Source organism: Lactuca saligna, chromosome 9 (assembly GCF_052625555.1).
Source record: "Lactuca saligna cultivar CGN05327 chromosome 9, ASM5262555v1, whole genome shotgun sequence".
NCBI lineage: Eukaryota > Viridiplantae > Streptophyta > Magnoliopsida > Asterales > Asteraceae > Lactuca > Lactuca saligna.
This window is the reverse complement of record NC_136425.1, coordinates 175,561,177-175,705,355: the sequence shown is the minus strand read 5'-3', so window position 1 is coordinate 175,705,355 and position 144,179 is coordinate 175,561,177. Positions and strand designations below refer to the sequence as shown.

The window sequence follows — 144,179 nt, the reverse complement described above, 5'->3', positions numbered from 1 at the left end:
GACGGTGGGTAGATCTACTCAGTGATTACGAGTGCAAAATTCGTTATCATCCGGGTAAAGCCAATGTAGTAGCCGACGCCCTGAGTCGGAAAGAATTTACGGTCGTAGAGTCAAATCTTTGACTCTAACTATCCATTCACACTTGTCAATGAAAATTAAGGAGGCTCAGCTCGACGCTTTGAAACCTGAAAACATGGCAGGTGAATCCCTTAGAGGGATGGATAAGAACTTGGAAGTCAAGGGTGGCAGAGCCTTATACCTCATGGATCGGATCTAGACACCGAAACACGGTGGCTTCAGAGACTTGGTCATGACCGAAGCTCACAACACTCATTATTCCATTCACCCAGGTTCAGATAAGATGTATCTGGATCTTAAAAAGTTATACTGGTGGCCTAACATGAAAGCAGATATTTCTACCTTCGTGAGTAAATGCCTTACTTGCGCAAAGGTCAAGGTCGAATACCAGAAACCCTCCGGCCTTCTACAGCAACCGGAGATACCAGAATGGAAGTGGGACGGATCACTATGGACTTCATAACCAAGTTGCCTAAGACAACGGGTGGACTTGATTCCATATGGGTCATCGTCGATAGACTGAGCAAGTCTGCACACTTCCTTCCGATCAAAGAAACAGACAAGATGGAGAACTTACAAGAACTTACATTAGGGAAATTGTAAGGCTGCACGATGTTCCTTTATCTATTATCTTGGACAGAGATAGTAGATTCACATCGAGGTTATGGCAGTCATTACAAAACTCCCTAGGAACTAGGCTGGACATGAGTACGGCCTACCAACCACAGACCGACGGGCAAAGTGAGAGGACTATCCATACCTTAGAAGATATGTTGCGTGCCTGTGTGATTGACTTTGGAAAAGTGTGGGATACCCATTTACCCCTCGTCGAATTTTCCTACAACAACAGCTATCACACGAGCTTAAAGGTAGCTCCATTCAAGGCCCTCTATGGCCGAAAGTGCAGATTCCCTCTATGCTGGGTTGTGGTGGGTGATACCCAGTTAGCTAAGGGACGAGTTCCCGAAAACACTCTCACAGGTCCGGAGATCATTCGGGAAATGACAGAGAAGATCGTTCAAATTCGTGAACGATTGAAAGCCTCTAGAGACCGACAGAAAAGCTACGATGACAAGCGAAGGAAACCGTTGGAATTCCAGGTGGGCGACCGAGTCCTACTAAAGGTCTCACCATGGAAGGGATTGATACGCTTTGGAAAGCGTGGGAAGCTCAATCCAAGATACATAGGGCCTTTCGAGATCCTCGTAAGAATCGGCCCTGTAGCTTACAAACTTAACCTACCGCATGAACTCAGTAACGTACATCCTACCTTCCACGTCTCGAACTTGAAAAAGTGTCTGTCCGAAGACTCTTATTATTCCACTCGACGAGATCGAAATCAACGAGAGCCTCAACTTCGAGGAGGAACCAGTAGAGATCATGGACCGAGAGGTCAAGCAAACAAAGTAGATTCGTATCCCGATAGTGAAGGTTCGCTGGAACGCAAAGTGTGGACCTGAATTCACTTGGGAACGAGAGGAGCAGATGAAACTGAAATACCCTCATCTTTTCGCTTAGTTAATTGTAACTTCTTATTTTCTTAAATTCTAATTTCGGGACGAAATTCCTTCTAACGGGGGGATGATGTGACAACCCGTAATTTCCATTATGTACAAACAATATCACTTCAATAGAAGTTATATCAGTCACACTAAACTTTCAGACTTTTCCGTATAAGTTTGAGTAATTTAGGGTTTACACTTTAGGAAATATCAAGAGAGTGGATGCACTAGGGTTTTGTGCAACACTGTTATTCCAACACTCTATTATATTAGAGATCATTTCGGGAATAAAATATTTTCTGCCAAAAATCTCAGGACTATAAATAGAATTCTGAACCAAATTCATTCATTATTCACATTTCCAACTAGAGAAAAGCCATTTTCTCTCTCACGGATCTTCAGGTATTCATCCCAAATCGTGAGTACCTCTCTCTAGTAGTGTTATATAACTTATAATGTGTTCATAACATAGATTACATAGCTAAACAACTAGATTTAGGAGTTTACTCCCCAAGGTGTTCTTGGGCGGCAAACTCTCGAAATGATGCCTAGCCTTTCCCCCGTGATATGTAACGAACTTAGGCTTGTGTATAGGTTTAATTAAGACAAGAAAACATCAAAGAAACACCAAAGTTTAGGTGTTCATGACCCAAGAATATCTTGGACCATGAACTCCAAAAACATGGACCAAAGAGTGTTTTTAACACTCCTAAAGCTTTGGACAATTACCTAGGTTTACTCCTACATAAATTAGGGACTTTAACGCATCCAAAAACCCTATTTTGAGAGTTTACGGCCCTAAGATTGTGCTTGGGCCGTGAACATCAAACTAGGGCACCAAAGTGTGCCTAAGGCCTTCATTTGCTTTAGGTAAAAGTCTAGAACCTATCCTACATGTGTATGAGACTTGAAAGCATCAAAAACACCCTTCCATAAGAGTTTACGGCAGTAAACTCAAAAAGATTTGGCCTTTGGGCCGTAAACTCCTCAAAGGAGGTTGTTAGTGCCCTAAACCCTTCCAAGAATTAAACCACCAAGTTGGAATACTTCTAGGGATCAATTAGAACCTCAAAACATCAAAAGACATTAAGCCTAGGAGTTCACGGCCGTAAATTCAAGAGTTTACAACCGTAAACTCCATGTGTGAGGTTACATGGAGAGTAAACTCATGTATAGGCTCCTTTGGAACCCTAAACCCAAGTGCCTTGTCCCACAATATCTTAGATGCAATCCTTATGGCTTATAACACTTATATGAAGTGTTTATTATGTTCTAGGATGTCTTAACATTATCAATTAGTAATTTAAGACTAATTTAGTGCATATATGTATGATTATATGTTCATTAGCATCGTAGTATGTGTACAAGCCCTAACTTAACACCTAACAATCGTACTCCGTTCAGTTCATCCAAACCACCCTCTACAGGTTATTAAATCACTCATACATATTTTATAACTGTGTTTTCATCCAGCAGATTTCACATACTACAAAATGTGATGCATGAAATAGTTTTCCATCTTAAAATACCTTGATAACAAAAGTATTACTTTTGAAATGTTTATTAACATGACATCAAGTCACCCTTAATTATTATTCAAAACTCTTAGATACCTTGGAAAACCATTACACTTACCGTCTTGAACAAACAATTGCCTTTCAGTTAATAATCATAGGGCTAGTTAGAAGATACAAAACAATATTCCTATTACAAGGAATCACACAAGAATCAGTTCATTCATGAGTCTATACCAGTACATTACATGATATATGAGTACATTTATCTAAGATTACATGATACATGAGTACATTTATCTAGGATTACATGATACATCAGTACGTTTTCATAGATACATTTATCTAAATACGCTTACATGAATACCATACATGAGTACTGTTACATAGATACATTATCCTGTATTCACTTACCTGGATACTTGTACCTAGAGTTATGAGGAAGATTTATTCGTACCTTCTGTGTAAACTTTCCTGTCTATCCCTATTCGACGGGATGTCTAGACAGGACTAACCATTCCGGAACCCAGCTGTTAGCATTACTGGGTAGTGAACATCCACGGATGTCTAAGGTTATAACTTATAATAGATAGATTGGTATCGAAACTAACCATTCCTCGATCCTGGTGTTGCAACAGAGGATGAGATGAAAATCTTTGGATGATCACTAGGTTACCACTTACATTAGGAGTCGGCTATGGGACTAACCCTTCCTCCAACCTGTTGCTGCTACATAGGACAATTGGACAATCTTCGGATGTTCATTAGGTTATACATATCGCTTACTGTGATGGCGTGTTAGTCCTGGTATCCAGGGATTACACTTACATGGTTATATTTTTCCTGTTTACTTTATTTTGTGATATATTCACATAAATGATGAGTTAGACTAATTACTGTTTGTAGTAGTCAAAAAGAAGGAAAAACTATCATTTTACTAACAAAACATTCGGGTCTTGGTAGAAGACTACATTATCATAACAAAACATTCGGGTCTTGGTAGAAGACTACATTGTCATAACAAAACATTCGGGTCTTAGTAGAAGACTACATTGTCATAACAAAACATTCGGGTCTTGGTAGAAGACTACATTGTCATAACAAAACATTCGGGTCTTGGTAGAAGACTACTTTGTCATAACAAAATATTCGGGTCTTGGTAGAAGACTACATTGTCATAACAAAACATTCGAGTCTTGGTAGAAGACTACATTGTCATTGTAGCACCTGGTTTCTGGTATGTAAATCTTATTCGAACATTTCCTATTTTAGCCTTGGACTCGGCGAGTCATAGGTCCGACTCGCCGAGTAGAGACGCGACCCAGGTCACGTTTTAAGTTGGCGACTCAGCGAGTCCATATCCTGGACTCGGCGAGTCGCCGCTGTTGGATGAAACCCTAAGTTTCAGGGGTTTGCACCCTATTTAAACGACTTAACTACCCCAAGCCAGCCCCCATTCACCCTTAGAGCCCTGTATACCTCGTCCTAAGCCGTTCCTTGAGAGTTATGAGACTTTTGTGGGTGTTTTTGAAGGTTTTGAAGGAGGAAAGAAGTAGATCCAGAAGAAGGAAAGCCAACCAAGCAACTATTGTGTTCTTCCAGCAGTTCCTTTGAGGTATAACCCGTTTTCCCCATGATTCTATGCTTAAAACTTCATTTGGGTCTTTCTTGGTCAAATCCCCAAGCTTGTATGTGCATTATATGTCGTAATAAAATGTTTGGCCTCTGGATCTAGGCAAGATTGAGCTCCAGGAGCTCAGATCTGTTAGCTTTATGGCCCCATGTTGCTTGTTAGCCCTAGATCTACCCGTTTAAGGCATTTTGAGCCCTAAAATCCATATTGATGAATATCCACACGTAAAGTTGGAAACTTTACGTGTGATTTGTGTCCTAGAAGTCCAGATCTATGAATGGCATGGACTGAAATCGAGCAAATCGGTGTATTTGGCGGATGCATGGCGGCGACTCGGCGAGTCGTATAGGTGACTCGGCGAGTCTGGTCGCGAGTCACCGAATTGGTCCCTTTATGATGTATCGAGTTGAGTCGTGAGTCACAGGGGGTGACTCGGTGAGTTGGGAGCTGAACTCACCGATGTTGGGACTCGGCGAGTCAATGCCCTGACTCGGCGAGTCCAAGGCAATCTTCATAGATCAAGAACAGACTCGGCGAGTTGTTCATACAACTCGGCGAGTCTTAGCATATGTGTTCTTCAGATGAAGACGAACTCGACAAGTTGTTCATACAACTCGGCGAGTAGGATGAAGGAGTTGAATGTCAGTTTAGAAGATGAACTCGTCGAGTCATAGCCTAACTCGACGAGTAGAATCAGGGACCCAGGACAATTGTCTGGACAGGGACTCAGTGAGTGGAGATCCACTCGGTGAGTCGGGTCAACTAAAAGTTGACTCCGAGTTGACTTAGGGCTAGACCAGGGGTAAAATGGTCTTTTTACCCAAAGGACAGTTAGCAGTGTATGATTAAGTATATTGTGGGAATTACAGTCGGGGAGTTTCCGGAGCAGCAGCAGCAGTAGTAGGTGATCAATTCCCACACAGACCAGCAGCTATTTCGAGGTGAGTTTCCTTCCAGTAGTAACGGGTCTAAGGCACCAAGGCCGGCCCGTATAGACGAGACGTTAGTATTAGAGTGTGGTCCGTGCCCGTATCTCTTAGTTGAGTTGATTATGATATATGCCAGTATGATAGAATTATTTACACTTGTTGTCTGTGCGATACTTGTATGATATGAGTTGGCGGTTGAGTGTGGGCGAGGCCCGTATCTCTCCGAGAGTGGAGTGTGGGCTAGGCCCGTATCTCCCAGATAGCGAAGTGTGGGCGGGGCCCGTATCTTCACGAGTGTGGGCGTGGCCTGTATCTCCCAGAAAGCGATGTGTGGGCGGGGCCCGTATCTTCACGAGTGTGGGCGTGGCCCGTATCTCCTAATTGAATGTTGTTTATTATATGCTTGCATGGTATGGGGTATTATGGGGGAACTCACTAAGCTTTGTGCTTACGGTTTCAGTTTGGTTTCAGGTACCTCCTCAGCTAGGGGAAAGGAGTCGGCGCGGTAGCAGCATGTCACACACACACTCTCCGCTTTCCGCATTTACGAGCTTTTCTGGGATTGATACTCTGATATTCTGATTTGTTGTATGTTTTGGTTTTCAGACATGGTACAGTTTATATTATGGATGATCGAATGATGTTTTAGTTATTAATATTTTCTAAAGTAACGTTTTTAAACAAAAAAAATTTTGATGTGAAAATTAGGTTGTAACAAGTTGGTATCAGAGCCCTGGTTTGAGGGATTCGGACACGTCTTCGGGAGTGTCTGAACTCAAATCGAGGGATTGAAAGATTTTCTAAAAGAAAATGTTCTCTAAAATTTAGAAAAGAGTCTTAAGAAAGAGCGAAGTGTGTGACGTGCGCGACCGGCCGAGCTCAAGTAAGTATTCCCCATAGTACCCATTCAAGTTTATGTTATGTTTATCAGCTTTCGTAGAACCGCATGCTAGAATAGGACTAAGGATCTAGGAGTGATGCCTTATGTGCCTACTATTCATGTTTCAGTTGTATGAGAAATTGCATGCTAGTTACGGAGTAGACAGTAAGTAGGATAGCCTGAATATGTTATGCCTGGTAGTATGAGCTTAGCACTATATGCTAGCTCAGTTCCTGAAAGTGGGTAGAGTTATTTGAGATTGTTACCCTTGTCTGAATGCTGCTTGCTTCGTGCTCTGTGGGACTCTGAATAATGGGAGTTAGCCATTAGTCGAATGCGTCACATCACATGTAATCAGGATTGGATAATCTTAGAGTGCCGAATTTGATCCTACTGCGCAGCTCTTGTTTGAGTCCAACCATTGTAAGGACGAGTCTGGTACTCAAAGGATTATCTGAGCCTCGTCACATGTGATGGCATTCGGGTAATGGCCAATTGGCATTATAATGAGGCCTGCAGCAGCTGAGGACTGGTTAGAGTAGAATTAGAGATATCCCTAGGGCAAGCCTAGGATGAGTATAGCTGTGATCAGCAGTAGTGAAGGAGATCTGGTGGAGTCGAGGAATTCCTTGGAGAAGGTACGGATAGATGTGGAAGGTAGTATGGGCCCGTACTACTGAAAGCAGAGGATCCGTACCCGAACCAAGGAAGGCCAAGATAAGACCAGGGAACCTGTAAGTAGTTGAGATCCCTCAGAAAGTAGCAGTATCACTAATGATTATTGTGATGTATTGCAGAATGGTGGTACTTCGATCGAGACTGGCAGATGGCGGTTCAGGAGAGGGGTCAGATTCGGGATCAGGCTCCGAGCCGATTGATGAGAGGCTACGTGAGTTCATCACGTCGGAGATCACCAGGGGCATCCTTGAGTCGACCCCCATTCTCTTTGGGTCAATCAAGGAAGGGATCATGGATTTGATGGAGGATCGCCTACGGGCATTCAGGAGCGATTTAGCCTCTAGCCAGTCAGGATCTCGCACACTGTCCTTCAAGGACTTCAGGGGCAGTGGTGCGCCGGATTTCCATGGGGTGAAGGACCCCATTGTCGCCAGGCGATGGATTGCAGATATCGAGTCTACCCAGTTGACTAGCTTCTGCCCCGAGGGGTCGAAGGTGAGATACGCAGCAGGGTGTTTACGACACCGAGCCCGAGATTGGTGGGAGTCAGTGGGTGACTCGTTGGGAGCCTCAGCTATCGAGGCAATGACCTGGTCGGACTTTGTGACCAGGTTCAGGGCAGAGTTTGCACCGGCGGTCGAGCTTCAGCAGCTGTCCAGGGAGTTTCTAGACATGAGGCAGACGACGGAGACTGTGGCGGAGATCACCGCCAAGTTCCGGGAGAGGGCTTTATTGGTGCCCCAGTATGCCGGTGACGAGGACATGAGGAGGACTCGTTACCATGATATGCTACGAGCTGACATCCGGGAGCATGTTAGCTTTTCGGCTTGCCTTACCTGGACTCTATGATTGCCAGGGCTAGGGAGAGGGAGATAGATTTGGAGCACATTCGGAAACGGAAACTAGAGGATGGTCAGGCAGGAGGGGCTTCGGGGAAGAAGCCCAAGGGATCAGATGGTAGGCCGAAAGGCCAGTCAGGATCGATCCGCTGCGGGAAATGCGGCAGGACGCACGTGGGGGCATGTAGGATGGGATCAGGAGGCTGCTACAAGTGCGGCAAGACGGGGTACTTTAGCAGGGATTGTACTGCTCCAGTTTCAGCTATTCAGACATCCGAGTTGCTATGTTTTCACTGCAACCAGAGGGGCCACAAGAAGGCCAATTGCCCCCAGTTGACAGTTGCAGCGCCAGTAAAGGCGCCAGCTCCAGCGACCCTGCGGATCACGGATGGTCGGCAGGGCAAGGCAGAGGCTCCAGTGGTGAGGAGTCGGGCATTTAAGTTGACTGCCGAGGAGGCACGCGCCGCACCCGATGTGGTGACGGGTATGATTCTTTCCCTCTACCTTTTTTTTTATGTTATGATATTGATATGTGCTATATATGTATATGTATGCATTAGGATCGTTCCATGTGAACGGCCTCCCAGTTCAAGTGTTATTTGATTCAGGAGCATCCCGATCATTCGTTTCCCTTGCACTTAGCAAGAAGTTTCATGAGCCATCGGGCGAGTTAGATTTCCCTTTGGAAGTGGAGATCGCTGACGATCGATCGGTGCGAGCATCGATGATATTCCGGGATTGTGTGCTGCATTTGTTCGAGGAGCGCTATTTGGTAGATTTGGTTCCCATTCTGTTGCGTGGGAACAAGGTGATTATAGGCATGGATTGGCTGAGTCCCAATGGGGCGGTGATAGATTGCGCGCAGCACCTAGTACGGGTTAGGACCCCAAGCGGGGGAGAGCTAGTGATTCATGGAGAGATGCCTCAGTGTGGACCCACTTTATGTTCAACTGCGAGGGCTAGGCGCTACCTCCAGCAGGGATGCACAGGATATGTCGCATATGTGATGGATGCCCGGGAGGCGGGTAAGGCGACAGTGAGCGAGGTTCCGGTGGTTCGAGACTTTGCAGACGTTTTTCCAGAGGAGCTTCCTAGGATACCTCTGGAGCGACAGGTAGAGTTCAGGATTGACCTTGTCCCTGGCACAGCTCCGATAGCCAAGGCGTTGTATCGGTTGCCCCCCCTCCCCGAGATGCAGGAGTTGTCTACGCAGCTGCAGGAGCTGCTAGACAAGGGATTTATTCGTCCGAGCAGTTCACCCTGGGGAGCCCCGATTCTGTTTGTAAAGAAGAAGGACGGGTTGCATCGGATGTGTATAGATTATCGGGAGCTAAACAAGGTAACGGTGAAGAACCGTTACCCGCTTCCGAGGATTGATGACCTATTTGACCAGCTTCAGGGGGTATCTTGGTTCTCCAAGATTGATTTGCGTTTGGGTTATCATCAGATGAGGGTCAGGGAGGAGGATATGCAGAAGACCGCGTTTCGAACGCGCTATGGTCATTATGAGTTCGTGGTGATGCCGTTTGGGCTCACCAATGCTCCTGCCGCGTTCATGGACCTCATGAACTGTATATGCAGACCGATGCTTGATCGGTCTGTGATAGTCTTTATCGATGATATCTTGGTTTATTCCAAGACTCGGGAGGAACACGAGGAGCATCTGAGGGAGGTATTGGAGACCCTGAGGAGGGAGAGCTTGTATGCCAAGTTCTCCAAGTGTGAGTTTTGGTTGCGCGAGGTGCAATTTCTTGGACACCTCGTCAACCAGAACGGGATTCTGGTTGATCCGGCCAAGGTCGAGGCCGTGATGAGATGGGAGGTCCCGAAGTCTCCATCTGAGATTCGGAGCTTCCTGGGATTGGCGGGCTACTATCGGAGATTTATCCAGGATTTTTCCAAGATAGTCGTACCCCTGAAACGGCTGACGAAGAAAGTTGTGGTCTTTCGGTGGGGACCCGAGCAGCAGGCTGCATTTGAGACGCTGAGACGGAGATTGTGTGAGGCGCCGATCTTAGCCCTGCCAGAGGGCGTAGAGGATTTTGTGGTCTATTGTGATGCGTCCGATTCTGGGTTGGGCGCAGTACTGATGCAGAGGGGGCATGTCATTGCCTACGCTTCAAGGCAGCTCAAGCCTCACGAGGCGAACTACCCGACGCACGATTTGGAGTTGGGGGCGGTGGTCTTTGCCCTCAAGATTTGGCGACATTACCTCTACGGGGTTCGGTGTACCATCTACACGGACCAAAAGAGTTTGAGGTACCTCATGGACCAGCCGAATCTGAACATGAGGCAGCGTCGGTGGTTGGACGTGGTGAAGGATTATGATTGCGAGATCCTTTACCACCCGGGGAAGGCCAATGTGGTGGCCGATGCGCATAGCCGCAAGGCAGCACCGATCAGGGACGTCTGCTTGAGGATGACCGTGGTGACTCCCCTATTGGAGCAGATTCGGGAGGCTCAATAGGAGGCTATCAAGGAGGAGCATCGGAAGAGCGAGCGTGTGGTGGGTCAGGTTTCCTCCTTTGATTATGATGGCCGAGGACTTTTGACACTACACCGTAGGGTGTGGGTGCCGTATCACGGAGGCGTGCGCCAGATTTTGATGGAGGAGGTGCACAAGTCCCGATTCTCTATTCATCCCGGGGCGACGAAGATGTACACGGATCTTCGTCCGGATTACTGGTGACCCTGCATGAAGCGGGATGTGGCATGGTACGTCGAGCGGTGTTTGACCTGCAGGAAGGTCAAGGCCGAACATCAGAGACCGCATGGCAAGATGCAGCCGTTGGATATTCCACTGTGGAAATGGGAAGATATCACGATGGATTTTATCACGAAGCTTCCCAGTACCGCACGTGGAGTGGATTCGATTTGGGTCATCGTGGATAGATTGACCAAGAGTGATCACTTTATTCCGATTCAGGAGACCATATCGGCCGAAAAATTGGCCGACATCTATATCAGGGAGATTGTGGCACGGCATGGGGTGCCAGTATCGGTGATCTCGGACAGGGATGTGCGTTTTACTTCCAGATTTTGGAAGAAATTCCATGACGAGTTGGGCACTCATCTGCATTTTAGCACCGCCTTTCACCTGCAGATGGATGGCCAGAGCGAGCGGACCATCCAGACTCTGGAGGATATGTTGCGGGCGTGCGTACTAGACTTCGGTGGTAGCTGGGATACCTATCTTCCCCTGGCCGAGTTCTCCTACAACAACAGCTACCACGCGAGTATCGACTGCCCTCCCTTCGAGATGCTGTACAGACGGAGGTGTAGGACCCCGATATGCTGAAGTGAAGTTGGCTAGTATCGGTGGTGCTCAAGACGACCGAGAGGATCCAGCAGGTCCGGAGCAGGCTTCAGACTGCTCAGAGTCGGCAGAAAAGTTATGCCGACAGGCGTCGATCCGATTTGGAGTTCCAAGTCGGGGATATAGTTCTCCTGAAGGTGTCGCCTTGGAAAGGCGTCATTCGATTCAGGAAGCAGGGCAAGTTGGGCCCGCGATTCATCGGACCGTTCAGGGTCGTAGCCCGGGTGGGCAGGGTGGCGTACAGGTTGGATCTGCCAGCCGAGCTCAGCCAGATCCACAACACTTTCCATGTTTCTCAGTTGCGGAAGTGCTAAGTGGACGATTCAGCAGTAGTGCCTTTGGAGGATATTCAGGTTGATGACAGCCTGAATTACATTGAGCGCCCAGTCGCAATCCTCGACAGGAAGTCGAGGGATTTGAGGAACAAGAGAGTGGAATTAGTGAAGGTGCAGTGGCAGCACCGCAAGGGTTCAGAATGGACTTGGGAGCCTATGGACGAGATGATGGAGCATTACCCCGAGCTGTTTCAGGATCGCGCAGCAGACTTCGAGGACGAAGTCTAAAATAAGTGGGGGAGATTTGTAGCACCTGGTTTCTGGTATGTAAATCTTATTCGAACATTTCCTATTTTAGCCTTAGACTCGGCGAGTCATAGGTCCGACTCGCTGAGTAGAGACGCGACCCAGGTCACGTTTTAAGTTGGCGACTCGGCGAGTCCATATCCTGGACTCGGCGAGTCGCCGCTGTTGGATGAAACCCTAAGTTTCAGGGGTTTGCACCCTATTTAAACGACTTAACTGCCCCAAGCCAGCCCCCATTCACCCTTAGAGCCCTGTATACCTCGTCCTAAGCCGTTCCTTGAGAGTTTGAGACTTTTGTGGGTGTTTTTGAAGGTTTTGAAGGAGGAAAGAAGTAGATCCAGAAGAAGGAAAGCCAACCAAGCAACTATTGTGTTCTTCCAGCAGTTCCTTTGAGGTATAACCCGTTTTCCCCATGATTGTATGCTTAAAACTTCATTTGGGTCTTTCTTGGTCAAATCCCCAAGCTTGTATGTGCATTATATGTCGTAATAAGATGTTTGGCCTCTGGATCTAAGCAAGATAGAGCTCCAGGAGCTCAGATCTGTTAGCTTTATGGCCCCATGTTGCTTGTTAGCCCTAGATCTACCCTTTTAAGGCATTTTGAGCCCTAAAATCCATATTGGTGAATATCCACATGTAAAGTTGGAAACTTTACGTGTGATTTGTGTCCTAGAAGTCCAGATCTATGAATGGCATGGACTGAAATCGAGCAAATCGGTGTATTTGGCGGATGCATGGCGGCGACTCGGTGAGTCGTATAGGTGACTCGGCGAGTCTGGTCGTGAGTCACCGAATTGGTCCCTTTATGATGTATCGAGTTGAGCCGTGAGTCACAGGGGGTGACTCGGTGAGTTGCGAGCTGAACTCACCCATGTTGGGACTCAGCGAGTCAATGCCCTGACTCGGCGAGTCCAAGGCAATCTTCATAGATCAAGAACAGACTCGGCGAGTTGTTCATACAACTCGGCGAGTCTTAGCATATGTGTTCTTCGGATGAAGATGAACTCGACGAGTTGTTCATACAACTCGGCGAGTAGGATGAAGGAGTTGAATGTCAGTTTAGAAGATGAACTCATCGAGTCATAGCCTAACTCGACGAGTAGAATCAGGGACCCAGGACAATTGTCTGGACAGGGACTCGGCGAGTGGAGATCCACTCGGCGAGTCGGGTCAACTAAAAGTTGACTCCAAGTTCACTTAGGGCTAGACCAGGGGTAAAATGGTCTTTTTACCCAAAGGACAGTTAGCAGTGTATGATTAAGTATATTGTGGGAATTACAGCCGGGGAGTTTCCGGAGCAGCAGCAGCAGTAGTAGGTGATCAATTCCCACACAGACCAGCAGCTATTTCGAGGTGAGTTTCCTTCCATTAGTAACGGGTCTAAGGCACCAAGGCCGGCCCGTATAGACGAGACGTTAGTATTAGAGTGTGGGCCGAGCCCGTATCTCTTATTTGAGTTGATTATGATATATGCCAGTATGATAGAACTATTTACACTTGTTGTTTGTGCGATACTTGTATGATATGAGTTGGTGGTTGAGTGTGGGCAAGGCCCGTATCTCTCCAAGAGTGGAGTGTGGGCTAGGCCCGTATCTCCCAGATAGCGAAGTGTGGGCGGGGCCTGTATCTTCACGAGTGTGGGCGTGGCCCGTATCTCCCAGAAAGCGAAGTGTGGGCGGGGCCCGTATCTTCACGAGTGTGGGCGTGGCCCGTATCTCCTAATTGAATGTTGTTTGTTATATGCTTGCATGGTATGGGGTATTATGGGGGAACTCACTAAGCTTTGTGCTTACGGTTTCAGTTTGGTTTCAGGTACCTCCTCAACTAGGGGAAAGGAGTCGGCGCGGTAGCAGCATGTCACACACACACTCTCCGGTTTCCGCATTTACGAGCTTTTCTGGGATTGATACTCTGATATTCTGATTAGTTGTATGTTTTGGTTTTCAGACATGGTACAGTTTATATTATGGATGATCGAATGATGTTTTAGTTATTAATATTTTCTAAAGTAACGTTTTTAAACAAAAAAAAAATTTGATGTGAAAATTGGGTTGTTACAGTCATAACAAAACATTCGTGTCTTGGTAGAAGACTACATTTCATACTAGTAGGAAATAAGGGATTTCTTAGGATTTTTCATACTTATATAAACTATCTTATTTAAAGGTTTTACATGACATTCATAACAGTTTTTCAAAGCAAGACAATGACACTTAAATACTTATGAATTCACCAGCTTTAAAGCTGATACTCTCTTTCAAAATAACTTGTATTCTCAGGTCACCAGTAGACAGGTACGATGGCCAGGTTTTGAGAAGACGGAGCACATACAAGTCTCGTCTTTTATTTTGATTGTATATTTTTGGTGTCTTATTAGAATGAAATAACACACATGTATTAAAACTTTACTTATAATGCAATGGACGATGTTGTTGCTTATTTACTACTTTACACTGTACGTGACGTCCTCCACCCCGGAACGTTTCCGCCGTTCTTGGTTTTGGGGTGTGACACCCCATCCATACAAAACCCTGTCTGTAAAACAGAAAGGATGTCTCCATAACAGGTGGAGTTTTCCAGGTCGTTTCTTACTAGATACTCATCCACACACTCTTCTTCTAAGACTAACTTGACCGTCAGAGCGCCTCCTAGGACATGACTATCGTATTATTTGATTGTAGCTACAAATTCCCGAGAAAGATCTCTTTACTAGCGTTGTATCTCGCCCGTGGAACGATGTTGTAACAATTATTATTGCAACAAAATATTCAAAAAGATTTAAATTCCTTATTTTTACCATTTACCATTTTATTTCATCCCTTTTTAATTTCTTAATTTGCATAAATGAACATTGTAACATTTAATTACTCTTTGAATTAATTAATTATGTTGCTTATCTTTCTAATTGTATAATTATTGTTTTCATTTGATAAACCCTTCAAAAAAATAATAAAACAAAAAACAGGGCGTTAAACCTTAGTTACTTATCTTATATTTTATTTAATATAATTCTTTATATATTTTATTCTTTTATTTAATTAACATAAAATAAAACAACATTAGTGAAAAGGGAAAATGACACAATTACCGTACAAACTTTCCAGGGTTAGTCATTTTAATCCCTAAACTATTTTCGTGACTTTGTGAGGGAACTAACCCATGGACAACCTGTATTTTTAGTCCCTTTTACTTGTTGTAGTCGCTTTAAGTGAGACATAGACAAAACTAGGGTCCTATCTCTCTCTCTCTCTCTCTCACTCTCTCTCTCTCTCTCTCTCTCTCTCTCTCTCTCTTCATCCTCTGTTTTCTTAAACACTCACCCCATACTTGTCGTTTTTTAACCTAGTAATAACCTTCATATGGCCACCCTTTTATGTTCTAAACAAATAAGTGGATAGTTTTTCAAAAGTTTGAATAACAAGAAGAATTGAAGCAACCAATCTAATCTCACATAACATACCCCTTCCATTCATAATTAGAGTTATATTTCCATATTTTACAAACATTAAGGATTGTCGAAATTTGATCTCACACAATTGATACTAAAAAAAGAAACCACTTTTAGCAAAATGGGCATCTTATCATGTAATAAATGGATTCTCACATGGAAATATATATTATGTTTTCAAATGAAAATTTCTAACAAATCATTAATATACCACAATAGTTGAGAAAACCTAGGATAATCAATATGAAAACTATCGATCAATACTAAAAGCGAAATTAAATAACCTCCTACTTTTTCTTCCTACCATTGTAAAATGGTGAAAAGTGTTATATTTTGATAAAATTAATTATATATTAGGACACTTGTCATCATTTCAAAATTTTGATTAGTTAATGTTTTTTTGGTTTTATTTTACTTTGGTGAGCAGTAATTTACACCATCAAAATAGATCCAGAACATGGGAAGGTGACAATTTCGGGAGATGTTGATCCTGACACACTCATCAAGAGGCTTGCTAAAAATGACAGCTTGTGCAGGTTTGGGGTGTTCCAACCACATCAACGGATCAACAATAAATCAAAGAACATGTAGAGTGATGGCGGTACGGGCGGTGGTGCAGGAAATAACAAAAACCAGGGGAATATGCAAGATGTTCAAGGACTTCCAGCTGGTGCCGGAATGAAGGGAGGTGGCAGTACCACTGGTGCTAGTGGATATTTCAAAGGTGGCAGGCCGAAGTCCATGGATAATAACCCTTTTTACTAGAAGCAAATGGAAACAAATGGTGGCACTATGTTTGTTTTGAATCCAAAAGAACCTGCTGTTGAAGATGACCAACAATTTTGTTTTGTTTGTGTGTATGTGGTTTTGCTAGTGAAATACTAAACATGAGATTATATGGGTGTGTGTGTGTGTTTGTATGTGTGAGAGAAAAAGAGAGGTGCATGGGATTTTAGAATGAAAGGATGAGCTTAGTACTAAATTATAATGCAAGAGCTTAACACATAGGAAGATGGTGAACAATAGATAGATGGGCCCCAAGTTTTGTCTATGTGTCATTTAAACCAACTAAAACAAGTAAAAGGGACTAAAAAGAAAGGTTGTCCATAAGTTGGTTCCATCATAAAGCCATGAAAATAGTTTAGGGACTAACATGACCAACCCTAGAAAATTCGTAAGACATGTGTGCTATTTCCGTTAGTGAAAATATTAACTCTATTCAACACCTAATTATTCTACTTGGTTTTAAAATTACATGTACTCAACACAGTCTTCTTAATCAAAGCTCTAATATAAGAGGAAAAAGAAGTTATTGATTACCTTTAAAGACCATCATCACCTATATTTATATCTACCATCCCTAATACATCTATCTTAGGTCTAGTTATAGGTTAATGCATCGATTCGGTCACAAGATAAACAGTCTTTGTCTAATTTAACAAATAGACCCTCAAAACATGCCATACTGTCATACAACAAAATATACGCCTTCGAATGGACTCTTTAGAAAAGAAGACAAGATTCTTCGAACAGTTTTCTAAAAAAGAGAATAAAATCAATTTTTGTTTCCTATTTTCTAACCTATATGCAATCAAAATTAACCTAGAATTTATTTAAATTGATGATAAACTTAGTAATACCTTCCTATAACCCCCTTCCCTCCTAGTGAGTTGTGTGATCCAAACCCTCCATGAGTTTTTGTTTAAATTAATGATAAACTTAGTAATACCATCCTATAACCCCCTTCCCTCCTGGTGAGTTGTGTGATCCAAACCCTCCATGAACTTTTGTTTAAATTGATGAGAAACTTAGTAATACAATAAATTTTTGTTTCCTACACTTTCATTTAGTAAAGAGGGAATGATTTCAAGCATGAAAACTCCTAATACCAAGCTATCCCTCCATTATATAACATAATATGAATTTCGTTTTAACCCAAATAATCATTTATTTTTCTTTTAATGATTATACTAGAAAACATCCTCCTTAAAATTTCCAAACACATAATGATGATACAAGTGTTTTAAACATTGAAAATAAAAATAATAAATACCAAAAACCATGAGTAATGCCTATGAAAGGGTATATCTACCCCTGTAAATTAATAACACCATAGCCTTCCAACTTGATACTCTATCTCGAGCGTTCTCATATGAGAAAAAATTGTAATGATGCCATATAATATAAGAAGTTTATGAAATATCTTTATGCCCAAGAGTCATTATAGAATTATATTGGTAATGACAGATGATCCTTTAGGGTCACACTTTATAGAAAGTTTGTACTAATTGATTATTTATTAGTATAATTTGATTATTAATAGATATTATCCACACTTGTATATAACTGAAAAAGCATTATTTTATGAAAATAATATTTTACCAACATATTGGAAATTATTGTTTCTTGGAAATAATAACTAAAGAGAACAAAGACTAGTTATATCATAAGGTATGAATATATATATATATATATATATATATATATATATATATATATATATATATGTTGTGTACAACTTTTTGGGCACTTAGTGCAAGTCTTTTAGTTACAATACAACTACTAGTTATATGATTTCGTTAAGGACATAGATACATTATGAGTGATGGGTTTGTGGATTGTTTAACTAATGATCATCCATGCTTTACTTAAAAGTCCTTACTCCCTCATTTAATGATGGTATGGTCTTTATTGAAAGTGTGATGGTATATAAAGAAGAGAGAAGAACAAAAATTAGCTATTTTTTCTATGTATTCTCTTCTTATTTCTCCTCCTAAAACCAAGAGCACATAGGTTCTCTCCCTTTTCCTCATTTGCCTTGTGTAGTATGGAGCTTAATGTCCTAGTTGTTTCTCCTTTGAAGGTATATTTGGTATATACTTTTAAGGCTTAAGAACAACTAATATATAAGTGAAGACTAGCATGTTTTATTGGTTGATCCTTGATCAGTGGATACTTGTAGAGAGCTTCTCTTTTCGAGCTTCTTGCCATACTTCATCAACTTCCAATTTCCCATGAGAACCAAGGTCTTCAAATGTTGTAAGCTTTTTTCCTTTTATGGTCCTAGTGATCTCAGTAGCTGGCTTTGTCGTCTGTCTAAGCAACAGGTACTCTCGGGCCAGCTGCTCCTTCTCCACCAAAGGAACATACTCATCACGAAACATCTTATTAAATTGCTCCCATGTCACTACGGACCGCTCCACAAGTGAGTATCCATTAGTCAAAAACTTCCACTATTACTTCACTCCCAAGCTAAGAAGGATCAGTGCAAATCGGACCTTAAGATCCTCCGGACATGAACATGTATAGAAGCATCCCTCACCATCAAAAATCCATCTTATCGCTGAAATCGGGTCCTTGACCCCGTCAAAATTTGGGGGATTCTTGTTTTCTAACTCCTATTACTGCATAAAATCACCCACATGAGGTCTCGCAGTGGCAACGACTATGGTGGATGTGATAGCAGTAGCCGCAGTTACGACAGCCTAGCACTCATCAAACAGCTCGATCATCGTGGTCTTAATAGACCTAAACACCTCAAATAGTTCCTCAATACCCTCAATATTCTTTCTAAATCGCATACAGATCTTGTGATTTTAGTATTATGGGCCCATATTGTCTTCCACACCTATCTATAATTGACTCAAACATTCTCTCGAAGTCTTAAGTCACAAAATCACTATGTTCTCGGTGTAGCATCACATGTACACCTATGTGCTCAAAGCAGCTACGTCTAAACTCCTAGGTACTCATCCTATGTTCCTCCTTAGCTACAGCTCCACTCCGTAAGAAGTCTCTGCTAATCTTGACAATGGCTTTGCATATACTAATTATACATAACTGAGACTCAATAGACGGTCGAATAAATGATTCCACCCTAAATCCACAACCAAACAAGGAACCTGAAGTTATGTTAAACTAAGCATTCTAAGGACATAAAATTCTAACTATGTAGTATACACAAAGCAATTAGCAATCTTAGTTTCAACCTTAGCAATGCTTTTATAGGTAATATCATATGCTATAAAGCATCACAAAAATAGGCAACTCTATCCTGTAATTCCTGAGGGATCCTTAGCCTATCAACTGGCATGCATTTCTATCAGCTCAATTAACAGCAACTCTAATACAACATATAAAACAAGTATGGATATTTTAGGAGATCACTTCCTCGAGCTCTGGCTGACTATACACATCGCTTCCTCCTTTCTTCTGCTTTGAAGTTCATTATTTTATAAAAGGGTTTTACAAAACTTTCAGATCCTTAGTTTGAGTTTGGAATCCCATGAATGCTCATCCAAATCCCTCAAACCAGGGCTTAGATACCAACTTGTAACGTCCCATTTTTACCACAATTTTTTTTTGATTTTTAATATAAATAAAACATCAGTTGTTATAAAAACCAAGTCGATAAAAACCAGGTGTGTCAAATACAATCATCTCAAATCCGAGTATCAAACATGCAAAATCATATAGTCTATAGGTTGGAGTGTACAATCAATCCTTCGCCTTCCCATGATCATCTGAAGTACCTGAAATTAATCCACAACTGTAAGCACACAACTTTGTGAGTTTCCAAAAATAGCACATAGAACACAACATAATAAACCACTATGGGTTCTTTGCAACCCTGGGGATTATCAACAATCCTGTCAGGCTAACAGCATGCTCTATGGATTTACAGCACACCTCACGAGTTATTAGTAACACTGGGAACTATCAGTAGTTCCATGGACTCACAGCAGTCCAAGAGTTATCAACAACTCAACTTCACATATAACATCAGTCAATAAATAAGACTCACTTGGTCAGCATGTATACACTACAACATAGATAAATATAATGAGAAGACTCACATTGTAGATAGCAGGTAAACACAGCAGCTCTCACACAATGAATATCGATCCTATGAGACACCTAACATAAATAAAGAGTATCCCCTCATTCTACAACTTAAAACCCTTAAATTGACCAAAAGTCAACCATGGTCAAAAGTCAACGGTCAAAAGCCAACCTTAGTAGGTATACATACTGTGGCCATTCATATGCCACGTTGTGTGAACTGGGCTTCCATAGCACAACAGATTCAGCTAGTATCCCTTAATCCCAAGAGTTCAAAAACTTAGATATGGTCATCTTAAGGTCTTGATGGATAAAGTGCCCAACTTTATCCATTTACACATTCCAATAAGTCAATATCTCTAAACCTATGTTCTTAATGATAACACTAAGGAATAAACTCACTCAATAAGCCATACAATCCATATTTCCCAACCAACCCCCTGGTGCAGATGCTAACAATGCACTCAAAGGTTCTAGAGTCCACTCAAACTCCAAAAACAAAAGATTTTAACGAAAAGCTCATAAAATGACCTAAAACTATATCTTGAGAAATAATGAGCAAGGTAGATACTTTATACCTCCAAAAGGTTAGAATTAAAGTGAAGATGCAAGATCTATGCTAGAACCAAGCACTCAAATTCCAAGATGAGCTCCATCTTTCTTTAACCTTCACAAAGATGGCTTCATACACTCAAAACACATATATGGAGGCTAGGGTTTAGACGGGATAAGATCTCAGAAGGTGGAGGCTGCCAAATGAGCCAACCATAAGGGTTAGTGACCTTAAATAGAGCACCAATCCTGAAAATTAGGTTTTTGGCCAAAAATGACTGTCACGCCATGGGAACATACCGCCACGTTGTAACGTCGCATAAATGCATGTTTCGGCTCAGCTAATGCCACACCGTGGCTCACCCAATGCCACACCATGTCCATACAAAAATGCCAAGGTTTTAAATGATTAAGTTATAAAAATAATACCTACAAACTGGATCCTCTAAACTTTGTTGCTAATTGGGGTAATTGCCTGAAAAAATTCTGTTGATTTGCTATGATACACTATGGTTGATTTAGAAAGCAAGGAATTGTTGAATTTTTTAGAACTATCACATAACTCAGGAGACTATGGTGAATAACATAAACACAAATGTTTTCTTATGGGTCAAATGTAGCGGAAGTAGTGGGGTGATTAAATATTAAATGTAGTAACTCTCCATTTATTGTTTGTAATTAGCTATTTTTTTGTTTCTCTTCTTTATATTTTGTTCCGAGTTTTCGCCCTTTCTAGTAATGATCGTTGAAAATTTAATGTCTTTGTCTTATAGTTTGGTTAAATGGGAAATTATCCATAGGGTGATTGCATGTGGTAAACTTTAACCATGTAACCTGTTAATTGTATTTATCATGTTTAGTCCTCGTTCTAGTTACTTGCTAGAGGTGGGTTATATTTTTAATATATTTTTTGCCATTTTCAAAATCATTTATATATTTCATTCACCACTACACACACACAAAAAACAAAAAAACAAAAAACAAAAAAAAAAAACAAAAAAAAAAAAAAAAAAAAAATTTAGCCGATATTGATTAACATTGTCATTGAACCCCTCCCATCATTTACTATTATATAGAAAATAACGATGACAATTATAAATCAAAATTGAGGCCTTTTTTTTTAACCGACGGAATTTTATTTAAAGCACGATGACATTATACGTTGTTTTTACTCTGAAATTTTGTTAAAGAGCTTGTCGTTCCTTGCCTTCCAAACGCATCATAGAAACCCGTAAAAATAGTTAGGAATTTTTTTCTTTTTTTGGGAGCAATGTCCCCAGTCCGCAGCAAACTTCATGAAATCGACAACCGACGAAAATTAATAAAAGGAATATCGCACAATTTTAAAACCCAATCTAATGCCTCCTTAGAAAAATGGCACCTAGCAAGGAAGTGATATTCCTCTTCCAAACCATTAGAATATAAGTGACACACTGGAGAAATCTGAGAAATGTCACGACGCAATAGAGTCATAGCAGTTGGAATCCGGTCCATAGAAGCACACCAAACGAACCCAATCACTTTCAGAGGAGCCAAATGATAGTACATGGTAGGATTTGAAACAGGAACTGTAAAAATCAAATCAATGAGATCTTTGAGGTTGCTAACATAGAAAAACCCGTTGGAAGACAGTTTAAAATGCCACTTATAGAAACCAGTAAAAAGATAAAGCTAAGAAATTTACCCACGAAGACAAAACAACTCTGACTTCTCCTAAAAGTTGTTGGGGATTTCTTCCAAACCAAAGACAGATTATTATGCCCCACCCTTTCATTAACTAAGCAAGACTTCCTTTTATCGAACTCGGAGATATTAGGGAAACGGGAGGCAAAAGCGCATTCACCACTCTAGCACTCCAATTAAATCTCTAATTCATAAGTGCCTCCATCCCCATTTATATTCATTATATTTATTGATTATACATCAGTTATCTTAATATTTTTTCATAAATAACTCTCTTAATTACATATTTACCAAGATGGTTGGTAGTTATTTTATTTTTATTCGTCGGCAAGGTTTCAATTAACAAGTTGTTGGCTACGCGATTTTCATTCTCTAATCTCTAAATTTTATTAAAAGAGAACTCTTAAATCACCAATGAAGAAATCAGGGCCCTTGATTGTATTTCAATCATATGTTTCTCACCGTTAGATCAAATTGTTGACATCATCTTCCCCAGATATAATTCAAACACAATTACATTTAATTATAGAATCTTTAAATTCAGCAATGATGTTATCAATTGAAACATATCATTCTATTTATATAAAATATATCAGTTTCTCTAATTAATATTGTTCCTAATTTAACTCCCTTATTTATAGCTTTTTACTTCAAAATACAAACCCGTTTAGCTTTTTTTTCTGTATTTTTTTTAACCTATAAAATCTAATCCAATCCCATAAAATGAGCAAAATATTTGAGAGTCAAAATTAAAGTAAATATTATTCATAATTTATCTCTTAATATATCCCACGTAAAATGAATCAATTTGAGATAATAGTTTGAATTTCAAAACTAATTAAATAAGCAACTCAATTAATTTGAAATTTTAAATCAATATAACTAATTTTTTTCAGATGAATAATCGAAAATCCCCAAACGATATCTTAGGATCCCAATTTTTTTAGAAGATAATGATTTATTTATTCAAAAACACCCTATATATACGATTACATTGCAGTAGTTATTATTACGATTATAGATTGAGTCCTACAATTTACAATGTTCTTCTTCAATGGTCTTCCCTCCAATTCTTTTTTCTAGGTTCTTTCTTTACTCTGTTCTCCTTCTTCTTCTCCAATCTCTTGCATTTACTTTGTTCTTATTACTTGTTATTACAATATTCCTGTTTGAGAGGTCATGAAAAAAGTTAATCAAACTGCTTTAAGAATATTAGTTTCATTCATCTCTATCTCTAAATTTTATTAAACGAAAATCCTTAATTCACCAATAAAGCAATTTGGGCCCTTAATTGTACTTTAATCATATGTTTTCCACCCTTAAATCAAAGTGCGAATATCATCTTAACCAAATAGAATTCAAACACAATTACATTTAATTTTAGAATCTTTAAATTCAATTGAGAATTATGTTATCAGTAGAAGCATATCATTCTATTTATAAACGAGATATCAGTTTTTCTAATTAATACTATTCCTAATTTAACTCCATTATTTATAACTTTTCGCTTCAAAATTCTAACCCGTTTAGCGCTTTTTTTTTCAGAAAAAACCCATTAAATAAGCATATTAATAATTCGGTTATTTAACTATAAAATCTAACATAATCCCATTAAATCAACAAATATTTTAGAGTCAAAATTAAAGTCAATATTATTCATAATTTATCTCTCAGTATATCCCACGTAATTGAATCAGTTTGAGATAATGGTTTTCATTTTAAAACTCGTTAAATAAGCAAGTCAATTAATTTGAAGTTTTGAATCAATATAACTAATATCTTTTTTCAACAGATGAATAGCCAAAAATCTCCATGATGATATCTTAGGTTCCTAATTTTTTTGAAAGATAATGATTTTCTTATTCAAAAACACCTTATATATACGATTACTTTGAAAGTACATTGTTGTTTTAAACTGTTTTTGTAAAGATATAAAAAAGTTAAAACTACATAGTCAGTTGTTTTAGGTATATAAGTCAAAACTATCGAATGTATGAATTTTTTAATACCTTATATGTAAATACCAACTTTTTATTAGTAGAAAATTGCTTTAAAAAATAATTTATATTGCTATATATTGTTGTCCATTTATAAAATATATATATTTTAATAAAAATGCTCAACTTTGAAGGATGTCTAAACAATTAATGGTATATACTTATTGATATGGTTTCTGATGAGCATCAGCAAAAACTAATTATCCTTACTTTATTGCCAAGTTTGCTTTATGAAGTTTTTAAAAGTATATAACATCATTCAATATTTGGATGATAAAAAATTTTATTTTATTCTTATAATTTTGATTTTGATTACATACAAAATACTTTCTACATTATATGCTTTAGACTAAATTACATTCAGCGTCCTTGATTTATGTCAAAGTTACAAATTTCGTCCCTAAAACTATATTTTCACTCTAACCCTATGATTTTAACTTGTTCATGTTTTGTCTATTTTACATGGTCTATATTACTTGGTTGAATCACATGTATTTAACAATCATTAGTTTTTTCACAAACAAAAACATGGCTCAAAGTAACAATACATTCATAGACCAACTTAATGCCTCAAAAGGTCAATTTACCATGAGAGTAAGAATAATTCGTCTCAATTTACCATTACAATGATGCTAGAGAGAGGCGAAGACTATGATGTTTACATTTGCAAAATAGAATATTGAATTCTATCACTACTAGAAAAACAGCCTTTTACGACGCTCATTCAACCCTGATGTGAAATTGATGATGCCTACTTCATGTATAAGGTTGCAAGATTTTGGCAAGGAGATTCAGCAAGAACAACAAGAAGATATACATAAGGTAATTCTAAGACCAAGTTACAGTCCAATGGATAAAAAAATATGAAAAACCTTTTTGCTTATATTATATTTAAACGTCACCGGATTTCTACTATTCTAATAAGGTAATATTTTTAAAAGCTAATGGGTTGGCTTATTATTTGTTTTTTTTGTTTCAGTTACTGAATGTGAGCATTCACCTGTTGTAAGGTATCCTGCTGCCATCTTTGCAATAGTTCAATCTTATTATCAACATCAGGTGTTTTCTGTTTTACTTTTCCCCATTTCCAGTTACAATTTTACTGATACCATTAGAAGTGTAGTTTTTTTCTTTTAGAGAACATATAATGAAATATCATGTAAAAAGACTTAGAACTAAATGATCATTACATCTTAAATAATGCATGGTTTTTTGTCTGCCTTTTCCTAAATTGGTGGACGTAATGGTTTGCCACACGACCCATATGGATCAATATTTGATAAAATATTATGCATATCAACTGTTTGACAAAATGCCATGCCTATACCATTTATGATCTTTAGTCCTTTTGATCAATACTAAATTTGTAATTAGACATAAACAGTAGCACCAACGCCCTGCCAAAACAATAAAAATGATGACCACTATTTTCATGAAATTTTTCTTCATATGAATTCCTTCTACATAGGGCAATTAAGCAAACTAACTTGACTAAGTTGACATGGTTTCTAATTGGAACTAGTTTCTAGATGATGAATGGAATATAAATTCAACAAGTAGGGTTTTGAACAACAGATATGTTGTTACCTTAACAACGCCAGGTGGACCAATGATAACAAGATCTTCTAGAGCTTCTACTTTGTCTAGTGATAAGGTGTTGTATAACATATCAACATCCTCAAATTCATCAAAATCCTCCTGCATATGAAATGGTTTGTGGTGGTTTTAGATGCTTTGTGAAAAGTGAAAACCCAAGATTCTTTTATCATCAATGAAGTCCTTATTTCGTTCCACATAGTAGAGAGAACCTTAAAGAAACTATTGAGAAAATGTGAAAGGGAAAAAAGTATATGATGACCTGATGTCATTCCACATAGTCATCAATGAAGTCCTCAACTCTAGCTTCATTATATGAGCCTTATGTCGAACAATTGATGAATCTAAATGTGTCTATCAAACAAAAGAGTGAAGACATCCATTAAATTCTCAACTGTAAGGTAGATATTGAATAATGACGGTTGATTGAGTGAATGCAGTAAATAAAACATACCTATATAGAGTTGTAGAAATTAGAAAACGAATGCTTTTTTGATTGGAGGGAGATGAAGAGAAGAAGTTACCAAAATAAAAATAAATTGCAGTGTCACTTGTAATATTGGTAAAGATGAATACATACCCTGTGCTCTGTACAACCTGACCAACAGTTGAAACAAAAACCTCACGTTTAGTAGCAGCAGCTCCATCCAACAAAGCTTCAACAGTTCTTGGCATAAGTTCAGGGATATATTATCTCATAACAAAAGCGCCCTACACATATACAAGTAAGACTCAACAAATCAAACATTTTACACTTAAGAGAACAAAAAATGTAACAATCTCCTACCACTCTAGCAAGATATCCCACAGTTACAAAAACACCACTAATGGTGCCATTGTTTGCATTCACTTCTGTTGTTCCTTCACATAGTTTAGCCAAAAGCGCCTGAAATATGCCACGTCAGCTTATAGAATAACTAAATATGCATATATATATATATATATATGTGTGTGTGTGTGTGTGTGTGTGTGTGTGTTTGAAAGTTTAAATAGAACTTAGGGTAGGATAGCTTCCAGTTGTGAAAAAGCTTATGGATTTTAGTGTTTCAAATCTGAGTATACAAACCTCACCTCACTATATAAACCAAATCATCAACATCCATACACCAAGGCTATAATCGTCATTTAGCTCTTACATGCTTAAGCCAAAGCCTAAGACTGAATGTATCAAGTCATTAACTCTTTACCTTATGTAACTTATATCATGTTCAAATTGATGATATTATGAAATTTGTTAACTGGAATGTAAAGGGTATAATGGTCATTTTCTCTCCACACCAGAATTGAAGAGATGAAAATTATTTACCTTAATAGAGACCTTGGTCTTAACCTGATTGTCCAGAGCTTCAGCCATTGACTACAACCAATGAATCATGAAGTGATAATAATATATCACAGATTAAATAATCATCAAAACACATACTACCTTCACACTGAATTAACACATAGTTAAAAAAGAAGAAGAAGAAGCTCTGAAGAGTTAAGAGACCTTATCAAACTGAGCAAGAACTTGAATAGCAAGCTCAGGACCAATAATCCCACTGAACAAGAACTTGAATAGCTAGTCTGGTACGTATAGACTCTGTATAAACTTTGTAAAAATCAACTACACAAACAATCATTCTAAAAGATGATTTCAAATTGAGTATTATATACAAAATTATAGTACTCAGAATAAGAAATTGAACATTAGTGTGTAAGATGGTTCAGTGAATTAGAAGAATTAAGAGTCTAAGAATCGATGTGGAAACAGTCGGCAGTTTCCCGCCATTCCATAAAATCGGCGTACCAATATCAAAAATTGAAATACCAATTTCAGAAATTGAACCTGAAATCGTGTTTTAGAACTATTAGATTACCGAATCAAACTTGTTCCAGATTCCAATTGGGAACTATCTCGACAACCGGTTTACGATCCAGGTCACGTTCGGAACACTTTCGTACCCGATTGGGTACGAAACGATTTGGTACGCAGTTCGTGGCCTTATGAGCGAATTAGGTAACTATGATACCATCTCATCCAAAGTTTCAATCAAACACCTTATTCATGATTCTAAGATAGTAGCATGTGACTCAGTTACATAGATATTAAAGAGAAGAATTTGGAGAAGGGTGAATCGAACACCTTATTCTTTTTGTCTAATTTACACCTTACCTAATCATTTGAAACTCAGATCCATTGGTGTATGCATGACTATCTCGCATCATTGATTTATCACTAAGACTCATAATTAGGCGTTACAACGTGATTCTAGGTTGCCGCCTCTAGCTCCTCTGCATATATAATCTAGAAACTGAAAGTATTAGGCTTAAAATTGATATGTAAAAGATGAGAAGATAGATGAGAAGATTAGAAGATATATGTACCATGGCATTAAAATTGATACAAACCTTTGTTGGTCAAGTATGGATGTTTGATATGGGTGTTCTGGTCATCAATCTCGTTTTCTTGATTTGTCAGACCATCTGCTGATAGACTCATGCTTGCTGCTAGGTCAGATGGTTCAGATGGATCAGAGTTAACCCTGCCTCCGGCGGCAGGAATGCGAGGATTAGTTAGCCTAGCCACGATTTGAGGTTCGGGAGTGGTGCTTCTAGACAAAGAACCACCGAGTGCAGATGTGTAAGTAAGAGAAGCTGATGACATCGCATGAGGATGGTTTGGGCTCGAAACATAAAGGTTACATGGAAACGAGATCTTCGTGAAGACCAAAATACGCAAATAAATAGTGTGTTTGTCGCCCCTTACATGTTTTGAACCAGGCGAGAGGGATGAGATGGAAATACGAGAGTGAGATAGAAAAAATTAGGGTCGGATTTAGGAACCTTAAATCATCGGCTCAAATTGATAACTGGGAGGTAAGAACCCTAAATCCTCAGCTCATTAGGGTTGAATTAAGAGTGTAAGAACTTGTTGGAACCGAGAATTAGGTTTTTCGTGGTGATGGATCTAGGAATTGAGGAAGCTGTGGATGAAGACGAAGGCGCTAATTCGAAGAGGCGGGGAATTTTTGGGATGAATAGGCAGTGAATTTTTTGGATGAATAGGCGGGGGTTAATTTTTTGGATTTCATTTTCCCACTAAAAACGCGTGTTTCCAAAAAAAATATAAAGCGACACAGTTACACGTCACACATCTTTTGATAGGTGCCCTCCGTATTTCTTTTTTTTTTCTTTTCTGACACTAATTTTAGGGTACGAAAAAATGTGTGTCTTCTATCCTTCAAATTTTGGAAAACTAACATTAATTTTTAGGGCACGCTCAAATCCACGTCCTCTATCAGTGTGTGTCATTAAATGTGCGTCGTAAAAGGATATTTTTCTAGTAGTGTATGTTTATAATAGAAATTTTATTTCATCGTCTAAAGCAATAAAAACATTTGATTGTGTTTCACTTATATATTTTTCACCCTTATATTAAATTGCTTATGCCATCTTGACCAACTATTGGTCAAACACGATGTCCATCAATGTTTCTGCTCAAACGCTCACCAATTTCCTCTATCCCTAAAATAAAATTCAAAATTTCTTTCTCCATATACATCGATGGTACCAAAACTTATCAAGGGAAAAACAATCACCTTGCATTTAAATCTTATTAATATAGTAAATACTTCCAGTTTTGAAAGTAATAATTGGTCTTATAAATGTTAAATTACAATCGCTTGATTTCCAACTAACTAACTCAATAATTGTACATATTTATTCTTAACGTTACCCTTTTTATAATGTTATTGATTAGATTTACTATAATTAAGTTTAAATTGCAGAAAATTTTACTTGAAAGTGATGAGCATTAGTTGATGTCTATATTGAAGTTTGATGATGATGCAAAACTCTAAATCCATTAGTGGTAATATCCTACATACTTAATAATTGATTATTTCGACAAAAATTATTTTCCATTAACTTTGATAACAAATTTGTTGAATTAAGCATTTTTTATGATTATGAATTTGTTTTCTCTACATATTTGTTCTTATCATCTTAAAGACAAAAAAAGATTAATCATGATTATATTGAAAAGTTTCAAAAAGATGTTATTGCTCACACCTTTCTCACATGATCTTCAAATGTTTTTTGCTCCATTCTTTGTTTTTTATTTGTATCATTTTTGTGTATTTGATTTCTTTCTTCAAAAAAACTCATATTTCCATTAATTTTGATAACAAATTTATTGAATTAAGCATACTTTTATGATTATAAATTTGACCATTTTCTATTGTTAAATCAAGTGTAAATGAATTTAAATAATTGTTGAATTTCATATTCTGCAATGTAATTTATGCACTAATTAATCAAATAATAGTACATATCCAAGTGGTACCTTCAGGACAATAAACAAACATGTAAATTATAAGCAATTTCACAATATTGTATTTTTTACTGGCTTTAAATGAACAATTACTTATATCACTTTGTTAGATTCTTGATTACTCATATATGGTTGTAATAAAATAAAATTTTGATAAATTGAAAAAATTGTTCAGAGAAAGCTTAAAATTTTGAAATTTGTTGGAAATTTAGTTATATGTCAATATGGGCTTCTTTTTGTGTTGTCATGTTTGTTGATTTGGCTATGTAGGGTTCATTTGAAGTTCCACTTCTCTACAAGAATGTTAATGCTCACATCCAAGTGGAAACGATCATAACCGGTAAACATTATAAATGATTTTTCACTTACATTAATAAAAACTGTTACTTTAAATTGTGCATTCTCATAGATGCCACACATTTGTCACTATAGAGACCTTCTAATGGTCTATAAAAGATTCCTAGCGGCTCTATGAAAATTTTTGTTGTGTTTTCAATGAAAGATCACTCTGTCAACATTCGTTCTTTATAGTTTTTTCTCTTATTTTCGATATAGATGATTGTCACAAAAATAAGGCAGAAAGAGGTGTTAGTAACCATTAAATATGAAAGGTAAGATATAATTAAAGAATATCATATAAAGTATAAATTGTAGATTTGTGATATTTATTTCTGTGAAAAATATGGTGTTTAATTGCTAGGTTACATATCAGGGTTTTTTTTTTTTTGTAATTTCATTTTGATAAGTTTTATCTAAATTTAAAAATTGAAGCAAGGTGGAAAGATATGTGCTAATGATTTTGAATTTGTATTGCCCTCCAGAAACCAATCGTAGCCTCACACACTGTTCCCTTTTATCTCAATAGGTCTTAGCATTTCCCTGAAATCAACTACAAAAAGTCATGGATGCACTTCTTGAATCAATCATCTAAATTGAATTTCATTTGTTAGTTGGATTCAGTGACCAAAATGCAAGATTTGTAAATGTTCATTATTATTTATTAATGTTAACCTTTGACAAATTATGAAACTAATATTATATTTTTGTTCATAACATGTTTTTTTTGTAATAATTTCTTCGATTGGAAGATATGTATATGTGATTGGGTGTAACCTAAAAAAATCATATTTTAATTCTTCTAAAGCAAAAATACTTTAGAAATTGACCAAATTACAATGTCTGAATTTGATGTTTATAGTTATGACAATACACGTTAATTGTAATGTTTATCGAATTTCTTTGTGGAATTTAATGTTGCTGGTACATATAACAACTTATTGTTGCTTTTGGTTTACAGAGCCAATATGAAAAGAGTCATATGAGCCTCCATGAGAGTGGGTACACCGAAAAAAATCAACTGATAAAGCTACTACGCAACATGTTTTAATCAAAGAGTTGCATCATGTTGTGATAAAACAAAGATCACGTGGATCATTTGTGTTAAAAAATATTGTATTAAAAAAAACAAATTGATTTAATATAAATATTAAATATTTTATTTAATAAGTTTGGTTCAAAAACTCTAAAAATGAATCTAACTAACATTTTTTTATTAAAATTTCACCTAAGACAATGCTACCTATTAATGTGGTATGTATTGAATTTATGTTCCCCACGTTTAACGCGGATCATAATCTAGTTAATTCTCTAATTGATAAGAAGATCAATTTTAATTCTTAATACATACAAATATAACTCTTTATGATTGATAATTTGGTTTATGATAATTATAGGATAAATCATGTAAACAAAACATCGATTTTTATTTTCAAATAAATAGAAGATATGTGCAGGTTCAGTCCTGATAAATTAAATATTCTCAAAGAGCTAAATAAAAATGCCCTTATCGTTATTATAAGTTTTTATTTTTAAATAAATATATATAATAAAAAAAAAATAGGTTATATGCAGTTGCCCACTTTGCACCCTTTAATTCCCCATGAGTATGTGTCACCCACAATCATATACACTTAGAGCATTTTCAATCCACCTCAAATCCTATTTTCCTTATTTTTCTCTATTCTCCTCCAACATTACCCTATTTTCGTCCATATTTGTTGAGATATAAATAATATTCTTCCAAATTGGTGGAACACAATTTATTTCTCCAAAAATAGAGTTCCAGCTTCAATTGTCGATTTTATTATATTTTTTTTATTTTATATATTTCTAGTTTAGCAAAGGGCTTGTAGCCCAACGGTATCCGGTGTTGCCCTCCCTCCTTGAGGTCGATGGTTCAAGTCCTACTTTGAACATAAGTGAAATAATTTATGAATAGCTTAATATATATTTGTATGTGTTGTTCAAAAAAATATATTTCTAGTTTACTTTTTATCTGTTATTTATAATTTAAACGTAATATTTTTGTAATATCTTGTTAAATATTAAATTATATTAATTATCATAAATGTAAAATATAATATTTATGTGTCAAATTCAGATAAAAAATTACATACATATTAAAGATTTGAAACTTGGTAGCATATTTTATAAAAAATTATAATTGAATAAGTATTTTTTATTTATAATTCAAGTCAACCAAAAAAAATAAGTTATTTTCATATTTACCTGTTCGGTCCGATTTTATTAACGTGGGTTCAGTTCAGTTCCTATCCAAAAACTAGAAACTGAAAAGCATTGGAATCAGAAACCAACCTAGTTTACTTTCGATTCGGTTCAGGACCGGTTCCGATTCGATCTACGAAATGCGTTAGTTGGTTATTTATGAGAAATTTATTCCAATACAAACATATGTGCTAGTTTATTCAAATGTATTTGTAATATTTCTAACAGATATATGTATAATATTTATTTATAAATGTGTTATATATAATCTTATTTATTTGATAGTTGTTAATAAATTAATAATTGATTCAAATTCATGATATATATGAACATTTTATTCTGTTATAATTTTATGATAACATATTTGATAAAATTATTGTAATGAAAAAAATATAGTATATATTTGTTAAAATCTAATTAATAGAAAATGTGTGGTTGACAATACACGTAAGTTATAGAAAAAGAATATACTCCGAATATATTTTTTGAGGTAAAAAATAGGTTTAAGAATAAAATATGAATGAAGATGAAGTATTATTTACCCTATTTTTTACTTCATTTTTGGAGAAAAAATGTGGATGGGTTAGATATGTTAGTGATGATATTAAAAAAAAAAATCTCTCTATACTAATAAAAGAATGATTTTAATCTTCTTTTATCATGTGTCACTCTAATACATATCTTAATAATATTATGTCATTTGTAATTTATTCTTTCTCAGTTTTAAATTTTCCCCCAATAAATCAGCAATAAATGTGGTTTAAGAAATCAAGATATAATCCCGTAAAATTAGCATTTTATTTTCAAAATGGTATAAATAAACAACTATAAAAAATCTAATCAAGTTAGATACTTTAAACGATTAGATCTACAAATTATATGAAAAAAAAATATTTGTTTGCATGATTAATAAATGTTATTCTTATTGTCTATATGTTGTTTTATATATGTTAACCAACCGTGTAATATACGGATTATCACCTAGTATTCATAAAATATACCTAAAACCTGAAAATATAGTAATATTGAAAAGTGAATTAATGTTGAACTTAAATAAAAAAAAAAAAAAAAAAAAAAAAAAAAAAAAAAAAAAAAAAAAAAAGATAAACGAAATCTAAGAGAGGTGTGACATTAGATTTTTGGTCCGTGATCCGGAATAAAGACCTCTAATTTTAAGTTATATAAGTCATCAAAGTGTTTGAGATTGGACGGTTATATATTAAACATAGACGGTACCAACTTTAAAAATTAAAATACCCTTCTAGGCTTAGTGGTTCTAGTTTATATATATAATGTTGGTTAATGGACTATAGATTCTTTATTATCTCTTAAAAACTTTTGAATCTACTATAATAAATGAAAGTTTTTTTACCACATGTCGTCTTCTCATTCATTTTGACACAAGGTATTTTCTAGATTTTTAAAATTTTCTATTTTCCACTTGTCATTTTATTGTATTTTTCATTTTATTAAATTAAAATTTCATATTTAATGTGTAAGGTAATATATATGTAAAGTATTTATTAGAAAGACTTTATATATGTAATGTATTCAATACATTAAAGTCTTCTTAATTTTAATAATTCAAATTTTTCTCATTTTTCTTATAAATTCAAACTTTTCAAATTGTTAAAATTTTGTATTTGTTTTTTTTTAAATTAAACCCATATACATGGGTCTCGCACCTAGTATTGATTATTGCAAGGGTCAATGTACTTTTTCTTTAGATAATTTTTTCTTTATAAAATTCTCTTCCAATTTTAAGGATTCTATTATAATATTCGGGTATAAAAATATATTTTAATATCTTAAATGATTTAAGCCCTTATCATAAAAACTTGACTCTGTCGTTTCTTATTTAAAATTTCCTACTGTTCGAGAACAATTGAGTTTCTTTCGAGTTATGATTACACACCACGTGAGTTTCTTAGAAGACGGTATGTATTTATGGATTAAAATGACAAGTCTGCGTACTAAATCTTTGTTCCCAATTAGGTACCTGTCTACTAGTTTTCTAATTATGGGTTGGCCAACCTTCGTTTGTTGTTTTGCTCTTGAATTGATTCGTACACGACAATTTTTTTACCATACACAACAATTTATGTATTATGGAGTTGTACAATATTTTAAATATCAATTGATGTGTATAGAAAAAGAATTGTTGTGTACACTCCATTTAGCTCCCTTTACTTAAATGTTCTCAAATGGAGGCTTAGGGTTACGAAATATAATTTGTGTATTTGTTATTTGAGTGGGGCCCAATTATTCTAGAAGGTATTGAAATTGTTGCACTTGTCACATATATATACTAGGGATGTATAAGAGCACGACCCACAGAGATTTTTTGTAAACGTCAATAATTTTTGTATGAAATTCTACAACTTTCTCAAGAGGGTTGTTATTGGCGTTGGGCATTTATGTTTCATATGTTTTTAGGCTAATTCTTCAATAAATATGAATGGAGATGCACACATATGCACTTACACTTGCTATGGTTTAGCAAAGCAAGCAAACGAACCAAAAGAAAACTTGATGTAAATAAGTCACACTGACAAACGATAATTACCCTTTAGATCAATGCAAAAATGGTTGATGATCGCAATCCTAATAAGCCCCATCGAACCCAGCCTCCAAGGGTACTCGATGAGGAGGCATATTTTGACTCACTCGGCTGCTTGGAGGTGTCATGGATAGAACTCACAACCTATTTCTTATCAATGCAAGTCTCACACATGTCTTACCAACTGAGCTACATAGAAAGACTATACGACTTTCTTAACTTATTCGACCAAATTTATTACCAAAATAAACACAACTTTATAAATTTACATTGTACCAGAAACTATCTCATCCACTTTGCTTTTTATGTACCAAAACATCCTGTTTCTTGCATTTGCAATGAACAGCTTTGAATAACATCAAACCCTACAAATGTATAATAATTAACATTAGTTACTGTACGGGAAAAAAATGTATATCATAGTTTGAAAAAAGCATACGAAGATCATCATTCACATGTTTTGGCTTAAGTGATTGTCCCATATGATCGGTAGTAGAAATCTTCAATCTATCAAAAACGACTACTGCAACATGCTCTATGTCTCAAACCATTATGCACAAGCCTATTTTTTTCTCCTCTAACCCCAAACCATCATCACATTTGAAAACTTTGGCCAAGTCATTTCCAGTTCCAACATGTACAATGGCTACCTGAAGTGCAAATACAATATTATAATTTTCAAGGGAATTCAATATTCATCCCGAAAATGGGATACTATTACCAACTTCCTTCCCCTTTGTTGAGCTCTAACACAAAATATATGTAATGTATTTTAAAAATGTCTAGTTATACTTAGCTTTTGGACAAAAGACAAATGAAAGATATAAACCTTGTAAACCAAAATAACATCACCAAAACAATGTGTAAACCAATGCCAATTAGCCATTATGTCCTTATTTATAGTATGAGAGGCAAAAGGACTTGAAATGACCTGATGTTGCAAAATATATTGGCCCAACACATAAACATCGCCCACAACTATTTCCTGCACTTAAACAACTAAGTGAAAGTAAATGACTTTTAACACTGTCATTGTTGGATGATATTTGCAATAATTTCTGTTGTTAGCTGACAAAAGGAAGTACATGTGAGAACACATCAATAAAAATATAACAACCATCTAATATCCAAATCATGACTCCGCCGTTTCAACATAAAAACTTCTTTAAGTAAGAAAATGAAGCGAAATACATAAGAAATTTCAAAATGAGACAGAAAGTTGGGTTGATGGGAAAGAGACATCAAAAGTTTTTGGATCTTTCATGTCCAAAAGAAGCAAACATAGTAAAAGGAAACGTCCAGTGTTGCATTTCATGAATTTAAATTTAAACTGAAACTTTCAAAAAAAAAAAAAAAAAAAAAAAAAAAAAAAAACGAAATCAGACTTCTCATGGCCTCGTCTATGATTCATTTCCATTATAGCTTTCTAGGAGTTCACAAAAAATAGGTAGTCAAGAGAACAACTCTCAACTTCTCCCATGGAGAAGTACATATATTCCGATGTTTAAAATTATTATAAAAGACATGAACATAACGAAAGGAAATGAAAAGGTACAACTTGAGTTTATTGATAACTAAAATAACAAGAAAAAACAAAAACAAAGAGGAATTATAATAAAAGATAAATCCACTCTTACATCAGATCATTGTTTTAATATCATAAGTTTTGCAAATATATATGAAGCCTTGATTATTATTAAAATTCAAGAAAATAGTTTTTTAAGTTGGATTGAAAATCGATATGCAAAATAAATGTGAAAATTTATAAAATAGCAATTTTATAGATGGGAATGGAGAAGGAACATACTTGTCCCTCATTACAAGTGCATAAGCTTTAACGAGCATGCAATATAAAAATAAGATTGCATGAAACATATGAATGTGCAAAGAGAAACTATACGAAGCTGATTGAGCTCAAGAGAAAAGGTATATTACTGTGTCCTAAATATCAGGTAGACTTTACACACCCTCAATCACTAAAAAGTATAAATCACAGTTCTTAAGCCTCATTTCTCAATAAAAATCTCAATGTTGAAAAATAAAAATAACATATAAAAAGTACAGGTTACCCTTTTGAATTTTCGACCTCCAAAGAGTTTATTGTTGCTCATGAAAAAGTATGACTCTCTCATATTCAAATCAAATTCAATTAAAATTTAGTACTAATACTAAAACTTAGCACATGAAACTCATATAGTTTGATTTAAATTATTCAATATCCAATCATAACCATAGATATATGAACCCGAGAACATGAAACACCCAAACATCATTTCTCATTTCCTCCAAAATCCAAGAAAGAACCAAATCAATAAAAATAAAATCAAAGCTAGTAATTGTTAAGAGCAAATAACTCTCTCTCGTTGAAAAGTAATATAATAACAGTGGTAAAAAGGAAAATAAAGGGGAAATAGAACAGTGGAAAAAAGGAAAACAAAGGAAAAGCAAACGACAGGAATATAGAAACCTTGAAGAGCTTTTTCTTGAAGGGCGACTTCCACATACCTCCAAGTTGGAGTCATTATCTTCGTTTGTTAAAAAAAGATCTATCACAATGATATTGGTCATCGGGTAATAAAGAGAAACAACAAGACTTTTGTCAATAACATAATTCCAGCTTACAAGCCACTCCAGCAAAAACAATCATGATAAAAGTTAAAAGAAACATATTGTATGTTATGTACTCAGATATAACAAGACTAATTTGTTATCTCATGAAAAGAACAAAGTCAAATAGTCTTGACATGATTAAATGGAATAAATATTAGGTACCCAGCATAAATAATATGAACCAAAAACAACAGAAGAATCGACTTTATATATGCATACGGAAAAAAAAATTCAAATTAAGTGAAACACTAAAAGATAGTGAATGGGACATCAAGGGTTTTGCAAAAGGCTTGAGGTCAAAGCTTGTACTCACCATGAGCTGTGATACAACACGCTTCATAATTTTATCAACGAGAATGGATAAAAATAGCTAAGCATAAACTGTGTTCAATCTATCTAAGTTAATCCTTTACCAAGCTTTTGGTTTTGGGTTCTCCATATTCTATTTTGTAGAATTGCGTGATTCAGCTAGAGATCAAAACCCCCATAAAACGAAATTAATTGGTAAAGTTTTAATAATCACATAAAATGATTAAATATGATTACTTACCACAACATTAATGATATATCCAATTCCTGTGATATTTTATCAAGGTGGAAAGAGGAGCAATCTTGTTGGTAGTGTAAAGACAAGTGTTTCCCCTTCTTCTTCAAAGGATGTGGATGTGGGAGTGGTGGTCAACGATAAATGGACCAACACTTTGACATCTCCATCTCTGCCACTGCCAACCCACTACAACAATATTTAGGGTTTCAATTTGGAGAGAATGTGAGGAGCAGTTCAAAAGAGACGAAACTTACCTGAAACTGCATTAAGAAACAACACTTCCACTTGTTTGAGAGGTATTCTTTGGAGAATTTAGAGAGAGAAAGTGGATGTGTGTTTTAGAGAGAAAGAGGAACATGGGAGGAAATGATGAAATGGGAGAGCGTATACAAGGGAGACGAAAAAGAGAGTAATGAAGCGGTGGTATGGAAACCGGAGTAGGTGGGTTACTTAGTGGAGCACAGGTGTCCATTTTGTCAACAAGAAGACGAAACGTGTCTTCCCTAAGATGAAGAGCGGATGTTCTTCTACTGAAAATCTTCAAACCCACGCGCACAAGAAGAATAAAAAGAAATTTAGACGTGCCAAAAAAAGTCTATGCGTGAGGCACACGAACTAACCTCAAGCTTAAAAGGTTATATATATATATATATATATATATATATATATATATATATATATATATATATATATATATATATATATATATATATATATAGGTGTAGGAATGAGTTCTATGGAAAACAAATAACTATGGCAACATCTACCAGAACCAATAATCAAATGACACGTGTCCATTTTTTTCTTCACAAGTAATGTATTGTGGAAGTTATTGTCGAAGTGATGTGTTGTTATGTTTTCATTGGTTCAAATATGTGTCGCCCTAATCATTCATTTTCTATATAACTCTTCCATATATATATATATATATATATATATATATATATATATATATATATATATATATATATATATATATTAGTTGTGTGCCCACACAATGCAGCGGGATACAAAATTTAAAGGTCAACTAAATCCTTCCTAAAATTTTTATTTGTGCACTTTAATGTTTAATAAGATGATAATTAATAGGTTTTTTTTTTTTGCAAATAGTTCCCTTTTAACTCTTAGAATCTTTTTTGCTACATGATTCTTTTATTTAGCAAAGTAGTTTTTTTTTTTCACATCCCAAATTCTTTTCAAAATTATAAATTAATAACCAAATAGTAGTAAACCTAAGTATTTATCGTAATTGGAGGGGTGATATTCTTGATTTGAATTGGATATTATTAGGATGTATATATTCAGAAAATTTGTTATAGAAATAGTTACAAAATTTATTTTACAATAGCTTAATTAAAAAATAGTATAATAAGTATGATATTTACTTTTTAAGGAATGAATATTCATTTTACATGTACATGTATATGTATTTTATAGGTTTTATATTAGTTTAAAAGTATAATATAATATCATGTATATCAATGCACGTTATTCAAACATTTATTATAAATAACGAATGAAAATTGCCAGCCAACAATATTGATCTCAAAATGATATAATTTATTTTTCAAATTAGTTTTTTCAATTTACAAAGATGTTACAACTTAATTACGAAAGAAATCTAATGAATCATTTAATTTAGTAATAAAAAGGTTATTTTGTTTTGATGAAATGAACCAAATCATTTGTTATTAGCTATTAACATATTTACAACTTACATAGAATTTAATATAATAAACACTATATGTAAAAATAAGCAAACCATAAAAACAAATTTGGAACTAAAAACTTATTAAACTTTATAAAAACATCTGATATATTTGTACAAATTTGTGTATAATGTTTATGCAACAAATTAAGCACAATTTGTGACCAAAATTTATGCTAGTACCTTTAATACCAAATATTTAAGTAGAAATATGTAGATGTTAGACATTTTTGGACAGTTGAAGAAGATTAATAATGAAGGAGTGTCATTTCAAATTTTGAATTCCATAGAAAACTCCTAAATGATGGTGTGTAGTTAATCAAGTAAGAGACTCTATATCACATTAGATGTTCTCTTCATTTTATGCTAGTACCTTTAGTACCTTGTGTTTTCATTTAAAATAATGATTCCAACCTTGAGATACTTGTTTTATATCCACAAATGGATCTTAGTTCTTGCACATTTTATTTAGGATAACTTGGATTAAGAAATCCTTCATGCTAAGTTATATAGATATCTTCAAATATCTAGGCTAAGTTATATAGGTATCCTAAAATATCTATTAAGAAAAACATTTTTTCTTAAGACCTATAAGTTATATCTCACCATCATAATATATACTTATGGTAAACAATATCATTGTTGATTGAATCATAGATACTTAAGAAAATGTTTTATCATATTCAATAACATTAGAATCAAAGAACCTTTTACAATAAGTGTTGATTAATGTTTATAGATATTTATGTTTGTATCCATGGTGGTTGTCGAGACCAACACAAATAATAACCCTAAATATTACACACTAAAATAGTGTATAGTGGTAAAGGAATCGAATCCACGGTGATTGGTTCAATTTATAACTCTATGAAAAAAAATCTCTTTATAAAAATACTTGTAAAATGACAATAAATATAAAATGGGGGGGTTTTGGTGTTTTGAAACACTTGAAACAAACTAGAATTAACTATGATTTAAATAGACAAATGCAACAAAAATAAGAGTTTGATGTAAAATCAATAAGGAAGAGAAGGTTGACTTAAAGTTTCCTCACTTTGACTTTTGATGAACATATCATTAGAATCCAATGGTGCAATACTTTGATTTAAATCCTTAATTTGGCTATAGTAATCCAAGGAGCTTGAGATTACCTAGACTTTTCTTAATTGTTGAAATGGCTAGAGAAGCTCATAACAATTTCCTTAGTCAAAGTCACTAATTCCAAATAGCATGTAATTAGTGAAAGTCAACTAGCATTAAGAACCAAAAAGTCACCAAATCCAAGAGGGGTCAAATGCTTTCACCACCATGTTGGAGGAAATGTTTTTATGATTGTGTGAAGCAAAAACAACACAAAAATCCTTTGTTGCTTGCTAATTTGAAGATCCTTTACTTAATCAAGAAATTAGCCAACTAATCACCACAAACACATTTAAACTCATGAACTAAAACATACAAGTAATGATAAGATGTTAAAACACAAAACATTCCCATAAAGATTCAAGAACATGTTCATGGATTCTTCAACATTCAACAAAAGTTCAAAGGATTAACCAAAAGTCAACCAAGATTAGCTTAGCCAAGCATGGCTAAACCCAAAGAAACAAAGTTAGAGAAAATTGTACCAAACATTAAGCAAGAATCAAGAGGTAAAAATATGATGTTCTTCAAGGGTTCTTGGCCTTCAAAAGTCTTCAAAACTCCAGAGAGAATCTCCAAAAATCGGATGTCTAAGAGTCCCCAAAAGATGGGCACCAACCTTCCTCAAATAGCCTTCCAAATGGATTTCCGAAATTACCCCTGCAGAGCCTTGCGCGACCCGCGTGCTGCTGCGCGGGTGGGTTGCGCGGGTGGTGCCTGACATGGGCTTCTTTGAGATTTTGGGCCTCCGAAGCATATCTCACTAGCCCATATCGAATCCAATCACCTCCTAGCCCATTTTCTTCAAGTTTTTCTTCATTTTAAGCCCAATTTGACCTCTCCAAATCCTCCAAAGCTCGTGAACTCGCCCGATTAATAATCTACGTACGCTTGAATATTCCCCCGCATCTTGAAAATTTAAAGTTTATTTCTCTCCAAGTCTTCAAATAATCATCAAGATCACTCCATGCATCATCTCCACTACCCATCAAGCCCAACATCATTTTTGTCTACCAAATCTCATCGCCTCCCATACGTCCCGAACACTCCCGCTCCGCTAGACCCGAAAACCTGCAATTATGCTCACAAGATTCGAAAGTACCCGAAATAGTCATAAAATAACAAAAAGGAAAATATGCATGGAAATTATCTAAATTATGAATGAAATATGCTAAAATAAACTATAAAAAGAAGTAAACAAAACTAACTATCAATCCATTCTAAAAGGATTATTTACTCCTAGTCTTGCTATAAAGAGGAATATTAATTACGCTCATACTTTGATTATTAAAAATTGATTACATCTCAATGTTCACGATTCAAAATTATTTATCATATTCAAGATCTCATATAAAACTTTAGTAGTTGATAAATTTGCCAGAAACATCAAAAATTACTCATCAATAAATGATTTTATATTTCTCATGTTGTAAATGATTTCTACCATATATGCGAATAATTTTTGTTTATAAATAACTATTATTCATGTTTAACAATTTCTTGTTAAAACTAATGTCAATTGTTGCTACTTCGGACCATGATTCTTGATCTACTTCAAGTTTCATATGTTTCCTAATTGTTTTGTCATCAGACTATGATTCTTGATCTACTTCAATTTTCACATGTTTTTTAAATTTTTTGTTATTAGAAGTTTACTTTCTAACAACTTATATTTCAAAGGAATATGAAATCTTATTCTTTATGGGTTTTTATAAAACAATATAAGCAATCTTTTAGACTTGTTAAACCGAAAACAGATGACCATACCGTTTCAACTAAAAAATTATTTTTTTTTAAAATTAGTCTGGAGTTAATTCGCTTAAGAAAAAATCAAGTTAGACAAATTGGTCACATTAACAGTTTCGATGGTTATTATGTTGTCGCGTCATCTAAAAGTCACCGATGATGGGCGTTTGGGCAAATCAATTATTTTTGCAAGATAATACTGATGTCAAGTTTACATTAGCATATACAAATGTTTTTTGGTTAAAAAATCTAGGTAACGTTTTTTCAGGAAAATGTTTACTTCTGTATTGTTAGTTTTTTATTTTAAAAAAAAAAAAAAAAAGTCTTCATACTTTTTATTTCTGTGTCGCGCAGCATACGTGTAGCACTTTTAATCTTGCAGTTTTTTGTTTTTTAGAAGTCTTCAAAGTAATAAAAAAAATAAAAAAAAAAAATCTACGTGTGTTCTGTTTTGCGCAGCACTTGATTATATGTTGCTGAAATCTTATTTTACATTTTTTTTTGTTTATTCTTGTTAAATTCTTTTTTTTTAATATTGAATAATGATAATTTATTAATAAAATATGATTATTTTTTTTGCTAAAATATCTATTTTTTTTTTTGTTGAAATATTATTATTTTTTATTGAAATATCATAAATTCTTACTGAAATATCATACATTATTAATTTTTCGGTATTAACTATTTCGGTTTATAAAATCAGTTTATTTTAAATTTTTAATATATGCAACAGCATGCAGATGTTAAAAAAACAAACATGCTTCTTGTTACAGTCTGTAATCGTTTGGTCTACCTCTTCTATTTCAGAAGCTTGCAGAGATTGTTCACATACTTCATAAATTTTTGTTTCAATAAAACAAGCAGCACCGTCTGTCCTAAATACGAGAAACCTAAAACAAATCTATATTTTAGCTCTAATAATAAAAAAAATCTTGCCTAATATTTTTTAAATTAACCATTAAAATCGATAAAAATTTGCAAAACAACCCTTGTATTCAGGTAGTATCAAACTTAAGTATTAAATTGCATTAAAAAAATAAAAATAACAAAATTAAAAACATAAATTATTTTTTTGGTAATAAAGTTAAAAGTTTTGAAGACTTTTCTGCAAATTTTCTTTTTTGTATATAATAAATTTATTGGAATAAAACTTACATATGCTTATTAAAAAAATCCTTTTATTAAAAAACTCATATTTTTTTAATTAAAAGCATAAAATCAGTTTATTATTAATTTTTCCTAATTTTAATTGAAATGTCATACATTATTATTTTTTTGGTATTAAAAAACTATTTCGGTTTATAAAATCAGTTTATTTTAATTTTTTAATATCTGGAACAGTATGCAGATTTTGAAAAAAAAAATACACTTCTTGTTAGCCGTTAGGTACAACTCTTCTACTTCAGAGAGTTGCAGAGATGGTCTGCATACTTTATAATTTTTTGTTTTAAAAAAACAAACAACACATTATATCCTAAATATAGGAAAACTAGAACAAATCTACATTTTAACTCTAGTAATAATAAAAAAAATTCCTAATTGTTTTTTGAATTAAACCATTAAAATCGATATACATTTGCAAAACAACCCTTGTATTCAGGTAGTATCAGCCTTAAGTATTAAATTGCGTTAAAAATATAAAAATAACAAAAATAAAAACATAAATTTTTTTTTTGTTAATAAAGTTATAAAGTTTTGAAGACTGTTCTGCAAATTTTCATTTTTATATATTATAAATTTATTGGAATAAAACGTACGTATACTTCTTAAAAAATCCTTTTATTATAAAACTCATATTTTTTTAATTAAATAACATAATAATAACAATTTATATATCAATTTTAGAATTTTTTTTATTCTCTTCAATTGTGAAAGAATCATCACTACATAGATAGTTTTATAATAAATATTTTATAAACAAGACCTAAAAATTCAATAATAAAATAACATTTAACCTAAAAATACACTTATTGCAACAAATCAACAAAATCCTTTAGAGTTATATACAATAAAAAATATAGACAATATTTTTTTATTTTAGTAATGACATTAATAATTTAGTGTTTTTAAAATAAAAAATTATCTTCAAGTTTTTTAATAGATAAATATAAAATTTTAAAAATATATTTATTTAGTATATATAAAAAAATTCTCCAAAAAATAAACTTATCAACAAAAATATTATCAATAATTTTTTCTTTCGGAACCGGAATTAATTTGCAAATGATGATAAGTTACTATGGTTAAATAACTAAAAACAAAATCAAGGATGTTTTTTTATCAATAGCACAATAAAATAAGTTTTTTATGATTTCCTTTATTTGTCTAAAACAAACTTAATACCCACAACACAAAATCAACATTATCGTATAAAAACTTTATATCGACGAATCAATATTCATCAAACACAATTACAACTTTAATGGCAGCAACCATCTTTGACATCTTTGAGAATCCTCTTAACAAGAAGACTCCAAATCATACACTCCCTAGCACTCTATTCGTTATACTAATCTCTAAGTGAAGTAATATATACTTATATGTTACATAAATCCCTACCATTGTTAGTAGTCCACCAGGGGTGAGCATTTGGACCGGTGGAGTGTACCGGACCGTTTTTTTGACCCCCGGATTGTTTCTTGGTTCTAGGAATTCATTAAAACCGGTCCGGTTTTTTACCGGTCTGGTCCGGTTTGTTTCCCGGTCCGGTCCGGTGGCTAAAAACCTGTTATATCCGATTTTAAAAAAAAAATTGTACTCTGTGAAATTTTTTAAACAACCATAACTCATTCGTTTTAAATCAGATTGACATGCGGTTTTTTCCAACATTTAATTTACAGTTTGTAGATAAATTTAGACTATAATTTTATTGATTTTGGTATTATATTCAATGTGTTACATTCTTTCAAAGTTGAACTATCAAAGTTGAAAATTTTCAACTTTTCAGCAACATTTTTATAATTTTGTAATTTGTATCTGTGAAAATTTCTAAACAACCATAACTCATTTATTTTATGCCGGATTGACACACGGTTTTTCTAACATTTAATGTACACGAATTATCTCTCGTCGAGGGTGTCAAAATCCACGTTCAGTCTCTATTTTTAAAAATTAACTCGGATCATCCCTCGTTTAGTTAAGAATTAAATGTTTCATCACTCGTTAATTTATATTTACGCGCTTAATCCCTTCGTGAGAAATGAAATGACTACAATGCCCTTTTCAATTTATTTTTTATTATTGAAAAATATTTTAATTAAAATTATGGGTCCATCAAACTATTAATTGTGTGCATGTATGATTGATTCTGGACAAATCGTTTTAGTTATTTTAAGAAAATAATTAATGTATATATTATATGTTGAAGATATAATGGATATTAATTACATCTTCAGCATTTAATATGCATTATTTATTTTCTTAAAATAACTAAAATGATTGGTTCAGAATCAACACAATAGATAGTGAACATTTGAACATCTCTCTCTCTCTCTCTCTCTCTCTCTCTCTATATATATATATATATATATATATATATATATATATATATATATATATATATATATATATATATATATATATATATATATATATATATATTCAGGTTCATTTGAAACCATTCTAATTTTGTGAAACCATGAGACCAAATCTAAAAATAATTTTAAAATGCAAAATAAATGAAAAATCCAAAAATTCTTTTTTTAAATATTATTTTCGGAACTTGAATTATCTAAAAAAATAAAAAAGTAATAAAAAAATCCCGTTTTTTTTTTTTGAAAAGTACGTAAAATATTCTAAATAAAATATTACACTGACATATTCTAAAAAATAATTTTAAAATGGAAAATAAATGGAAAAATCTAAAAATTCTTTTTTTAAATATTATTTTCGGAACTTGAATTAACTAAAAAAAAATTCTTTTTTTTTAAAATACGTGAAATATTCTAAATAGAATATTACACTGTACATATTCTAAAAATAAATGGAAAAATAAAAAAATTATTTTCTTAAATATTATTTTCGAAATTTGAATTAACTAAAAAAAATATAAAAAAATACGTCTCACGATCTTACAAAATTAGACCATCTTAAATGAACCTATATATATATATATATATATATATATATATATATATATATTCTCTTTTGTTTAACGCTTAACCACCGACACCACCACCGGAAAAATGGAGCAACATCGAAAATGTGTGCATCCACCCCTAATCTTCCCCTCCTGATATGATATTCTCCAGAAATCGAAAATCAAAAATCTGAAACCTACAAGCCAAAGGATTCTAGAAACTAAAAATGGTTGACAACTCGTTCTAGAAATCAAAAATGGTGGTGGATCCTTTTGAAAACCTAAAATCTGCACACTGGCTTCTCTCTCTCTCTCATCTCAACTAGTTTTTTTTTCCTAAAACCCTTCTGCTGTCATCGCCATTTGATTCCTCACTCTTTTTCTAGATCAGAGAACACAAAACAACAAACACAAAGACAAACTTAAGTAAAATGAGGGAAGGCCATCGATAGAGACGGTTTGTGTTCGATCCGAACCTACTTCTCCAATCTGAATCCCTCTCTTCTCTGATGGACTTATGACCTGTTTCGATGAGGAATTGTACAAAGACAAATTTAAGTAAAATGAGGGGAGGGAGAGGATCTATAGATTTAATGTCTATTTCTTTTATTATAGGAAATAAATATATTTTTATAATAACAAAATCAATAAACAATTAATAAATATCAATTAAATAGAAAATATATCAAAATAAATAAATAAAAACAAAAATTGTTTTTATGTTCGGAAGGATGAGTTAATTTTTTGAAAATAAAAACCGAACTTACATTTATGTAATTTACTATTTAATTAAGACTACTCTTTAATTTTAAGTTTATAGATGAATTTAGAGTATATTTTTGTTAATTTTAGTGATTTTAGAGTATAATTTTGATGATTTGACCAAAAAAATTCAGTTTTTCAACAAAAATTTTAAAATTTTGTAATTCTTTTAAACAACCATACATTTCAACAAAATTTTTAAAATTTTTGTAATTTTTTTAATCAACTATTACTCATTCATTTTATCATTCGTTTTAAATTAAATTGTAAACTTTTTTAAACAGCTATAACTAATTCATTTAAACCAAATTAATAAGCAGTATTTTTCAACATTTAATTTAGAGCATATAAATAAATTTAAACTATAATTTTATTGATTTTAGTATTACATTTAGTGAGTTTCCTTTAAAGTTGAGCAAATAAAACTACAATATTTTCAGCTTTTTAACTGCTATTTTTTAGTATAATTTCAAATTTTATACATCTTTGATAGATAAATCAAATAGGGATGAAACAGATGTTGATGAAAAGATCCGGCCAAAATTGCTCACACATATATGTTAGTTGCTTTATATGTTAGTTGATGAAAAAGGATGTTCATTTATATTCATCTATATGTTAGTTGCTTTGATACAAAAAAGATCCGGCCAAAATACTCCCATATGTGCTGTTATGATTTTGTATTTTTTTCGTTTAACACAAAATTTATTAATAGCCTATCGCCTTAAATTCTAGTTTTATATGTTAACAGCATATATGTGAGCATAACATCACAAAGTCACTTATAAAAGTACTTATATTTACCAATTTTTAAGATTTTATAAATTTAGATTAAAACAACAAATCAAAAACATCAATGTTGGAAAAAAAATTTAATGTTGAGTTATCCTGTAGACAAATGTTGACGATAAAATATTTTAAGTTATAGCTTTGCAAATCAATATATTTCAGTACAACTCCCTAAACTAGATTATAAGGTCAAAATGATCGAAAAAATATTGTAAAACTTTTATAATTTAGCAAAATAACAAATATAGCCACAAAATAACGCTGCATATACCATGAGATCAATTTATGACTCACGATTAGCAATCTAGAAACCTCATTCCATATAAATAAGTAATAACAAAACAAATGACGCTTAATATAAAAAAGACCTTAATGGAAACAGTCGCGATTTTGAAATTAAAGGAGGTGCTCAGACGCTCTATAAAGAATGGATTAGAGAGTTTTTCCTCACAAAATCGTATCAGATTAACGAGATTATTGATAATCATCATTGCACCTCATCCATTTTTTTCGAGATCAACATTAAAGCAAACAAAAAACTGGAATGGAATTAAAAACAGATGTTTTTATAAAATTAACTAATTCCAATATCGAATCAAAAACAAATTAATAACTATAATTGAATTAAAACAGATGATCTTATATAATTAACCAAACGATAAACATAAATGACCTCAATGAGATTTGCAGGATGCATATGCGTTATATGGTGAGAAATTAGGTTGCGGAAAGAGGCAGCTGAGACTGCTGTATTTGCTAGGGTTTAACAATTGTTTGGTTTATATAGACTGTTGGAGGCCTGGGAAACGGGTTTGGGCTTTCGATGGTGGGCCTATACGAGTAACAATTGTTCGGTTTATATAGACTGCTAGAGGCCTTGGAAACGGGTTTGGGCTTTCGATGTTGGCCTATACGAGTATTTCTTTGATCTTTGACTGTAGAGTAAACAAATACGACGTAGTTATTCGTTATTATTGGGTAAATAACATAAATTAGGGTTTTTGTTAACGAACAAAATTTTATAAGTGTACAATAGGTATATATATATATATATAGTAGGTTAACATTGATCATATCTAAACATGCAATTCTAGTTTGTAAGTATAAATATGTAAAAACATATTTTCTTTTTATTCTCCACATATTTTGATTGTATTGGCAGTATCCCTGGGAAACGTGTAACAAGAAAGCAAAATACATTTGCAGAAAAAGATATGTGACTCGAAATATTATTGTAGTTTCTGATGATTTTAATGTGTTTTATATTTATTTAGGAGGGATGAACTCTAGGGGAATAAAGTCTAAGTATACATATTCAAAAAGTCATTTCAATTTTCAACCCTTATAATAGGTAATGATGCCATGTAGGACGGTGTTTGGTGATTAAGATGTCTAATTAGTGCTTCGGTGGCAGCTAACTAAGCGCCACTATAGCACCCTTGGTCCCCGAGGCTTGCCACATAGGCACATGGCTCCATTATAAAAAGACAATGAATCCTAAATAAGATATATTGGCATACATTATTACCTGAATCGATTTTCTCCCACAAACTCTCTTGTTACTCTCATTTTCCCTTGTTTAAAATCTCAATTCTAATCGAAAATGTCTGGCTCTGAAACTAAATAATCATATGGGGACTTCCATGAGTCTGGTTTAGAGATTTCAATTGACTTGAGTTGTTAGCCTTGGGAACTCAAGTTGGACTGTAGCTAGCAACAATGAAGGTGCAACTTAGTTCTATGAAGAAGAAATCGAAGGTGGTGATAATGATTGGCATGGTTGAATTGTTTATGGTTTTGGGTTTGGTTAGATGTAGAGATGTGAGTCAATGTTGGCGAAATTAGTGTTTTTTGGTGTCATGGTTATTTAGTGATTTCTCCATCACCTTTAAATCAAATAGTATGTAGGTTTTGTTAAGGCTTGTTTTACTCAGATGGTATTTCTTGGGTAATTGTTGTATTTTTTAGGGGTATCTATCTATAACTTAGGTGATTAGCCATGAGATGAACGGCTTACCCCTTCATTTTGTCTATTATGGCTACTTTAACATACTATTTTAACACACAAAGATCTACTTTAATCTCTGAAAATACTAAAGTTAAGCGACCTTTAAAAAAATGATAAGTTTGTATGGCTAAAGTGCCATTTTCCCTTGTTTTAAATAAACAATTTCAAGTAAAGCATCAGCTTTAACCATACCTATAATCCTATAAAAACATTAACCTTAACAATATATCTAATCCAAGTAAAATAAATACAAAACAACTACTCGGGAATGTCTATTGGCTCATCTCTATTTCTATATTCATTGTTTATCGTGTCTTCTAACTCTAATATAAATAAAAAAAATAAAACAAAATAGGAGGTTAGTACATAATTAAGCATTTGGTGTAACATCCCGGGTTTCAGGTATTTTCAAATCCTTCCCTTGGTTTTAATTTTTGTCATTTTTGTCCTTTGATTGTAAAGATAAAGCCCTAAGAAGCGCTAGAGGCAAAATGGTAATTTTGGGAGCATGAGGTGTACGTTGAGCGTACATGTGAGTACCCTAAGCGTACTAGGGCGCGCCCTAGTACGCTGGGTGTACTTATCTCTGAGGGAACCCCTAATTTTTAAGGTTTATGGGTATTTAAGCACCTTTATGGATCATTTAGCCTCATCCTTTCAGCCTCCAAGCCCTTGAGTCGTGTAACAGCGCGGAATTTCAGGTATTGTTATAATATGGTTTTTGGGGTGTTTTTAGGAGGGGACTCGGCGAGTTGGAGCCAGACTCGCCGAGTAGGACCACAGACTGGGTCGCGGGTTCGCGACTGGACTCGACGAGTCCATTATGGACTCGGCGAGTCTGCGCTGTTCAGCGGAAACCCTAGCCGTTCGATTTTGGAACGTATATAACGGACTTATAGGCCGTCATTGTCCGTCTTTAGCGACTGAGAAGAACCCTAAATCGGTTGTGGGCATCTAGAGCAAGGATTGAAGGCCATTGGTGATCTTGAAGAAGTTATTGTGCAAGGAAGAGAAGGGTTTGGCTAAAGGAACAGCAAGGGAATCAAGTTCTGAGGATTGGGGACACAGAGAGTGCATTATTCAGGTAATATTTCGGATCATATTCTGCTATGTTGATGTGTGCATGGATTTAGGGTTTATGGAACCCTTTTGTGACTAGATTGATTATTACCCTTGTTCCCCAAACGATTATAACCCTGTATTAGGACCTTTAGAGGTCCAGAATGTCCCATGCCTGTGTATTTCGGGAATTAAGAGAGGGTTTGGATTGGAATCCTTATGCCTTAAGTCAAAAGGTAAATTACAAGTCTTGGGGTGTAGCATGAGCACCTAAATGAAGGTCTTACGTGTTGTACCAGCTTAGGAGGACCAGACCTATGAATGGTCGGGACAATACTGATCTCAGGAAGCAGTTTGATCGACTGCATGGCATGGACTCGCCGAGTCCGATGAACAGACTCGGCGAGTAGCTTGGAGATTAACTGGGACTCGTCGAGCTGTTCTTCAGACTCGGCGAGTGGAGTCGGGGTGGCCCCGCGATTCTTCCACGAGGAACTCATCGAGTCAAGAGGGATACTCGACGAGTAGAAAGGGAACATCAGGATTTGGTGAGGACGTCTAGACTCGCCGAGTCGCCTTAGCACTCGCCGAGTCCGGTCAAGTTGACCGTTGATCGTTGACCGTTGACCAGAGTTGACCTACATGTGATTTCTTAGGGTCAGTGTCTTGAAAGATAAAAGTATTAATAAGGGATATATGATATTATAGGGAGTCTGTAGCTCGGCGGATCGAGTGCGAGTGATTTCAGGAGTCGCTAGCTTTCATTACCCACGAGGTGAGTCTTTTCACTATACTGTACCCGGAAGGGTTTGACTGTGTGACCGGAAGGTCGGATATGATATGTGTTATAAGTGCTATAAATGGAAAGGTAATTGCTATGCGTGTTATGTATGTTTATATGGGCCGGAAGGCAATATATTATGTGACTGAAAGGTCGGATATGATATATGATATATGTGCTATATGTGTTAGGATAAATGTATTATTTGTTGTGTATGTTTATGGGCCGGAAGGCAATATGTTATGGGCCGGAAGGCGATTATCTCAAGGGCCGGAAGGCGATTGTGTTGTGGACCGGAAGGTCAGGGCCTGGAAAGGCGTATATGCGTAAGTAGTATACTGGGGAACTCACTAAGCATTTATGCTTACAGTTGTTATGTATGTGTTTCAGGTACTAGCGAGGACCGTGGGAAGGCGCCGGCATGACGCGTACACACTGTTGATGTTTTGAGATCTTGGGGATTTTATGATTGTATTTTGATATGAAATTTGGAATAAATATATTTGGTTGAAATAAATCACTTATTTTAAACGAAAATTTTGTTTGAAAATTTGCGTTGTTACAATTGGTATCAGAGCCTTGGTTTGAGGGATTCGGGTGTACCTTCGGGTGTAACTGAACTCAAACCGAGGATTTAAGGAAAATCTTTTAAAAATAATAAAGGCATAAACTGTTATAAATGGTAAAGTGGTAAATAAGAAAGAAGCAGTGTGTACGATCAGCCAGCGCCCGAACGGTAAAGATCCTCAGAATACCTTACAATGTTATGTTATGCAATGAATTATGAATTGTTATGCATGCTAGAAGACTAGGTATTCATGATAGGACTAGAGTGGCCTGATTTGTGATGCCTTAGTCTAGGGAGTTTGCCGATATGAGATATTTGGTAGCGTGCAGGTAGATAGTGCATATCAAAGTAGAGTACTCACTATTCGGGGTTTGGGGAGGAAGATTTGGGACGAATACTAATACGGTGTGGTCGGTAGTATTGGGCCCGTACTACCGAAGACACCGGGTCGGTGGAAGACCCAAGTAAGACTCCCTGGATATCGGAGACTGAGTAGGGTTGCGTTATCGAGTACAATTGTACTTGATGGAGTCTTTGATAATTTTATGTTGTATTTCAGAGACATCATGGTTACCACACGCCACGGGGCGAGTTCGAGCGGTGTGAGCGATGAGGATATTCGTCAGATGATTCAGGAGGAGGTAGCTGCAGCAATCCGGGCTGAGATCCCGGAGATGTTTGGGTCTATTAAGACCACTCTGATGGAGACGTTCGAAGAGCGGTACGCCGCACTGACTGAGACTGCAGCCGCTGCCGCTACCGCAGCCGTGGCCGCTGCCAGGCCGCAAGGGGGCGATTCGTTGCTATTCCGGGAATTCAGCAACACGAAACCCCCTGAGTTCGATGGGACGCAGGATCCGATTGCTGCAATGCGGTGGATCGCCGACATTGAAGGGTTCTTCTACACTTGCTCATGCCCGGAGCACCTGAGGGTGCGGTTCGCTTTGAATCAGCTCCGTCTGGGAGCGAAGGATTGGTGGAAGTTCGTGACGGCGAACTTCACTTTGGCGGAGATTACAGAAGTGACATGGGAGAGGTTTACTGACATGTTCAGGGACGAGTACGTTCCCCCAGTGGAGAGGGAACGATTGATTCAGGAGTTCTTGACCCTTAAGCAGGGTACTGATTCGGTTGCGGTGGTTACGCGGAAGTTTCATGATAGGGCGATGTTCTGCCCTGAGCTGGTGTCTACAGAGCAGTCGCGGATGAGCCGGTACTTAGGCATTTTGAGGAGGGATATCCGGGAGTTTGTGTCAAACTCAACCTATCGTACTTTTACTGAGCTTCAGGCGAATGCCAGGAAGCGCGAGATCGAGTTGGAGACCCATGCCAGGGAGGAGGCCGAGTCTCGATAGGTGGACCGGCGGCCGGCTCAGTCTCAGCCGGCAGCCAAGCGGATCAAGTCCGCTGATTTGAGGATGGGAGGTCAGAAGGGCCGCACTTGCGGGAAGTGCGGCAAGGGTCATGAGGGGGCGTGCCGAGCTGGTGGTTGCTACAAGTGTGGTAAGGAAGGACACATTACCAGGGATTGTCCTAAGGGGTTTATGGTTTGTTTTCATTGCAACCAGACAGGCCATCGGAAGGCCGAGTGCCCGCAGCTTCGTCAGGGATCTACACCTACTACCAGGACTACTGAGACTCGACCGGCGAAGGTCGAGGCCCCGAGGGCTCGCGGGAGAGCCTTTCAGCTGACTGCGGAGGAGGTCCGCGCTGCGCCCGATGTTGTGGCAGGTATGCTGTAATTCACGTATTTATTTAAAGTCGAGATGTTATGCTTATGTTAATATATGTGTAGGTACTTTTATTGTGAACTCTATGCCTGCTCTAGTGTTATTTGATTCGGGTGCGAGTAGGTCCTTTGTATCTGTAGCTTTTAGTCAGCATATCAGCATTAGTCGTGAGCCGTTAAGTCGGCCCCTGAGCGTTTCTATAGCGGCCGAGAGGGTGGTTTGTGCCACGGAGGTTCTTCGGGGATGCGTACTAGAGATTTTCGGGGTTGAGTTTCCGATTGACCTAATTCCTATTGTGATGGGTGATGTCTGTGTCATCGTGGGCATGGACTGGCTGAGTCGATTCAGCGCTGTCATCGACTGCGAGCGCCAGCTGGTGACTATACGAGACCCTAGTGGAGGAGTTCTTACGGTGTACGGCAAGGGTACCCGTTCGGGATCAGCTTTTTGTTCGGCCGCTAGGGCGAGGCAATGTCTACAGCAGGGATGTAAGGGTTTTGTGGCGTATGTGATGGATACGCGGGAGGCTTCCGGGAGACCAAGGTCAGTGGAGGAGGTCCCAGTGGTGCGTGAGTTTCCAGATGTTTTTCCCGAGGAACTGCCGGGAGTACCTCCTGCGAGGCAAGTAGAGTTTGGTATCGATCTGATTCCGGGGGTTGCGCCTATTGTGAAGGTGCCTTATCGTCTCGCACCTCCAGAGATGCAAGAGTTGTCCTCGCAACTCCAGGAGTTGCTGGGGAAGGGATTTATTCGGCCGAGCAGCTCGCCGTGGGGAGCACCGATCCTGTTCGTCAAGAAGAAGGATGGTTCACACCAGATGTGCATTGATTACCGGGAGTTGAACAAAGTGACGGTCAAGAACCGCTATCCGTTACCGAGGACCGATGATTTATTCGATCAGTTGCAAGGGGCATCTTGGTTTTCCAAGATCGATCTGAGATCAGGGTACCATCAGGTAAGAGTGCGGGATGAGGACGTCCAGAAGACAGCATTTAGGACGCGATATGGGCATTATGAGTTCGTGGTGATGCCTTTCGGGCTCACCAATGCCCCGGCAGTGTTCATGGACCTCATGAACAGGGTATGCAGGCCGATGCTGGATCGGTCTGTGATTGTATTTATCGACGATATCCTGGTGTATTCGCGATCTAGAGAGCAGCATGAGGGACATTTGAGGGAGGTCCTTGGGGTACTGAGGTCGGAGAAGCTATATGCAAAATTCTCCAAATGTGACTTCTGGTTGCGGGAGGTCCAATTTCTTGGACATGTTGTTAATCAGGCGGGGATATTGGTCGATCCGGCCAAGGTTGAGGCAGTGATGAGTTGGGAGGTACCGAAGTCACCTTCTGAGATCAGGAGTTTCCTTGGGTTGGCGGGGTACTATCGGAGGTTTATTAGAGACTTCTCCAAGATCGCAGTACCGCTCACCAGACTGACCCGGAAGGGTGTTGCCTTCTCATGGGGACCCGAGCAACAGATTTCTTTCGAGACACTTCGCCAGAGACTGTGCGAAGCCCCGGTATTAGCTCTCCCGGAAGGGATGGAAGATTTTGTCGTATATTGCGACGCATCGATTTCGGGACTGGGTGCAGTGTTGATGCAGAGAGGTCATGTGATAGCTTATGCATCGAGGCAGCTAAAGCCTCACGAGGCGAGATATCCCACGCATGACTTAGAGTTGGGGGCAGTAGTGTTCGCTCTCAAGATTTGGCGTCACTACCTGTATGGGGTTCGATGTACGATATATACGGACCATAAGAGTTTAAAGTATTTGATGGATCAACCCAACCTAAATATGTGTCAGAGGAGATGGTTGGATGTGGTCAAGGATTATGACTGTGAAATCCTATACCACCCGGGCAAGGCTAATGTGGTAGCCGATGCATTGAGCCGCAGGGCGGAGAGCACTCCATTGCGAGATGGATGTCTGAGACTGACGGTGATGACTCCGGTATTGGATGCTATTCGTGGGGCACAGGCCGAGGCTGTGAGATCCGAGATGCAGAAGAAAGAACGGGTCGTTGGGTTAATTTTAGAGTTTTTTAAGGATGAACGAGGACTTCTGACGTTTCAGGGTCGGATTTAGGTACCGTTCGTGGGCGGTACGCGTGCTACTTTGATGGAGGAGGCTCACAGATCGAAATTCTCGATCCATCCCGGTGCTACGAAGATGTATTTGGACTTGAGGAAGGAATACTGGTGGCCCTGTATGAAGAGAGACGTCGCCTGGTTCGTTGAGAGGTGCTTGACCTGCCGTAGAGTTAAGGCCGAGCACCAGAGACCGCATGGCAAGTTGCAGCCTTTGGAGATTCCTGAGTGGAAGTGGGAACAGATTACCATGGACTTCATCACTAAATTGCCGAAAACTGCCAGAGGAGTCGATGCAATTTGGGTGATTGTGGATAGATTGACGAAGAGTGCACACTTCCTTGCCATCAGCAAGAGTTCATCAGCGGAGAAGTTGGCGGAGTTATATGTGAGAGAGGTGGTATCTCGGCATGGAGTGCCGATCTCGATTGTTTCGGACCGTGATGTACGCTTCATTTCCAGGTTCTGGAAGAAATTCCACGAGGAGCTGGGTACTAAACTGCATTTTAGTACCGCATACCATCCCCAGACAGACGGCCAGAGCGAGCGGACGATTCAGACATTGGAGGACATGCTTCGAGCGTGTGTGTTAGACTTCGGGGGTAGCTGGGATGCGCATTTACCCTTGGCAGAGTTTTCCTACAACAACAACTATCATTCGAGCATTGGTATGCCACCTTTTGAGTTGTTGTATGGTAGGAGGTGTCGGACCCCCATTTGCTGGGGAGAGGTGGGACAGAGAGTGATGGGCAGTACAGAGATCGTACTTCAGACGACAGAGCAAATTAAGCAGGTTAGACAGAGGTTATTGACCGCCCAGAGCCAACAGAAGAGTTATGCGGACAGACGCCGGTCCGAGCTTGAATTTCAGGTTGGCGACTTCGTTCTCCTGAAGGTTTCTCCTTAGAAGGGAGTGATCCGGTTCAGGAAGAGGGGCAAGTTGGGGCCCCGGTTCATAGGTCCATTTCGTGTGATTGCAAGGGTAGGCCGGGTAGCTTATCGATTGGAATTGCCAGCAGAGTTGGGACAGATCCACAATACCTTTCACGTATCGCAGTTGAGGAAGTGTATAGCCGATGAATCGGCAGTGGTTCCATTAGAGGATATTCAGGTGGATGCGAGCCTGAATTACGCCGAGAGACCAGTAGCCATCAGGGATCGGAAGATCAAGGTTCTGAGGAATAAGGAGGTACCTCTGGTGTTGGTTCAGTGGCAACACCGGAAAGGATCGGAGATGACTTGGGAGCCGGAGCGTGAGATGCGGGAGCAACATCTGGAGTTATTTGCAGAATGAGACTTCGAGGGCGAAGTCTAGTCCTAGTGGGGGAGAGTTGTAACAGCCCGGAATTTCAGGTATTGTTATAATATGGTTTTTGGGGTGTTTTTAGGAGGGGACTCGGCGAGTTGGAGCCAGACTCGCCGAGTAGGACCACAGACTGGGTCGCGGGTTCGCGACTGGACTCGACGAGTCCATTATGGACTCGGCGAGTCTGCGCTGTTCAGCGGAAACCCTAGCCGTTCGGTTTTGGAACGTATATAACGGACTTATAGGCCGTCATTGTCCGTCTTTAGCGACTGAGAAGAACCCTAAATCGGTTGTGGGCATCTAGAGCAAGGATTGAAGTCCATTGGTGATCTTGAAGAAGTTATTGTGCAAGGAAGAGAAGGGTTTGGCTAAAGGAACAGCAAGGGAATCAAGTTCTGAGGATTGGGGACACAGAGAGTGCATTATTCAGGTAATATTTCGGATCATATTCTGCTATGTTGATGTGTGCATGGATTTAGGGTTTATGGAACCCTTTTGTGACTAGATTGATTATTACCCTTGTTCCCCAAACGATTATAACCCTGTATTAGGACCTTTAGAGGTCCAGAATGTCCCATGCCTGTGTATTTCGGGAATTAAGAGAGGTTTTGGATTGGAATCCTTATGCCTTAAGTCAAAAGGTAAATTACAAGTCTTGGGGTGTAGCATGAGCACCTAAATGAAGGTCTTACGTGTTGTACCAACTTAGGAGGACCAGACCTATGAATGGTCGGGACAATACTGATCTCAGGAAGCAGTTTGATCGACTGCATGGCATGGACTCGCCGAGTCCGATGAACAGACTCGGCGAGTAGCTTGGAGATTAACTGGGACTCGTCGAGCTGTTCTTCAGACTCGGCGAGTGGAGTCGGGGTGGCCCCGCGATTCTTCCACGAGGAACTCGTCGAGTCAAGAGGGATACTCGACGAGTAGAAAGGGAACATCAGGATTTGGTGAGGACGTCTAGACTCGCCGAGTCGCCTTAGCACTCGCCGAGTCCGGTCAAGTTGACCGTTGATCGTTGACCGTTGACCAGAGTTGACCTACATGTGATTTCTTAGGGTCAGTGTCTTGAAAGATAAAAGTATTAATAAGGGATATATGATATTATAGGGAGTCTGTAGCTCGGCGGATCGAGTGCGAGTGATTTCAGGAGTCGCTAGCTTTCATTACCCACGAGGTGAGTCTTCTCACTATACTGTACCCGGAAGGGTTTGACTGTGTGACCGGAAGGTCGGATATGATATGTGTTATAAGTGCTATAAATGGAAAGGTAATTGCTATGCGTGCTATGTATGTTTATATGGGCCGGAAGGCAATATATTATGTGACTGAAAGGTCGGATATGATATATGATATATGTGCTATATGTGTTAGGATAAATGTATTATTTGTTGTGTATGTTTATGGGCCGGAAGGCAATATGTTATGGGCCGGAAGGCGATTATCTCAAGGGCCGGAAGGCGATTGTGTTGTGGACCGGAAGGTCAGGGCCTGGAAAGGCGTATATGCGTAAGTAGTATACTGGGGAACTCACTAAGCATTTATGCTTACAGTTGTTATGTATGTGTTTCAGGTACTAGCGAGGACCGTGGGAAGGCGCCGGCATGACGCGTACACACTGTTGATGTTTTGAGATCTTGGGGATTTTATGATTGTATTTTGATATGAAATTTGGAATAAATATATTTGGTTGAAATAAATCACTTATTTTAAATGAAAATTTTGTTTGAAAATTTGCGTTGTTACAAGTCGTTTTTGGAAAACCCTAACCCCATAAGAGAGTGTTTTGAGCTTAAAGTGTGTTCTTTGTGTGCTTAAGGAAGAAAGTGTTGCATTAAGGAAATTAGAAATTGAAGCAAGCTTTGTGGATCTTGGATCATCACCTTCTTGGGAAGCTCTAGAAGGTAAATGTTGTTACATTTATGCTTTGTCTGCATGGATCTCATTTTGATAGCCTTATGATGTTCCTCTTGTCCTAAAACTCTCATTGTTATGCATGTTTAGTTTTTGGACGTTTTGGGTTGTCCTTTCAGACCCTGAGAAGGGTTCTAATGATGGGTTTTGAGCAATACATCGATCATATGGTGCACATACAACCCTAAAGCTTTGGATCTAGGTTTCTCTATTACACATGCAAATCATCTAAAGCTTACAAAACCTGATCTAGCAAACAACAAAGCTTGAAAATAACATAAATATCCAATAAGAATGTTACCTTGATTGCTGCTTGAAGATCTTTAGCTAATGAGAACATAGCACCTCCAATGTGATGCCTCTAATAGATCACAAACACCAAAGCAAATTAGATGATCTTAGAGAGAGGGGGTGAGAGGCTCAAAATCAGCTCTAAGACTTCTTAGGGTTTCTGGTGGCCGATTTCTGAAGCCCTAGGGGTCCTTATATAGTGGAGCTGCTAGGGTTTCAATCAAGACTCTAATTGGATAGTTTAGGCCTTAAGCAGTTCAATGAAACCTTCTGGAATAAGGCCCTAAACGATTTCAAGGTGGGCTTCCACCCTAATTTCGTCCACCCCCTTATCCATATGATCCACAACCCAAAATCCAATTATCTTATAATTGCAATTCCAGTCCCCTAAGTTTAATTAATATCTTTTGATCACAAAATTAATTTCTTAATTAATTTTTAACCAATATTAATTAATCCATATGATTTCTCTTTTAACTCTGTTAACTTATATATCACCAACTCAATACGGGTTTTAATTTATTAAGTCACAAAGTTTGCCTAAAAAGTATAAAATTCTTATTTTACCAATTTGACCAAAAATATATATTCTCCTGCATTCTTTCTCTCAAACTTACTTATCTAATCTTACCTTAGTGACTTAAACTCTTCTTGATCATTTTCATGAAGTCATAACTTTTTGTTCTCATATTTTTCTCATAATTGATCATTTTGCCATTTTGGTCAATATTTAACTACAAGTCATTTTTTTTTTAAATTTCAATTTCTTACATTAATTATGTATGTAATCAACGAATGGAAGAATAGCAATGTACATTTATTCATACACATAACTCATACACAAACACACACTATATTAGGGTAAAACATTAGAGTACATTTTTATTTATACACATTGAAAGATTGATATATTCCAACATTGAAATTGATATTGGTTTACACTTTATATCATATACATTACACATAACACATTGAAAGATTGAAAAAATTGATTATGGTTGCTTAGTTGAGTTTCTTGAGTTTCTTCCCACTTATTAATTTGTTTTCTGACTTGATTCAATCCAGGATGATACAATTGATCGATTGCTTAAAGGAGCTGAAGGTCAAGTACTCACGAGTCAGTTGGTCACGACAATAGTTTGATCGATTGTTGCAATTTTTTATTTTGTTGCTCATATGATGACCACATGAGGGAAGAACGAATTTGGCTCAATTTGCTTTCTGCCCAAGGATCACGACTAATGTCGCAAGTGAAGAGAATCAATCCTAACTTGACTTTTCATATTCTCGGTTCCGGTTAATCCGTTTGAAAAAACGATTTTTTATACGCGGTACCAGTTTACCTGATAACTGGTTCAGAGGATATGTGGTAATCGGGAATCGGCCCAAACCATCCTATTCGATTCTAACCAGTTCCAGTCCAAAAGTTCGGCCTTAATATCAAGCACCGCCTAAATCATGATCATGTCTTCGAATTCTCGACCATGATATCTTGAAACTTGATTCAAACATTGTTTACGGCCAACCTAAACCATGATATCTTGAAACTTAAATTGTACCATTCAAACATGTACACCTCTTAAATGCGTTAGCATTGTTCTATAGAATACGTCACCTTCATGGCATCTCACTATTCGTATATAGTTTCTTAGATACTTCAATCCCTTGATTTAAAAAATCCAAATATATAGCCCAAAAAATTATTAGAGGTGTGAACATAACCATTTTCTAGAAGAAAAGAAAAGATGAGAATGTGAGATGCTCCACCTAAAGTAATGAAAAATGAATCCGGACATATTCATGGGCATAATCACTTTTAAAAAAGAAGGATGTATATGTAATAATCCAAAAGAGAAAGGGTCTATCTATAAATTCATGCTTCTTGAGCCTCCATCACCATGCTTCCCAATACGCTATAACTACTCGCTTACTAAACTCCACTTGCATGCTTAAACTTAATTGCTCCCTTTTCTATCGTATCCGATCACCTGGAAATCGTTGTCGAAGAAACAAAATGGCGGAAAAGAGTAAGATTTTGATCATCGGAGGAACTGGTTACATCGGAAAATTCATCGTCGAGGCCAGTGCCAAGTCCGGCCATCCTACTTTCCTTCTCGTCAGGGAATCCACGCTCTCCAACCCTGCCAAATCCTCCCTGGTCGAATCGTTTACGAAATCCGGCGTTACTTTCATCACTGTCAGTAATAATTATTCTTCTTTAAGTAACTAGAATTTAGAGAAATTCCTGATAATTGTGTATACTTTTGGCAGGGAGACTTGTATGATCACGCGAGTTTGGTGAAGGCGATAAAGCAGGTAGATGTGGTGATCTCGACGGTAGGTCATACACAACTCGGTGATCAAGTTAAAATCATTGCCGCCATTAAAGAAGCTGGTAACGTGAAGGTAATTGAAAATCTCTAGACGAAATCAATTTCTGCAGCCTGTAGGTCGTTCTTACTGTTCGTTTCATTCGATTGTAGTACAGATCTACTTCGTCTGTAGATAATTTCAATCTTTTCAAGTTTGATTATCGAATTATTTTGGTTGAATTTACTCTCAAATGTCATTCACACCATGAAAAGGCATATATGTTTTCGTTTGGAAATTTGGGGATTCAAATCCATTAAAAAGTTCACCAGGGATAAATGTTGCTACGATTTCTAACTTCTTCCATTGCTCCTGTATTACAAAGAAATTTTACCCATCGGAGTTCGGAAATGATGTGGATCGTACAAACGCCGTGGAGCCAGCCAAATCAGCTTTTGCAAACAAGGCGCAGATCCGCCGCGCCATTGAATCCGAAGGAATCCCGCATACCTACGTCTCTTCCAATTGTTTTGCTGGCTATTTCCTCCCAACATTAGCACAGCCAGCAGCCACCGCGCCACCAAGGGATAAAGTCGTCATCTTAGGAGACGGAAATGCAAAAGGTAAATTAAACCAATTTCTTTCTTTCTCTTCAAGCTACTTTCTAATAATCTAATCTGTATATATCGCAGTGGTTTTCAATGAGGAACATGACATTGGAACTTACACCATTAAATCCGTCGATGACCCAAGAACTCTGAACAAAATCGTTTACATCAAGCCTCCTGGTAATATTTACTCATTTAACGAGCTGGTGTCTTTGTGGGAGAAGAAGATCGGGAAAAAGTTGGAGAGGGTTTATCTTTCCGATGAACAAGTTTTGAAGAACATACAAGGTACTGTAATTCTGTAGCTCTGTTTTATGTTCATTACCTGAAACTCCTCTTCATCATTATCATCATCTCCAAATCCCGATGACTCATTTGTTCATTACTCTGCAGAATCTCCGGTTCCGTTGAACGTGGTATTGTCGATCTCGCACTCGATCTTCGTGAAGGGCGATCAAACAAACTTTGAGATCAAACCATCATTTGGGGTTGAAGCTTCTGAACTTTATCCTGATGTAAAGTACACTACAGTTGATGAATTTCTCAGCCGTTTCGTCTGAAATGTCAGGCGGCGGTGGTTTCCGGTGACTGATGGGTGGAGCTATTATGAAAAGTATGGTTATTTCGATCAATAGATGGATATATTTCGTGTTTGGGTGTTTTCTATATTTGAACTTTTTATTTGCCAAATATTGAAAGAATAATAAGCATTAACAAAACTTTTCGAGAGCTCTTGCCATTAAAGGGAGTATATGGTATTGTTGCTATGGTCCTAAAAAGGGCACTATGCTTAATTTCAATAATAAATAAATAAATAAATAAATAAAACTTTATAAGTGGGTCTTTGAATTAGCGGTGTAAACGTGATTTTCTTAAAGAGTAAATTACACTAATGGTCCCTGTTGGGTTAATCGGTTGGTTCAACGGGTCATGGGTCGGATCTAGTTCATGATCCAGGAGTGTTTGATTGAGTCATGCTGAAATAAAGGGATTATACCCATGTTCTAGAAGGTGGACAACAAAAAATGGTCAAGTTGACCAAGTTTATAGGAGATACGAGATTAGCATGTGCATGTTTGTTTTCTTAATTATAAATAGGTGTTATTTTCCTTTTGTATTTTCACCTTTTTTCATCAGAATAGTGAAGCTTCTACATATTCTATTGTTGTAACTACGTGAGAGTGTGTGTTGCGTGTGTGTTTTCAAGGGCCTGTGCCAACAATTGGTATCAGAGCGGTTTAAAAAGACGGTCGGTTTGAGAGTCGACTTTCGAAGGGGAGGAGCCTTCGGGTGCAAGGCTGTCATCACAGCGGAATCGGGGTGTTTGGCAACGGTTTCTTGGCCGGACATTCCAGTTGGTTGATACAGATGGCAGAAAATTGGTCGTTGTGTGCAGCAGGTGGCTGCGGTTTATTGTGGTGATTTTCCTATTGAAACAGGATGTGATGCTGGTGAAGTAAGTCGCAGAGGGTGACTATAGTTATTCGTATGACAACAGATGGGTGTTGAGGATGCATTCATAGCAGACGCGTGAATAGGGTCAAGACTGCAAAGGTGAAATCTCCATCCTTGATCAGAATGTTCCAGGTTTAAGAGTGCCTAACCAGAGGCGGAGAAGAGAAGCGAAAAGAAATCAAAAATAGGTGGGTTTTGATTTGGTTTTTTTCAGAGCTGGTAAATGAAAACAGAAGAAGCATGAGCTTGGTTTTCGTAAATGGTGGAAGAGGACTCTAGATAGGAACGGGTTAGATCGGAAAAGGTTGGGACTATCACAAACAAGACAAGGTGATGATTCCGGCGGTAGGTTGTGGGTATGTCACGGAAAATGGAGAGATTTACCGGAGATGCATAAGAAAACGAATAGAAAAGATCCGTCAAAGCAGGTGGCTTTGGGTTTGTTTCGTTTTTGCAGGTGAAAGAAGATGGTAAAAGCGGATAGCTTTGTCTTCTTTATCGGTGGGAGAAGGCTCTCGTGTCACAGAAGTGTTAGGTGGAAACGGATTCTGTGTGGTGACAAACAACAGCCGGGTATGGAGGACTTTGGACGTGACCGAGGTGAAGGTCGGGTGTCCGGGAAAAGTCGGGATCGGGTATGGAAGACTTTAGACGTGGCGGAGGTGAAAGTCGGGTGTTCGGGAAAGGTCTTGAATCGAGATGAAAGGAGGGTGATTAAAGGCAGCTGTGAACAACCGATTAAGGGGGTGATTGTTGGGTTAATCGGTTGGTTCAACGGGTCATGGGTCGGATCTAGTTCATGATCCAGGAGTGTTTGATTGAGTCATGCTGAAATAAAGGGATTATACCCATGTTCTAGAAGGTGGACAACAGAAAATGGTCAAGTTGACCAAGTTTATAGGAGATACGAGATTAGCATGTGCATGTTTGTTTTCTTAATTATAAATAGGTGTTATTTTCCTTTTGTATTTTCACCTTTTTTCATCAGAATAGTGAAGCTTCTGCATATTCTATTGTTGTAACTACGTGAGAGTGTGTGTTGCGTGTGTGTTTTCAAGGGCCTGTGCCAACAGTCCCTATGGTTTAGGGTAATTTACATATTTGGTCCTTAATTTATATTTTTAACTCGGAAGGTCTCTATTGTTTGTTTTTGTTACGCGCTTGATCCCTGTCATACATAAAAAGACTATTTTACCCTTAATTTTTTTAATCTATTTAAATAAACAGACCCCCAACCCCACCCCTCTCACCTTATCTTACCCGCCATATCATTTTTTCCTATTTAAATAATAATCGTTTTGGGTAAGATAGGGACCAAACATGTAATAAAAACAAACAGTAGGGATCAAACGCGTAACAAAAACAAACAGTAGGGACCTTCCGAGTTAAAAAAATAAATTGGAAACCAAACGTGCAAATTACCCAAAACCATAGGGACCATTTATGTAATTTACTCTTTCTTAAATGAGATGTCGTGGTTAAAGGACATAAACGGTATTTACTGTTTAGAGTTTAGACTAATTTCACCTTTCAAAAACAAAAGTTGTTTACATTTTAGAGGGTGTTTGTGAGTGCTTTTTATACTTAAAAGTGTTTCTTTTTTTTAAAGTGCTTATTGGTTTATGGTTTTTTTTTAAAAGCAATTTTAAAATGTGTTTGGATTGGTTCTTAAGGCGTTAAAAACTAAAAAGTCAATAAGTCCTAAAAAAGCCACGATTCTCTTGCTTTTTAAAATCTGCTTATTCTTCTTTACAAAAAAGCTCTTTTTAAAAACACTTTTCATTTACCCAAACATATTTTCAGCTTATTTTCTTATTGGATAAGCAAATAAGCTAATAAGCTTTTTTTATAAGCAATCCCAAACAACCCCTTAATAACTTGTTGGTCCCATTTTTCTTTGATAATGACTGTAATTTTTGTTCCGTGTACAAGGTAGTGGTGTGTACCAAAGCGTACAAACCACCTGCACCGCACCACAACCAAACCGCATTGCATAATACGGTTTAGAATTTTTACGGTTTGTTATATCGTTAAATCGGACTATGTGGTGCAGTTTGCGGTTTTTCAATTACAAAGTCGCGGTTTAAACTGCGATGTGTGTGTGTGTGTGTGTGTGTCTATATATATATATATATATATATATATATATATATATATATATATATATATATATATAATTTTCTTTTTGAATCCCATGCATTTGAAACCTTATTTTTTAACTTTCTCAAACCACATACATTTGAACCCTTTTATTAACTAATGCAACTTAAAAAAAATTATGATTTAACACTCAAAAATTTTATAACTTATATTATATTTAATTAACATTTAGTGAAAAGTTTACTATAAAAATGTCAATCTTTTGGAAATACATACATACAAAATCATATACAAAATTAAAAAAGAAAACAAACTTAAAGGTTTTTATATTGGGTTGAGGTGTTATGACCACTTTTGGAGATATGTTATTATATTAGAGCTTTGAATTTGTAAATTTGTTATATTAATTCGTTTTTATATTTTCTTCGTTTTTTTATTATTGTAATACACTTTTGGAGATATGCTATTATATTAAAGCTTTTAATTTGTAAGTTTTTTTATACTAATTCGTTTTTATATTTTCTTCGTTTTTGGATTATTGTAATACACTCGTATATTGTTGTTTAATCGTTAATATATTGATCATATTTTATATAGGGTGATGTCGAAAATATTTAATTAAATATTTTAAATATGTTTTTTTTAATTGTACCGTTTCAAAAAGATAATTAATTAAAACTCATATATATGTTATACTTTCCATCTCTCTCTCTCTCTCTCTCTCTATATATATATATATATATATATATATATATATATATATATATATATATATATATATTAATAGTGGTCAAAACACTTCAACCAAAACTCATTTAAAATCTAATATTTCAAATGTTTTTTAATAATGATTGTAATATTTTGAAACTCTTAACTCTTAAACTTATATTATTTAATTTGTTAGTTAACTAAAATATTTTTCTTACATAAAGATAATATTTTAATATTTAGTTATTCATATTTGTTTATGTAATTAGAACACAAGATATACATAGAATAACTACTTTAATTTCACATAGGAATTGATATCACTAGAGATGTATGTTGTTTTTAACCGGTGGTAGAAGATCCACATACAATTTTTAATTATTTATATTAATGTTTAGTAATATCTATTTTATATTCATATTCACCTTAATTTTTTAGGTACAAATTAACAAAGAGGATTTTCGACGCACCAACACAAAGTCAAACGTATGTCTTGCAAAATATGTAATTATAATTAAATATTATATTTACTAATCGACTTATTTTAAAACTCTTGATGATATGTATGTATAATGATATATTTTGTATTACTTCATTCTTAATTTCAATGTTTAATATTTGAAAGTTTATATATGAAACCTTGGATGTTTTTGTGTAATATAAATTGTGTAATACAAAATTTATTAATTCAATATTGTTTATTAATATCTCATTCAAAACAACTTATTTCTTATTTTATCCAAAAAATATTATCGTACATAAGAAAAGTAAATTATATTAATATTATACAAAAACTTATATATATATATATATATATATATATATATATATATATATATATATATATATATATATATAATAAAAGTAAAAGTAAAGTTTCTAAGGTATGGACTATATTAGATAGTATCAAAATATAAACTGATGAATTTTTATGTTATTTGATAATTCGGTTAATGTCCAAAACATGACTAAAAACATAAATTTTAACATATTTCTATTTTTTCCCATAATTATTTTAACCACTTAAATGCATTCTTCCATAACGTGCGAGAGGTTACGCTTAATATATATATATATATATATATATATATATATATATATATATATATATATATATATATATATATATATATATATAAGAAAGTGTATTGTTTCATCACTAGGATTAATAAATATACTAATAGTCTGATTACAAGTTCGCAAAAGTTACAATGTTGGTACAGATAAAACTGAATATGTTAATTAGCCTAAAATTAGTGAATATAGTGATATAATAGGAGTTAATTAACAAATGTATTACAAAATACAACTTGCTTTTGAGTTTTTTGCAAAATATTTTCTAGTTTCAAGTTTTATATCTTTCAAAAGATCAAAAGGTTTTCTAAATTTTTCAAAAGTTATAAAATGTAGCAATTCATCAAACCGCATAAACCGCCCGCATCAAACCGCACCGCATAACATGGTTTTTGAACTTCTGTGGTGCGGTTTGCGGTTTCAAAAAAACTCAAACCGCATATGCGGTGCGGTTTGCGATTTTGACTTTAAACCGCACAAAACCGCATCGCGCACACCCCTAGTAAAAAGTATGTATTAGAAAAAAACGAGTTATCTATCCATGATGAAAAGAATAGTTTTTTTTTTGACAAAAATTTATATTTTTGGTTGACATTTTGAATTTTGGAGTGACATTTAAGATTTTGGATGTTTGGAAAAAAAAATTAAATAAAAAACTTAAGTATTTTAAGAACAAATCTAAAATCCAATAATTTTTTTTGAAATTTCAAGAATTAAAACTTTGTTTTTTTATTAAAATCTTTCAACATGTTACACGAACATATTAATAGGAAATATATACGAAGATGTTGCTTAAACTTAAACATTTGATTGAAAAATATGATATTAAACACTCTAAAATTGTCATTTCAGATTTCAAAACAAATTGCAAAAATAAAATAAAAGAAGAACTCTTAAAACTAATATTTATTTGTTAAAAAACTCAAAATAAATATATCATCTACATCTTTTTCACTAAAAAACACATTTTTATTTAATAAAAACATAATATATATATATATATATATATATATATATATATATATATATATATATATATATTATTTTTTTAATTTCTTCAATAAATATCATAATTATATATATCATTTTCAACATGTTTTTATAACTATTAAAAATCTTATAACGTTATTTTTAACTATTTAACTATGTTGACATTTAAGTTACGAGTTCTTAAACTTAATTTGGTAGCATGTGATCAACACTGTTAAATACCTGCAAATGACATTATAAGAGCTACAATAAACTATCTTTATTGTTATTCTTTACATCTAAGTCTTTTTTTTTACAATCAAGACCTATAAACTCAACAATAAAGATAGCATCTGACCAACATTGTTAAAATATTATCTACACTACTTATATAAAAATAAATGCTAAAAATGATATATAGTGATGAGTTTAGTTATGATATTTATCGAAGAAATCATAAAACAATCCCAAAATGATATATAAATTATCATTATTGTAGTTTTTAATAAAGAAAATAAGTTTATTTTTATTTATTTATTATTATTTTAACTGAAAATGATGTAGATTATATCTATATTTTGAGTTTTTAATAAATACTTATTGATATAAAAAAAATATTAATAAAAAAGTCATTAAACTCTAACCCTATTAATGAAAAAGCCATATCTAGTTGTTTATTTTAAGAAAAATCCTTAAAATTTTCAAAAAAGCCGTGGAAACTTGCGTTAGCCGGGAACAAGGATTTTTTTTATAAGTGTTTCTGTTTTTTAGGCTTAATTGCAAAATAAATAATTTAAATGGGATGATTTTTACGTTAATAAAAGCCAAACTTTAGGAATATTTTTTCTTCAGATTTCCTATTTCCGAAATGAAATAAGAAATCTGCAAGCATAGTTTATATCTTAACCGTCGTTTATATGTTAAAAGAAATTAAATAAGAAACTATTTTTACTTCTATGAATAACTTCAACGGACCATAAAGTAGCAAAAAAAACATCAACCGGAGTAAACAAAGTTATAAAGTTTGCAATACCTAATTAAAGGTGAAGATACGAACTTCAAAGAATAGATCATGACCAAACCAAATTAGGACTGAGTGTTCTAGGTTCGGTCTAGAACAATGATCTTGGAATGGTTTGCAAGTTCAAACTTCATTCGGTTTAGGGTCAGCTTCAAATTGATCTGAATTCGGTGTTTGAAAAACCGGTTTTCAGTCAGTCCCAACAGACATTTTTTCCCGATAAATATTCCATGGTTTCAAATCGTTCTTTCTTTTTTGTATTATTCTATGATATTAGTTTTTCGATATAGGTTTACACATTCTTTTATGTATTCAAGTTAACAAACTATTGATGATTTTAAACTTTAATATTTTAGGGCGATTCGTTTACTGCAAAGACTGCTTCGGACTGGGCCGAAAAACTCGGGGGGGGGGGGGGGGGGGGGGGGGGGGGGGCTACATTGGGGCAGTTGCCCCTATAATAATAATAAAAAAAAACTCAAAAAAATGCTTTTACAAAAGTAAAATCTTTTTGCCACCTCTTTGAAAAATTTCTAGGTCTACCCCTATGAAACCTAGCTAAAACAAATTTGTATTGCCCTTAACTAATACCGATTTTTGTTCGGGGTATTGTTATTCCTACCCTAGTTTCAGTAATCATACCCCATTAATTATTATTTTTTAGGTGGTTGGTTTTTATTCACTGAAATAAATGTCACGTAAAAAGTTATAAGTTTGCTTTTGTCAGAAAAAAGTAGCGGTTGCTTTTTAAAGTTAGGTTTGACACACTTATACTTTTACATTAATAACCTCTTTGTTTATAAAAAAATATCATTGTTTACCCTTATATTTATGTTTATAAAATTTCATCATATATATATATATATATATATATATATATATATATATATATATATATATATATATATATATATATATATATAAAAGGGTAAACAATGACATTTTTTTTTATAAACAAAGAGGTTATTAATGTAAAAGTATAAGTGTGTTAAACCTAACTCTAAAAAGCAGTCGTTACTTTTTTCTGACAAAAGCAAACTTAGAACTTTTTACGTGATATTTATTTAGTGTTTATGATAAAATTATGTAATAGTTTTTTTTAGATAACATAAACTTTAAAAATCGTACATAATTTATTTTTAATGGTTTTTCATAGTTTACAAAAACTTTACAAATTTTACATAATTTATTTTTGATGTTTTTTTAATATATTACATACACTTTAAAAATTTGAGCTATTTTATTATTTTTTGTATCAAAATATTATTTTATATTTAAACTTTTTTTTATTAATGTATTTGATCTTTTTTATTATTTTTTGCATCAAAATATTGTTTTATATTTGAACTTTTTTTTTTATTAATGTATTTGTGTTGTTTTATTATTTTATGCGTCAAGATATTATTTTATTATTGTTGTGTCGTGTTTTAACTTTTTTTAAGCAAATTGAATAAAAATATTTACATATCTTTTATAAAAATAGTATTATAAATTATCTATTTAATAAATGAAATAAATAATATCTTAGTAAATAGAATTTATAAATCATTAAGGGTGATGTTATTCATATCCTGGAATTTATATTTCTACCCATGTAATAATTATTTTTTGGGTGATCCATTAATTCTCTGACAACTTTTACTTTTTTTCAACCAATGCATGTTCGGAAAATTTTATGTTCTCAATAGGAGTGTTTGACTTTTAAGATTTCAGCTTTTTCAGTAAAATCAAAGTATTGGAATATGTATTTCTATTAATCCAAGAAAAATCACTTTACAAACCACCAACTAACCACCGACTATTAACATTAATACAACAATAAACATATTATAATTACATCTTATATGAACCAATCAGTAAATATAAAGTGATTACCATTAATAAAAAAATAACAATTTCTTATGTCCACTAACCACCACCTTCACAACCGCCGGTATATTACCACCACCGCTAAAAACCATGGGAAATCGCATGAAACATTCGCTGGCCACCATTAACCGCCATCAGATAGTGAGATATAAGAGAGAAAATTGAAAGAGAAAAAAGAGAAGGAATAAGTCATCCGAAACCGTACCAGAGAAGGAGAACGAGCATTGCACACGAGGCGTGAACCTTGTCGGAAAACACTTGAAGCTTGTCGGAAGCTTGAAACTTTGCCTAAACAGTCTTCTGAAGTGTGAAACCTTGTCGGGATCGCTTGAACCGCTGGTATCACCGACAGATTAAGAACGAGAGAAAGAGAATTCTTTTTTTTTTAAAAAAAAAGAGAAAAACAAAACCTCGCCGAAAATCTCTTGAAGACGACGGGAATCTGCTCTCTCTCGTTGGTTGGCTGCATTTTTGCTAGGCAGAAAGAAAAGTAAGTGTTTTTATACTCTACAAATTTAAATTTAAAGCCCACTTATTTTGAAGATATTTTAAAATATACCCTTTAACTTTATAAAAGTATTAAAAAGTTTTATAGGACAAATAGTTTTAATTAGTAGTAAAACAACATATATTAGGTTACTAGGTTACGTTATTTGATTTTAGAGTTAAGATAATAAGTGGACATAAAATTTAAAAAGTGGACATATTTAATTTTTGATTGATTACATAAATTTTAAAAAGTGGACATATTTTAATATAGTTTTTTATTTTAATAATATGATGTTATATATATATATATATATATATATATATATATATATATATATATATATATATATATATATATATATATTTTGTATACATAAATGTTTAAGTTATTTGGAATCAACGTATTTGCTTGAGATGAAGATACTTCTATCTAGAATTTGCCATTTTCCACCAAACAAGTTATATACTTCTACCACATTATGAAGTTTTATATTTTTCATATAAACTAAAACACTTAAAATTCAATTTTATATGTTCAAGTCTCGTAAGGAAGTCTTTGAGTGGACACAAAATAAAGCACGCTCTCTAGGATATGTCATTATCAACAAAAGATCAAAGGCATGTGTCAACGACTTCGTGTATAAAGTCATACTTATGTGTGATCGTAGGGGTGAATATAAAGCTACTAACATGGTTAGAACATCTGGAATCAGAAAGACTAATTGTAAGTTTGAACCGGAAGGAAAGTATTCAAAAGAACATAATAAATGGACGATGAGGGTAATATGTGATGATCATAATCATCCGCCTGCACAACATATGGAGGGTTATCCGTATGTAAGATAGTTATCTGTTCACGAGACTCGTTTGGTGGAAGATCTAACAAGAAAGAACTTGGCGCCACGTGATATTCTGTCAACTTTAAAGGCGCAAAACGAAAATAATGTATCGGTAGCAACAAAAGATTCGCAGACGCAAGCAAGCAGGAAAAACTCCAATGCAGGTTCTTATGTCCATTTTGCACACCAATAATTATTTGTATAAGCTTATTACAGGCGATTCAAATGAGTTGGAGAATCTATTTTTCGTCCATCCAACGTCTTGGAAGATATGACGTGCATTTCAACATGTGTTGATGATAGATGCCACTTACAAAACGAACAAATATAATAAGCCGCTTGTAGTTGGTATGACCTCAATTCAGAAGACATTCTCTGTAGGTTTTGCCTTTATACATAGAGAAAATGAGGCAAACTATACTTGGGTGTTAAACTGTGTAAAGTCAATAATCGATAGGTGTATGCACCCACGTGTAATAATCACAGACAGAGAGTTGGCACTCATCAATGTATGTCAAACAGTGTTTCTGGAAGCGGCACGGTTACTTTGTAGATGGCATATTAAGCAAAACAGATTAAAAATTTCCAGGAAGATTATCACATTGGATGACGACTGTGACTCTTTTAGAATACTATGGAAATTACTAGTTAAGTCTCCAACATTTATGGCATACACGGAAAACTACAAATGACTACAATTAATGTTGATAAATTATCCATGTAAGTTTGTTTATTAACTATATTTCTAAATCATAACCTTCATATTATTGTTTATGTACTTATTTTGTTTATTTATTTTACTTCACAGGTGTTCTGAGATACATAGATGATACATTGTTAAACAAGTACATGGAAATGTTTGTGTCTGTTTGGGTTGATCAACATCTCAATTTTGGAAACAACACGACCAATAGAGCGGAGAGTCGACATTCCAAGTTAAAGAAAATTTTAAACTCTTCAAACTCTAATCTTGATAAATTCGTGCGACGGATTAATCAAGCCGTGCAATCACAACTTACTTCGATCTACGAAAGCTTTGAAAATAGTTTGACTGTTCGCTACAATCACCACAACTTAGTGGGGCCATGTTTCAAACGAAGCTTTAGACATAATATTAGGAGAGGTTCAAAGGTTGGGTGATTTAATGTTAGACTCCTCAAATTGTGGTTGCAAACTACGTAACAATTGTGGATGTTGGATATTTTGGAACCACTAATAAATGCACATAAATAATGTTATCATTAATTTTATATTATTATGGAAATTATATAAAAATTTTGACGGACTGATTTTATTAATAAATAAAGATATACACTTACCATATTTATCTTGTGGGTTGAGTTCCCGGTTTGACTCAAGATCTCCTAAATCCCTAATATCTCTCACATTCGGTTATATCTCCATCTATATAAATACGTGATGAGAAGCAGATTTACAACAATATACGAAAATACATACACATGTAAATTCGTTTAGGGTTTGCTGTGGGATTTAGAGAGGGTTCTTGAGATCAACTAGAAAACCCAACCCTAGTTCTTCAGATCCGAAGATCATAATGAATCAGGTATGTAATCGTTCTTTATTGTTTAAGTTTTCTTTTAACCAGATTCAAGATTAAAGATTCAAGATTATGCTTCCACGTTTTATGTTTTGGTTATATAAATTCACCAACAATTGGTATCAGAGCTTACTTGAATCTGGTTAAAAGAATTTTTAGGATTGGTTTAAAATATCATAATGAAAATACCTATTTCTTGAGCTTCTGTCGTCATCGAAATTATATACATGAACGTTTGACAACAAAATCAATTTGTATTATCATTGGGTTTTGTGATAAAACCAACATTGGTCATGAAATTATCTAATTCAATTTGGTGGTATTTAATAAGCATTATTTGTTTTAATAGTAATAATTAATCTTTATATAAATAGTGGGCTAGTTATGGCAGTTTAATAAATATATGTATATATATTTTTTCTGCAATTTTTTTTGGAGGCGAGGGCTTACAAATGAATTATCCTTCGGATTTTTTGGTTACTTTTGGCACAAGGCCCGTCACGTATGTATGTATGGGGAGCATTGGTGTAAATATGTTAATTATCATTTCTACACACAATTGCCTTTGATTAATTTTAATCCAAATTAACAATTATTTGGAAGGGTTGATATTGATTTAAAATTTAATATTAAAAAATCAAGTATTTATTTTCGAGAAAGTTGGAAATTTTCAGTTTTCATAGTAATCGGCTTGTACAATAGGATTAGCAAATTTGGTCTTCATAAAATTCTTAGTTGAGGATTCTTAAATTTATTTATGTTGTGTTATCTTGTTTATTTTTAAACAAGTATATACTATGTTATTATCGAGCAAAGATTTGAAGACTTTTGGTTTCTATAAATTCAAGTATATACTATGTTATTATCTTGTTTATTTTTAAACAAGTATATACTATGTTATTATGATATTATTTTTAAACACACGTGGACGACCTAATGTGAAGAAACAAAAGATAAACAAGTATATACTATGTTATTATGATATTATTTTTAAACACACGTGGACGACCTAATGTGAAGAAACAAAAGAAAAAGAAAGTCAATCCTTCAAATCATGCTCCTCGTAGATGCAGCTTCTCAACCATATCGGAGTTTAATGAAATGGATTTAAATGAAGAACCTGAAAGACATAGCTTTTCGTGTGGGTTTGACTTAAATGATGAACCCCAACGACATAGCTTTTCGTGTGGGATTGACTTAAATGATGAACCCCAAAGGCATTATCCATTCCAAATGAATGGTAATCTAGATATATTTCATGATTACATCGACGATATACATGATGTAGAAGGTGATGGAAATTGTGGGTTTCGAGTGGTAGCTATGTGTTTGGGGTATAATGAAGACTAGTGGCTTTATATTTGAAAACAATTGCTTGAGGAGTTAGAGAGTTAATATTACGCATACAATAGAGTTTTTACTGACGGGTTCAAGGAGGTATACCAGTCATTATGTTGGTTTCAGTCACCTGCACCTTCCCAACGACATTGGTTGCATATGCCTTTGACTGGTTACTTGATTGCCAACAAGTTTGGTGTGATTGTTTATTTTTTATGCCACGAATAATCTACGACATGCTTCCCTCTTTGGAGAGGTCCCGAAGAGTTTCAACCGCATCGAGCCATTATGTTGGTACTTGTAAATGGTATTCATTATATGTCGGTGTTTTTGATAGGAAATTACCCAATGCCTCTTACCACAACATATTGGAATGCCTATAGAAGTCTATCTGCATCTACATGGCAAACTATGTATTGGTCGCGTTTTGATTTATACAATCAACTTAAGTCTCGTACTTCTGAAACACATTGGATACATATTAAAAACTAAGTGCGAATGTATTTAAATCTTTTTATTATTTTTTGCATCAAATATTATTTTATATTTGAACTTTTTAATTATTTGTTGCGTTAAAATATTATTTTATTATTGTTCTTTTTAAAAAAATTGAATAAAAATATTTACATATATTTTATAAAAATAATATTATAAATCATCTATTTAATACATGAAATAAATAATATTTTAGTAAAATAATATTACATCGATGATAATATATTTTGTAGTAAGCTCATACAAATGAGTTGTATATATTATCTTAATAAAAATGAGAGTGTTAGAATTGAAATAAAAATAATATCTTAAAAAAACTATTAATAATAATCATGTAATCATAATTTAATTAGTAATGATTAGTAAAGAAAAGTAAAATGATTAGTAAAAACAATGATTGAAAAAATGATTAAAGGGTAGAGACAGTGTTGCAAAACTCGGCCTACTCGGCCGATTACTCGGAATCGACCCTCCACCGAGACGAGTAATGTGAACTCGGCAAAAAAACTCGGATTAAGTCAAACTCGGTCAAAAATCGGTCAATATCTCTCTAACTCGGGACTACTCGGTCAAACTCGGCCAATTCGGTCAAAATCGGTCAAACTCAGTCAAAGGGTCAAAATTGTCATAAAAAGAGAAAAAAAATCAAGAATTTCAAGATTAATATGTATATAACACTTAATGATTTATTATTTAACACACAAATGTGATTATTACTACATATATATCTTAAATTTTCAGTAATTATTTATGAAGTAAGACATGTGTGTGTATTTCAGTTTTTATGTATTCACATGTATCTACTTTTGTTATATATTTCAATCAAATTATGATTTTAACTTTATGATTTTCCTAAAAATACTTCTACATGAATTACCGAATCCGAGTACTCCCCGAGTACTACCGAATACTCCCGAGTACTCGCTACTCCCTAGTCAACCGAACAGGTACCGAGTAGCGAGTTCTATAACCTTAGGTAGAAATAAATGATAAAGGGGTAGGAATAAATAAAGTCATAGTTAATTATAAATATGTTAGTAAAAATATGTTATCATAACTTAATTATTAAAAATAATATTAATTAATTGGTAAAAAATATGTGATAACTTAATTATTAAAAAATAATTATTGGGGACAGTAACAAATATAAAAAAGGTATGAATAAATGATGCAGGCCTAAAGGGGACCTATATTGATACAGTTGCCCCATAATAATAATAATAAAAAAAAAACTCAAAAAAAAATATTTTTACAGAAGAAAAATCTTTTTACCACCTCTTTGAAAATTTTCTAGTTCTACCCCTATGAAACCTAACTAAAAAAAATTTGTATTGCCACTAATACTAGACCGAATTGCCAATTGATCCATTTTAGTGGCATAGTAGCCCAATAAACATTAAAACCCTATTAAGCATTATATAATATAAATCGAGAAGATGGAAAACTTTGAGACGGAAACCACCAAAACTCCAATCAAGTGGTAAATATGAATGACTTGAATCAAATAACGAGAACAAGTTGACACTCATGACTCGAAAGAAAGGGTAGTCGATAACAATTTTCTTTTAGATTAGCTTACTTTCGTCAACCCACTTGAGTATTAAATTATACTGTGAACAAAAATCATGAAATTAAGATGTTATTGAAATGCTTATGCCTAGAGGTGACAATCGTGTCGTATCGAAACACTAAACGAGTTGAAAGTGTTTGATCCTAACCCGATCCATTTAATTAATGTGTCGTGTCGTGTCAACCCGTTTATTTTCATGTCGAGTTCGTGTTGGGTTTCGGGTTAGGGTTATACCTTGAAATATATCGTGTCATGTGAGGTTAAAAGATTGAGCATGTTGGAAAAGTAGGAATTAGGTAGGTGGAGAGGAAAAACTAATAGTTTGGAAGCAGAATAGATGAAGTCATAGCAAATTCAAATGATAAAATTAAAAAAGTGGGAGTTGGAGAGGCGGATGAAAAGGTCGTGAGGATGTGAGAGTGATGAAAGAGACTGGGTAGTTTGGGAGAGAATGGAAAAACATAAATTAAGTCTTGATCTAGACAAGTAAGTCATTTCAACATTACAAAACGACTTAATTCGAAGGTTTTCTTTTACTTATGGTTTTGGTTGTGTATCTTTCTAGTTTATTTAGATAATTCAAAAAATTTGCATATAAATAAACAGATCATTTTCGAGTTGAAATTCTCAACCCTAACCTTACCCGTTTAATTTTCGTGTCGTGTCGTGTCAACCCGTTTATTTAAACGGGTTGAAATATCTTACCAAAACCCGTTTATTTCATGTCGGGTTCATGTCGTGTTTCGTATCATATCAATTTTTTTTTTTGCCGCTTCCACTTATGCCAATAATGCATAAGATTTTGGACCCTTTCCCAACATTGGGCCCACTTCTCTACTATAATTCATTAGTGAAATATAAAAATGGATAAAATGTCCAAAATAGTTTTGTTTTGTCTCAATTTTAAAACACTACCATCTAACCCTAATGTATATATAGTCGACAGCCACCAGGTCATCTTCATCAAGCCCCATGTCCTCTTCATCCCTACTCTGTGATCGGCAATCACCTTCGGGTACACTCCTCTCATCTAGATCTTCTCTCGACTCTGATATCTCTCTGTGATTGTCTATCACTTTAAGCTTTATTAAAACATAAACGATACAATTTTCTTTGATGAACTTGATTCCCGAATTGAAACAAAGTCGTTTATTCTCTAAAAATTGTTAATACATAAACAAATTGCTTGAACAAATCTCTGTGTCATTGTATATTGGATTTTGATCAGAATTTTATATAGTCAAGTTTCATAAATCATATTAATTTGCTGTTATGATTAAAAGCTATGTTCGATTTGAGTCGTTAATCAAACATAATATTTGGCTATATGCAGGAATGTTTAGGGTAAAGCAAACTGTAGGAAGCGTTCTCTGTTGCACATGCGGCATTCCAATGGCCCCAAATGCTGCCAATATGTGCGCCACGTGTCTTCGTTCTCAAGAAGACATAACAGCAGGTTTACAGAAGCAAGTCACCATTATTCATTGCCCTGAATGTGATCGTTCCTTACAGCCACCAAGAACATGGGTTAAAACCCAGTTAGAATCCAAAGAACTATTAACTTTCTGTCTGAAAAGATTAAACAATCTGAATGAAGTAAGATTAATTCACGCCGAATTCATCTGGACTGAACCTCACTCCAAGAGAATCAAAGTCAAACTAAAAGTTCAAAAAGAAGTTCAAAACGGCGTCGTTCTCGAACAAGCTTATGTAGTACATTACTTTATTCAAGATCAAATGTGCGAGTCTTGTACACGAGTCAAAGCCAACCCAGATCAGTGGGTCGCCGTCTTCCAACTCCGGCAACATGTTGCTCACCGGAGAACTTTCTTATACTTGGAACAACTTATTCTCAAACACGATGCTGCTCATAAAGCCATAAGAATCAAACAAATGAATCGAGGGATTGATTTTTTTTTTTGTAAATCGTAGTCACGCAGATAAATTTAAGGAGTTTGTTCGGAAAGTTGTCCCGATTAGAAGCCGAGACGATAAATAACTCGTTTCCCATGATACGAAAAGCAACAACTATAATTACAATTACACTTTTTCAATCGAAATTTGTCCTATTTGTCGTGAAGATCTTGTTTGGCTTCCTCCAATTCCAAAACTCGCTCAAATTGGCCCACTTGTTATCTGTAGTAAAATCAGCACTGGTATCACGTTCTTAGATGCCACCATGTTCAATTCTTGAGGCCGATGAATACTGGAGAACACCTTTTGCTTCATTTCTTTCCTCTAAACAGCTCGTGGAATATGTAGTCTTGAATGTTAACCCGATTCAGATCAAAGTCAATGGTTTGAATTTCGAAATGGCTGATGTACATGTGGCGCGTGTATCTGATTTTGGGAAGAATGATACGATTTTCTTCATAAGAACTCATCTAGTGAATGTTTTAAAGCCTGGGGATTATGCGCTTGGGTATGACTTACATGCTGCTAACATTAACGATGTAGAATTCGACAATTATAAAGGTGTGGTTCCGGAGGTTATTTTGGTAAAAAAGAGTTATGAAGAAAGGAGGAAGAAGAAGTGGGGGAAGTCGCGTTCATGGAAGCTTAAAATGCTAAATATGGAGGTTGATGGAGGTGAAAAGATGAATGATGAATATGAAGAGTTTTGTAGGGATCTTGAAGAGAACCCAGAATTGAGATTTGATATATCACTTTACAGAAATGAAGATTATCAGCCTTCGGAAATGGTGGATGATGAGGATGAATTTTCTGTGCCATTGGAAGAACTGCTTGCTGATGTAAAATTGAGCGATGAAGATGATGAAATGAGGGAGTGATTCCAATTCAAGGCAAATGCTTTGGTCAGTTCTTATTTTAGTTCTTGTTTTATACTATGTTGGTTTTATTTTGTATTGTGAAAAGTTACAAAGATTAGATGTCATATTTTGAGTTTCAAACTGCATCTATTCGAGAGTTCTATAAGAATTTCATTATGATTACTAGTTTTGATGATATAATTTAATTATATATATTTGCTACTGATGTAACTTTTATTCATCAATAATATCTTTCAATGGGTCTTAATAATATCTATATGGAACCCAATCATCTAAGGGTCGAAGGGGGTATCAGGTCTTTGAAATAGTAGTGCCCTTTACCCCAAGTGGTTAAAGGTTAAATCATGGGACAATGATGTATTTTAATTAGTAGATTATAGAGTGTTTGTCGTCGTTCTAAAAATAATCTAGAATCAATTCTACCTCTTACATACGCCACATCATAAATTACATAATTGATATATGTGATATAGTGAAAATCACAACTTTGGGCAAGCTTTTGCTTTTTTGTAACTTGTCTATCTGTTTTCAGTTTCATACATGATTTGTCTTTATCACTAATTCCGTCAAAAATGAGCGTACAAAAACTTAATTATATATGCTTTCTAACGGAGTTGATGATAAATACGATTCTTACAAGAAAATGAAACCACATGGACAAGCCATGCAATAAAAAGCAAACTTTAATCTTGTAATTTCCGCTTTACCATAAAAACAATTTGTGAAATTCACTCTTACTAAATATCATCTCATCTTTTGTTATTAGATATAATGCTAAATGCAATAAAAAGCAATGTATTCAGATATAATCTTGTACTTTCCCTTTATTTCTTATTAGAGAAATATATTTCGATACATCATTGAGATCATTTCTTAATATTTCTAACATCCGGATCATTAGAAAAGTGTAATGGGCTTTGGGTGGAAAGTGAAAATACAGCAGTTGTTTAAAAAACAGAAAATCGATTTTTTGATTTCTTGATAGGCTAAATTCAAATAATAGCGATGTGTTTTTCTTTTTTACTGCAAGTGACTATCGGCATTTTAGGCCGCCAGGGTTGTATTCAGGCGTCCTGATTTGTGTTACTATAATTTTTCTTTTTTTAATCGAGTATTTTAAAGAATAATTTTTTATAGTAATATATCTTGAAAGGTTCAAAATTAAATTTTTGCATTTGGATTTTGGAATAAAGTAGGTTGAATATAAAATAAAGAACATATCTCCTGTTTGAAAGAAGGCAAAGGCACTACTGCTTCTACTACAAGATTATACTTCGGCCCTACCGTCTACGTCATCATCCAAATGAAGAAATGTTATTCCTTTTTGAGTTGTTAAGGCTCCATCAAGAATGGGATTATGGTGTTTGGGTTTATTCCAAAGTATAATTTCTGTTTGGATTCAGTTAAATTTAAGCTCTAATATGCGTTTGGATTTTGAAATGTATGGTTTCTGTTAAGACAGTTAAGTTATGTTTGAAACGATTGGATTCTGTCTGTAATGGTAAGCTTAAAATGTTTAAATTTTTTGGATGATATTGGTATGAATTTGAGTATAAATGTGTGTTATCTTGATTTTGGTAAGAATATGCCGTATGAATCAGCAGCCTACATCTCGTATCTTGACGACTAAGACAACTGAAAACTTGTACTCATCTCTCATTATCTCATTATTTTTGCTTTGTGTGCATGTTTTTTAGTAAGTTGCTTGGATTCTATTTTTGTAATCGTAAGTTTGCTTTGTGTGTTTTGTGATGTGTTATAGTCTTCACTTGTACTTTGGTCTTTCTAAACCTTGTCATTATTGTCATCATGTTTGTTTTATGTATTTTGTGGTAGCTTACAAACAAGCTTCATTTTTACTATTACCTTAATCTGAAACGTGATAAGTTTTGGATTCAGCCCAAGATAGAAACAACAAAGTTTGAAATGTCATTGGGTATGTGATTATGCATTGGGTTCTACTACTACCATCGTCTAATCTAAAATGTGATAAGATAGTGTGGTGGAATTTAATGATAGTATAGCGTGGTTGTGTGAGAAGGAGGTTGTCGGGATTTAATGATAGTGTGGAGGTGGGAGACCGATGTTGTCAGAATTTAATGATAGTTTGGTGCTGGGAGACGGTGGTAGTGGTGGTGGAGGATGGTGGTGATGGTATGTATATAATTCATTGGTTGTTTGTGCCACGTAGACTACACATATAAACATGAAATATGCCATATAGATACCACATTGGCATCATCAATAGCATATATAGAACTTGGTAATCTATTAATAAAGGTTACCTCCTCTTTATTAAATAATGATTGTCACCATAAATTTTCATACTACAAACTGATTACATGTACATGGTATTACCAACTCTTTTACTTTCAAAATTATTAAAATAATAAAGTGGTTTAAACGCATTAGTAGAGTGTTGTAGTCTTTCACCCTAGCTAGCGACCAGTTATAAATTTCACACTTCTAGAGCCACCGTCGTTACTAGCTAGACTCCTGTCTCCCATTTTCCAGTCATTGTAGAAAGAAATATGGGGGAGAAGAGTAAGATCTTGGTCATCGGAGGAACTGGTTACATCGGAAAATTCATCGTTGAGGCCAGTGTCAAGTCTGGCCACCCTACTTTCCTCCTCATCAGGGGATCCACGCTCTTAAATCCATCCAAATCCTCCATGCTCGACTCATTTAAGAAATCCGGCGTTACCTTCATCACTGTCAGTAATAATCCTTCGTTTTCATATTTTAATTAAAGTATTATAATTTATAAATCTGTAACATGATTGAATTGAAGCAATTTTAAGTGAATTACTCATAATATTTCGCTTATATGCAGGGCGATTTGTATGACCATGATAGCCTGCTGAGCGCAGTAAAGCAGGTAGATGTAGTGATCTCGACAGTCGGTCCCGCGCAATTTGGTGATCAAGTTAACATCATTGCCGCCATCAAAGCAGCTGGCAATGTCAAGGTATTGAAAACTACAAATATAATGCGTTTGAATCGGATTGATCTTCTGAAGTTGATAACGATTATGATTGAAATTTACTCTCAGTAATTATATATATCTCCTTGTATCAAATTCATTAAAAAATTCACGGATAATACTTTCGATTTAGAATTACCTAAGTCGATTTGCTCCAAACGTTGCTTATAGAATTAACGATCAAACTTTTTTTCTTGACGTATTTCAATGTGATGAAGAAATTCTACCCATCGGAGTTCGGAAATGACGTGGATCGTACTCATGCAGTGGGTCCGGCTAAAACAGCTTTCGCAACTAAGGCTCAAATTCATCGTGCCATTGAAGCCGAAGGAATCCCTTATACGTACATAGTTAACAATTGCTTTGATGGTTACTTTCTTCCGAGTTTGGCACAGCCTGAAGCCACCGCTCCTCCGTTGGATAAGGTGGTTATCTTCGGCGATGGTGATACGAAAGGTAAACAGTAAAAACAATTGTTTTTCATATACAAAAGGTAACCATTATGGGTTACATATATAATCATCAACGTAATTCACAGCTGTTTTCAACGAGGAACATGACATTGCAACCTACACAATTCAAACTATTGATGACCCAAGGACCCTAAACAAAATCGTTTACATCAAGCCTTCGTGTAACGTTTACTCATTGCATGAGTTGGTGTCGTTATGGGAGAAAAAGATCGGAAAAACCTTGGAGAGGGTATATCTGTGTGAAAGCCAAGTTTTGAAGAACTTAGAGGGTATGTGTTGTAAGTTTGTTCAATACTAGAACATCCCTTTTCATTAATATTATGTTGGAGTTAATTTCTCTCTCTTTCCAATAGCTATTTTTGAAAGAAAATGAAGGACTAAGATAAACAATTTGTTGGTTATCATGCAGAATCTACTGCCCCACTAAAAAAGAATTTGTCGATTTGGCACTCCGTCTTTGTGAAAGGAGATCAAACAAACTTTGAGATTGAACCATCAGTCGGGGTCGAAGCTTCAACGCTTTATCCAGATGTTAAATACATTACAGTTGACGAATATCTAAGCCGTTTTGTTTGATACATTATCGTTAGTACATATTACATAATATCATCAGGTGTGATTATAGTGATCGAGCTTAAGACGGATATTCCGTTTTGTTTGATACATTATCGTTAGTACATATTACATAATATCATCAGGTGTGATTATAGTGATCGAGCTTAAGACGATGTGTTTTGTGAGTGATTTTACTTTGTAGACCTTTTGTTTTTTGTTTTGTTCATAATAAACAAAGACTTTGAGGGCTTTTGAGCCATCGAATGAAATATGTGGTGTTATTGGTACGAATATTACAATCATTTTTCATATATTGTTTATTATAAATACAAGGTTGAAGAGATATTTTTTACTTATTAAAATTGTTCAATTACAATGTCTACATTGTTTTTTTTTTTTTATGATTAAAAGAGATAACTAGAGTTTATAAATTTTAATAAGGTTTAGTTTTAAGGAAAGGGATAATAATTTAGGAGGGTAATAACGTTTTCCGTTTATCCATATTAGGTTCCTAACGTATTTTTTGTGTGTATTACACTATTAAGGTTGTTATAACCGTTTACAAATAATCTTTTTACCGATTTCTTTCTGTTAAAAGAACTATTTGTAAACGGTTAGAATAATCTTAATGATGTAATATGCACAAAAATTACGTAGGGACCTAAAATAGACAAACATGAAACGTTATTACCCTCCTAAGATTTTTTGTATTTATTATTTTGAATATATATTTTTAAGATTTTTAGTATTTATTTTTATATGTGTATTTCATATAAAGTTGTTGAAATTAAAAATAATAAAAAGTAGATAGATTTGGATTGGATTTTGTAACCACATCATTCAGTTAACCTCTAGCAAAACAAAACCTCTAGCAAGGAGCTAGAGAGAAGAACAAATTAAGGCCGGATTGGATTTTGTAACCACATCATCCAATTAACCTGAGCTTTAGAATTCTGAAACGAAAACCAACGAAAAGAAAGATCCACAACAGAATCAAAGAGCCTATCTTTTCTAGGTTTATTGCTACTAAAAAGTAAAGAATTACGAAACGTCCAAAGCACTCATATGACCACTATGAACACCGACTCAACAATCGGACGTTCCATATGAACCGTCGGTCTAGAATCCACCCAATCCACCACATCACGGATAGATGAAAACACAGGAAGATCCAAATGAAGCCAATGCCCAACCCGACTCCAAACCTGATCAGCAACCGAAAACTGCAACAACAAATGTTTCACATTTTCTTGAGAATTATGACACGCAGGACACAATAAGGAATCTATCACCACCCCCCTTTCCACCAGTTTAGCTCTTACCAGAATGCGATCCAAAAGCACACACTATAAAAATGTTAATTTTAATAGGGACAAAACGGTTCCACCTAGTAGGCATACTATCCATAGGAAGCGTCATATAATTAACCAAATTCCATGTTGATTTAACAATAAAGATATCTGACGATTCAAGCTCCCAAGACCACTTATCCGACATTTCCCCTATGCGAATAGGATTTAATATCTCCATAAGATAATCAAATTGGGTCGATTCAGCCCCTCCTCTAATCCCTCGACGCCAATAAAAATTACATCCCCCCGAATCCCATTATTCACTTACTCGAGCATCTTGATTAAAGGCCAAAGCAAAGAGCCTCCCAAACCGCTCCCTAAGAGGAATATCCAAGCACCAAACATCCTTTTAGAACCTTGTTTGAGTCCCATCCCCCACCACTCTATACATGGAATTAGAAGGAATAGACCTATTTTCATGGAGATGATTAATGGATCCTATAATCTTTTACCAAACACCCCTTCTAGTTCCTATTCTCGAATCATCCGAAAAACGACCACCTTCTCCATGACAAAAATTGACAATTTAAACCCAAAGAGCTCCATTGTTATTAAGAAACCACCACTTCCATTCATAAAAAAGGTCAATGTTAAAAACATCCAAACTACCAACCGCAAGACCTACAAGTTTCTTATTTAAAAAGTAAAAATTAACTATAGGGGTTTATAGTTTCATATGTGGATAATGACTTAGGAGGGTAATAACATTTTCCGTTTGTCCATATTAGGTCCCTAACGTATTTTTTGTGTGTATTACACCATTAAGGTTGTTATAACCGTTTACAAATAATCTCTTTTACCGGTTTCTTCATGTTAAAATGACTATTTGTAAACGGTTATAACAACCTTAATGGTGTAATACGCACAAAAAATGCGTTAGGGGACCTAAAATGGACAAACATGAAACATTATTACCCTCCTAAGTCATTATTCCTTTAGGGAAATTGAATAAACTAATTCATATAAACGAGTATTTTAATAAACATAACTATATATATATATATATATATATATATATATATATATATATATATATATATATATATATATATATATATATATATATAGGGAAAGGATCAAATGAGAACACCTAAAAGGTTGAGAACGCGATAACAAGTATATTCATTCGTGATTCCACGTATTCATTTGTGGAGAAATGATAATTTTTACGCACAAACAACATGAATATGCTTTTTCTCTTCAATTGAAATTAAATGCGTAAAAATTTATCATTTCTCCACAAATGAATATATGGAATCACAAATGAATATACTTTGTTCTCGCATTCTCAACTTTTTTAGTGTTCTCATTTGATCCTACTCTTATATATATATATATATATATATATATATATATATATATATATATATATATATATATATATATATATATATATAAAATTAGGTTGTATAGAAAACAAAAAACCCTAAAAATCAAAAAAATGCATAAAAAATACTTAGAGATAGCAAAACTTTTTTTGAATTCTTTTACGAAAAAACCGCATCTTTTAGTATAAATCGATGAAATTTAAAAAAAAAAACCAATTTAAAAAAAAATTGATTTTTGATTTTTTTATTTTTCAGTGATTTTATTAAAAACCTATGATTTTTCTAGAAAAAAAATTTTAAAAAGTTTTCTGATCTCTAAGTATTTTTTTTTTTATGTATTTTTATGATTTTTAGGGTTTTTTTTATTTTCCAAATAACCCTTCCCTATATATATATATATATATATATATATATATATATATATATATATATATATATATATATATATATATATATATATATATATATATATATATATATATATATATAACCTTAGATTATTGTATTCTAATTATCTCTTGTCTAGATATAGAATTGATTGTGGATCAATCATTTTATTTATTTTAAGAAAGTTGTAAATAAATTTTATTAAATATAGTGGAAAATCACCGTCTAAATTCATTATAAGGGTATTTTAGTCAATTAAGTTAAATTAAAAAAAAAGAAAATTCCAAATTTTAGGGATAATTTATTCTCTTGATTTAAAAAATGTATTTTTATTAATTATATCAATTTAAAATATAACGTAAATTGTAAGCAAGACAGATTTTTTATTCTGTAAGAATGATAATTATGTTATACAATTTTGTCACAATGTTATTCTATCATTATATATAATGTTATTAATATATATTTTGGTTGAATGAACTTTTAAAGAATAACAAAATTTTAGACACAAGTTCAATTTTTTCCTCACATTCTTAAAAAGACTAAAAAATTACATATTATTCAACAATGATATAACACTCACTAATAACAAACAAATACAATATGTAGATTATTCATTCAGAATATAGTATTATATATATACTTTTATCATTCTGTTATAGATTATTCTACCAGAATATAACAATGATTTGTGCATTTATAGATTATTCTACCAGAATATAACAATGAATTGTGCATTTTTTTGGAAGACCGGTGACCATTGACGATTGATCATCTCCATCCCACACACATTCATCCAACCTTCAGGCCATTGATCATCATGTCCTTCATGCATTCTATGAGAATACCTGCCATGAAATTAAATTATGTAAGAATAAAACTATATGAAAATGTTTTTTATATGACAAAAATAAAACAAATTTTAGTAATTCTAAGAGAACTCATACCACATGTTAGAACCAAGTAACACAAATAACAAACTCAGAATTATTTTTGTGTTCTTCAAGAATTTGAAGAACACAAAAATTTGCTCATCGGTCCGTGAATTTGTAATCCTTTCAGAATATGGATTAAAATCAACAGTTGGCTAAAAGTCAGGGGACTAAACTTGTAAAAAATATGTTATCTTCCCCAATTGATCAATTTATACGAACAAAAACAAACAGCGAGTCAGCGACATAAATATGTGAGAGCCAGAAAATCAATTTCCGCTGCAAGATCACTAAGCGTGTGCTTACAGTTTTGTTGGGTGTTTCAGGTACTTCTGGTTCTAAGGGCAAGGGCCCGACTTCATAGCGCAACGTGCACTCTCCAGTATTTCCGCATTAGTTGTTTTGGATACTCTGATCTTTTAAATAATATGATTATGTAATGGAATTGTGGCAAATTAATATGAATGAGATTTTTAATTATTAAATGAAAATTTTTATCTGAATTTTTAGGCTATTACAATTTATCTAAACAAACACAGCTATGTTCATAATTTATGTTCTCCAGTACAGCTAAACTAGTTACTTTGATCACTTATATAAGATTTGGTCAATCTTAGCTCTAGCAATTTAATAGTCACTAAACTACTAGGTATCAAGTTCATGTAATTTAATGGTCACTAAGCTACATAAAACCTGAATTCAAGCAATCAAAGCATCAAATATTAACATGTTAGGTAATGATAAACAAACACAAGCTCAAAACCAACTATTAAAATCCATAATTTTATAAACTAAACCACGGAGTTAAAGCTTCATCTAGCTAAATGAAAGAAAAGAAATTCAGATACTCATGGCTGAAAACATAAACAAAATCTCCAGATAAATTGACATGATTAAAGTAAACAAACCAATTTAATGAATGTGTTCTTCAATATCTTGATCTCCAAGCAAATCTCCTTCAAAAGCATGCTTTGTGCACTTTTTGGACTCCAAAATCGGTTTCTTAGAATACCTTTCCTTTAGAAAACTATCCAAAAGCCTACTAAAGCCGTGAGAACGAAGGAATATTTATAGTTTTGGTAAATAAGTTGCTCACGTCGTAAGCATTGATATCTCACTTCGTGAGCTCAGTAGTAATCCTTCTCTTTAAAGGAAATTAGATCCCGTATGCTGATCTTCTAGAACTTGATACTCACGTTGTTAGATTTGATCCCTCACATCGTGAGCTTGGCTTTTCAATTGGAATTTCCTTCTTTTAATCTCCAATCCTCCAAAGTTCCAATTCTTGTCAATTTCGATTCTTGTTCTTCAAGAGTGTTCTTTTTGGCTGCAAAATACAATTTAATCTAATAAGTATCATATATCTTTGCAATTAACCAAAATATTAATCAAAATGTATTAAAATAATGCCTAAAATTGTAATGACCGTCACTTGAGGTAATAATTATTAAATTTCTTAATTAATTGTTGGGCTAAGTGTTGATAGAAGGACTAATTGAGTGGGCCTTTAGTGAGTGGGCTGAAGACTTGGACTGCCCATAAGACGTACGCTGGGCGTAGCCTTGGGGTACACGAGGTGTAAAGAATCATTGGATGCGGGGGACGCATGCATATATGCTCAGCGTACTAAGGAGTACGTGCAGCGTACGTGAGCAGATTTCAAACCCTACTTTTTAGGGTTTAAGCCATATAAATACCACATTATGATAGAAACCCTAGCCTCCTTACCAGCCCCTCGTTCTCAGAAACCCTAGATAGCCTCCCTTTCTCATTCTTGTGTGTGTTTTGGCCTTGTGAAGCTTGGTTGGAGATTAGAAGCTTAAAAGAAGGAAGGAGAAGATAGTGAAGAGGAACTTGAGTGTAACAACGTAAATTTCCAAAACAATTTTTCGCATTTTATAAAAACATAATTCATTTATTATTCATAAAAACATCATTTTTTGAAACTCAGTTCATAACATATATCAATCCCAAGATCTCATAGCATAAAAATCCCATGTGTGTACTGATCAAGCCGACGCCTTTCCACGATCCTCACTAGTACCTAAAACACATAACACAAAACACTGTAATCACAAAGCTTAGTGAGTTACCCAAAATACCATATATAACACATATTAGCCACTCGAGGCTATAACTCTGTGGGTCCGTGCACCCAAACTCTGTGAACCCTCAGGTTCTAACTCTGCAAGCATGCACATCATAAATCAAATAGAAGAATGCAGTGCAACAAACAATATATATAAAACATTGTATCACATAACTCTATTTACCTACTTAAGGTAAAGTATAGTGAGAAGACTCACCTCAGATGTCTCAGTAAATCTCTGATTCGGTAACTCTGGTCTAGCCTCTGCCTAATCACATGAAATAAATACCCTAATTAATAAAACCCTCAGGGCTAGGCTAATCTCTTCCTCTCAATACATCCACTAGGAAGGGTAAAAGACTATCCTACCCTTCCCATGACTCTAAGGTCCAAACATTGACTAACCCTAAAAGTCAACGAAGTCAACGGTCAACCTTGACCAAACTCACTGAGTGTGTAACTGTCACTCGACGAGTCCACATATGCTCTTCACTCTCCTAGTCTTCATTCGACTCACTGAGTCATCCTCAACTCTGCAAATCATCACTGATCACAATCTGTGAAATGTTCTGAACCAACTCGCCGAGTCCGGCTCCTGACTCGGCGAGTACCATCATGCACTCTGTCCTCTAGATTCCCTCTAACTCACCGAGTCACTTTTGCAACTCGGTGAGTCACCAACTATGTGATTATCGGGAAAACCCTCGTCCTACTCATCGAGTCGGCTAAAGGACTCGGCGAGTCCATGCCATGCTCAAGCTAAACTGACCTCTTGAGGTCAAATCCGCTCCTCTAAACCATAGATCCAGCTTCCCAAGGCATTATAATCATGTAAATCTAACATCTTGGTGCACATGCAAAGGCTCAAAGGCCTTATTTGAAGATATGGCCTCTAAAGTGACTCCCTAAGTTCATAACCTCCATTAATACCCATAAAGCTCGGGGGGAAATGGTCTCTGGACCTCTTTGGGTCCAGATGTACAACACCAACATGAGAAGGGACCAATTACTCCATATAACCATCCTTTAATGGGGCTAAAAAGCCCTAACTCTAAGAATCACATCATAAATTGAAGGAGGGTTCTAATGAATACCTCAAGATGAAGTCTCTGAGCTCTGGAATCACTAGATTAGCACCGTCTTCAGCCTCCTCTTGTCTTGGTCCTCTTCTATTTGCAAAAACACCAACAAAGATCAAGAAATAGCTCCTTTCCCTCTCACAAACGCTCTAACACACTTAGGGTTTCTCTCTGGGGTCTGGTAGCCACAAATGACGGCCATAAGGCCCTTTAAATAGGCCCCGAACCCGATGAATTAGGGTTTCATTAAACAGCATGGACTCGCCGAGTCCTCGGGGCGACTCGCCGAGTCAAGCCGTCCACCCGGATAATGATTCGCGTCTCTACTCGGCGAGTCTACGCATCAACTCGCCGAGTCCTTCCACAAAACTTGAAATTCAAAAGAATAAATATAATACCTGAAATTCCGGATGTTACATTGAGTATCTTGAGCTAATAGATCTAGGATAACATCAACTTTTGGGACTCATTGGAGGTTTAAAGCTTTCAACTTTATTTTTTAATACTAAGATCTAGTGTATTGTTGTTTTGGGGTCTTTTTGTTCTAAGAATGGACCTTTATGACTCAAGTTCATTTCTAGGCTAAAATGTGCCACTCTCAGTGATACTCAGGTCCCATAAGCAGTAAAGTCTCAATCTTTAAGGCCCTTTTATGACCATGCATGAGTTTGGAGTCATTTCCATGAAAGTTAGTTGCTATATTCCAATTTTGGTCTCACTTGGTGGGTTTCAAGCCACCAAGTAGTTGACTTTATGGGTTAAGACACATTATTGGACTCTGATCTGTAATTCGGACTTAGTGTCTTAAGGGATTAAGCAGTTTTGAAGAAAATGGCTTAACAGTAGTACGTTGGGCGTACACGCAAGTACGTGCAATGTACAAGCCATGCAAGTTGTACGTGTAGCGTACAGAGGAGTATGCTCAACATACTCTTAGATTTTGGGCTTTGCGACATTTAGGCCTCGGTTTGGACCAATCTTTGGGCCTAGCAGATGTTGGGGAGAAGTGGGCCTTCAGAAGTCAGATAATAGAACAAGGACATGTTTGGGCTTAAGGGAAGGCCCATTTTAGGATTTGGGCCTAATTTAGAAAATTAGGCCATTAGTGGGCCTTTAATGGGCCATTAGTAAGTTGGAAAGATTAGAAGGAAGTGGGCCTAGGTTATGGTCCAAATTAGATCACGGGGTAAAATGATCATTTTACCTTTAGAAGGATTCTAAGTTTTTGACTAAGTGTTTATTGTGATAATGATAGTCGGGGAGTCATTGGAGCATCCATCAGAGATTCCCTCACACAAGTTTTTAGCAGCCATCTTGAAAGGTGAGTTTTCCTCTAATAGGAAAGGGTCTAAGGCATCAATGTCGGCCCGTTTATGTATGTTAGCTTATACCAGACTTGGGTCTGATGTTGGGGCTATCCTGATGTAGATTATATGTTTCCGGACTTCGACCGATGGCGGGGCAAGCCCGACGAATGTTTGTATGCTTGATGTCTTCGTAATTCTTGCATGTGTTTGTTATGTGTTCCGGACTTCGGTCCGATGTTGGGAAAAGCCCGAGGAATGTTCATATGTTTATGTTATGTGATTATGTTATATGCTTGATGATATGTTATATGCATAGCGGACTTCGGTTCGATGCCAGGGGGGCCGATGCCTGGCAGGGCCTAATGTAGTGGGCAAGACCCAACGTATGTTATTATGTGATTATGTGTATGGTATGTGGTAGTTTGGAGAGACTCACTAAGCTTCGGGCTTACAGTTTTTAGTTTTGGTTTCAAGTACTTCCGCTAGTAAGAGGAAGAGCTCGAGATGACTGCATGGCACAAACTACAACTTTTAGCTTGGGAGGATTCACTCTGATATTTTAACATATGATTTTGATACATGGATAAATGATATAAGATTTTTGAGATACATGATTTATGACACTTTGATACTTGTGGCTTTATTACTATGATGTTTGATGAAATATGGTTTTCTTAAATGATTTAAATTGAAATTTTTGGACCGTATCATTGGGATGTTTCAAGTTGGTATCAGAGCCTTGGTTTGAGGGATTCGGGCATACTCTCGAGTGTGTCTGAACTCAAACTGAAGACTTGGCATGCAAATTTTCAAAAGAAAATCATTTTTATAAAAAGAACTTTGAAAAAAGAAAAGAATTTTAAAAAGAGAAAAGGGTATGGTGCATGCAATCAGCCGAGCTCAAGTAAGTACTCCCAAATTACCCATACAAGTTTATGTTATGATATGTTATGAGAACTACATGCTAGAGTAGGACTAAGGATCTAGGAAGGATGCCTTATGTGCCTATTATATGTGTATCAGCTTTATGAGAACTACATGCTATATTAGGGTTAAGGATATAGGAAGGATGCTTTATATGCATGTTATATGTATCTCAACTTGATGAACTGCATGCTAGTACAGATTATTCAGGTATAGCCTGAATAAGACATGTTTGATTATGTTTACTCGATGCTCGAATGTTGTTTACTTTGTGCTTTTAGGAGTTCTAGTTATCTTTTACTAACTAGTAAGTGAATATGTTAAGTTACATATTGCGATGACTAAATAATTTCAGAAGGTTAGGTCTAGCTCTATTGTGCGGCTCTTGTTCGAGTCCAACCGTTGTAGGGTAGGACCTCTCATTCGAAGAATTATATAGTCTTAGTAATATGTAATAGTATTCGCAAGCTAGTTAGGGGGAGGTAACAAGGACTTCTTATGCAGCTGATGGCAGAGAGTGGGATAGTGATTACCCTAGGGCAAGCCTAGGACGAGAGTATCGCATGAAGCAGTAATAGTAGGAGGGACTTGGTGAAGTCAAGGAAGTTCTTGAGGAAATGTGGAATATTGTATGGGCCCGTACTACTAAAAACAAAGGATTCATACTCCAGTCAAGGAAGGCTGAGATGAATCTAAGGAACTTGTAGTATATGTGATCCCTCGAGATATGATTAGTATTCTGATGTTGTTATAATGTTGTTTTCAGAATGATGGTATTGCACACTAGACCAGTCGATAATTTAGGCACTGGTGAGGGATCAGGCTCGGGCTCTGGAGTCGGGCAACTAGACGACCAGATTAGGGAGTTCGTCTCCTCTGAGATTACGCGTAGTATCCTGGATCAGACTCCTATGATCTTCGTCACGATCAAGGAGGGTATTTAGAGCTTTTGGATAAGAGGTTGAGTGCCTTCCGAACTGAGGTGGCGACCATGATGGGGTCATACACAATGACAATTAAAGAGTTCAGAGCTTGTGGAGCTCCTAATTACCATGGGGCTCGGGAACCCATTATGAGTACTAGATGGTTGGCGGATGTCGCAAAAGCATTTCGCACCAGTAGATGTCCCGAGGGGGATAAGGTTTGAATTGTATCATGTCTTCTGAAGGATAGGGCACGTGACTGGTAGGCGGAGGTTGGACGAGGCATTAGAGATGATGCAGTCCTAGATGCGATGACTTGGAGTGATTTTTTGGTCAGGTTTAGGGACGAGTTTGCACCTGTTATTAAGGTGCAACAGCTTGCCAGGGAGTTCTAGGATCTCCATCAGATGAATGAGACGGTAACTGAGATCACCGCGATGTTCAGGGAGAGGGCTATTCTCATTCTGCAGTATGTGGAAAACGAAGAGATGAAAAAGGCCCGATATCATGAGATGTTGCGAGTGATATCTGCCGGTTTGTGAGCCGCTCCAGCTGCAAGACGCCGGAGGACATGATTTCTAGGCCTTGAAAGAGAGTTAGATTTAGAGATGAAGAGGAAGAGGAAACTTGAGGGGGTTTAGACAGGGAGTGCGGGCAAGAAGCCCAAGGTGTCAAATCAAAAACCTAGGAGCCAGCAGCACCGCAGCCGTTCTGGCAAATGCGGCAAGATACATGAAGGGACGTGCAAGGCAGGGAGTTCAGGTTACTTTAAGTGCAGCCGCACTGGGCATGTGAGTAGAGATTGTATAGCTACTACCACCACCACAACAATATTAGACCTGATTTTCTTTCTGTGCAATCAGAAGGGGCACAAGTGGTCCTAGTGCCCAAATTTAGCAGTGACAGGGCAGGTGGAAGCACCTGCTCCTGCTACTTTGATGATTACATACAACCGTTAGGGCCGAGCAGAGGCGCCTGTGGCGAGGAGCAGGGCCTTTCAGTTGAGAACAGAGGAGGCATGAGCGGCTCCCGATGTGGTGACAGGTATGTATCTTCTCCTTATCTCTTTATTTATAGTGATTATTGCTTATGTTTATGTGTTTTGTTATAGGATTGTTCTTAGCGAATGATATATCAGCCTTGGTACTGTTTGATTCGGGTGCCACCCAATCTTTTGTGTCGCTCACGCTCAACAAGCGATTCGCAGGGGCTCTTGGGGAGTTGGATTGCCCACTTGATATAGAGATAGCAGATGATAGGACCGTCAGGGTTGCGAAGGTTCACCGGAGATGTACACTACAACTGTTCGATGAGCAGTTTTCTATGGACCTAGTCCCTAGTCCCCTGCAAGGGAATAAGGTTATAGTTGGTACGTACTAGTTGAGCCCCAATGGGGGAAGTGATCGACTGCGAGCAGTAGCTAGTGAGGGTTCGGACTCCTAGTGGGGGAGGATTGGTGATTCAGGGCGAGATGCCGCAGGGTGGACCGACTTTGTGTTCAACAACAAGAGTGAGGTGCTACCTTTAGTAGGGTTGTGCGGGTTATGTCGCGTATGTTATGGATACTCGGGACAAGCGTAAGGAGATAGTGGATGATTTACTGGTAGTGAGAAAGTATCCGGATGTATTTCCATAGGATTTTCCTTGGATACCTCCGGAGAGACAGGTCAAGTTTAGTATAGACCTAGTCCCTGGTGCAACTCCGATAGCCAAGGCATCATATCGGTTAGTTCCTCCTGAGATGCAGGAGTTGTCTACACGGCTGCAAGAGCTACTAGATAAGGGATTTATCAGGATGAGTAGTTCTCCATGGGGAGCCCCGATGTTGTTTGTGAAGAAGAAGGATGGGTCACATCACATGTGTATAGACTACTGCGAGCTGAATAAGGTGACAGTGAAAAACCGTTACCCCCTCTCGGGGATTGATGATTTGTTTGACCAGCTACAGGGTGCATCTTGTGTAACACCCCAAAATACGACCCAAAAGTTTTTGTTTAATCATTACTAAAATCATTAGATCAATACCATAAAATAAAAACCCACACATTAATATCTCAAAACCATAACAAAGTATCACGAGAAAACTGTATCAAGACTGTATCAAATCATATCTATGAAAAGCTAAATCAACTCCCAGGATAAAAACTAAAGCTGTGGTGTGTGCGATGCCATCATCCCGAGCTCTTCCCTTTACTTGCGGAAGCACCTGAAACTGTAAGTATGAAGCTTAGTGAGCTCCCCCAAACTACCACATACCATACAATAACATATAAACACATACTGGGCCTTGCCCACTGCATCGGACCGAAGTCCGAAAATTGCATCGGACCGAAGTCTGGAACTAACTAGGGCCTTGCCCTCTGCATCGGACCGAAGTCCGGAACTGACTGGGACCTTGTCCTTTGCATCGGACCGAAGTCCGGAACTAACTGCATCGGACCGAAATCCGGAACTAACTGGGACCTTGTCCCCTACATCGGACCAAAGTCCGGAAACTGACTGAGCATGACATAGCATAACATAAACATATCAACTAGCATAAGCACATATACTGCATACTGCATAGGAACGACGTCCGGAACACATAACACAAACATGCTTGAATCACAAAGACATAAAGCAATCTAACTACTACATCAGACCGAGCTCCAAGACTACTGCTAACTAAACGGGCCGACATTGTGGCCATAGACCCGTACCTACTGGAAGGAAACTCACCTGAACTGCTGAGCTCTGCTGATAACCCTCTGGCTGCTAACCGACAACCCTCTGAGGCGCTACTCCTCTAGCTCTCCGTGCTACCAATATCAATATAACACTTGGTCTGATAGTCCTCCAAAAGTCAACTAAGTCAACTCTTGTCAAAGTCAAAGTCCTGGTCAAAGTCAACCTTCCAGGTTGACCCTACTCACCGAGTCAGCCTACTGACTCGCCGAGTTCATAAGCTCTGAAACCCCTTTCATTCGCGACTCGACTCGCCGAGTCAGACCATGACTCGCCGAGTCTACTGATTTCCGAGTTCTGTGCTGTCCAACTCACTGAGTCTCCACTCAACTCACTGATCCGAGTCTTCACTAGAAGGGTTTAGGGTTTCGCGACCTGACTCGCCGAGTCCAAGAATAGACTCGCCGAGTTCCTACCTATCTTCATCCAACTCGCTGATTCCACCCATGTGACTCACCGAGTTACTACGCGATTTAAGTCTGGTATCTAGCCCGACTCGCCGAGTCCTCTCCCAGACTCGCCGAGTCCTCTCCCAGACTCGCCGAGTCCTTACGTGTATTCTCATAATCTCAAGTCACATAGCTACTCCTTTTCTCCAAACAATAGATCTGGGTTCCTAGAGTCCATTAGCAACATAAAGTTTCTACCTTTACGTGCTTCTTGTCTCACAATACCAAAAACCAAGCTAGAAAGGAACTTAACTCATGGGGAATGGCTTTTGCATAGCAACTAACAGGGATTTCTGCATCTTTGATCCAAATAGAGCTCAGATCTGGAGTTTCAACTCCAGATCTAACTTGTGCACCAATTTCTCATCACATACTTTCAAAGAAACCTTAAAACTCCATGAAAGATGGATCTAGAAGGGAGAAAGCCGAGGATAACGATTCATTACCTCCAAATGCTCTAAAAAGTTCCACCAACTTTGGATCCAAGGCCTCCTCTTGCACCACTATGGAACTCTTCTCTTCCAGGCTTCAAATTACTTCACCAAGGGTAGATCTTGCTCCAAAAACGGATATGGTGGCTAGGGTTTGGGGTTCTGGACTATATGGTTGCAAAATGAGCCCTAGGGAAGAGAATAAGATGCTTAAATGGGGTACCAAGTCCCAGAATTAGGGTTTCCCAACCCAGACCAGACTTGTCGATCACTTAATCTGCGACACGGAACCTGCTCCGACTCGTCGTGTTCTTCCTTGGACTCGACGAGTTGACCCCTTAAACTTATGGTTTTCCTTTCTTTTCTTGGCCTTTCTGATTTCGGGTGTTACAACTCTCCCCCACTTAAACTAAACTTCATCCTCGAAGTTCGCTATGTCCAACTGGCCTGCAATCCGCCTCCGACACCCTGCCTGGTGGCTCTAACGCTTTTGACCTTCTGCTCGGTTATTCTTGATGGCCTAATCCTTGCAGTTAAAATCCCCGAGTACAATCTAATCCTCAACCTTCCTGAGAACACGTCCTGTTCAACTGACAATCCTTCCGGTACTCCCTGAGTACTTAGGCTAAACATTCTTGGCGTATACTCTATTTTCCTCATGCGTTCTCTGGCCTTCCCGAGGCTGCCTTCTATAGTTATTCACCTCCTTTGTCATTGTGAAGATCATACCCTTCACGAGGTCCATCACTCCAACCACTCTCAGTGCTGGTCACTACTTCTGGAACATACTAAATGCTTCTTATTTCCATAACTTAGTGCTGAGCACCCGTCCCAAAGAATGGATCGGATAATCCTTCAAGTGAAAGATTCATCCCTGCAACGGTTAAGACTCATACGAGAGCTGCGCAAAAAGGTCAAACCTTCCCCTATGAGATTATCCAACCCTGCTGTGAGAGGTGTAGCACCCTCTGTTAACTTGTTGCCTCTTACCATACTTCCCTTATCGATACTACCTCTGACTGAAAATTTTGTTGCCCCTTATCCGCCTACCGGATGCACTGAGACCACCCTAGTCCAACTAATCTGTTGATATCTGGGTTACCGGACTCCCACCGGTCACTACACCCCATCGCATTCTCCTAGTCGCTTCCAGCTATCTATAACTATTCTATCCACTTTGCCACTCATACTGAGTTGATGCTGCTGGAACCAACCTGCTTATCTCTCATCTGACTACTCAACTTCTAATAACTCGAGTCTTCCATCCTGAAAGAAAGGCTACCTGCCTAATTATCCTTGCAGATCACTTATACTTGGCAGAAGACTCAACTGACTCTGCTAAGAGGGACTTTCCATTTCCAAATCAACCAACTATACCATCAGCACTTGCATTCCAACACAAATACTAATACTGTCCATAACACTGAAACTATCCGAAACACTGAACTGCCTGCAACACTGAACTGTCTGAAACACTGAACTGACTATATGGTCGCTTCCCAAAATATCTCAAGACCTTCCTGGTCTCTAATCATTTGTCGGTTATTTGCAACACCAGGTTCCAACTCAACTGTGGAGCCCAAGGACTCCTTACTTAGTCATTCCTACGACTTTTGATGAAATCTTTCTCTGGAACTAGTTTCCACTAGTCATCCTATCATTGTGACCCTAACCACCTCCTGATCCAACCGACTGGGTCCATACGTTGAATCCTGACATAATCAGATCCAAGACTAAAAATGATGCCTCCCAAACTAACGGTAGCCCTTAACATACATGAACCCAAGCGGTCCACTGCTTCACTGATCTCATAACTAAACCATTTGGGAAATCCGAAGTCTAACCCGTGGATTCCCATATCCTCACTGTTGCACTCGAACTGGTGGGTACTACTGCTTCCCCCGCATCCAAACAACGCGCTCATGCTGCCTACCAACCTGATAAATGCTACAGCTACACCCGCAAACTTACAACTCTCTAATACTATCTGGCTGCTAGTGAATGCTACGGCTACCCCCGCAGACTTACAACACTCTCCTACTATCTGACTGCTAGTGAATTCTACGGCTACCCCCGCAGACTTACAACACTCTACTACTATCTGACTGCTAGTGAATGCTACGGCTACCCTCGCAGACTTACAACACTCTACTACTATCTGACTACTAGTGAATGCTACGGCTACCCCCACAGACTTACAACACTCTACTACTATCTGACTGCTAGTGAATGCTACGGCTACCCCCACAGACTTACAACACTTTCCTTGCAACTCCTCGCGAATGACTAGTGGAACCTCATTAACTACCCAATCATGCAAGGGTCTCTCCTGGAGACAGGGTGCCCCACTCACTCCTGTCCCCTGATGATAAGAGCTAAAAAAATAGGAACTCCCTCCTTGATGGATCCCTTAACTCCATAAGCATCGGGCTCTATACGAGCCCCAATCCATCCTGAAACTATCCCAACCCTAAAGGCCTCCAGATGACTGTCCATAAGCTCCACGATGGCCTCTCTAATTGAATCGAAAATCACTGGAGTCTGATCAATGATGTTGCACATAATCTCTACGGAAATGAAATCCCTCATCTGATCATCAAGCTGCCCGACTCTAGAACCTGAGCCAGATCCCTCCTCGACACCTGAACTACCAACTGATATCTTGCGCAACGTCACCATGCTGAAAACATAACACATTACTAATCAATACACACCACTGCTGGGACCTCTCACACACTCTACTAGTTCCCTAGTTTTGCCTCGGCCCCTCTTGAATCGAGTACGGATCCTCTGCTTTCGGTAGTACGGGCCCATACTACCTTCCACATCTATCCGTACTTTCCTTAATAGTTACCTCAACTCCACCATGTCCCTTTCCTCTACTGCTAATCTTTGCTACTCTCATCCTAGGCTTGCCCTAGGGAACCTCTGACTCCACCCAAAAAGTCCTCAGCTGTTGAAGGTCTCCTCGTAATGCCAATTAGCCATTACCTGAATACCATCACATGTAACGAGGCTCGGATAATCCTTCGAGTAAGGGACTCATCCCTACAACGGTTAGACTCAGACGACAGATGCGCCGTAGGGCCAAATCCATCACTCTGGGATTATTCAACCCTGATCACATGTGATGTGACATATTCACCTAATGGCTAACTCCCAACACTCAGAGTCCCACAAACCACAAAGTAAGCAACATTCAGACAAGAAGGAAACTAACTCAGGAAAATCTATTCTCATAACCAAGAATCTGCACTAGCCTACAATGCTGAACTCATGCTATCAGGCATAAGCTAACAGGCTACCCTACTACTGTCTACTAAATACTAGCATGCAATTCTCTTAAGGCTGAAACACATAAGCAGGCACATAAGGCATCCTCCTAGATCCTTAGTCCTATACTAGCATGTTGTTCTACTGAAACTGAAACTGATAATCATAAACTTGTATGAGTAATTTGGGAGTACTTACTTGAGCTCGGTTGATTGCATGCATCACACCCTTTTTCTCTTTTCAATTTATTTTCTTTCTAAATATTCTTTTCGCTTTTTCTAAAACTCTTTTCTTTTCTCAAACTCCTTTTTACCAAAAATTCCTTTCGAAAATGTTTTTCTTTTGAAAACCTTTTACCGTTTCCTTAGTTTGAGTCCAGACACACCTGAAAGTGTATCTGAATCCCTCAAACCAAGGCTCTGATACCAACTTGTAACATCCCAAAATACGACCCAAAAATTTTTGTTTAATCATTACTAAAATCATTAGATCCGGATGTATTTCCATAGGATTTTCCTAGGATACCTCCGTAGAGATAGGTCGAGTTTAGTATAGACCTAGTCCCTGGTGCAGCTCCGATAGCCAAAGCATCCTATCGGTTGGTTCCTCCTAAGATGCAGGAGTTGTCTACACGGCTGCAAGAGCTACTAGGCAAAGGATTTATCAGGATGAGTAGTTCTCCATGGGGAGCCCCGGTGCTGTTTGTGAAGAAGAAGGATGGGTTACATCACATGTGTATAGACTACTGCGAGTTGAATAAGGTAACAGTGAAAAACCGTTACCCCGTTTCGGGGATTGATGATTTGTTTGACCAACTATAAGGTGCATCTTGTGTAACATCCTAAAATACGACCCAAAAGTTTTTGTTTAATCATTACTAAAATGATTAGATTAACACCATAAAATAAAAACCCACACGTCTATATCTCAAAACCATAACAAAGTATCACGAGAAAACTGTATCAAGACTGTATCAAATCATATCTTTGAAAAGTCAAATCAAGTCCCAGGAAAAAATTGAAGTTGTGGTGCGTACGATGCCATCATCCCGAGCTCCTCCCTTTACTTGTAGAAGCACCTGAAACCAAAACTGAAACTGTAAGCACGAAGCTTAGTGAGCTCCCTCAAACTACCACATACCATTCAATAACATATAAACACATACTCGGCCTTGCCCACTGCATCGGACCGAAGTCCGGAACTAACCAGGGCCTTGCCCTCTGCATCGGACCAAAGTCCATAAACTGCATCGGACCAAAGTCTGGAACTGACTGGGATCTTGTCCCCTGCATCAGACCAAAGTCCGGAACTAACTACATCGGACCGAAATTCGGAACTGACTGGGACCTTGTCCCCTGCATCGGACCGAAGTCCAGAAACTGACTGAGCATGACATAGCATAGCATAAACATATCAACTAACATAAGCACATATACTGTATACTGCATCGGAACAAATTTCGGAACACATAACACAAACATGCTTGAATCACAAAGACATCAAGCAATCTAACTACTGCATCGGATCGAGGTTCGGAACTACTGCTAACTAAACGGGCTGATATTGTGGCTGTAGACCCGTTCCTACTGGAAGGAAACTCACCTGAAGTGCTGAGCTCTGCTGATACCCCTCTGGCTGCTAACCGACAACCCTCTGAGGCGCTGCTCCTCTAGCTCTCCGTACTACCAATATCAATATAACACTTAGTCTGACAGTCCTCAAAAAGTCAACTAAGTCAACTCTTGTCAAAGTAAAAGTTCTGGTCAAAGTCAACCTTCCAGATTGACCCTACTCGTCGAGTCAGCCTACTGACTCGCCGAGTTCATAAGCTCAGAAACCCTTTTCATTCGCGACACGACTCGCCGAGTCAGACCATGACTCTCCGAGTCTACTGATTTCTGAGTTCTGTCCTGTCCAACTCACTGAGTCTCTACTCAACTCACTGATCCGAGTCTTAACTAAAAGGGTTTAGTGTTTCGCGACCTGACTCGCCGAGTTCCTGCCTATCTTCATCCAACTCGCCGATTCCACCCATGTGACTCGCCGAGTTACTACGCGATTTAAGTATGGTATCTAGCCCGACTCGCTGAGTCCTCTCCTAGACTCGTCGAGTCCTCTTCCAGACTCACCGAGTCCTTATGTGTATTCTCATAATCTCGAGTCACATAGCTACTCCTTTGCTCCAAACAATAGATCTGGGTTCCTAGAGTCCATTAGCAACATAAAGTTTCTACCTTTATGCGCTTCTTGTCTTACAATACCAAAAAACAAGCTAGAAAGGAACTTAACTCATGGGGAATGGCTTTTGCATAGCAACTAACAAGCTTTCTGCATCTTTGATCCAAATAGAGCTCAGATCTGGAGTTTCAACTCCAGATCTAACTTGTGCACCAATTTCTCATCACATACTCTCAAAGAAATCCTAAAACTCCATGAAAGATGGATCTAGAAGGGAGAAATACAAGGATAATGATTCATTACCTCCAAATGCTCTAAAAAGTTCCACTAACTTTGGATCCAAGGCCTCCTCTTGCACCACTATGGAACTCTTCTCTTCCAGGCTTCAAATTACTTCACCAAGGGTAGATCTTGCTCCAAAAACGGATATGGTGGCTAGGGTTTGGGGTTCTGGATTATAGGGCCGCAATTGAGCCCTAGGGAAGAGAATAATATGCTTAAATAGGGTACCAAGTCCCAGAATTAGAGTTTCCCAACCCAGACCAGACTCGTCGAGTCCAAACCCCGACTTGTCGAGTCGGTCACTTAATCTGCGACACAGAACCCACTCCGACTCGTCGAGTTCTTCCTTGGACTCGACGAGTCGACCCCTAAAACTTATGGTTTTCCTTTCTTTTCTTGGCCTTTCTGATTTCGGGTGTTACATCTTGGTTCTCCAAGATTGATCTACGATCGGGTTATCAACAGATGCAATTCAGGGACACGGATGTGTAGAAGATAACTTTTAGGACTTACTATGGCCATTATGAGTTTATGGTGATGAGGTTTGGGCTCACGAATGCTCCAGCTGTGTTTATGAACCTCATGAACTGTGTGTGTTGACCGATGCTAGATCGGTACATCTTGGTTTACTCCAAGACCCAGGAGCAACATGAGGAGCACATGAGGGAGGTGTTAGAGAGACTGAGGGAGAGACCTTCCGTAAAGTTCTCCAAGTGTGAGTTCTAGTTGCATGAGGTGTAGTTTCTGGGGCACGTTGTTAACCAGAAGGGTATTCTGGTCGATTCGGCCAAGATTGAGGCTGTGATGCAGTGGGAGGTTCCGAGGTCTCCAATTGAGATTCATAGTTTTCTTGGTCTAGCGGGTTATTACCGAAAATTCATCTAGGATTTCTCCAAGATCGTCGTTCCCCTGACCCCACTGACCAAGAAGTTGGTGGTATTTTGCTAGGGGCCTGAGCAGCAGGCAGCTTTCGAGACCCTTAGACAACGGTTATGCGAGGCACCGATTTTGACTTTGCTAGAGGGAGTTAATGACTTTGTAGTTTACTATGATGCTTTAATCACATGCATGGGAGCAGTATTGATGTAACGGTGGTGATGGATGGTGGTGTTTGGTGGTGGTGATGGTGGTCGGTGGTGGGTGGAGGTGGTGGTGATGGGTGTTGGTGGTTTGTGGTGATGGGTGGTGGTAGTGGTGTATGGTGGTCGTGGTTGGTGGTAGGTTGTGGTTTTCGTAGGTGATTGGTGGAAGCGGTGGTGATGGGTGGTGCTGATGTGTAGTGGATGTGGGTGGCGGTGGTGGCGGGTGGCATGCAGTGGGTAGTCGTGGTGGTGTTGTTTGGGTGGTGAGTGGGGTTTTTTTTAGTTTTTTTACTTATTAATATTTTTTGATGATTTTAATTTTATAAATTTGTATAGTCCAAATTTGTTCTCAAATGTTCTCAAAATAAGAAATGTTCTCAATTGAACGCTCTCATATATATATATATATATATATATATATATATATATATATATATATATATATATATATATATATATATATATATATATATATATATATATATATATATATATATATAATATATATATATGAAAGAAAATTTGGTGTTAAATAAGACTTTTGTAAAAAGGGGACCAATAGTGTCAACTTAGAGAAACTTGTGTTTGACCTGAGAATTTGACTAAATAAACATATAGGATCGAGTTTGTACAAGTTAAGATAAAGAAGGACCATTTTGAGCTAATGTGAATTTTAGGTGAGCTTAGGGGCCATTTTATAAAAGATTTTAGGAAAAAAGGAAAAAACTATCAACTTTGAAAACTTGCGGGACATGTCACGACCTTTGGTCGACGCACTGTGTTTTTGGCGCTAAAGAGAATATAACAACGTTTTTTCAGCCTCTTTCTCATTCATTCTCCCTTTTCCCCCAAATCGATTCTAACCATTTCCTCCCCTTGAACTCGATTTTTCCACCTCAATCTAATGGAGTTTTAAGGCTTGAAATCCTTGCTCAAATCCCTTCTCCTCATTTCTTGGAAGGTAGTTTTCTTCCTATTTTCTTTCAAATTCGATTTATGGTTTTATAGTATTTCAAATCCAAAATTTATACTCCAATTGTGTTATTCAAATGAGATTAATGTTATACTTTCACTCCTTGATCCATCTCTAAGCTCTAACCAACAAATGGTTGTGAGATTTGTGATATTGGAGGATTTTTGATGGGTCTTCAAGCACTTTCTCTTTAAAACCAAGCATGATGCTCCAAGAAATGAAATGAGCTTAAGCTTTTGGTTAGATTAGACAATTCCCTTCAATCCATGATCCATTTGTCAACCCTTGGCTTATGGTGAGATTTCATGTTTGAATCAAGTTCTAGCTCCAATGGTGATAATTTAGGTATTTTCAATTCTAGGGTTCATTGATTCCAAGCAATGATACGAGCTTGAATTTGTGATTAGATTGCTTATGTTACTTTAAATCCATAACTCATTCGTTAATTCATGACTAATGTAAGATTTTTAGGGTTTGATTCAAATTTAGCTTCTATGTTATGATTTGGGTATTTTCGAACCCTAAGTGTTTTAGATCAAGTTCCATGGTTTAAACAATTATGTGAGTCTAATGTTATGCTTAGATAATGTATTCCATTCCGATCTATAATCCTTGTTCCGTGGTGAAGTTATGTATTTTGGTGCACCTTTGCATCAAGGGCGATTTAAGAATATCTTAAACATGAATGATCTCTAATCTTTGTCTCTAACGTAAGTACATTGCTATAATTTGACATTCATGTCTAGTTTTTGGCATTAAATCTTATGCTGATTAGGAATATAACATATCAATGTGAATGGATGATTAAGGTCCCAACACCTTATTTATCTACACATCTTGTATTTTGAATCTTGTTACTGGTATTGTTCCTTTTTATTAATTTTGTAAATCACAAGTAATGATTTGTATGTAAATTGGGCCTTTTACGCTCAATAATCTTCTACGTAAAGGTTAAGTAATAATTTGATGTTGGTATTCCAAGGAAACGAACCATTAGGGATCCTTATTAACTTCATTTGGAATGTTAAAACTTTCATGTGAAGTCTTTTGAGTCACTAAATTCATTTTGGGGTTTTAATTAAAGTTGGATGTCTAAATGAGAAAAAGACCTAATATGTAATATGTTCTATAGACACGACGCGTTCTCGATTTAATCCATTTTATCTTTGTGATTTATTGTGTTTCAAGTTTGAGTCCTTCCATTGGTCTCGATTTAATCCATTTTATCTTTGTGATTTATTGTGTTTCAAGTTTAAGTCCTTCCATTGGTCTCCTTTGGCATCCTAAATTCACCTTAGATTATTTGAGTATTTTGAGCTTAGAATGGGGAGTTGACCAATTGAAGGGTATTTTAATCATTTGACACTTTGTGACGATTCTAGGTAGTTAAATTGGGACTGTTTGGAGCTTCAAGTGATGTAATTCAAATATAGAAGATTTTAGCATTTCTAGCAATGGACTGAGGTGAGTACTTTTACCTTGGAATACTGTCCCCTCTATATAATTATGTTATATGTGTTTCCAATTATTTGAAGTAAAAGAACATATATAAATATGAATTCGACTTTATGTATCCCTTATATGTTTTCTTCTACTTGATACTATATTTTGTAATTCAAGGACATCCTTAATTAAATAAAGGGCATGTTTTGGAAATGTTTTGCATTGACGGGCTTTATCTTATTCTTTGATAGTAAGAATACATACATACATATATATATATATATATATATATATATATATATATATATATATATATATATATATATATATATATATATATATATATATTATTGACTTCCTGTTTTAAAACCTCCAGGAATACATTCCTTATCTTACTTTTTTAGATATGATAAACCTTGTTGGTTTTTATTATTACATGATATTTTGTGTAAACATTGATTGCTATGTGAACTATATGTGCATTCATGAAATTTAACTTTTGAGAACGATTTGATGCTTAAATCAAAAAAGGATTTATTTTTGGAAAAATGATTTGAGCATCCATATGTGTATATCATGGTAGGATGGGTGTGACTTTGTGGTCCTAAGTACCCGATAGATAGTTTTTTGTTGCTTGTTATTTGTTTGTGAGCAGATTTCTAGATAATCCTCACGTATATGAGTAGAGGTTTGCTATCCCTCGTGTGGCCTAGGTTGGATGGACCCTAGAGCCTTATTTATGGGTGTAAGGGCAACTCGGCAAATTCGCATGTCGTGTGTTCTTTACATCTGACCATCATTATTTTGTTGGCGGATATGAATACGAAAGTTGGTTGTGTCATGAGTTTTCGGATTCAACGTTTGTTGTGAGCTGGACTGTGAGATTGACTTAGGTCGGGATAGTTGCATGCATTGCATTATCCATTTGGATTGCTTCTACCTAAAAATATATTTGGAAAAGTATCAAAATTTGTATACCAATTTATTAATCGGGTTATCGTTCCCAAAATTTGTATACCAATTTATTACTTCACAGTGCACATCCTCATATTGAAGCCTTCATTCGAAATTGATGGTTATCGACCAAATTGGAAATTGAAAAACTTTTTGCTAGTTCGTTGTAAAATTAAAAAAAAAGTAAAAATAATAAAAATAAATAAATAAATAAATAAATAAAACTATTTTTGTTTTAATAATTGACACCGGTGTGGTTAGTTTTATTACTTTATTGATAATCAAATCGTTTCTTAATATTAAAAATCAGTTTTCTAGTGCATAACTATGATTTATGACAAGATACTATTAACTAGATAGGTAAAATAAAACAGATAACCCATTTAAATTAACACAACTAATGTGTTATCGATAGATTAAACAAATACTCACAAGACACTGCAATTATCATAAACAAATTGAAGAAAAGAAATATAAAGATATAATATATAAAATGTCTGTTTACTCTTTGACGAATTGGTGTGTCAAGATCTGGCATTATAATAACAAATCAAAGATTTAACTGTAGCATTTCTATTGGACTTTGGTGGGTTTTCCATTTTTTTCCATGTGATGCTTTTATCAGATCTAGTCACGTTTTAAATTTTAATAAATAATTGTTTTTAATATACCTTGGGGCAGTACCAAATTGACCTCTTTACGCTATTGCCACGGAAAGACGACCCGGTTGTGTTAAAATCGAATTGTTCAATTGATTTTTTCTTTTTCATTTTTTTTTTTGTATTTTAGTTTTATAAAAAAATAAATATTCTTTTACTTCTTATTTGTCTTCCTATTCTTATAAAATAGTGACATGAATGAATACCACTAATTTTTATTTTCATCTGTTGATTGACACTATTTTAATCTAAATAGAAATATGCATAGAAACAAAAAATAGGACACTTATTGTTTAACATACACATCAACATATAGGGCTATATTCCATGATTACCAAAAAAAAAAAAAAACGGTTCTCTTTAAATAGCCCTTAGCAGCCTAAATTGAACAACTATAACACTTAACTAATCATCTGTTAAAAACTGAAATTTTTTACAAAAAATAAATCAACATATCACAAAAGGACCTAACAGGAGAAAATGTGATCAATTTTTAATACCAAAAAACAAGCGCATATGTAAATGAAGCAACACACGATACTCCCATGTTTGTACATTAAGAATAGAATCTTATCATATCATATCATATCATATAAATCTACACCTATTACCCTTTTTTTTTCACTTCATTATCTTGTTTCTTTCTTCTTCTACATCAGTCCTCACCATACTTTCCTCCTTTTTTCCCCTTTCTACCCTTCAGTCTGCACGTGAGCCACTGCTGCTACCACCTGCTGAGGATTTCTTACCACCATATTTCTGTTGCATATCACAAACAATCACCCGTTAAAATCATTGCATATCATAGCATTGAACTTCCAATTTGTATTTAACCCAAATGATTAAAAGTTGTTTTGATAAAAATTTAGATATTTTACCTGTTTTCCAATATTGAAAGGGACATATCTGTATTTGACCATGTGCATGATTTGGCGTTTCATTGTAAGGGCAAAGAGCACAAACCAATAACAAAGTAGTATTGGCCAAAAAACAGGAACATCAAACATGGAGAAGAAGGTCATCAAGAATGATATGATGAAAGCCTTTGTGATTGCATACCTGGAAATTCATTAAAACAAGATTAAAATTAATTACTTGATATGGGTATAGATAACCATATCAAGTCAGTAAGAATCAGCTGTAACACTAAACTTATTTTACCACAAAAGAAGAATAAAAGGATACACACAAAAAGATAGAGAAGGAGGAGGAGGAGGAGGAGGAACAAGAAAGGGTGAAAATATTACCAGAACTTGAACTCGGGTAGCCGTCGGATGAAAGGCTTGAATTCATCTGAGCCTTTTGTAGGTAGCAGAGGACCATCAGAAGGTTCTAGTTCAGGGTCAACAAGTGGTGATAGAAAACCAATCAACAAGTTCAGTATGTAGATTCCAAGACCATAGCTAACAATGTAGAACCCTTGAATATAATAAACTCTCAGTGCATAAAGAAACACTAAAGCTGCAGTTCCAATCCATCTATAAACTGCATGTGGGGTAGTTTTATCCAGGTAAATCTGGAAAAGCCTTGAAAACTGCCTCCATTGATCCAAAGATGCAGCAGAGGTACCATCACCACCTCCAACACCCTCCATGGAAATTTAGCCTCAGAACCCTACAAATCAAAAGAAGAACACCTAGTTACAATGATAGATGTCTAGAAGCCAAGGTAAACCCAGATTTATAAGAAATTGTTCTTAAAAATGGTAAATGCAGTTCAAAAATTAAAGTTGCACGTAGATTTTGAACGTTATGCCAGTTATCATTGCTGGTTTGCTTAGGGTTCAGTTCACTCGAGTTAATATTGTCAAGCTACATTGAAATGTACGAGTAAGTCGCTATAACTAACTCTTGATCATGAAAAATGCACTTTATCATGCTATATATCGAAGAAAACGATGCATCTTTCGTAGTGATGTTCCTAAATAATCATTGGTTAGTGCTGAAACTTGAATTTCTTTAAGAAATTTCTTACGAATAACTCGAGACTAAATCCACCACGGCAACAAAAATTAACATCAAATATAACCAAAAAGGCGCATCTAACATCTAAAAAGCAGATCTGTAATTCTCCATCGCTATTTACAAACCGTAACCTCTAATCACAGACAGATATAACGAGGCGTACTGAAAACATTAGGGTTTATAGACGAACGCAATCAATAGACGAAGTTGTTGAAATTAAATACATACTGGTGAGAAGGAAGAGCGATTGAATCAAGAACTTACCTCCGATGACGGTGAAGGAGTCGGAGAGATCGGTCGGAGGGAAGTCGGTGGAGGAGAAAATGGGATCTGTGTGTGTTTAGATGAACTTATGCTGGTACGAAATGCGGAAGTGACAGAGAAAAAAGACGGAGTCACCGATTTTTCTTATGAGTATTCTATTCGTATCCCTGGTGATTGGATTATAAATATAATTTTGTGTAACAAATAATTAAACATAGAGGCAATATAAATATAAATATTATATAAAAAACCATGAAAAAAATATATATTTAATAGGAGTTTTTCTGAAGTCACGTAAAAGAATATGCCTTAGTTGACGACTTTATCCTTTTCCCTTTTGATAAATTACACTTACAAGTTGAAAGTTACACCCCTTGATGTTTCTAATCATATTAAATCTTAAAATATGTATATACAAAATTTATGAAAATGACCTCTTTATTTTATCAAAAGTTACAGATTTAATTTAGACAAAACTGCAAAAACGGTTCTAGTATGTATTTTTTTCGAAGTTTAATCAAAATTTCGTTTTTTTTTTTTTTTTTTTTTTTTTTTTTTTTTTTTTTTTACTTCATGATCATTTTGTGGTAGTTTGTTTGCAGAATTAGTCTCCGTTAAACTTCAAAAGACTAATCTATCATTTTAATTTGTTTTTCCATTTTCTTAAATATTTTTCCTTTATATCTAAATTTGTGTAACGATCGAAAAATGCAACCAATTTAAATTTTTCGAAAACAACCCGATTTCATTAAATTGTTTACAAAAAGGTTTTCAATACAAATCATTTAGAGTATTCACAGAATCACATTGCTACAAAATCATGAGGAGCGGTACGATTACGCCTTCGCCTTGCCACAGTCTCCTGAAAAACCTGAAAAACATTAAACCACAACTGTAAGCCCGAAAGCTTAGTGAGATACCCCCAAAATACCAACCACATATATGCCCTTCCAGGCTAAGACCTTCCGGTCCCAAACATATTGCCTTCCGGCCCATAACATATAAAACATACATAACACAACAGAACATAGAACAGCCATGCATATCGGGACTACTGTGTGACTGGCCCGCCGTATCCGGCCTTCAGTCCACCGGATCCATTCTCCGAGTCTAATCATGTCCTTCGAGTCTACAGTGTGGTTGGTCCGCCCGCATCGGGCCTTCAACCCACCTGGTCCACTCTCTGAGTCTACAATGTGACTGGTCCGCCAGCATCGGGCCTTCAGTCGGTCTGGTCCACTCTCCGAGCCTCGGCACGTCTGGTCCGCCCTTGTGGGGCCTACAGCCTATCCGGACCGCTCGCTGGGCCTTCGGAATAACCGGTCCGCCCCGAGTATCTTGGCCTACAACACAAAGCAGGACCCGCCTCAACCCATCTCCAGTCCAAACAACCATATGCACATAACATACAATCATATAACAGTCATAGTCAATAAACCGAGCAAGCAGAGCACATAGCATATCATCACCCTAAACAGGTTACCGACCTAACCGGTCACTAGCATAGCATCATTCTACATATTGGGAAACGGACCTTAACTAGGTCTCCAACATATACCATCCTAGTTACCAGGATGCAGACATACCAAACAATAACATAATAACCATATCCGAATCTCAATCCAGTAAAGGGCCGGCCTTGGTGCCTTAGACCCTGTTGATATAGTGAGGATAACTCACCTCGAAACTGCCGGCTGTAAGGATAAGATCCCGCTGCTCCGAACTCCGAAACGAACTCCTCCATTGAACACCAAAACACTCAATTCAATATATACCCTTATTTACCAAAATACCCCTGGAAGACAACTGGTAAACCCTTGGACAAGGTCAAAGTCAACCCCTGACTGACTCTACTCGCCGAGTCAACCCCATGACTCGCCGAGTCTCCAAGTTCAGAACTTCCCTCAATCCGCGACCTGACTCGCCGAGTCATCCCGAGACTCGCCGAGTCCAACCACTCTGAGTCTACTCGCACCCAACTCAACGAGTCATCCCTTGACTCACCGATTCTCAACTCAACCAGAAATTATTGGGACTCTTCGACAAGACTCGCCGAGTCCAAGAACAGACTCGCCGAGTCTAAGGCTATCTTCAACCTACTCGCCGAGTTGTTCATCCAACTCGTCGAGTTCCAGCTCATCTTCAAGCAACTCGTCGAGTCCACCCTTGTGACTCGTCGAGTACCACCGGTCTGAATCCATACAGAAGCATCTCAGGCCATGCAATTGATCCAAAACATAGATCTAGCCTCCTACAACTCATCCATCACGTAAAGTGGCAAACTTTACGTGAATCCATGAAGATCTAGGCATTATACACATTAGGGATAAGGTTTGGGACAAGATAGCTTCACTACATACTCAATCACAGGGACTTTCAGGCATTCCAACCCTTCTCCATTCCAGATCTGAGGTAGCAACCTCAGATCTAACCTCTAGACTCCAAAACACCAAAAGATGTGATCTCAACATCCCCAAAAGTGAAGAATCTAGACAAAAGCAGCTCAAGAACCAGATTTTACCTTCAAAGGATGCCCCAATCTGCAAGGAACTCGAAACCAAGCAAAGCCCCTTGCTCCACACCTTCAAACTTCCAAACTTTCTTCAACAATTACTTCTCCAAGCTCCAATCCACTCAACAATGGTGCTTCTCCACGATTTTAGGGTTTCTGGGACTTAAGGGGGTGATAAAGAGGCTGGGGAGGAAACATAATGCTCTTTATATAAGGCTCAACCCCGAGAATTAGGGTTTTCTCCACTCAACACCTACTTGCCGAGTCCATCTTTGGACTCGCCGAGTAGGCCACTTGACACGCAACCAAAGTCGCGACCGGACTCGCCGAGTCCATCCATGGACTCACCGAGTTGCCCTCCAAAAACTTACACTTTTAACCCTTCAACTCTACTCTTGCGATTCCGGGATGTTACAATTTGTAACGACCCAATTTTTTATATTTAAAGTATAATATTAAATCCTCATAAAATAAAACCAGTTGTTACCCTTTGAAAACCATAATTAAGATTATCAAAAACTTTCAACCCTACTTATAAATTATTATTTGAAAGGAAACATTAGCGGAAGCAAAAACATCACAGTTTTAAATACATAACATTTTTTTTATATATAAGTATTCGAGAGAATGTCGTTTACAGTAACACCGATCTCATTTCTTTATTAAAAACTTGATGATCCTGAAAAATGTTAAATAACAACGGGTAAACATAACGCTTAGTGAGCATACACATTACTCTACCGTTATCTAGATCATTTACTTACACATAACACATATCACATAAAACATAGACAAAACTGCATTTTTTGTCCCTGTGGTTATCCAAAAATTGTGGATAAGGTTCAAAATGTTTTCAAGTTGCATGGTTGGTCCAAAACATGAAACTTCTTGTGGTTTTGGTCCCTGGAGTTAACTCCCGTCTATTTCCTTCCGTTTAGTATAGCACGTGCTCTCCATGGGAGGGTAATTTCGTCTTTTCATCTATTGGTCCCTGTGGTTTGAAAACTCCTTTAAGACCCAACCCACAACATCTCTCTTCTCTTTCATCTTCATTCAGACAATGCATCTTTCTCTCTTACTCTTTCTTGGTTGATCAATTTCTTTGTTCACTCACAATGGTGCAACAACTATATTTTTTGTGGAAGAGATGTTGTTGTGCGAACCTCCTGGATAGATTTAAACTCTGGTCGTCGTTTCTTTGCATGCCCTAAACAGGTAACAATGTGCAAAATTAGGTCAACGATTTTGATTTAATAATCCATCCACTTTTCTGTATAATTGTAGGATTCAAAATGTGGATTTATTGGGTGGGTTGACCCCCCCATGTGTCAAAGATCGACAATTATAATACCAGGATTGCTGAGAACAATCAACAGGCATGAGCTGGATTTGGGAAATATGCAACGTGATTCAACAAAACTCAAGATGTATTTGGTTATAAGCTGGGTTATGCTTCTTTTGGTTATCTACTTTAGGAATTAGGGCTTACATGTTAGGGTGTACTTTTTGGAAGATTGTTGTAATGTTGTGTTTTGGTGTTGGTTTTTGTAAGCTGGAAATGTTAGTTTTTGTTATAAGTTGTAAGTTGAAAGTGTTAGTTTTTGGTTATCAATGGTAACTTGTTTTAATGAAAGTGTTAGTTTTTTGTTATAAATTGTCTCAGTAGTTTTTGTTATAAATTATCTCAGTTGAAATGGTTATGATAATAGTGTATGGTGCAATGCTAAAAATGTTAAATATTGACTATGATGTTAACCATAACAGAATACCAGAAAGTACATTACCAATAGATGCTTTAACAAAAAAAAAACCAAACATTACCATTAAGCAGTACCAAAATTACATAGCTATTGCATAACCATGTTCAAAAGTGCATAACCATTACATAACCAAGTTCAAAAGGGCATAAATATTACTTAATAACTATAGTTTTAAAACATTACCAACTATTACAACCACAAATAAAGCACAAAATCTAGTAGCCTACCCTTGCAACATTACCATTAAACAATACCAAAATTACATAGCTATTGCATAACCATGTTCAAAAGTGCATAACCATTACATAACCAAGTTCAAAAGGGCATAAATATTACTTAATAACTAGAGTTTTAAAACATTACCAACTATTACAACCACAAATAAAACACAAAATCTAGTAGCCTACCCTTGCAACACTTCAAACTTCATTTGCTTGACTGGCACCTCCATTCCCCCCCTTACCCTTACCCTTGCATGTCCTGGCGTTATGGCCCTTGTTCTTACACTTACTACATGTCATACTCACAAATTTCCTAGTTAGCTTCTGACTTTCACATTGACCTTGTTGTGGGTTCTCTTTCTGACTTTGGCTTACACTCTTCTCGTCAACAGTCTACCTCCTTTTCTTTTTTGGTCTTCCTGGCTGCTTATGGTGTGGTGGAGGGGTAAGGGTTGTTGGAAAATCACTCTTAGGCCACATGCTCCTTCCTTTGATAGGGTCGACTGTGAAAGAGTACATGCTTTTCCATGTTTCTAGCCAATACACCTTATACACATAGGTGTACAGTTCTCATACTTGCTCACCATTGTCTGCCATTTCATTGATTGTTGCAATTGCATGCTTTCAAGGCATGCCTATCAACTCCCATTTCCTACAGCTGCAAGTCATCTGCCCCATGTCCACAACATGTTGATCATGCCATGATGTGGCAACCCGAAAAACTTCTCGCATGCACTCTTCAATTCTTTCCAATATTAGACTTATTTTACCATGTAGTAGTACCCTTTAGAGTCTAATGAAGCGTTCTAAATGTGATAAAATCAAGGTAGGAGTGTTAAAAAGGGTTAACTCGAAGTGTAGGAATCAAAACTGGGCCAAACACTCCAACACATGGAGTGTGCGGCCACACACTCTTATTTGCAGCCTCACACCTTTCCCAACCGCACACTCCATATATATATATATATATATATATATATATATATATATATATATATACACACACACCACACTTGAATCATTTTTGAACACTTCTTTCATTTCTTCAAGCATAGAACACGAAATTCTCTCAAGTATCATCCATTCTCCTTGAGGATCTTCATAAAAAGGTACCAAGAACACCAAGAACACCATCTGGCCGCACACATGGCAGCACACACCATCAGGCAGCACACATGGCTACACACAAGTGCTAGCAGCACACTAGGCCGTACACCTGGCCGCACACACACATATAGTGTGTATTTTGGCCATACACCCTCTTGTATAGCCTTATAAACCCTCATACAATCATATATGATTATAACACTTCATTATAAGTGTTTACTAGTCCCTATGAAGGTCCCAAAATCATCAATTAGTTGTTCATAACACTAATTATATCCATGCATGTGCCAATATATGCTAAATAGGCTTCGCGTGTGTACTCAAGTCACCACTTGACACCTAACATCAAATCCAACTTTGTCATCAGAACCACTCACTACACGTGAGTTTATACCCCTTTAATTAACCTTTGAAATACTTTTACATGTTTTAAATACTTTTATGGGGGGAAATACAAGTTTAATACTTATAGTTATTACATCAATCACCTATGATTAATAACTACAAAACCAATGATTTCATCACTGTTTCAAAATGTTTATCAAACTGTTTTACTTCAAAATGTTTTACAAACTCTTTTACTTATCAAATACTTTTATTTAAACTTTATTATACTTCTTATAAATTGCATGTCCATATATGCATAGATATATAAGAAATGTTTAAAAGGCTTAGGAAGGCCATCCGCCCTATTTCCTTTTCCTCGATTTGGATGTGGTCTGGTGGGATGTCGGGTAGCCGTCCGAGGGTCGTTTTAATATTAATTATATATCATAGGTGCATATATAGACATAAAATTACTTCCATATTCATGCTTATCAGTTACATCATTAGTAAGTTACCATCGGGGTAACACAGGATTACACTTATACTATTGCTAGATCAATGAGTCAGTTTATTCATGAGTCAATACTTATCACTATGAGAACATATACATTACATTACTATGAGTACATATACAACTATACTAGAAAGAAAACATATACAACTATACTAGAAAGGGAACATATACGACTATACTAGAAAGAGAACACATACAACTATACTAGGAAGAGAACATATACAACGATACTAGAACATGAACAATACATTACATATACATACATACACTTACATAAATGTGATCCACTATATCGGAGCATGCCTTAAATGTCATGGCCCGAGTTGTAACCATAGTCTCTTGGAGGGAGAGCGTGAGTTTGCGTATAGATCTATACTGGATTGACTATCCTACACCTTGCTGCTAGCTACAGCCGGACCTGCAGGTCTGCGGGTGCCAAACGTCATACCTTTTTACGACCTACATTTTTCGTTGTTACTCAATCGATAGTATGCTACAATTAATCACATGATACCTTAATATAAATCCGGTTTAAGGTAGTTAGTACATCAGTAGTTCTTATAATACAATACTACAGTAATTTATCCTTTATATACATTTAGTGACTATTTCACTTAAACAATAATGTATAAACTATATTTTGATAATGATAGTTACACTTGGAAAATTACACACTCTTACGATAAACAAACATACAAAACAGTTACGCCTTGGTAGAAGGCTACTTTTAATAGAAAATATAGGTTTTTTTGAGAGATTCAAACTTTTACAAACATCTATATACATTTTACAAACTTACACTTGAGACATGTTCAAACGTTTTAATAACAAACACCGACACTAAAATACTTATGAACTCACCAGCTTAAATGCTGATAAACTCTTTCAAAGTAACTTGTATTCTCAGGTCATCAGTAGACAGGTACTGAGACCAGCTTTTGAGAAGATGGAGCGCGTTCAGGACTCATCTATTTATTTTGATTTACATTATTTTTGGTGTCTATAACTGTACAGAATACACTTGTATTAAAATTATATATTTAATGCAATGGATGATGTTGTTTTCTTGTTTACTATTACTGTGTTGTAATACATTACATGACGTCCTCTGCCCCAGAACGTTTCCGCCGTTCTCGGTTTTGGGGTGTGACAGATTGGTATCAGAGCATTGTTTATAATGAATTAAGTATATCAACCCATAAAAGATATACTAAACTATAAACCCATTTGGGATTAAAACACTCTGACCAAGAGTCTATACATTGAATACCAAAAATATTTAATTAAGTATACTAGGCTGCATTCATACTAAAACCAGTGTCACAATGACAAGAACAAAAGTATTACGATTGTTAAATATCACAGGTAAGCTAGGGGATGTATGGCCAGTCTTGGGAATGGCATAGCCTGATCAACTATGCTGGTCTGAGGAGTGATTAGCATATGCCCTAGAATGGTTGTGATATGTTAACAAGTCTAAAAACTTACCAACACTACTATGATAAGAACATTAGGACAGAACAGAAGTCTAAAATACTATAGGAGTATTTTGGGTTACTATAACTACATACCTGAGAACTAGAAAGGGTCTCTATCAAGCAGGTCAATAATTGTTAAGTGTGTACGCTAAGGTTATATGAAATTTAAGTATTATAGACTCAGAATCTGTGACCTTTGCCTCACTTCCTGTTCCTTGTTTGGTTGTGGATTTGGGGTTAGGGCCACTTATTCGAATGGCTATCCTACTCTAATTTCATATAAGTGGTATACACTACACAAGTATTGACATAACTGATGAAGATCATCTTATAAATATCTTAGTTTAGTACGCCTATTTATAAAAGATTCTTATATCCCTTTTCTCGCGTAGATATCATGGCTGGATTTCATCACGGCGACCCGTACTTCCCAAATGAAGACAACGCAGGATGGCTCGAAGTAGAGTCCGATGATGAGCACCAAATCCCGTTGGATGATCATCAAGAAGAAGGCTTCTCAGATGGATCTGACTCTGAGCCGGAAGTCAACAATCTACCTCCCGTAGGTTAAGCCCCGAACAACGATCCCCGACCAGCATTTCCAGGTCCCACTCCCTTGTGGGTAAACAACTTGAATCGCTGGAGCGACGAACAGGGGCAACCCTTACCTTACTTTGGGGACCGAAGCTTTTACAACGTTAGCAAAGGTGGTTATGCGAATAGAGCTCTGCCCGTCATGGTCCGTAGAATTGCTCGAAACGTCGAGCAAGGTTGAGCAGCCATCGACCGAGTCATAGAAATTGATGCCAACTCAGGCGTTAATACCATCCGCATTCGACATCTAGAAGAAGCGCTCGAAGGGACGAAGAGAACCAATGACGCACTACAACAACAATTAACCACCGAAATCGCAGAACTTCGAGTTTGCCAAAGAGCTCACGAACGACACCTCCGAGAAGTGGTTCGTCAATTGGCAGATATGAGGATTCGCCCTAGGAATTCCTGTCGTCGTTAGAAGATGTCTAGTACATCTTGTCTTTTGAATTAAGAAATACCCTTTAGTATCTGGACTTGTGGTAACGCTTGTATGTAAAATATTCCTAACTCTCAGTACGCTAACTAGGAATCTAGTAACTGTCAAAATTTTCTGTATGGTATAATGTAAGACCTACTGTTAGGTCAATTTTTCCCTGGAACCCATTACATCAATAATACCAGTAATATTGACAGCTAACTAATCTGCGAGAAAATCCTTGCACTTGCGTTTTCCTACTATTCTTCCCTATTGTGAATTCAATTCGTACACTCATTCAACTGTTGGACTATGGCTATTTAGTCCATGAGTCACTCTCACCTTGCTTACAATTGATTCTTACTATTGTATCTGTCTTTATAAACTTATAGCTGAAAGATGCCTCCTCGCAAATCTCCCTGGAATAACCCTGCACCTCCACCACCTCCTCCTCCGGTCATCGATACTGCGGCCCTGAATGCTGCGGTAGGGCAGTGGAAACTGCCATGGCTCAGTATCACTCAACTAACAACAACCAAGGTGGAACCCTTGTTGAATCTACTCATGCTGAGATCCATGTGCGCATGATAGAATGCTCCTACAAGGATTTCACCAACTGTAAGCCGAAGTCCTTTTATGGGACCGGCGGAGTCATTACCCTCTCGCAATGGTTCGAAAAGACTGAATCGGTCTTCGAAATTTGTTCATGCCCTGCGGCGAGCAAGGTTAAATATGCCGCCTGCACCTTTGAAGGAAAAGATCTGATGTGGTGGAACAACCACGTTAAAGCCCTAACCCTCGTTGTAGCCAACGACATGGGCTGGGAAACAATGAAAGACCTCATGATTGAGGAGTACTGCCCGAGGGGCGAAATCCAGAAATTGGAGCAAGAACTGTGGGGCCTAACCATGAAGGGCTCCAACATAGTCGCTTATACCGCCAGGTTCAGTGAACTGGTGGCTCTCTGCCCTAATATGGTTCCCACTGAAGGGAAAAGATCGAAAGGTACATCTGGGGGCTAGTGCCTCCATACCAAGGAAATGTTCCATCATCAAACCCTACTACTTTCGATAGTGCCAAGCGGCTGGCACAACGACTCATCAACAATGGAACCCAATCCCCAACAGTGATAACAACTCAAGCCGTCTCAGAACCCTCCAAACCCGCTGACTCTAAGCGGAAGTTCTGGGATGACAAGAAGAAGCAGCGAGCTGCCAAAAAGCAGCAAATTGTGGTTGTACATGCTACAATAATCCCTACTGCTGCTACTGCTTCAGTGAAGCAGTATGCAGGAAGTTTGCCTAAGTGCAACAAATGCAACTTCCACCACAACGGCCCCTGCCGTGAAATGCAGTGTTCTAACTGCGACAAGAAAGGACACACTGTCCGTTTTTGTAGGTCTCCGGCAAGACCGATCACTCAAGTCCCTGGCTCAAGCGCGAGACCAACCTGCTATGGATGTGGTGAAGCAGGCCACTACAAGAGGGGCTGCCCCAAAGCAAAGAATGCAGGTGGATCAGGGAGAGTACTAGCAATAAGCCATGGGGAAGCGGTTGCTGACCCGACGGTGGTGACTGGTACGTTCCTTCTCGATAACTCCTATGTATGCATTCTGTTCGATAGTGGAGCGGAGCGAAGCTTCGTGAACCATAAATTTACTCACATACTTAAACATCAACCACACACACTTAAAGAACAATTCACGGTAGAAATGGCTAATGGGAAAACTGAAAGCACCAAGAGCATATACTTAGGTTGTACCTTAACTCTAAGTAACCATTCATTTCCAATCAACCTCATGCCGGTTTCAATTAAAAGCTTCGACGTAATCATCGGCATGGATTGGTTGAGTCTTCATCGCGCCATCATGTGCTTTGAGAAAGCAATCCGTCTAAACCTTCCGTCTAACAAAACTCTTATAGTCTATGGTGACAAACCCAAAACAAGTCTTCGTATTATCTCCAGTATCCAAGCACATAAATATCTACGTAAGGAATGTCGCGCATTCCTTGCTCACGTTGTCGACACAAGCCTTGAAACGAAGGAACTAAAGAACATCTCAGTAGTGAGCGATTTCCCCGACATTTTTCTAGAAGAGCTACCAGGATTACCTCCGCAACGACAGGTCGAGTTCAGAATCGACTTAATTCCAGGAGCTACCCTAGTAGCTAAGTCGCCATACCGATTAACACCAACTGAGATGTAGGAATTATCTAGTCAACTTAACGAACTGCTCAGCAAAGGCTTCATAAGACCAAGCTTCTCGCCTTGGGGAGCACCAGTCTTATTTGTTAAGAAGAGAGACAGATCATTCCGTATGTGTATCGACTACAAGGAACTCAACAAACTGACGGTCAAAAATCGTTACCCTCTGCCTCGCATCGACGATTTATTCGACCAACTCCAAGGGGCGAATTATTTTTCCAAAATTGATCTGAGATCCGGATATCACCAATTACAAGTGCTAGAGGAGGATGTTCCAAAGACAGCCTTCCGGACTCGTTACGGACACTACGAGTTCGTGGTGATGCCATTCGGACTGACCAATGCACCTGCAGTTTTCATGGATCTGATGAATCGAGTATGCCGACCTTACTTGGATCAGTTCGTAATTGTTTTCATCGATGACATTCTGATCTACTCCCGGAGTAAGGAAGAGCATGGCAATCACCTACGACTTAAGAACTTTACGAATGGAGAAGCTCTATGCGAAGTTCTTGAAATGTGAATTTTGGATCCGAAGAGTCGAATTCCTAGGACATGTGGTAAGCGAAGAGGGAATCCACGTGGATCCATCCAAAATTAAGGCTATTGAGAACTGGTCAGCACCAAATACGCCTACTGAAATTCGTCAATTTCTAGGTCTTGCTAGCTACTACCGCAGATTCATACAGAACTTCTCCAGTATTGCGAAACCTCTTACAACACTGACCCAGAAGGGCGTGGCCTACGATTGGGAAGAGAAACAAGAGAGAGCATTTCAAACGCTCAAATGAGCCTTGTGCACCGCACCAATACTATCCCTACCCGAAGGGATAGAAGACTTCGTGGTCTATTGTGATGCGTCAAACCAAGGGCTCGGTTGTGTCCTGATGCAATGGGGTAAGGTCATCACCTACGCCTCGAGACAGCTGAAGACACACGAAGTCAACTACACCACACATGATCTTAAGCTTGGGGCAGTTGTGTTTGCCCTGAAGATCTGGAGACATTACTTGTATGGCACAAAAAGCACTATTTTTACTGACCACAAGAGTTTACAACACATATTCGATCAGAAGGAACTCAACATGCGTCAACGACGGTGGGTCGAGCTACTCAATGACTACGAATGCGACATTCGTTATCATCCGGGTAAAGCCAACGTAGTAGCGGACGCCCAAAGTCGGAAGGAATATTCTGGTCGAAGAGTCAAGTCATTGACAATGACTATCCATTCACACTTGTCTAAACAAATTCAGGTGGCGCAACTTGAAGCTATGAAACCTGAACATGTAGCGAATGAATCCCTCAGAGGAATGGATAAGAACTTAGAAGCCAAGAGTGGCGGAGCCCTATATTTCATGAACCGGATCTGGACCCCGAAGCACGGTGGTTTCCGAGATTTGGTCATGACCGAGGCGCACAACACTCGGTATTCTGTCCACCCAGGTTTAGATAAGATGTATCTGGATCTTAAAAAGCTATACTGCTGGCCTAATATGAAAGCAGAGATTGCTACCTTCGTAAGTAAATGCCTTAACTTGCACAAAGGTCAAGGTCGAGTACCAGAAACCCTCTGGTTTACTGCAACAACCAGAGATCCCAGAATGGAAGTGGGAGCGGATCACTATGGATTTCATAACCAAGTTGCCCAAGACAACGGGTGGAATTGATACCATATGGGTCATCGTCGATAGATTGACCAAGTCTGCACACTTCCTGCCTATCAAAGAAACTAACAAGATGGAGAAACTTACGAGAACATACATTAGGGAAATCGTGCGAATACATGGTGTTCCTATATCCATTATCTCCGATAGAGATAGTAGGTTCACCTCAAGATTCTGGCAATCACTACAACATTCCCTGGGAACAAGGCTGGACATGAGCACAACCTACCATCCACAGACCGACGGAAAAAGTGAGAGGAGCATCCAAACACTGGAAGATATGTTGAGAGCCTGTGTGATTGACTTTGGGAAGGCATGGGATACTCATTTACCTCTTATCGAATTTTCCTACAATAACAGTTATCATACGAGCATCAAGGCTGCCCCATTTGAAGCCCTTTACGGCCGGAAGTGCAGATCCCCTCTGTGCTGGGCTGAAGTGGGTGACACCCAGTTGGCTAAGGGGTAAACTTATGACAGTACTCTCACATGCCCTGAAATCATTCAGGAAATGACGGAGAAGATCGTTCAGATCCACGAACGATTGAAAGCCTCCAAAGACTGACAGAAAAGCTACGCCGATAAACGTAGAAAACCATTGGAATTCCAGGTGGGTGACCGCGTTTTATTGAAGGTCTCACCCTGGAAGGGCTTGATATGCTTGGTAAAGCGTGGAAAGCTAAATCCAAGGTACATTGGGCCTTTCGAGATTCTCGCAAGAATCAACCCAGTGGCTTACAAACTCAATCTACCGAATGAACTTCGTAACGTACATCCTACCTTCCACGTTTCCAACTTGAAAAAGTGTCTATCTGAAGAGACTCTTGTAATCCCAATCGACGAGATTGACATCAACGAGAGCCTAAACTTCGTGGAAGAACCCGTAGAAGTCATGGACCGTGAGGTCAAGCTGACGAAGCAAAGCCGTATCCCGATTGTGAAGGTTCGCTGGAACGCCAAGCGTGGGCCGGAATTCACTTGGGAACGCGAGGATTAGATGAAACTGAAATATCCTCATCTTTTTACTTAGTTATTTGTAATAATCTAGTAACTTAAACTCAAATTTCGGGACGAAATTCCCTTAACAGGGGGATGATGTGGCAACCCGAAAAACTTCTCGCATGCACTCTTCAATTCTTTCCAATATTAGACTTATTTTACTATACAGTAGTAGCCTCTAGAGTCTAATGAAGCATTCTAAATGTGATAAAATCAAGGTAGGAGTGTTAATAAGGGTTAACTCGAAGTGTAGGAATCAAAACTAGGCCAAACACTCCAACACATGGAGTATGCGGCCACACACTCTTGTTTGCGGCCTCACACCTTTCCCAACCACACACTCCATATATATATATATATACCGCACTTGAATCATTTTTGAACACTTCCTTCATTTCTTCAAGCATAGAACACGAAATCCTCTCAAGTATCATCCATTCTCCTTGAAGATCTTCATAAAAAGGTACCAAGAACACCAAGAACACCATCTGGCTTCACACATGGAAGAACACACCATCTGGCAGCACACATGGCTGCACACAAGTGCTGGCAGCACACTAGGCCACACACCTAGCCGCACACACACATATAGTGTGTATTTTGGCCATACACGCTCTTGTATAGCCTTATAAACCCTCATACAATCATATATGATTATAACACTTCATTATAAGTGTTTACTAGTCCCTAAGAAGGTCCCAAAATCATCAATTAGTTGTTCATAACACTAATTATATCCATACATGTGCCAATATATGCTAAATAGGATTCGCGTGTGTACTCAAGTCACCACTTGACACCTAGCATCATATCCAACTTTGTCATCAGAACGACTCACTACACGTGAGTTTATACCCATTTAATTAACCTTTGAAATACTTTTAAATGTTTTAAATACTTTTATGCGGGGAAATACAAGTTGAATACTTATAGTTATTACATCAATCACCTGTGATTAATAACTACAAAACCAATGATTTCATCACTGTTTCAAAATGTTTATCAAACTGTTTTACTTCAAAATGTTTTACAAACTCTTTTACTTATCAAATACTTTTATTTAAACTTTATTATACTTCTTATAAATTGCATGTCCATATATGCATAGATATATAAGAAATGTTTAAAAGGCTTAGGAAGGCCATCCGCCGTATTTCCTTTTCCTCGATTTGGATGTGGTCTGGTGGGATGTCGGGTAGCCGTCCGAGGGTCATTTCAATATTAATTATATATCATAGGTGCATATATAGACATAAAAGTACTTCCATATTCATGCTTATCAGTTACATCATTAGTAAGTTACCATCGGGGTAACACAGGATTACACTTATACTATTGCTAGATCAATGAGTCAGTTCATTCGTGAGTCAATACTTATCACTATGAGAACATATACATTACATTACTATGAGTACATATACAACTATACTAGAAAGAAAACATATACAACTATACTAGAAAGGGAACATATACGACTATACTAGAAAGAGAACACATACAACTATACTAGGAAGAGAACATATACAACGATACTAGAACAGGAACAATACATTACATATACATACATACACTTACATAAATGTGATCCACTGTATCGGTGCATGCCTTAAATGTCATGGCCCGAGTTGTAACCAGAGTCTCTTGGAGGGAGAGCGTGAGTTTGCGTATAGATCTATACTGGATTGACTATCCTACGCCTTGCTGCAAGCTACAGCCGGACCTGCAGATTTGCAGGTGCCAAACATCATACCTTTTTATGACCTACATTTGTCATTGTTACTCAGTCGATAGTATGCTACAATTAATCACATGATACCTTAATATAAATGCGGTTTAAGATAGTTAGTACAACAGTAGTTCTTATAATACAATACTACAGTACTACAGTAATTTATCCTTTATATACATTTAGTGACTATTTCACTTAAACAATAATGTATAAACTATATTTTGATAATGATAGTTACACTTGGAAAATTACACACTCTTACGATAAACAAACATACAAAACAGTTACGCCTTGGTAGAAGGCTACTTTTAATAGAAAATATAGGTTTTTTTGAGAGATTCAAACTTTTACAAGCATCTATATATATTTTACAAACTTACACTTGAGACATGTTCAAACGTTTTAATAACAAACACCGACACTAAAATACTTAGGAACTCACCAGCTTAAATGCTGATAAACTCTTTCAAAATAACTTGTATTCTCAGGTTATGAGTAGACAGGTACCGAGACCAGCTTTTGAGAAGATGGAGCGCGTTCAGGACTCATCTCTTTATTTTGATTTACATTATTTTTGGTGTCTATAACTGTACAGAATACACTTGTATTAAAATTATATATTTAATGCAATGGATGCTGTTGTTTGCTTGTTTACTATTACTGTGTTGTGATACTTTACATGACGTCCTCTGCCCCAGAACGTTTCTGCCATTCTCGGTTTTGGGGTGTGACACATGACCCTTTAACCTGGTACTTACTCACTCCATTCCATCTTGCAATGTATTGTGAAGCACTTAATATGTTTGCCTGTAACAACCTTTCACCAGTAGGTGTTAGTGGACCTGTGCATGTGTTTATCACCTTCATCACATTACAAACTCTTTTCATAAGATATTCCCTTATGAACTCCAAACAGGTTATTATTGCTTTATCCCTTCCTTTTACGAGCTTACTATTGAAAACTTCACACAAATTATTCAACAACATATCTGACATTGCCCTACCTGTTATTATATAGTACATGTTGGTAAGCAAAATCAATGGGAAATAATGAAAATGTATAAAATTATACAAATAAGTAATTACCTAAGAAATGGCTTCTAGCCCAGTGATGGGGAGGGATTTTCATAAGCCATTCATATGCTTCCACGTCATAGGATCTGAACTCTCTCATCAGTGTTTCAAACTCCGGGATTGTTGTGGCTTTATCACAATTCCACAAATGTTCCTTGTACTCCGTAGTCCTACATACTTTTCTCATATTCTCATAGATATGCCTTAGACAATATCTATGTTCAGCACAAGGAAATATTTGTGCAATAGCAGGTATGAGACCCTGTTTACATGAAGGAAATAGCTAAATTAGTATATAAGTATAAGTTAGTTGTCTAGCAAAATATGTTAACCATAAAAGTACCTTCTGTGTGTCACTGATAAATGTGAAGTTTGAGTTAGCATGCATGTCCAAGTCATCTCCACGACATTCCAAAAACCATTTCCAGCTATCGGTGTTCTCAGTCTCCACAATTGCATATGCTAGGGGATAGATTCCATTATTGTAATCAAGCCCAACAACTGTAAGAATTTGACCTGGGATTGGTCCTTTCATGATTGCACCATCCAAACTCAAAAAATCCCTCATCCCAATCTTAAACCCTTTCTTTAAAGCTCCTAAGCACACATACATCCTTTTGAATTGCCTGGTTGAGTTGTTACAGTTAGGCTCAGACTCCACTTGAACTTATACAGTTGTATCCACATTTGTTGCTTGTAACTCTAACACATAATCTCTTAAAACTGCATACTGTTTTGTATAGTCTCCGACCACCATTTTTGTTGCGAGAGCTTTAGCCCTAAAAACTTTGTCACCCGAAATACTAACCTCATACTTCCTCTGTAGCTCCTCTTGAATTGCACGAATTGGCACTCCAGGATTTGATTCAATCTGATCCATAATCTGTTTCGAAATGAAGGTGGCAGTGCAAGATTTGATTTTTATTGACTGAAGGCAGATGTGATTGCGATTATATGTCTTTACAAACCAGTACTCATTATCATTTGACCTAGAAGCGTGGAGTCTCCAAGTACACTTGGCCTTTTCTTCAATTACTTCTTTTCCCTTTACCTTTTGTGTGGTAGGTCCACCAACCCCACTTGCATTGACTACCACAGTTCCCTTACAAACAGATGTCAACCTATGTTTGTCATTTTTTGTAAAACAAATATTTCTTATAGTCTCCAATGCATGCCTATAAATTTTTTCCTTTAGTTCTTTTTTTTGATTTATATTTTTGTCCTACATGGAAGGCTACCTTGTGCACTTCACCATGAGAACACACTCTCTCCTTGCCTAACTGTTTGATGATCTCCCTTCTTTTCCTATCATTGTCTGAGTCTTCACCCATAGAATCCCATTCATCATTGTTAATAACCTCTATATCCTCTACTTCCTCTTGAACATCATTACCCTCATGAAACTTATACTCACTCCCTAAGTACTCTGCATCTGTGTCTATACTCATGCGAAAATTCTCCATGTCTACTTCAATATCCGGAATTAGGTTATCTTCATCAACCATAAAGTCACTATCTTCACTATCTTCACTGTTGTCTTCACTGCTCTCTGAATCATCATCATTACTTGCATCTACATCAACCATGTTGGATGGTTTTTTTGGAATACTTTCATTAAATTCAACCCCATAGAAAGGGTCAAAATCTTCCAACATTTCCTCTTCTACACTATAGTTGTCTTCAAAAGTGACTTCATTTGATCGGTGTTGCTTATTCATAGCAGTACACCCCTCCTTTACACCCTTATTTGCAATAGGTTGCCCCTCCTCTACACCTTCATTCACTAATTTTTCAACCATTTCTACATCAGCATTAGTAGTCACAAGGTCAACTTGATCACCTTCAACAACACTTATTCCTCCTTTGTCTACCCAATCCAAGCAAAGCTTTTTACTACATGATGAGCTACCTTGGGTAGGTTTCCAACCTCTGCCCCTACTCAACTCAAGTGTGAAAGACCCATACCTTGCCAAGGTCAACCCTACAGTAGGGGATACGGGATGAGGTGGTTCCTCATCTTCAATCTCTTCTATTATAACCCTTCTAGGACCATTTGGGGACATGAAATAGGTAACTAATGTTATTTCTACATGCTCTGTGTACACTTTTATCAGTTTGTTCTCACTCACATATTTTGATAGGTTACGTACATCATCATCATTACCTAAAGCTCTTAGTCCAAAATACAAACCCTCATTGGGCAAACGGAAATGGTAGTAGATGACAGGTGGAACAACATACCCTAAATCTAACATGATGGAGTCCATTTCGTGTACTGAGAATTCTTCTATATCAACCACATCAATGTATGCTACAACCCCTTCAATATACTTGATGCCTGGAAACTTTGTGAACTTCCCACCATGATGTAGTTCAATACTGAACATGGTGGGATGTCCAGCTTAAAAAAAACAAAAAATGATTTTTAGATTTCAAAAGTGTAAGAACGTGATCAAATACAGAGCATCTTACCATAAATTTGATTGGGATCAATTTCTTCACCGTGTGCTCTGATGGACCACATTGTGAAAACTATTTGCGAAATTTCAACTACAGATTGAAGTTCGATCATGAAAAGGGTTTGTGATTAGGGTTTTTTTATCTTCACGTTGTCAAAGGTGGATGAAGGAATAGGAGTAGCCAACTGATAATTAGGGATGATATACACAAATAGGCTGTAGAGCTTTCAATTAGCGGTAATGTGTAATACAAATGAAAAGACGAAATTACCCTTACATGGAGGGCACATGCTACACTAAACGGAAGGAAATAGATGGGAGTTAACTCAAGGGACCAAAACCACAAGAAGTTTCATGTTTTGGACCAACCATGAAACTTGAAAACATTTTGGACCTTATCTACAAATTTTGGATAACCACAGTGACGAAAAATGCAGTTTTGTCTAAAACATAACATAACATAAACATTCCTAGCACATATTGTTGGTACCAACCATAACATTGTTCCCCCATTCGGGAACTACCCCTAAATAAGGGATAAGAGATAAGAGTGCAGTTTGCCTCACTAGAGGTCAAACCACATTCTTCTTTGCCTTGTTCACTCTACTGAATTAGGATATCTGTGAATAAAACATGAAACAAGTAATGTCTACATAATAGGAGGGTTAGTGTAACTCATGTCTCTTAGTAACTTGAAATACTCTAGTTGCAATAGCCACGTAAACTTCCTTCTTTTGAACACCTACACATCAATTATAACACTTATTTAACTTGTGCTTCATAACTATACTTTAAAATACTTTCATTTGCATTACTTTAACTTTTCTTTGGTTTTAGTGTTCTATTTGGGACTTGAATTCATAACTTTAAATCCATAGTTAGGTTCTGCTAAAATTGTATTCATATAGTTCCCTCTTTTAGCTTTTCGGGAATATAAGGACCTTGTCCTAATGAATTTTGGTTGATTTTATACCAATTTTACAAGTTAACCATCTTGAGTTGTTCCCTTTTGGACTCACATGCAAACTCGGTAACTTTTAATCTAGGAGGGTTAAGATTTAAACCATAGGAAAAATTCATGGTTGACAAGACATTATTCTCTAACCATAACCTTTGACATTTCATGAATCAGAGTTTTGAAGAATTAATTATGCACATCACAAGTTGATGTATAATTTCTGCAGCTTTCCTGACCACTAAGTATTATTTTAATAAAATGTACAATTTTACTTGGAATTAAATCAAGATCTTGATATGGCTGAAACTAGACATCCATATCTGACTACATGCTTTGAAATTTTAGCATTTAGAGTTCTGAAGAATTTATTATGATTTTTAGAAGACGACACATGAAATCTGTGACAACATAAACCCTTCTGAGAAAACTAACCATTTTACCCATCAAGGGTTTGTAATTTGGAAAAGTGTTTCAAAGTTTGAACAAACTAGACATACTAATCTTTCTAGAAAAGTAAGTCTCATGATTCATAGGTGTCCAGATTGCCTTGAATGGAGTTTAGAAGTTGAAGGGTAGAATTGGAAAAACATGTCATTTTAGCTTTTCAATCAATTTTGGTGTTTTATTAAGTACTTAATGATTAAGATTATAGTTTAACATTTTCAATACAATTATTGAATACATATGAGGTTTCCAAAATATACTAAACAACTTTACTCAAAAGTATTAATGCATGACTTAATGGAGCATAAAGTTAGGGCTTAAACAAAAATTATAAACTTTTATATGTTTTAGGGTTAAGTTTTCATCTTCACCCATTAAGCTCTTTATGGAACCATATTTAAAATTAATTCCTTACGTAAGTCCACCACATGTTGGTGGTCCAATGGTAGTGTCTTGGTGGTCAATGGTGGGCAAACCACCAAAAACATAAGTATATTGTTATTTAGGGCATGAAAAGGGACAATACTTGAAATCTTGGCTTTTTGCCCTAATACTCAACAATAACAAAGGAAACCCACATCCACCCTATGGTGGCCCGTGGTGGTAGGTAGAGCCACTCACCTACTGCAGGAAGTGGTAGGTGGTGGTCTTATGGTGGATTCACGGCAGTCTTGATAACAAATAACCCCCAAACCTTCCAAATACTTAGAAAATGGTAAGGCAATGTAGTAATACACCTCACACATGAACACCCACCCAATCACAACCACCTTTCGGTGGTTTGTGGATACAAAAAAGCACACCGGCAGCCTAGGCTGCCGACCATGGTGGTGGCAACGTGATTTTCAATATAAAAGAAAAAGGATGGAGAACGAGGTTGATATCTAAATAGAATAGGTGATGGATGGCTTGCTTCTCTTCCCGACACCCCTCCTTCACTTTGGTTTTCCTCCCTCTGGTAGCTCTCCTTCAAAATATGGAGAAACCATACTCTTTGTCCACCAAAACGGTACACGAACCCAACGATGGATGAAACTAGGGTTTAGCTCCTTTAAGTTTGATCCTTAAGTGAGGTTGGCCCCAAGAATAGAGCCCAAATTTGTTCCCATCGCAAAACTAAGGGGTATGATGCGGATTTTTTATTTTTAACCCTAACTATCCCATAATAACAGTTCCTACCCCTAAACGAAATCCTTGACAAAATAAGTTTTGGTTTTGACACTTTTAGCCCCTAATCCCTTAATACTTTTTATTATTGATTCTTGAATGCTATTACTCTCAATGGTTTTATATTATCTTGAATTATCCACTTATTTAATTAATAAATTTATTCTAATACTATTATCATCATTTTTATTTTATTTATTATTCATTTAACCACTTCCAATTTATCAAATGTCTTTCATTTGAGCATTCACCTATATAATTCTTTAGAATATAAATCCCTACTCACATAATTATTATTATAAATTAACAAAATCGTTTTTGAAATTACTAATGAGAAATAGGGCGCTGCAAAAATTTTAAAAGTAAAAAAAAAGGGACCCCACCCCCCTCTCTCTCTCTCTCATCAATGCCTCCTTCCAAGAACGGAGTCAAATCAAGAAAAACTACTCTATCAAAACCAAGAAACACACTTTAACAAATCTGGAAACACATCATTGTTCATGTTTAGTCCTGTTCTTCACCCTAGATCTAAATCATCAATGATGAAAGGGAAAGAGAAATATAAAGAGTTTCGAGATCTAAAGATGAGCAATTTTTGAAACCGTATTCGATTTCTGGATTTCTGGATCTGGATGGGGCGATGAAGTTCATAGGAGTCACTAACTATGTCCTCTAAAAATGTATTAATCTTTTATCCTCACAAGAAAATCGAAGCAGAAACCATTCCATGGCCCCATTCATCGATACTTGTTAGGTTCATATCAACAGTTGAAAACGAAGAATAGGACGATGAAGGTTCTGATTTCCATGGATCTAGGTTTATAGCCGATCACCCATCACTGAAGGCTCCATGTCCTTCCTTCTTTCATCTATGTTAATTTGCTTATCTTTATGTCTCTAATCTTTGTTGGCCCAATTCATTTAATGTATTTCAGACGAATGTTTCGATTTGGTTAATGTATTTCTGGTTTGTGGCTATATTTGGTTTGATTTTCAAACCCATGAACTAAAATCTTTAAGGAAAATTTGGTGTTAAGCTTTTAGCTGTGAAGGGCTAAATTAATGGTTTGGTCTAGGCTTTCAATTGTAAGGGTTCTTTTGAGCATTTTTGGTATAATAGTAGGTCAAAGTTGTATTCAGGGTCAATGGAGAGTTTATGGTCGTAAACTAGTTTACGGCCGTAAACCCAGTTTCTTGCCCAAGTTCAGTTTGCGGTCATTGTCTATTATAAATAGGGGTTGTGTAGGTCATTATTGGTTGTTGATGCTAGACAGTTCATGGCCAAGTGTAACGAGTTGTACCTGACGTTTTCAAGTAATAAATGTGTGCAAGCTTGTTTCGATTCTTATTCTACTCATATTATTGTTTTTGTGATTGTGTGATTGCTTGATGATTGGTAAAGATCCGTTTTAGGACCTTACAATTGGTATCAGAGGAAAGCCAGTGTCAAAGCATCTTGCAATCGAGTTTTCGGCCGTATTCCTCACTGTTCGAGATTGGAATTGGTGTTTTTACTGCTAGAGGGGATCGAATCTACTCCAAAATCCTGATTTTGTGAACTGTTGGGAGTTTATTGCCAAGAGATTACGATCGTAAACCCAATTTATGGCTGTAAACTCAAGAACATTCTTGGACCGTAAACATTGTTCTTGGACCGTAAACAAAGCATCTTCAATAACCGTAATCTAAGCTGCAAAGACCGTAAACTGAGCTGCTAAGACCGTAAACACTAACTGTAAACTCAGTTTACGGCTGTAAACTCACTGACTGGAAACTCAAATCTAAATCTAAATTTTTTCTTTGATTTTTCTTTGATTTAAAATAATAAAGAAAATGGATTCTCAAAGTCAAACACACCATCATGAGTTGGATTCCGTCATGGCCACTACTACACACATTCCGAGACTGATGTCTGCAGATGGTTTTCCTAAATGGAAATACCACATTGAAAAGTATATCAAAATGAAAGACTTCAAAGTCCGGATAAGCACAGTCAAGGATCCTGTCAGAATTACCACCACCGTTGCTAGACAAGTGGTTGACAAAGCAGTTAAAAGTTATACAGATGAAGATTTTGAAAAGGTTGAAGAGCAGGAAAGAGCTTTGGCTACTCTGACAATGGCGTTATCTCCTAATATTGCTCAAGTATTTAGAGAGTATAAATCAACTAAAGCTGTGTAGGAAGCCCTGATTGAGGTGTATGAAGGAAATGAAGATATGAAGGAAAGCCGTCAGGATATGCTGCGTCAAAAATTCAATATGTTCAACTATATTCCTGGAGAAACCCTGGAGGCATAATTGCAATGATTCACCACTCTCACTACTGAGATGAACATTTCTGGAATCTTCTTGGCAAAGTCAGAAATAAACAAAAAGCTACTGAATGCTCTTCCCAAGTCATGGGACATGAATGTAGTAGTTATTAAGAAGACCAAAGATTTGACTCGTCTCACTCTTGCTAAAACAATGGGGATCATCAAAGCGTGTGATATTGATGATAAACAACGAGAGATTAACCATGTGAATTCATACTTGACTACAAATCTCAGAATTTCCTCCAACAACGCTTCTTCATCAACCATTCCTTCCTCATGTCAAATATTTGCTGTTCAACAACCCCAACTTCAAACCATTACTGCTGCGTCATCTACGCCTTACTCGCAAAGCTAGCTGCATTTCAATCCTCAAGCTGCTTTTTCCTCCAATGTACCAGCTATGGCCTCTTCCTCAAACACAAAGGATTGTGATGACAATCTTGCCTTTGCTGCAGGACTAGTGAACTGCTATAATGCTATTCTTGTTGGAGATCTTCCACCTCAGTTGTCATTCGCTGATTTGGATCAGATTCATCCAGAAGATGTGGAAGAGATGGACATCACATGGCAGATAGCCATGGTTGTATTCAGAGCTAAGTAGTTTTCAAGAAGATTGGGAAGAATAATTGGGCTATGAATGCTGATAAAAAGGTGGGGTTCAACAAGGGGAAGCTGCATTGTTTCGTCTATCATGACCCAGGACATTTTGCTCATGAGTGCCCGAAACCGGATAGAAGATTGACCAATGACAGGACAATGGTTGCGGTGGGAAACAATCGGGGAGGTGCTCAGGTTAACAGTGAGAAGGCTATGGTTGCCCAGTCATTTGATTGGGAGGACCAGATTCAGGCCTTGAACATTTAAAAACCTGAAAATGCTCACCTGACCCAAGTTAAGGATGAAGCTTCTGTGGAAAGTGTTGTAGCTGAAGAAAAGATGATGGAGCTGCAGTTTGCGCTGATGGTATCTTCTACTTCTGAACCGAAGAAAAATGAGGTAAGTTTGCCTTCTTGTTCTCAAGCTTGTATTGATTACGTTAAAATTCTTCGTGACGAAATAGAATCTTTATGTAGAGAAGTAGAGGACCTTAGATAAGGGTTACCAACTTAGAAAAGGACAAAAACCTCTAAAGGCCCAATTAGAGACAAAAATAAAGGACTTTAGGAAACTTCAGGAAGACTATAGTAATAAATGTGAAAACTGTAACTATATCAAGAGACAGAATGCTGAGTTAATTACTAAGCTTTATACATTAAAAGTCAAATTTGAAACTGCAAATTTTGATTTTAAAAAGTATGATGTATCAAGTGAGGTAGTTGCCAACATGATTGACCATTGCCTGCAATTCAAACAAAACCATAAAAAGGGTTTGGGATACGATAAAGTGCCTCCTCCTTTCAATCACAATTATCAGTATCACCCTGTCTCTGATGAAGAGATTGCCAATTAATCTTTCATGGTTTATGGAAAGCCAACGAGTTTTGTTTTAGGAGGAGTTATTAATATTGAAAGTACTAACATTTCTACTTCCCCTGCAGATCAATCCTTAAATCAGTCAAAGCACGAAGTTGAAGGATCTGTTTCTGATAATAAAACTGAGTCTGAACCTGAAGTTTTAGTTTCAAATAAAGATTTTAATCTTTCTGATGTTAAAGAAGACAATGTTTTTCATGATACTTTTGCATCTGCTGGTACTAAATTAAACTTTTTTGAAGTGTTTGATGAATTGTTTGATAATTCTGATGTTTGTGATGCTTCTAATGAAAACACACAAATTCCAAAAGTTACACAACTGATGCACCCTCACTAATCTCACAACCTGCTTCTTGTACATGTTCTTGTGGGAATAGTAAGGAAGTAAGAAAAGAAAACAAATATAAGAAAAGCAGTACCAGTTTTAATAATAAACAGATTTGTTTTAATTGTGGTATTGGTGGACATATAGCTAGGAATTGTCCCAATAGGATTTTTGTACATTATATGTCTCCAAGAGGAAAGAACGAATCAAGAGGAAGGTCTTTAACTAGAAAGTCCTCTATAGCTCATTCTCGGAATGATGATTGGAAGGATGATCGTAGTAGAAAACAGGCAGTTTTTCAAAATACAAAAAGGGTTTTTCGTAACAAAGTCACAAACTGTTGGCTAAAACCGAACAAGGCTTCGCTGAGATCGGTTTCTTCAAGGAGCAGCTCTGGGTCTTCAACCACTTCTGGTAGAAAACCCAAGTGCTCAATGCAAACTGATAAAAAATCTATTTCAAAATCACCAGTGACTGTTAATAAACCCAACTACCAATGGATGCCCAAAATAAATTCCAATCCATCATCATCATCCTCTAAAAAGGTTGTAAATAATGATAAATCTGAGAAAGTGAAGGGCCAACCCGGGAAAGTGATGAACTGGGTTCCCAAATCTAAACGATCCCGCTCATTTTGTTGAGACAGTTACGGAGGAATGTCATCAGACCTTGGTTCGTCGACAGCGGATGCTGCCGACATATGACAGGAGACATCTCCTAACTGAACAACATTCAATCTTTTAATGGGGGGTATGTTTCCTTTACGAGTGGAGAAGGTAGCAAGATCACTAAGAGGGGAACCGTTACAAATGGGGTGCTAAGTTTCGAGAATGTCAACTTTGCTCCCGAGTTAAAACATAGTTTTTTGAGTGTGTCTTAGATATGAAACAAAGGTTATTCTACACATTTCACCGATAAGGAGTGTATGATTCTCAAGCCAGGCCTTGTCATCCTGGAAGAGTGGATTCTCATCAAATCTAAGCGGGATAGAAATGCTTACATTATTGATATGAATAGAAACATTCCGAAATAAATCACTTTCCTCTTTTCAAAAGTCTCCGAACAAAACGCAATGTTGTGGCACCGGAGACTCGGTCATGCAAATGCTAAAAACCTAAATCGACTTGCAAAGAATGAGGTGGTCAGTGGCTTACCCGTCAGAGACTTCATAAATTTTGAGAAGTGTGTGCCATGTGCCCAATGAAAGCACCATAGAAAACCACACCTGCCAAAACAGGTTAACTCAATCAGTCAAGTGTTCCAGTTATTACATATGGATTTATTTGGTCCAGTCAACGTACTAAACATTAAAAGAAATTCATACTGTCTGGTTGTGATTGATGACTTCACTCGTTTTACATGGGTTTTCTTCTTATCCAACAAATTTGGGGTTGTGGACCTGATAAAGAAGTTCATAGTGTTGATTGAGAACCAAACCAACAACCAGGTGAAGGCGCTTCGTACCGAAAACAGAACAGAGTTCAAGAATTCTATTCTAGATTGTTTTTTTTTGCAGAAAAGGGGATTATGCGTCAATACAGGTCCACTCACACACCTCAAAAAATGGTGTTGCTGAAAGGAGAAACAAAACTTTAAAAGACGCTGCAAGGACAATGCTATGTGACTCCAAGTTACCCTTTTTCTTTTGGGCCGAGGTGATTAACACTGCTTGCTACGTTCAGAATCGTGTGTTGATCAACAAAGCTCGGATGAAGACACCATACGAGATTCTATATGGTCACAAGCCATCAGTCCGTCATTTCCGTGTATTTGGCTGCCCTTGCACCCTTCTTCACCTAGAGTCCAACCCAAAGTTTAATGCTAAAGCCGATGATTGATACTTCATAGGGTATGCTGCATGTACCGCATATAGGGTCTACAATAAGAAGACGAAGCAGATTGTGGAATTCTATGATGTGCGCTGGTTGGAGGAGAATGAAACAGATGCTCGAGTGGGTCCGGATTGGTTATTTGATTACACATTGCTCTTCAAGTCTATAAATGTGTCTTTGGATAGTCCATTTGGGTATTTCTCTGGTTTGAATTTTGTTTATGAAGACGAAGATGAAGAAGTTGTCTACTGACCTCCAACGGTAACCTCTTCACCATCTGAGGGGGAGTCATCTGCTACACCTGAGGGGGAGTCATCTGTTCCACTTGATAGTCCAAAGTCTCCAGTTCACGACGTTACTGCAGATGAATATGCTACACCTCTTACCCCTGTTGAAAGAGAGTTCATGTCGAGAGATGCTTCCGTTGTCACTTCAACGTTTATGGAACTACTCTTTTCTGAAGAAATCACTAATGAGTTTGTAGCTGAATCATCTAATGTGGATCAATCAGCAAATGATGGAGGTGTCAACATTCACAATCTTCCTGTCTCACTTAATGATATCAGCCAGGAGATACCCTCAAGAATTCAACGTGATCACCCGATCGAAAACATCATTGGTCAACTGGGCGATGAAGTTAGAACCAGAAGTCGGAATGGAGATGTCAACACATGTCTCTATTCTTGATTTATCTTTCAAATAAAGCCCAAGAATGTTGAAATGGATTTGAATGAGCCTAGCTGGGTAGATGCCATGCATGAAGAGCTAAACCAATTCGAAAAGCTTGGGATTTGGAAATTGGTTGAGTTACCAAAGGGCAACAAGTTTCTTGACACACGCTGGGTCTATCGAAACAAGCAGGATGATTCGAGTGTTATAGTACGCAATAAATCAAGATTGGTGGTTCGCGGGTTTCGACAAATTGAGGGTCTTGATTATACTGAAGTTTATGCTCCAGTGACTCGCTTGGAGGCTATTTGTATCTTCCTTGCATATGCCTCTTACATGAACGTCACTGTTTATCAGATGGATGTCAAGACAGCTTTGATGAAGCAACAAATGGAGTATGAAATGAATTAGAGTTTAATGATCAAAGTAAGATTGCGATATTCGAACACAGATGTAAATATGATCTTGTTTCAGCTCTATTACGCTCTCAAGTTTTACAGATTACAAATGACAATGTTGTAGAGACTCGTCTTTATGAATCTAGTAAACACTCCTATTTATAGGAGAGGAAAGCGTATAAAAAATATGCTAAGGACTAAGCGTTAAGCTTTGAATACAATGCCCTAGTAAAATAGATTTCATATGATACGAAGACTCAGTACATTCGAAGACATGAAACCCTTCTACTAATTACAACTCTATTTACCCTTACAATCTCCCCCTTTGTAATCAAAGTCGAAGTCTTGAATTTGTAAGTAGTTGAATTGAGTACATCATCACTCTTCGTATCTTCGTATACCATGCAATGACCTTCTTAACCTCCTTCTTGTCTCCTTCATTATTCTTCCTGCATTGGTTCATAAGAACAATTAAGTTCATATACTGAGAAGTTTCATATCGCTCCATTTTGTACGTTTGGAACAAGAACCGCTTTGCTCTACCAGCTTTGTCTTTTGCTGCGAAGACAATCCCCAATGGCTTTAAGCAGATTTCACCATCTTCATATTTCTCCAGATCTACTTGTTTCTTCGTAGTAGCCATTGGTGCAGTAATTTCAATACCCTTCGCAGTAGCCAATTCCACATCAGTTTGAGCAAGACACTCAACATAATTTTCAATAAAGATCTTGATGTGTTTGACTCCAAGTTGGAAAACATCCGGCTCTGTTTCTTGTAGAAAGGAGAATGACTTGTCTTTCAGGATTAATGCAACTTGTATAAGATCATACAAGTTCATTACTGGAAAATCAGCAATGGTAAACTCATAAACTTTTCCATTTGATCTGATCACTGTGTATTTGAGATTCTGAATAAATTTTTCGAAGACCACGTCTCTTTTGATGCTTATAACTTTCTTGATTTTCAACAGTGACTAGACTTCTTTAGGTGCTTTCATCAACACTGAATGAAAACAAACCTTCATCTTCTTCCCTTCTTCTTTGTCTTTACACATAATTTCTGCTTTAAACTAAGGCATGATGAACATCATTTCATTTATAGGAAAGTAAAGCTGACTTGCATCAGTGTTTGAAACCACATAACTCTTTTTTGGCACCTTTTCGAATGAATACATGTGATCAAACATGACTTTTGCCTCAATTGTTTCATAGTTGTACTGCTTTGATGGATCTCCTTTTTCCAAATCTACAGGGTCTTGTGCACGAAGAGTCATAATACTTTGCATAAGCCTCATCCTTTCCAATTCCGCATCCACTCCAACCTTTTTTTCTTCCTTAGTCTTTTCTATGATCTTGGCTTTACCTTTATCTTTAGACTCAGACTCTCCTGCCATAATCTTTGGTTTCGAAGCACTTCCAACTGCATCTCCAATCACAACACCTTTCATAACTGGTCTGGTTATCGGAACCGTTGTGACCACAGTTGAAGTAACTGAACCAGCTGATACAATAAAAGGCTTTGTAGTTGGGATCTTCGAAGGAAACACTTTTCCCACCACCTTCGAATCTTCTTTACTCGGATTTACTTCTTCACTTGTCTTCTTAGATTCATCTATCTTTTCTCCCCCTTGCACCCCTGTGAAAGCAGGTGGGGTATCTGATACTGTTGTAAGAAGACTTGAAATGCGAGTAAGAGGAGATAATTGTTTGTGAAGAATAGCTTCGAACTGGATGAATTTTTGGGATAAAAATTCTAGAGTGATAAACGAAGTGAACACTGGTTTCACAGATTATTCCTTCAGCTCTTTTAACAAAACAATCAACTCGCCAAAATTCTTGTTCTCCAATTCAGAAAGATGAATAAGTTGAGGACTCATGCTTTCGTATAATTTGACAAATTTGGTGACATCATCACAAATAATGTCAACCTTCTGATTTATTGAAGCATAATCTTGTTGAACACTTTGAACTTCTCTCTGCATGTCTTCACGAAGTTCACGAATTTACATGTTGACATCTTTGTGTACCTTCTTGACTTCTTGAACAAAATGAACATGCCATTCTTTTGTTATGCTTTTCAGGTCCTTAACCTCACCCATAAAATCAGATCGTTGAGATTTAACATGAAGTTCGTTATTCTGATCAGTGTAGTCAACCTTCTCTAAAATAACAGACTCGGAATCTTTCACCATTCCGGAGACTATGCTGATTATCCGTGATTCCAACATCTTTAACATAGTATCAACTTCCAGACTTGATACTGATGAACCTCCCCCAAAATCAGCTTGAGATTGAATGATAGCATTCAACTTCGTATTCAAAATTTTGTACCGCTTCATGGTCATCAACATATGATCTGGAAAATTTTCTTTTTCTTCATCAAACTTTAGATCTTCAAAGGTTCCTCCAAAACCTTAATTATCAGTTTCATTCTCCAGCATCATTGTATCATCGATAGGTGAAGTAGGTTTGGGTGGATCGGTAGATTGTGAAGAAAAGATGGAAGTGAAAGGGGTATTGATTATGTTGTGGAATGTAGGTGAATCAGTTGTATAGGTTACTAGAGGTAAAGATACGATAATATCCGAAGTGACATTAGGATTACCTTGAGCATCAGTCTTCGCACCTTCTTCACCCATGTTAACATTTGTATCTATATTAGATACGCCTATAGTGATGTCAGAAGTTCGTGTCTC

General features: G+C 36.6%; 4 protein-coding genes, 1 long non-coding RNA gene, 1 other non-coding gene and 1 pseudogene across 7 annotated transcripts; 3 read left to right on the top strand and 4 right to left on the bottom strand.

The window, feature by feature from the left end:
* Positions 1-35,487: 35,487 nt before the first annotated feature.
* Positions 35,488-39,115, bottom strand: LOC145017321 (uncharacterized). Of its 2 annotated transcripts, none has more exons than XR_013666473.1 (4): positions 38,920-39,115; positions 38,669-38,851; positions 35,948-36,158; positions 35,488-35,873 (listed from the first exon to the last, which is right to left on the bottom strand). It is a non-coding gene; the product is annotated as an uncharacterized LOC145017321 (long non-coding RNA). The 2 variants fall into 2 exon arrangements; XR_013666472.1 differs by having other exon boundaries at positions 38,669-38,840.
* A 10,180-nt stretch (positions 39,116-49,295) lies between these two features.
* Positions 49,296-49,383, bottom strand: LOC145018899 (small nucleolar RNA U30). Its single transcript, XR_013667260.1, has one exon. It is a non-coding gene; the product is annotated as a small nucleolar RNA U30 (small nucleolar RNA).
* Positions 49,384-62,525: 13,142 nt separating this feature from the next.
* Positions 62,526-64,283, top strand: LOC145018403 (eugenol synthase 1-like). The gene is made up of 5 exons (XM_078976293.1): positions 62,526-62,833; positions 62,908-63,042; positions 63,332-63,569; positions 63,639-63,842; positions 63,948-64,283. The coding sequence occupies exons 1-5, from the start codon at positions 62,582-62,584 to the stop codon at positions 64,112-64,114; spliced, it is 996 nt and encodes a 331-aa protein (XP_078832419.1). The 5' UTR covers positions 62,526-62,581; the 3' UTR covers positions 64,115-64,283.
* A 16,028-nt stretch (positions 64,284-80,311) lies between these two features.
* On the top strand, positions 80,312-81,888 carry LOC145016959 (uncharacterized; annotated as a pseudogene).
* Positions 81,889-84,268: 2,380 nt separating this feature from the next.
* Positions 84,269-86,094, top strand: LOC145014881 (phenylcoumaran benzylic ether reductase POP1-like). The gene is made up of 5 exons (XM_078973322.1): positions 84,269-84,545; positions 84,665-84,799; positions 85,033-85,270; positions 85,353-85,556; positions 85,697-86,094. Exons 1-5 carry the CDS (start codon positions 84,363-84,365, stop codon positions 85,861-85,863), a joined length of 927 nt encoding a protein of 308 aa, XP_078829448.1. The 5' UTR covers positions 84,269-84,362; the 3' UTR covers positions 85,864-86,094.
* Positions 86,095-111,079: 24,985 nt separating this feature from the next.
* Positions 111,080-112,978, bottom strand: LOC145017125 (protein RER1B-like). Its single transcript, XM_078975202.1, has 4 exons — positions 112,840-112,978; positions 111,859-112,225; positions 111,490-111,670; positions 111,080-111,370 (listed from the first exon to the last, which is right to left on the bottom strand). The coding sequence occupies exons 2-4, from the start codon at positions 112,203-112,205 to the stop codon at positions 111,311-111,313; spliced, it is 588 nt and encodes a 195-aa protein (XP_078831328.1). The 5' UTR covers positions 112,206-112,225; positions 112,840-112,978; the 3' UTR covers positions 111,080-111,310.
* LOC145016958 (uncharacterized) lies at positions 112,485-130,057 on the bottom strand. Its single transcript, XM_078975100.1, has 4 exons — positions 129,788-130,057; positions 129,457-129,706; positions 129,118-129,374; positions 112,485-112,598 (listed from the first exon to the last, which is right to left on the bottom strand). The coding sequence occupies exons 1-4, from the start codon at positions 130,055-130,057 to the stop codon at positions 112,485-112,487; spliced, it is 891 nt and encodes a 296-aa protein (XP_078831226.1).
* Between the last annotated feature and the right edge of the window lie 14,122 nt (positions 130,058-144,179).

What these genes read in the sequence shown, in the direction of transcription:
- LOC145016958 (XM_078975100.1), bottom strand. Translation starts at nt 130,057, where the DNA reads ATGTATGTGTGCTTAGGAGCTTTAAAGAAAGGGTTTAAGATTGGGATG. An exon ending in TTATCAGTGACACACAGAAG is followed by an intron (nt 129,707 to 129,787) that starts GTACTTTTATGG and finishes TCATGTAAACAG; the next exon opens with GGTCTCATACCTGCTATTGC. An exon ending in GGCTAGAAGCCATTTCTTAG is followed by an intron (nt 129,375 to 129,456) that starts GTAATTACTTAT and finishes ATATAATAACAG; the next exon opens with GTAGGGCAATGTCAGATATG.
- LOC145018403 (XM_078976293.1), top strand. Translation starts at nt 62,582, where the DNA reads ATGCTTAAACTTAATTGCTCCCTTTTCTATCGTATCCGATCACCTGGA. An exon ending in AGGAGACGGAAATGCAAAAG is followed by an intron (nt 63,570 to 63,638) that starts GTAAATTAAACC and finishes TATATATCGCAG; the next exon opens with TGGTTTTCAATGAGGAACAT. An exon ending in AGTTTTGAAGAACATACAAG is followed by an intron (nt 63,843 to 63,947) that starts GTACTGTAATTC and finishes ATTACTCTGCAG; the next exon opens with AATCTCCGGTTCCGTTGAAC.
- LOC145017125 (XM_078975202.1), bottom strand. Translation starts at nt 112,205, where the DNA reads ATGGAGGGTGTTGGAGGTGGTGATGGTACCTCTGCTGCATCTTTGGAT. An exon ending in CTACCCGAGTTCAAGTTCTG is followed by an intron (nt 111,671 to 111,858) that starts GTAATATTTTCA and finishes ATGAATTTCCAG; the next exon opens with GTATGCAATCACAAAGGCTT. An exon ending in CTTTCAATATTGGAAAACAG is followed by an intron (nt 111,371 to 111,489) that starts GTAAAATATCTA and finishes GATATGCAACAG; the next exon opens with AAATATGGTGGTAAGAAATC.
- LOC145014881 (XM_078973322.1), top strand. Translation starts at nt 84,363, where the DNA reads ATGGGGGAGAAGAGTAAGATCTTGGTCATCGGAGGAACTGGTTACATC. An exon ending in AAGCAGCTGGCAATGTCAAG is followed by an intron (nt 84,800 to 85,032) that starts GTATTGAAAACT and finishes AATGTGATGAAG; the next exon opens with AAATTCTACCCATCGGAGTT. An exon ending in CGGCGATGGTGATACGAAAG is followed by an intron (nt 85,271 to 85,352) that starts GTAAACAGTAAA and finishes CGTAATTCACAG; the next exon opens with CTGTTTTCAACGAGGAACAT.